The sequence below is a fragment of the Calypte anna genome, chromosome 10, assembly GCF_003957555.1.
Source record: "Calypte anna isolate BGI_N300 chromosome 10, bCalAnn1_v1.p, whole genome shotgun sequence".
Classification (NCBI taxonomy): domain Eukaryota; kingdom Metazoa; phylum Chordata; class Aves; order Apodiformes; family Trochilidae; genus Calypte; species Calypte anna.
In genome coordinates, this window is record NC_044256.1 from 16,061,966 (window position 1) to 16,206,144 (window position 144,179).

The 144,179-nt window shown below is 40.0% G+C and overlaps 1 protein-coding gene across 2 annotated transcripts; it reads left to right on the forward strand.

The window, feature by feature from the left end:
• The first annotated feature begins 16,405 nt into the window (after positions 1–16,405).
• MCTP2 (multiple C2 and transmembrane domain containing 2) lies at positions 16,406–111,028 on the forward strand. 2 transcript variants are annotated; one of them, XM_008495771.2, is made up of 22 exons: positions 16,406–16,897; positions 20,432–20,494; positions 21,623–21,731; positions 31,766–31,908; positions 32,706–32,782; positions 33,852–33,963; positions 35,832–35,867; positions 44,171–44,335; positions 46,056–46,186; positions 52,751–52,937; positions 53,802–53,895; positions 57,497–57,599; positions 58,739–58,841; positions 67,985–68,086; positions 68,814–68,888; positions 69,677–69,796; positions 90,818–90,940; positions 93,802–93,843; positions 103,824–103,933; positions 106,254–106,363; positions 108,584–108,681; positions 110,960–111,028. In XM_008495771.2, the coding sequence occupies exons 1-22, from the start codon at positions 16,421–16,423 to the stop codon at positions 111,026–111,028; spliced, it is 2,649 nt and encodes an 882-aa protein (XP_008493993.1). In that variant the 5' UTR covers positions 16,406–16,420. The 2 variants fall into 2 exon arrangements, with proteins under 2 accessions (XP_008493993.1, XP_030312911.1); XM_030457051.1 differs by lacking the exons at positions 90,818–90,940; positions 93,802–93,843 and having other exon boundaries at positions 16,421–16,897.
• Positions 111,029–144,179: the final 33,151 nt, after the last annotated feature.

A 144,179-nucleotide genomic window follows, 5' to 3' on the forward strand; every position in this document is an offset into this window, starting at 1 on the left:
TGTTGTGGTTGAGGCTGTGCTGGAAAATTAAGATCTGGCTATTCAAACATGACCAGTAAGGAGGCAAAATAAAGCTTTGCCAATTTTTTTTTTCTATTTTTTTTTCAACTGATACTGCATAATTGCTCATGTGTCCATGCAATGCAATAATCTTGCTGACGTGTAGGTCCTTGCTCCTCATCTTGTAGATCTAAGCATGACTGTGCATATCTGTGGATTTATCTTCTCTGGAGCTGGTTGAAAGAAATGGAGAAGTGGCTTTTACAATGCTTTCCTCACGTTTCTGTCCAGTGGTTTGTGGAATGAGTCTTTATGCTGCTCAAAACCCTTACCACATACACAGGACAATTTCTGGTTTGTAATGACACAACAGGATTGCATCACCAAGTTTCAGTGGATGATGGGAGGTGAGTGTCTACGTCAGCTGTGTGTGCTCTTAGGTAACGTGCAATTTCTGTTGATCAGAATGATAGTCACGGAATGCAAATAAATTCTGTTGTTACATTGAGGTTTTTTTGTATTCATTGCTCTGCATCTCATGTAGTGATATTGTACTCAACAGTGGTTAAATGTGACAGGCAGGAGTGGTGACATCCATGAAATCTCTGGGAAGGTGTGTGGTAGAGTGTGAGACCCAGAATACTCCACAAACAAGCTGGAGTATCTGCCTTGCCATGTTGTGGCAGAGTTCTGAAGAAACGTGTGAGACCTTGTTTCAGCTGCAGACATGGCAGGTAAGCAAGTCCTCTTACCCAATCCTGCCTCAGTTTCCTTGCCTGAAACATTCAGCTGGGACACTTGGCTCCCTCCCTAGGCACCAAGAGGTGCAGCCAAGAAGTGTTGGGAGATGCAGCCAAGAAAAAGTGTTACGTGGCACTGCTGCTGCTGTTGATTTTATTTCCCTTTGCCTCTAGTCATTCACGTAGTTTCCTTTCTAGCTCCACCCTCACCCAGGGCTCTCCAGGATGGTGCTGCCAACCCCCCCTGCTCTCTGCCAACACTTTTCCCCTCTGCCCCTTGGCCTCTGGGACAACCCCCTCGGGGTTTCGGATTTGATCGGGGGATGCTTTGGGCGAAATAGGGAGGGAGGAAGGCGGGCAGGGCATGGTAAAGGTTTGGGAGAGGTTTGGGAGTTTGGGGATGCTCCGAGGGAAAAGGTGGGCGGGGGTGGTGGTGGTGGTGAGTGGGATGCTGCAAGGTGGGATGGCCCAGGGCAAGGTCTGGAATTCGGCGAGGGATGCTTGGAAGCCGATCTGGTGGGTGGATTGCGGTGAGCCCGGGATGGGAGCGCGCAGGGAGGCGCCGGCGGCGGCACCGCCCCGGGAGGAGAGGCGGGGGGAGCGGCGGTGACAGCGACGGCGACACATGCCCGCCCCGGGACCGCCGCCTGTGCCCAGAGAGTCCGGCGGGCAGCAAGAAGGAGATGGGCGGCTCTGCCCAGCGGACAGGTAACCCCGAGGTGCTCGGGTCCCCATTCCCCTCCGGGGCTGAAGCTCCGCTCGCTTCTTCCTCTTCCCCATCGCTGTGGGACTTCGCGCAGCTCGTCCTGTGGCTTTAAATACAGGGATTTAAAAAAAAACAAAACATCGCAGCTCGTTGTAAAAGGAGAGGAATAGGGGGGAGGAATGATGTGGCGTGAGTTGGTCTTGTTTTTCTGGAGATTTGGTGGATTTTGACTGTTTTTGGTGCCAGCCGGATTGCTATTGTTTCCCATACTTTTCCCAGGTATCCCAGAGAAGTAACTTTGTAGTGGGAGGCTTGAGTTTATGTGGCGCTTTGCTGGGTGTTGCTTCAGTGATGCTGCGAGAGGTACTTGGACCTCGTGTGAATGTGTTTCGGGTTTTTTGTTTTTTTTTTTTCTTTTATCTGTACGATGAAAATTATGCTGGAGAAACCCTCCTCTTTTACTGAACTCTGTGTGTGCTTTCTTACCGGAACTGAGTTGCTTGGTTATTGACTTCAGTTAAAGAAACTAGGTATTTAATAATAAAACAATCCCTAGAATAAAAGCAAACAAACAAACATCCGAACAATCAAAAAAGAAAAGTGTTCCTGTAAGTATATCAGTATAGCAAAGTTCTTTTAAGGGTTCCTTAGAGGGAATTATAAGTAAGGTGTAGTTCTACAGAAGCACAAAACCATATCTTTTTAATGGTAAGTAGTCTAATATTTTCAGTGATGTTAGCACAACTATGGCAATTGGCAATAAACCAGTTGGTGCCCTCAGTTTTATGGCAGTCAGTTGCTCCAAGCACATTGGAAGCTGAATTACTACTGTATTCCTTTAAGAAAATAGAAACTCTGGATATTTTTCTATTAATTTAAAGTTCTTAAGCTGTATCATTTGTCATGTATTTTGCTGTATTTTTGAGTTATTCCCAGATGATGAAACTATTGACTGGATACATTGAGCTGTCAGGATGTATTTGAGTGTATTTCAGCAATAATCTTATTTGTTTGAGTTCTTGCTGCTGTTCAGTACCATCATGAAATAGCTTATCACAAAGCAAATAGACTTTCCTACAATGTAATCTGAAGATGGATTCAGTATTTGTAGTTTTGCTTTGCAGTACATGTGGGAACAGTAATCTGAAGGGAATGGTGCAATGAGGAAGTTTAATTTTATTTCTTAAATTTTTTCAGTGCTTTTCATGTTTTCGTAGGGATGGTAAGTTTTGTGCTGCTGTAAATGTTTTAACTTTTAACAAGAAAGATGTGTCTATTTAAAGTGTTGATTAAGAAACAACAGTGAGACAAGGGCATTGCTCTTGACAGCCAGTGGAAGGTGAGTGTCCAAACACCATGTGGGTTCCTGGATTCATCCCTTCTTTGGTTAGTACATAAGACCAGAACCGAGGGCTAGAAGCATTGCTTGCCATGTCATTCAAGGCAATTACTACCACAACTGTCTCAACTTCACTGCAGTTTTTTTTCCCTGTGGCTTTTGCATTGAGTAGTACAAGCAGCTTGTTTCCAACTAACCACACTGGTGAAATTGCTCTTACTTGAACATGTAATTATTCAAAATTTACCTGCTCAGGCAAGGAATGCTTCTGAGGAGAACAGTGGTTGTGCTTTGAATATTGCAGTACTCTGGGGCTGCATGTGGTGAAGCTGGAGTCCCCCTGTGTGTGTGTGGCTGGGGTGGGCTTGGGACAGGGGATGAAATTCACTCCAGAAGCCTCTCAGTTCCTGACACTGAGATTTCCAGGAGTATTGAGTGTCTGCTGCTGGTGGTGTAGCCTATGTTGTGCTGATTTCTCCTTCTTATCTGTAATTTCTAACTGATAGCAGAAGGTTGCCATGAGGCTTCCACCAGCAGCTGTGAAATTCACACAAGATACGTGTAGCAGCTTGTGCTGTCATTCTGTAACTAGAATTTCAGCTTTTATCACTGAATTTTGGGTCACTTATTCCTATACCATGAACTAATTTTAGTATGGAGCTTTGAATTTCAGTCTCCCAAGGTACAGAGAGATGGGGTCTCTGTCTCTGCTGGTCAGGTCCCTCTGCTCAGGCAGCAGCCTGCAGGTGTGGGAAGCTTTACCTTAGCAAAAGAGAGCAAAATGTGCTAAATATGTTCTGTGTTTCCTCCACGCTGTTCCATACTTGAGTGGAAAGTTGCTCCTGATTTCCTCAGTTTTAGAAGATTTACACTGGCAGCCTTCCCACATTCCCATTTTATTTTCAGTTGTATTTATTAGATAATACACTTGCATAGAAACTTTGGAAGTCCCTCTATCTACTTGTGTCAAAAGTACAACATTAGATGTTCTCCAGGTCCTGGGGGGATGTTTTTCAAAACAAAACTGATTTTTGCAGGATCATGAGGCTGTTAGAAGTTATAAGCAGCTCAGACTCTCATTTCAAATACAGTATCAGTTGTATCCAAGTGCACCTCTGCTTTCTAGCAGTGCAATAACATTAAAATATATAGAAGAACAGGGGATATTCATACTTAGGAATGTGTGTGTTGCAATAGCAAGGCTTTTTTGTTTTGTTTTGTTTTTTTTCTGTATTCCACGTAAGGATTAATTCCCCTTTGCCCTCTGTATGCTGGTCCTAACAACTCAAGAATGATAAGAGAAACTGGGCCAAGTCTCCTGTGTTTGAGCACACGATTGATCACCCTATTATATGCTTGCCAATTTCTCACTTGAACAAATTAATTTGGGTGTAACTACAGGTTCACCAGCATTGCCACGGAGTCGGGTGATCACTGCGTGGGCAGGCAGTTTTGGTCCCAGTTTAGGGATCAGTAATAAGGAAACCTTGTTAATGGAGATTTTATTCCTGTTAAATGTGGTCCATCTTCTCTGGATCTAGGGTATCTTGTGAGTGTTAATGCACTACGAGTGGGCAGTCTGTCTGTCCTGCCCTGAGGATACCCCCTCCTACAGCAAACATTGTAATGTGCTTTGCTGGGGGAAATCACCTGCACCAGTATAATTTTATTGCTACTAGCTCATCATATAGCTGCTCTGCTCTGATATAAAGGAGGCTCTTGCTATAAGTTTTAGAAGTGTTCAGGAGTTAAAAGTTTTCTTTCTTGAAAAATGCAGTCCTTTAAAAAAAAGCTGCAGAGCCAATAGTAGGTGATTTTCAAACTTTTTAACCTGTTCTTTTAACATACAAAAATATTTGGTTAGTTACCCCTAATGATACTGCTGTATACAAACATAATTTATCTATGGAACTCATTCCTGTGATACCTTATTGTTGCTTAAGGTATAAACAAATTTTAAAAGCTGTTAGGCAAATGAATAAAAAGGGTACTAGGACTTTTAATCCCGAAGATGCAGATACAGTTTCTAGGTGAAGCAGCCCCTAAATCACAGATGCCTGGAAATCAGGAGATTATGCTGCAGGCAGAACCTCTATGTAACTTCCTAACCTTAAATTCTTTCCCTGAGCATCTGCTTTTGGTCACTTAGAGGCAGCTTATTGGGCTAAATTGAAATTTGGAGTAAACTTATATACTATATGTGATGAAAATTTGGGTGGATTTTTCTTAAATCACGACTATTTAGTCTGAAACAGTTCCAAGCAGGTGAACCCTAGATTTAACTTCAACTTTCACACCTGGGGAAAAGCCTGCAGTAAATAGTGTGCTCAGTGCTGCGTTTCTGTAAGTTTTGATTAACTGGCTATTTGTAACCCTCTGTTAAGAACACAAGGTTGATCTGACATTTTGCCTGGCTACACTGCTGTTGCAAAGCTTCATTGTTTTATCACACATGAAATAATTGAATAATTGTGTGAAATTCTGAACTATTATGATTTTGGTTTTGATATCTGTTTGTTTTTTTAAGTGTATACTGCTTTTTTTCCCTCAGGATGTTTATATTTTCTGGTATCTTCACAAAAGCAGTGTGACCTTTAGGCATTTTTTTAACCTTTGTGTTTGATTCTCACGCTGCTACCTGTTAAGCCCTGAATCAGGGCTGCTGGTGACAAACTCTGTGCATGTGTCTGTGCTTTCCTGTTGACTTCAGCTGCTAAGGAATACAGGCCCTTGAGCTGGGAGTCTCCATGTCTGCTTGTGGAACTGGAGCTGGAACATTGCCAGTTTGGTGGTGTAGGTGTCAAGCTTCCTCTGCCTCCAGAGAGGACCCTTGTTGGGTAGGTGGGATTTATTATGTGGCCACCTTTGGTCTTACAGGACAGCTTCCTGGTTACACTTTCTGGTGCTCCTTAATTAAAAGGAGGTACCTTGATTGTTTGCTTCTTGGTGAGAGTTGGAGCTAAGTGATTTTTCTGCCTGCTGTGGTGGATGCCTGCTTCGTATGTATTTACACAGATGCTCCTTCACTAGCTTGTTTTCACTTTCCCACAAAAACAACTTGCTAAAATACAAGCAAAATAGTAATGTAGGTTTTGAGATCTTTGTTTTGTGTTCTTGGCCTCTTGGAATGCGTAAAAAAAAAAAAAAAAAGGCATCTCTTATTCATATCCTTCCTTTCTGGGAAGCTGTACCCTTGACAAATCTTCCTGTTGCCCATTCGTAAGAACTACATTTTATAGTCTGCAAAGTAAATTTTGCATTACTGGAAACTTTAAGTTTGGGCAGCCTTCCTTGTTTTTAAAATTCTTAGAATTATATAGATTTGCTGCCTTAAGATCAGAGATAGGATCTAATTGGGAAATAAAAATTTTCCAACTCCATGCAACATTGTAAATTAAGTTGGAGAAGCAGCTCTGTTGTGTTTCTAGATTTATGAGTGTATGCTTTCATTCATCTTTGCTCCTAGATACATAAGAGTTCCTCTAGAATTAAGTTCTGGCCAGGATGGAATGCAGAATTTTTTCTGTTTGATCTTCTCCTGATGGAGATGACTGGAAATGAGATGGCCATACCAATTTATTTGAGTGGGCATTTGCCTCTGTTGTTGTTGATGAGGAGGTGGTGATGATGGACCTGTCAGTGAGGATGTGTCTGACTCTCTTAGCTCATATTATCATGGCTGTGAAGTTCTAAAAGCCTGGCTCATGAGGGCTTAAGTGGGAAGGGATTATGGAGCTCGATTCTTTGCAATTTTATTGGATGCAAGTTCCCCTTAAAGTAAAGTCCCATTGAACCTAATTTTTGACAAGTTCAAATAAAAATACCCAAATGAAGTAACTCAGCTTCTTGTTGCTGCTTCCCTGTTTCAAGTGGAATGTTTTTTCATTCTCTTCCCTCATGGGAAACATCTGCAAAACCAAATGGCAAATCATTAATGCTCATTCAATAGCAGGCTTTGTTCCCAGTTTCTTGTACTTGGAAACAATTAACTGTAGAGTTTTGTTTTGTCTTGTTTTGCTTTTTGAATGCAAACATCTAATTCCAGTTATATATTCTAGTGTATTTTGTAGAAGTCCTGCTGTTTGGGATTACTTGCAGTTATCTTAGAGTTTGCTCTCCCTGGCCACATTGAGATAGTGGTGTGGTTACCTTTGTGATTATGGTTGTGTAAAACTATCATTTAGGACAAAAATCTCCTGTTGCCTTTTGAAATGCAGCCTGTTTCCTCCAGTTCAGGAAGGTTTCTGGTTCCTCATCTCCACCAAGCAACCTTGGATGCCTCGTAGTAACATCAGGAAAAAAAAAAAAAAAAAAATCTGTCTCGTCTTTGATATTAAGCAAATGAAAGCTGAAGAAAATCAAGTGTTCGTCTGCATAGGTGCAAAAGTTGTTTGAATCAGAAAACCCTTGTTGTCTATTTAGGTGGCTGTGAGCATCTTGTGCTTCAGGACACTTGCCAGTTTAGTGGCTCTTGCCTGTATCTGCTGGGCACAGGTAACAGAACTTAACATCTACAATTTATAAACTCTGCATTTTATTTGTTAGTTCTTGACCAAGTGGTCATATTTTTATGTATTTAACAGTTTGAGGATATGTGGATGGGGTGTGATAATGACAACTGTAGTGGTCAGTTCCATCTGTTCTGAACTCTTCTGCCTGGAGCTAGGTAGGCATGAAAGGCAAATTAAAACCACAACCCCCCTGTTGTAGGAAGAGAATACAAAGGAGCAGCCATTTTGTTGGGCAGCAGGAGCTGTAGATATGCCTAAGGGAAGAGAGGTGAAGGTTGGCAAACTTTACCCCACCCTGCCTATGGCAAATTTACACCGGATGGATGAATCAGGGCTCAGGTGTTTTTTAAGGACTGTTTAATGTGTCTGCAGGTTTTGACAGTAAGAGTAGCTTGATGGGACAGATGTTATCTTCCAGTGTCTGTCACCTGGATGTACTACGACACTGCCCGGACTGTTTTTGGACCTACGATTTGTGGTGTTCTGTCTGATGCAACTGAGATAGAATGAAGTCCAGCAAAATGGCTCTAAATGGAGAAGCTCTTGAATTCTGTTTAGAATATTATTATGTTTTGGGGAGCTTTGCTGATTAGCTCACTTCCAGGAATGCACCAGAATTTACAAACCCAGGCTTTCCTAGACAGGCGAGGTTCTTCAAACTTGTGCAGGTAAAATGCTAAACAGGTCATTTAATATTAAACTCCACATAGGATTGCAGCAAATTCTTACAATTTCATTTTTGACCCTTTTATCCAAACTTAAAATAGTTACTGGAATCACAGTTGTACCAGTAACAAGGAGGGTGTTTTTGTTTCTTCCACTTTGTTGGTAAACTCTTGTTTACCAGGTACAGTGTGGAGGTCATTCACAGACTCCTTGAGGGGTTGAAAATGTTCATTCTGAGGCTGACAATCTGATGACTGATTTGAATGCTAAATACTTGGATTATTTGTTCTTTATTCTTCATTTAAACTCCCTTGTGCTTCACTCAGGCTTTCCAGTTGACTTGCTGATGTAGTCTCTGTTGATTGTCAGTCTCTGCTGCTAACTAGGTACAAGTTAGTTGTACTGATGGATCTCTGCAGGAGATGCACTGCAGATGGCACTGGACCACTCAAATATTTGGCTTCACCAAGAAGTCTAAGTGCTTTATTTCTGTGTTGGTGTTCCGTTCTCCCTTTCAGCTTTCTCATGGCAATGCACAGCACCAGGTGCCAAAGTGCAATGTTCTGTCAGGAGAGTGGTGGTTCTTGAATGAGGACTATTATTGGTTCAGTTCCCTCATTTTCCGAGGCACTGTGACACACCAACTAACCTGTATTTTCTTTAAGGGAAGTTGGCTTCAGCCTCCTGCCTTTGTGAATTGAAGAGACTGTAAAAACACTGGTGTGTTTCATCTAAAGGTTTATCCAACCCTTGCGGAGATGTTAAATGTGAAAGAATATTAAATCATATGGGTCATTACAGAGTCAAAGTAGACTCAGCTCTCCTGTGTACCCAACTTTTTACTGTGAGCTGTGGCCCTGGCACGTGCCAGGTTGCTTTTGGGAAGAGGAATGCCCCCTGGTAAGGAATAACTGAGGACAAACTCAACAATAAGCTCAGAACAGGCTGTTGTCTGGTTCAGGTTAACATCAGGCCATTTCTCCACATCCAAGATGTTCTGGTAGGACATTTTGGTAAATTGTTAAATAAAGAATCACACAAAGCTTTTAATAGATCTTTCCTCTCTAGCCACTAAGTTTTGTTAAGTTGTGACAGTAGTAATGGTAGTTATTTGGGGAGCAGTGGTGGCACACACCCAAGTGTGTATTTGCATAAACACACAAACTTCTTCTAAATAGGTGACTTAAGTGCTAGTAAAGGCACTGGCTGATTTGGCCTCCAGTGGAAATGAGTCCCTAATTTCCTTCCTAGGTTTGTTTTCCCTGAGAGTTATGCAAAGGGACGATCTATTTCTGTGCACATCGTGCTACAAAAATATACCTTTGTTATGAGAGATGAGTAGGGGCTTGAAGGAGGAGAGAGTAAGAAGGAAGGAGGCTGCAGAGCTGGATTCCCAGTGGAGCTTCTCCAGATGAGCACCAGCTCCTTCAGCACTTGGGTCTTTGTCTCTTGATTTTGTGTTTCTCCTCACATAAGCCCTGATAAGCTACTTGTTTTTCTATTTATTTTAGAGCTCTCCTTATGTCACACATACTCTGTTTGTACCCACATCTCTTCTTCCTTTTCCTTTTCATGATCTTTCCCTCTTCCTCTTCTCCTGGAGGTGCCCTGCTCGTGGTACCACCTTTCCCAGGGTTCACCCAGTGTCATGAGGAACAAAGAGGCAAATTAAAAACCAGATGTAATTAAAGGTAAAGAAATACCTCTATTGCTGACATGATTTCAGCACATGGCAGGGTGCCTTCCAAGGGCAGGACCTGTCACTCCATGATTTTTCTTGGAGTCTGGTTTGATGTGTATCTCATTCCCTTATGGTACAGGGCTGCAGGAAACAGATCTTCATACACAGGTGTCCTTGGAGATGTCTGATGCTTGGTGGATGTGATTGCACTGTAAATATCATATTTTATTATATCAACTTGGTATCAGTTCCATGAATTAGACTGAAAAGACTGAAAGGGCTTTCTGGCTTGCACAGGATACAGTTCAGAGCCACAACATTTTGAAGGAAGCTGAAGGAGTGGAAGGACGTTGCAAAATATTTTTATAAAAGACACCTAAGCACTTCCTCTTTTTTTTCCTCTATTCATATTTATAGTTTTTCTTCTGTTTTAGAATAGACAGAAACAAACTGAAAGCAATACTTTTTTAAGCTGGAGACAGGTGCATGTGTAATTTTTTTTTCAATAACTTTCACTATCAGATGCTATTTTAAGATGCTCATAGCAGCTGGTTGTTGTTACTTCTCATAGTTACAGTCTGCTCATAAATGTTGAGATAAAAAGCTCTCCAGATTGTTCAAGAGAATTTCTAGGGAGCTAGAGCATCCCTGTTCCTCTTGTGAAAAGTGGAGGAAGACATGTATTTGTTTCATGTGTTTATGGGAGATGGAGTTCATCACATTTGAGCCAATTAAATTAGATCCCATCAAGCTTGGGATCTAAAAACGCAGAGCCTTTAAAACCCAGGGATCTGCAAAAAAACCCCAAATAACCAAACCCTGGGAAAAAAACCAAAAAAACTTACTAAAGATGCTTTTATTATCTGCACATAATAAACATCCTTTTCTTAAGTTTTATATTTACCCATTTATCCTAACTGGTATCTGCAATCTTCTACGACTGTTGTTTCAATTTACATGAAGAAGATAAAGCTGGTTTATTTGGTCCTCTTATTTCCATTCTAGCAGTGTAAAATTGTCTTTTATGGAGCACTTGTATGAATTTGGTTGAAGGCAACATTTCAAGTTTTTATTTTCTTTTATAGGTAAGTTTAACATCCCATTATGCTTTGTGAATGAGTCTGTAACAATAGTACAAGAGAAGGGCAGGATCTGTATCAGCAGACTGGCATCATTAGAAGCCCAACAGGGAAGTTAAAGCTTAAAAGTAATATGGCAAGATCTGGAAGCTGGCCAAAATATGACCCTGCTTTTGCAGCAATTTGCCTATGCAATGGATATGTTAGCTACACTTGAGCAGTGCCCTCCCTTCTGCTTGTTAGTACTAAAAATAATTCTGACATTGATTTCCCCAGGGTAATTAGCGTGTGCAGACTCAGTCTGAGATTAGACTTTTTCTGGTGCCTTATCCAAGTTAAGTTCAGGTATTTACTGCATGCTGTAAAATGCAGCTGCAGGAAGAAAAGGTTGTCTCACTTTTTCAATACTGTGATGTGCCTGTCTAATTCAGTGTCCCTTCTTAGCTGCTGTGATCACACCCAAAGAGGAATGGCTTTAGGCCCAGCTAGACTTGGTTTTGGAGTTATTTTTTCAGCAAGAGAAGTGCAACGTGTGAAGCTGTTAATCCAAGGGACATCCTGCCCCTGGTAAGGTATTCCCTTGTCTTTTAAATGTGTTAAATATCACATATGAGTGTAACTGGTGCTGGGTTTGGAGTGCTGCAGGAGAAAGTGATAAGTGTACAAAGGATTACTTTATTTGCATCATGTTCTTTTATCACAGTTGCTGTTGATGCTTATCATAAAGCCAGTGCATTTCCAGATAAGACACTGAAATAAGATGTTGAAAAAAAAAAAAAAGTGTAGGTTTCTTTTTCTAAAGTAATTCCACCCTTAGTGATGGTTTGTATTTGACTGTGTAAAGCTGGAATACTTAGTATGATCTCCTTGTAGGAGTAAACACCCAGCAGATACAGTGCATAGGCAGCTGAGAGCTATTTTCCTGATTTTTTCCATTTTCTCTCAGGGAGGAATGGTTTAACTTATGGCTGCTAGGGTCAGAGGGTGGGATTTATAGCAAAAAGCTAAAGGAAGGGTGTGAAAAGAGGATCCCAGTCTCTTTCCCACCCCCTTCCTCCCTTAGCTTCTTTTTCTGATGTCAGCCTTGTTTCTCAGTGCCATGAATTTACAACTTAAATCCAAAGGTTTTATTATAACTTTCTGCACTGGAGAAGCATAATTAGCTTTGCTTGTGAATTGTACAATGTCTCCAGTGTTAGATTTTAAGCCTGTGAATCTTTGCTAGAGAGGCAGATAAACAAGTGAATATCCTATACAAGTACAGCCTGAATCAGTAGAGGCTTTACAGTGAGGGAGTTTCATTAGTTCCAGTTTGAACCTACAATAAGATTCTTGCAAGTGAGGTGGATGTTCCAAATAGCTTCTTATTGTCAGCTACAATGGGTTAAAATGTTGGCTAGCATTTGGTTTTAGCTGAAAACATACCCAGTGAATCAGACATCAGAAAGATGGATGGCATGCAAACTGACCCAACATTTTCACCTTAACTGAATAAGCAAATTGAGTACAATGATTCTGAGGTTTATGAAAGCTTTAATTGCAGTGGTGTTGTGCTCAGTTCTGTTTTTATCTTCTTGTTGGCTTTGAGGATGCCTCTTAAAAGTGTTAGCAGTGAGTGTTTGTTTCAAGAGTGCTTCAGTGAGCTTTGTGTATTTCTGGGTGTGCAGGGAATGATTACTCAGTGAAGAAAGGACAATGTATTCCATAATTTCTTTTTTTTTTTTGTTTTTTTTTTTTTTTTTTTCCATTTTAATTATGTTGGGCACTTTTCTAATGTTTTCACAGTGCCTTTCAGTATTTGTCACTTGTGGCTTTCTTGGCTTCCTGACAAGGCACTAAACGAAGTAGAATTACAGAATGTTTTCTCTAGGCTTTCTATGGCATTTGAAATATCTCTTACAGCCACCTGTTAGAACATATAAAAATAATTTAGCTCTAAATATTATAACAATATAAGGGAGTGTGTAGGGAGTGTTAAAGTGAGAGACAGCAAAGCACGTAAAAAATAAAAACAATTCCAGGGACCCTAGTTAGAAGATACTTAGGGGAGGAGAAAGTGCTAGAACTATTTGTTTTATTAGTCAGATGGTGGGCTGTGACCAACTTTTCTGTCACCAATCCTTTCTGTCACCAATTCTTCTTACCCCTGTCCTTCCCAAGAGGAGGACACAGCCAAAGAAAAGGGTGTAATAAAAATGGCAAAGAAAAATAATATCTGAAGGAAGAGGTTTAGCTATGTGGATTCTTCTGAGCATTTGAGATTTAGCAGCATATTAAAGAGAAAGTTAGGCTGAAAAGATTTTTTTTCTTATTATTATGTAAGACCAAGGAAACCAACAAAGTTAAATTGATAACAGGAAATGTTTCTTCTTGGTCATTGTTTTCAGATTATTGCTACAATGGGCTGTTGGTGCAGGGAAAGAATAAAGAGGCTCAGCTTAGACCAAGAATTTGGCAAAGTATACTTTTCCCTATGGTTGCATAGGGAATATTTGGCAATATGGTTGGCACCAAACTTCTGAGACTGTGGAAGGAAGAGGAAAAACTTGTGGCCTGTGGAGGATAAGTTGTATGTGAACAACATGTTTGTAGTGAGAACAAACATGGTCAAATTTCTCTCTCTTTAAAATGACATATTTATGTTGATTCTGCTCAGTATGGAGAAGAACAGCAGAGAAAAATAGGTGTAGGAAGAAAGAACAGTTGTGTATGTGAATACAATGCTGGTGTGGCACTGTGGCACCCTTGGCTCCAGCACCCTGCTGGGGATGGGAGGTGGTGTCCATCCCTGGTCTCATAGTGACCTCTCAGGGACAGAGTTCTGATCATGGTGGTGATGTGTGTTTGTTCTCTGAGAACTGGGGAAGTGGAAAATGTGCCAGCCTGTGGCTAGATAATGTCAGAGTGCATTTGCCCTCTAGACTATATTTACCCTTTTCATAGATGAGAACAGATTGTATGGTTTTTCTTTGTTTATTTTGACCACAATTTGGATGAAATTGTTTATAAATTTATAAAAGGAAAGTAATAGCTTCAGTAAGGCCTTGGATGCATAGGTTCAGGGGTGGAATGTGGCTGAACCCCTTGGCAATCCAGGAATGGGCTTGCTTATTTTGTTGCCTCCATTCAGGCAACCTTGTGCTCCTCATGCAGCAGATATCACTACTATGTTGCCTCAGGTAGCTGAAGCCCTTCCTGCTGTCTTGACAAAAAAAAAAAGAAACTTTTCTCCTATTTTTATTTCTTTCCCTCCTCCACTATGATTCTGCCTGATTTGAGATGGGCTCTGCTCATTCTGGTTTAAATGCAAGTTAGGTTCAGCATAGCCCCTGCACCATCCTTGCAGAATGAGCATTTCTCTTCAGCATCAAGACATAAAGCTGGAAAAAAACCATAAAACTGGGGGAAAGTAACTGGAAAAATCTACAGGAACAAGCTTGCTGCTAGGAAACAAAATCTCAAAGTAAACAAAATAAAAACGACAGCAATGGGTCCTCAAAATTAGAGGGGTGGACAATAGCAGGAAGGGAATAGGAAGCAGTAAGGAAGCCTTGGATGTTGTGAGCTGGGTCCTGCCTTTATTTACAATGTCTTTATTTCAGCAGGTTTCTGTGCATGTAGGCAAGCAAAGCAGAGAGCATTGGCAGTAGATGTGTTGTTTAAATGACTCCATTACAGTCTTTCATAATGTTTTGTGCAAATGTGTTCAGCCTCATAATCTCCATTATTGGCATGTGAGGTTATGCTACCAAGGAGGCCTGTGGCTGCCTTGTCAAGTTTTTATTTAAAAATAAAAAAGTGAAAGCAACAGCTGATTAGAAGAAATTTGGCCACGTCTCTGGTGAGCTTGCTCAGTGCATCAGGTGCTGCTCCAAACCAGGTATTCCTGCCTCTCCAGTCAAATGTGTTAGGGTTGGCATTTGCTTCTTTTCTTTTCCCACTGTAAATCTGATTATCTTGTTCTTCACCATGAGTTCTTTGAGAAAGGAAAGCCCCACCATGCCTTTGTGGGCCTCAAATTTCTCTCTGGGGCTTAAAAAAATTGCTATTGCTTCTCAGAGTTGCCATGAGGGAAAAAATAATTTCAGTTCATCCATGTGCACTTTAATACAGAGCCTGACTTCTGGAGACAGAGGTGAAAATACTGTATTGAGCCGATATATTTATAGTAACACACCTTCCCATTTGAGCAAAATTTGTAGTCTTGAGAATGGATGTGGTGCCAATAGAGCTTGTTACTGTTTGTATGTAATATGGTGCTGGTGTTAGTAGTTTATATACCAGTATAAATGGGAAGAAGCTTGTGCAACTTTACTTATAATACAGTTGAAACATTTTTGTATATGCCTGAACACTCTGAAACTGAGTCACAAAATTATTTAAAAGTTATTAAGTATCTGTCTGTATAACCTCATACATATTAATGTAAGAGATGATTTCTTTGAAAGCAGACAGTGATTTCTCTATCTGGGTTTACCCAACAGTTTCATTTCTGTTACCTCTTTTGGCCTTTTCCCTAGTGATCAGAAAGCCAGGTAAGTCCTTTTCAGTCAACTATGCAAACTTTGGAATGGAAATGTGCTATGAGTTTGGGAAGCAGCAGTTGTGTAATTAATGGTATGCATTTCTAAGGATAAAGGTGTATGCTGTAAGCTCTGTGTGTCTGTCTTTTGGGACTAAAAGGGGTAAATGTGCAGGTTCCATCAACTTTTTCTTAATGAGTTTTGGTGATGGTTTGACTGTTTCTGCTCCACAGAATAAGGATGGTTGCTCAGCTGTTAACCACAAAAGACTCTGTCCATGAGGATATTCCTGTGCACAGAAGAGGTGTCCATTTGACTGCTCCCTTACGATGCAGATACAGTAGGTGGTTCTGTTTTGGTTCTTTTAGTCTTGTCCTTCCCAGCTCAGTATGAATGAACTCAAAGACAAGAGTCCACCATTAGGTTTTCAAAATTTGCAAGTGATCCATCTGCCCTTATTTTCTCTGAATTCCTTCTGTATGAGGAAAACTAGTTCTGCAGTGCCAACTTTCAGTGTCAGTGGCTTAACATAAGGGATTGTCTCAGCTGGGGTTTCTCATATCCTACATGTACTTTTTATCTTCAGACACTCAGTATGTCAAGCTGGTTTTTGTGTTGTGCTGGTCCACTAATATGTTGTGCAAGAATCCATGTAGCCTTGGAAATAGCTAAAAATCCCTTATATAGACTGGAAAAGCATCAGCAGAAATGAAGGTGCCAGCTTTGCCAACGCTTTTTGTGTGCTTGCGCTATCATGATTTAACTCCTATCAGGAAGTTTTGCACAGAAACACTTTCAAATTGGGTAAATCTTGAATTTATCACAAATGGGGACTTGGCAGAAGAAACACAATGTTCCATCCTAGCAATCATAAGGTAATGGGCAGACATTGCATTTTCGTGTAGGATGAAATACTTGTTCTGGCTTCTTGAATCCTAAATAATCAAACCTACCCACCAGATTGTATTTGGAAGCAATTACTAATGTGGCATGCTTTGGTTTAACTGTTTGGAAAAATGAGTGAAAGTTTCAAGATGAGACAACATGAATCATAATCTCCAGCGGCTGTTCACTTGTGTGATTGACTTGTCTCCTTCCTACGTTTCTTTTAGTCACCCTTGGAATCACTGAAGCCATTTTGTGCAGGAGGCATCTCTGAGCTTCCCTTTGCAGCGATGGACTTAGAGAAACCATCTGTCTGGGGATCCCTGAAACAGAAAACCAGACCCTTCTTGCAAAACCTCAGCGTGAAGAAGACCAAGAAGAGGTCCAGCAAAATGGTGGAGAGGAAGGGCCAGTCCTTGGACCGACGGCTCAGCGTGTCTGTCCCTGACATGCTGGAGGTGGAGACTCTTACAGAAGAAGAAACAACGTACTCCAGTACTCAGGTGTTGTCCAACTGCTGCCCCAAGAGCTGCTCCAGGTCCGTGGTGTCCTTGAAGAGCAGAAGTGCTTCAGTGAGACTGGCAGGAGAGGGCTGGCCATGGGCACCACAACAGCAGGGGATGCATGTAGAGGGGACAACCAGCCAGGCAGACACCCAGGTCCTGGGCAGCCCTGCTTCCCAGGAGAAGAGGAAATCCAGGGATGAGCTCTTTGACCTGCTGCAGAGAGCCCGCCTGAGCACTACACTCAGCGACGAGGGGGCAGAGGTGGGTGCTTGGGCATCAGCTGGGCTCAGGGGCTGTCTTGGGCTTGTTGTGCTTCTCCTTCTTTGTCTGGTTTAGAAAGGGATGGAGGGCAGGGGGTTATTGTGTTATTCAGGTAATGAATGGGGGATAAAGTGTAAACCATCCATGACCTGGAGCTGCAAAATAACTCTGCTTCATTTTTTTTTTTATTCTGGCAAGTTTATAATACTTCAGATTTTTTGAATTTGTTGGGATTGCTTGCAATGCAAAATATCAGCCTGGTAGTCACTGACCATCACTACCAGTTTAGTGTTGCTATATTACTAACAGATTGAGTTTACCTTGTTGGAGTGCACCATGGTTCAGGGGGCTATTTAAGAAAAATAGTATGCCATTTTGTTTCTGTGGTTCTTCAGCTTTACTCAAAAATTGTTTCTGTATGGTGATTTAATATCTTCACGTTTCCTTCAGGTGTACTGCCTGAGCATGGTGTACTTTCTGTAGTGTTTAAGTCTTTCCCAAATAGTGTAGTTGTGGATGTGCTTGTGTGTGTAAATAATTTAATATTAACTTTGATATCAAGTCAGCTTAGCTATGTGAATGTCCTAACTTCTTTCCTATAGTTTGCTTCAAATTGCAACTTTTAAATAGATTTTTTTTTCCTAAAGCATATGTAGCAGGCAGTGAAGCAAAGAAACATGGAAATACGTAAAGAGTATTGAATAAATGTAATTATGTTAAGTTTAATTTGGTAAAAACTTCTGACTCAGGGTTTTCATGCACTTTTATTGAACAGCTACAAAATTTGTACTGCGTGCCTTGGTTGGGGACAGTTTGTTGCAGTTTTTTGGTCTCCTAATACTGAGTGGGGTTGTTCTTATGAGGTAGACAATAGCCCACATAATTCTTTTGTGAGCATCACTCACTTAGCAGTGAGATAAATACGAAGAAAGGAACAAAACAAACTAAAAAAAAAAAAAAAAAAAAAAAAGAAAAGAAAAGATATGTAGGTTGAGCTTTTTTCCTCTGAATTGCTTGTCAGATGCTACCTACTCATTTCCTGGTTATCTTTGGTCCCCCAGTATCATGAAATACTTTGAGTCTCATGCATGAGCTCAGTGTGGGCTTGTGGTTTTCACAGTCATCTAAACTCTCCATACAGAGCTGTCATGGTTCAGTAAAGACCTGGCCACAGCTACTGTAGCTCCATTTGCTGAGAGATTTCCTTTTCCTGATTTCCATTTCATCCCAGCTAGGGAAGCATGAAGGGAGAAGAAGCATCTGAAGTTAAATCCCTCCCTGGTGGACTCCAGGGCACCATTAATGCCACTTTTTGCAGTTGGGTTTTGTCCAGGGTCATGGTGTCATTGCTGAAGTGCTCTAATGCCACCTCTTTGTCTTCTTACTGACACCTTGCACTGAGACCTGGCTACTCAAAGCCTCTTCCTGTTGCTGGTCCACTCAGTGCTTTTGTATTTGGAATCTTTGCTCTGCAGAAAACAAGAGTGGGGAGAGGTTATAAATCTTGTCAGGAGAAATATTTGATTTATTTATATAGATATTAATTTAAATTCTCCTATGTGATTTGTTTTTACACAGATACATTTGGGACTGTGACTTGCTTGGTGGATGTGGCCACTTGTTTATAATGGAAAGTTCAGAGCAGTCAGTGTAGTTAGATAAAATCAAGATTTTGGGGACCATGTTTTCACCAAAGCATTTGTCTACTTTCAATGATCTCACTGAAGTAGCTACCTAGAATTATAGCAATTCACATTAAATAGAGATAGAATGAAAAAAATAAGGTTTTTAAATTTATAATCTTTGTTCAGAATCAGTCGATGTAAGAAAAAAGGCAGAATAAATACAAAATAATAACTTTGAGGGCATTTTTTTAACTGTAAATTCTACTGAGCTTGCAGAGAGGGTACTTTTTATTACCATAATTTCAAAAGAGTTCTTTGATTTCGTGTTTATACCATGTAAAACAAGCTGTTAAGAGAAACCATTATCAGTGCCAATGATGGTGCCTGCAGGAGATTCCTGTGGAGCCAGAGAATATGAGGAATCCTGGGTTTAATGCACACTAGTGAGATTTTATGCATACGAGTCAGGAAATTCAAAGTTAGGGTTCCCCTAGCAGCCATAACTCAGCTCTGGTGTGGAAGACAGTTCTTCTGCTGATCTTTATGATGATAATTTTCCTACTTGTAATGTGTTTTTGCAAGGTGGCCAAGTTATGATTACTGTGGGAACTGTAAATGTTAAATTTTGTCTGTCAGGCAAGTGAAAATTTACTTGCAATGCTGGATTTCTGTATGTTTTGAAGTGTACAATGAGGAGAAGAATTAAACAAAAGACTATTTGTATTTATTTCATCTTATCAACATCTCTAAGATCTATGATCTGTGCTGCAGGAGCTGGTTTGGGTTTTTTGTGTGTGTTTCTATAGTTCTCCAGACAATGCTGCTCTCAGCTGAGATATTTGGATGTTACCATAATGCATGTAATAACAGCTTCACATGAGGATCAAATTGCACCTTGTGTGCATTTTGGTAAACTGAGATTATTCTTAGGCTAAATCTTTGTATTTGAATGGGCTGTGATTGCCCAGCAGAGACATTTAAAAAAAGACTGGATGTGGCACTCAGTGCCATGGTCTAGCAACTACTCCGGTGGGTCAAGGGTTGGACTAGATGATCTCTGAGGTCCCTTCCAACCCGGCTAATTCTATGATTCTATGATTCTATAGAAGAGTTGTCTTAGCACATTGGTCCTCTTCAGCTAAAATGATGATCATAGACAGTTCTAAAAAATAGTACCAGGGGTGCTTTGACCAGTGAATCCCTTCTGCTTGTCCAGATTAGATGGCAGACCCCCATAGCCTCAAGTTTCTGGATGAGTTAGTGTTTAGGAAGATATTTTAGATCTTATGCTGGGAAGTATCAAAAATCCTTTTTGTCTTCCATTAATTGCTGAAAGTGTTTCTCTCTCCCTTCCTCTCTTTTTTTTTTTTTTTTTTCTTTCTTTTCCTCCTCCCTCTTTTATGCCAAAAGCCTTTTGGGTGATGATGAAGAAATGATAGTCAAGTAAGACAGTAGCCAGCTCTACCCCAGAGTATTGCTTCTGTTGCCACCACTTCTGGCATTTTTTATTCTGTATTAGTGAGGACACTTGGAGATTGAACAAATAAAATTCTGCTCAGGATTAGGAGTCAGCATTGCAGTGCAGTTGCAATAATTTTCAGGCATCAGGAGAGTTTGTGGTAAGGACCTTCAGCACTGAAAGTACAGGTGTCTACTAGGGAGGAGAAGAACCTATTCCAGTATTTGGAAGCAGGCACTTAATATTTTTAGATTATACTCAAGAGATGCAGTGCAACTATTGTAAAACAGGAAAAAGAAAAGTACATCTAAATTGTGGAGGAGAAGGTTTTTACAAGGAGAAGAACAATAATTTCACTGGTTATGCATATGTATGAGTATTTTATTGACTGCTAGTATTTTCTTGATCCCCCTATTACTGTTGTCTAATTAAATGTATATTTTTTTATAGTACCCATGTGGAGAAATGGATCTAGATTCTTCCTTGTCATCTCAAATTTTTGATGATCAAATGGTATGTTCTTTCATTTTCAAGCATTTTGAAAGTTGATCAGAAGCAGAAGTTATTTTAGGTTCTCTGCTTCTTACAGATTAAAAAACTCAGCAGGTGAAGAAGACTTCTATAGATTTCTCCACTGTGGTGGTTTTTGTTTGTTGATTTTTGTTTGCTTAGTGGGGGTTGGGTTTTTCTTTTCAGTAGTGCAAAGCAGCTGCAAATGTTTTAAATAAACCTAAGTGTTCTGATTTTTTATTTTTTTTTTTTTAGTTTTCTGTAATTTATGTTGCACTGGTAACTGATAAGCACCCACATAAATACCCAAGTAGCAGCCCAGGAACAAACTTGATTAGAATAAAGATAGCAAAACCTTAACACGATTGTAGGGTTTGACAGACAACAAAACCCCAGGTTTAGGGCAATGTGAAAAAGTGGAGTTCTGACACGTGCTCTTCTCATGTAAAGTGTGTTTGCCTATTCCAGATGAAGGTCTCTCTCTTTGCCCTCTGATAACCTCTGAAGTGCTCTCCAGAGGCTGTTTTCACCAAAAGTGATGGCTGCATGCTGTGGAAGTGTATACCGTTGGTAGCACCTCTGAGGAACAAGACTTCTCTTGAGTTTGCTACTGCAAAACTTCACAACTGTCATTTCCTGCCGCTGTGTTTCTCTTTTAGACCTGTATAGAGAAATACTGTCTTCTCAGGAGTTTTATGAAATGTGTACCTTCTCTGTGAGTTCATCCAGATCAGTATGAATGGACTCAGTGGTCCTTATGGGTCCCTTCCAACTTGACATATTCTGTGAATGCACAAGAAACAGCTAGCAAAAAAATAATGCAGTAAGTTGGTAGGACTTGGAGAATTTGAGCATGCATTTGATTGTTAATATTATCACTCATTTTCAGGTGTAGCCTTCCTGGTGTTAGCCCTTCCTTTGCTAAACATACCTGATGATGATCATTAGTTATTTGAATAGTGAAACAAAGCCTGGGAAAGAATTTTTTTTTCTCTTTTTCTTTCTTCCTGTAGATTGCCTTAAGGAAAGACGAGAACTTTGTCTCTGTAAGACTTGCAGAGCACACCTGCTTCATTCATTGTCTGCTTCAGGAGGTGTGCAGTGGTGACTGATTTTTTTTGTTCTTTTTAGGCTCTAGAGGAAGCAAGTGATTGCTTGAGTGACCTGCCCAGCCCCTTTGCCTACCTGCTCACCATCCACCTGAAAGAAGGACGGAACCTGGTTATCAGAGATCGCTGTGGTGAGCCCTACCTTTCAGCTGATTTTAGAATCCACATGCCTCTCTAACTTCAGTTTGGCAGCAACTGGCTTCTTAATCTGAGGGAACAAGTCATTATCTTGTGTCCCTTGCCTGGGTGAAAGCACTCAGTGATTGGATTACTCCACCTCAGATCTGGTCCTTCTGCCTGACTCTGCATCTGCAGCCACCGGCTTGGCTACATTCAGCATCTGTGTCTGTTCAGAACTGTGGAGTCATTAATCATAAGAAATTCTATTTGAGCTTGAAAAAAAAAAGCCAAGGAATATTTTGAAATCTATTAAAAGATAGAGTTGCTCTAGGAGTGCTTTTGGAGTCACTTACAATGATAATAAAAAGAGGAGAGAAAAATTAGCATTTAGGTATCAAACAAATTAATAAAGATTTTGGGCATTCCTAGAAAAACTGTGTTCCTGCTGTTAGCCTGGCTCTTCTTCAAGCTGTTGCAACAAGGAGTGGAAGTGCATATAAGGAGAGAGTCAGTGGTTTCTCTGCTTGATGCAGAGGGGAGAATTGTCCTGCTGGATGCTCAGTGGCTTGTAGGGCTCTGCAGCAACAGCTGCTTCAGGACCTTTGATCTAAACCTGCCGGAGAACTCTTCCATGTATCCAATCTTTCTGCAGTTTAGATTTTTTTTTATTTAAGTTTTTTTTCTGCATGTGGAATCATAATCATTACAAAATGTATAAGCTGTCTCTCTCTTGAGTTGAACTAATAAGTTTTATTCATACAGTTTTGAAGAAAATAAGCTTGCACAGCTTGAAGGCCTGTGCAGGTTTGTGTCCAGAGGGACCTGTATGGATTTAGAAACCTTCTCACATGGGATGCATCTTGTTGGCATTTCCCTTATCTATTTCTTCAGTTAACTTTTTCCACAGTTTTTTTCATGTGTTCACCAAACAGCAGCTTTTGGCCAAGTATATATGCTCATTTTTCTTACCAGCTTTTGGAAGCAGTGAATGAATACTTGCATTAAGATCTTTTCTCCTTAAACAGAAGTCTGTATTTCCTAACAGTTCATAAGATTTGCTAGCAAGCTGCACAAGCCAGGACCCATCCAGCTGCCTGCATGGAAAAGATGCTATAAATGAGCAATTCTAGCAGAGAACCATTTCTGAAAAAGACAAAGTATATTTTGATCTAGGCTGTGTTTTGTTGTGTAAGAAAAATAATGTTCGTTTTAGGGAAGCATTGGACAACACAGTGGAATAGAAGCAAGGGGTAAAAAGGCATTTTGATGGGTCTCTGCTTTGTGATGAACTACCACTCATGTAGTAAACTAAATATCTGAGGAAATATATGAGGTGGTGCATCATCAGTACAATTCCTGGCAGTTGGTTTCTGGGAGCCAGAGAAATAATGACTTTGATTATTCTTCAGTCACTGTTATGTTGTAGAAATGGCTACTTAGGGAAAAAAAAAAAAAAGCACCATGTCCTGATGCACATTTTTATGGGTCTCCTGCCTTTTGTCTAATTGCTCCATGCCCTTGCAAAAAATCCCTTCCCAGCTTTCTTGAAGTCCCTTCAGGTATTGGAAGGCCACTATCAAGTCTCTGTGGAGCTTTCTTTTCTCCAGGCTGAAGAATCCCAACTTTCTTCAGCCTGTCTTCATGGGAGATGTGCTCCAGCACTCTCCTCATCTTCGTGGCTCTCCTTTGGAGTTGCTCCAACAGGTCCATGTCCTCCTTGTGTTGGGTACCCCAGAGCTGAACACATCACTGCAGGTAGGATCTCAGGAGAGCCAAGTAGAAGCAGAGAATCACCTCCCTCCATCTGCTGGTTACAGCAGATACCGAGTGGAGCATGTTGGGCAAAAACTGAGCCAGCATCTGCAACCTAGATCACCTTTTACTAAAGGTCTGTGAATTTCCTACATTTTAGTATCAGAAAAAAAAAAAAAAAAGGCGCCTTAAAGCATTTATCAAACCCGTTACCCTTTAGTTTTAGCTTGTTTGTTTGTTTTGAGGGGGGAAGCTCCTCAAAGCTCACCCCCATGTCCCTGGGTGTGGGTGCTGAGGGTCCCCCCCTTTCCCCACGGCCGGGACGCGATCGCCCTCTGGCGGCCGCTCCCGCACGCAGCAGCGGGGGGAGCCCCGGGACCGCTCCAGAGCTGCCGGGTGGGCTGGGGCCGTCCCACGGACCCCTCCCCAACATCTCCCCCCCATCATCTCCCTCCTCTGTCTGCTGACCTGAGCTGGGCAAGGATGCAGCAGCTTTAGCAGCTTCCAGTGCAAGAAGCGATGTACTTGAAATTCGAGCAAAGGCTCTTGCATTGGGGTTAAGTCTTTGTTTCTGCTGCTATTTTGTCCCAGTGTAGGGAGTCTAGAGCTGTGAATGGATATAAAAATATCTAACGTATGTGACAAAGGAGAGACATTTTCTGCCCTTGGAAATGACTGTTGCAGGAAGCTCCTGGTTCTGCTTAGCAAATGCACAGGACTCTCGCTGAATTTACTCATTTTATGCTTAGTAGTTAAGGAAGAATTAGTTGCACTTGGCTGAGTAAAGGTGAGCAGTAGTCCTGCTGATAACTGCAGGCTTATAAGACCAAATGTGCCTTTTTCCCAGCTACTTTTCCAGACTTTTGGACTTGCTTTGCACTTCTCTTTCCAGCATATGTTCCCTTTGGTGTGATTTAAATTCCTCCTTCACTTTACCAGTTTTATATTACTCTTTCCTCCCTACCCCCCCAATTCATCATAATATCCTTGGTTGCATCTACTGTTTCCTAGTTTTCTCTTCAACTTTTTCCTCTTGCATTGTTTTTGTGTGTGTGTTTGTGTGTTGTCTCTCCAGTCCCTGACTTTCTGTAGCTTTTTTTTTTTTTTTTTTTTTTTTAAATGAGCATTCTCAACCAGCAGTGCCCTGGATGTTGTCTCATAGTTGCACCCTTAGGGGTTTTATGGCCACATGAAGCATCTTTTTGTGAAGCTCACAACTCCCATCTCTCTGTGCTCTTACATGGGAGAAGCTGGAGCCCATTTCTGCTTCTTGGTTCACTTTCACAGGACAAGGTGCTGTCTCGTGTTTGGTTGAGTCACTCTAATCAAATCTGAAATATCCTGGTCCCTTAAGTCTCTGAGATGCTGACTGTGCACGTTGCTGCCTGTACAAGTCACCTTTGCACAGTGGTGATGCTGTGACACTGAGCAGCAGTATGATGCCACAGCTGTAAGGAAGTGACAAACTCAGCTCAGCTCTGCCACAATAAGAAAAAAAAATGAACTAGGTTTTGAGTGCCTGTAAGGGTGAGAAGCCCTTCCTGTTAGCAAATTTTGTACTTTCAGAGTTTATGTTTTTTCATCTGTTAAATGATGTAGTTACAACTATATTTTTCGGATGTGGTATCACCTGATGAGTGGTGGTGGTTACTGTCTTTATTCCCCTATTCCCCTGCCCTGGCAGCTCTGCTGCTTCAGTCTGAATTTTGTGTGTCACTTTTCTACACTGCCTTGTGTTTTCTAGATATTTTACAGGGTCTTTGTGCCCTGTCTGTCTGTCTGTTTCTTCCAGGTTTTCCTTGTTGCTTCCTGTTCCTGGGCTCTGGTTTTGCTTTCATTCCTTTCACGCGATACAGCTGATCATGTAAAAGGAGTAGGGTGAGTTGCAGGAATACAGAAAGTGCTATCACCTTCTTGGCTGCATCCCACCCCCTTTTTGCATCATCATTTCCTTTCACATCTCCCACCACCCACTGCTGAAGGGTCCCAGAGAGCTCCTGGAGGTGGCAGAGAGGCCATGCTGCTCAATGTCAGTGTGAGTTGTGCCAAGACTTGGTCTCCCAAGGGCAAAATAAAATGAAAGATGACAGAATAATGTGTTCTACCACCTCTGAGCAGTAATGAACCTGCAGTAGCCCAGCACTCATAGCTCTGGGCTGCCCACTGCCTGAATCCATGCTGATACCAGGGCACTGGAGGAAGGGATGTGTTTGTGCTGGGCATTTGTCAGCTTAGAGCAAGGCCATTATTTGGAAAGCAAATGCTCAGAGCAATTAGGGTGAATCACTCCCTGCAAACATGCTGATTAATTTAGACTTTTTTTCTGCTCTCAGGGTATCTGCAATTAGATAATTAGCCATTCGGATTTATTAATTATTGAGATGTGTCAGGCAACTTCACACACTTCTTTTTGAAAAGCTTAATAATGGCTAATTTACAACTGTTAAGAATTTGAATGGTGCTGGGTACTTATTTTGATGCTTTCTGGGTCCTGGGTAGCTCTGTGTACAGGGGCTTGACCTGTGAGCTTGTTTGCAAAGTCCTGTTTCTGGAAGCACAGCATATACAGAGCTGAAACTTTGCCCTTGCACACAGTGATCCTAAGGAGCAACCCTTCTGGTCATGGGAAATGAAGGCACCCACACAAGAAACTCAGGAAAACAGATTGAGTTCAGGCAAAATCAATTAATGCATTCTATGCATAACCACCTTTAGTAAATTAATGTAAATGAAGAAATATAGGGATGGCAGCACAAGGGGAGAATATAAAGTGATCAAGGAACACATGCAACTCGTCTCTGGTGGATAACTAATACAGGTAACAGGTTTCCTAAACTGATCAAGCTCTGTCAGTGGTCAGAGGTGGCATTTGGGGGCACTGAGTTAACAGCTCATTCTGGGTCCTCCTGGCTCCCCTATAAGGAGATTTTTCACAGGCCAAAGACAGAGAATACAAAAAGATGAAACTATTTACAACAAAGGTTCTTGTTGATAACATAGAAGTAGCTTCTGCCCTGTTCTGTGCCTTCCTGTGTGTTCATACCTCAGCCTCGGCTGGGAAGACAGCATTCAATTGGACTAAGAAGGTTTTGGTTCTTGTTTTTTTTTCTTGGCTTGTTTATTTTAGTTTCTGGTTTGTTTTTTGTTTTGTTTTGTTTTTTAACCATTATTTCTGAAGTGTCTTGCCTATAACATCCTATATCTGCATCTTTCATTTTGTTAAGGCTTTCCTCCCTTTTTTTTTTTTCTTTCATCTTCTAGTCTTTTTGATTTGTTGTGTTTTTTTGTTGTTGTGGTGGTGGTTTTATGGGGATTTGTGGAGTTTTTTGTTGGTCTTTTTTGCTTCTTTGTTGGTTTATTTTAGCTTGGAACCTTTTGGTGATATTTGTTTCCAAGCAATGTTTTCAATTCCATCTGGCCATGTAAAACTAGCTGGGCACAAAACTTTCCAAAATTACCTAAATTTCCTGCCAGCAGACTACTTTTTTTCCCCAATTTCCCCTTTAAGCCTTGATCTTGGCTATTTCACTACAACAATATAGTGGTTTTCCACTTAAAAAGAAAAGTGTGTGTTCCATTTTAAAATGTCTTTTACTCCTTGTTATAAATATCTCCAGTAATTCTATTTCTAGGAAGATTTTAAGAAATTTATTCTTTACATGCATATAAAATAAACCCTTCATTTCCTCCTTCAGATTAAAACTCATTTTTTTAACCAAAGCTTAAGATGGGCAAGGTTATATTACACTGTACTTCGATTTGTCAGGATTTTAAGGCGACTCAGTGGTAATTTTTTTCTTTATTTATGTAACAAGACTTGTTTCATATGTTACATTTCCAGTAAGTTTATACCTATAAAATACTGTGTGGCTTGAAATTATATCAGGCCTTCTGGTTTTGGTTTTTTTTCTTTTTTTTTTTTGTTGTTTTTTTTCTAATTATGAAGGTGGTGTGTGGCAGTATTAAACACAGCTGATGTGGTCCACCCCTCGGTAGCTGCTAGAGGGCAGCAGTATCCATTTAAAAACCCCATAAACAGTTTCTTGGGTTACTAAAACCTCTTCTGCTCTGTCCCAGCAACTCTTACTCACTGAAGCTTGTGCAGATTTTAGCTCAGGTTTGGTTTGCCTGCACTCGTTGCTTTATAGTGGTAGTGGAAGAAAACAGAAGTTAAATAGATGCTGCAGAAATAAATTCAAGAGCTCATTGCTAATAAAGTGAATGATTTTCCTCTACTGTGAAAAGAGGTCCAGCTGGTGGAATGATTTTTTTTTCAGAGGTCATCCTTTCTTTTTGTTTTTACTGGGTTTCACTGAGGCTGAGAAGCAAATAATCCTGTTTTAATTTTTTTCCCATGTGTTCTACTATATGAGAATCTCTTGCAGAACACTTGAATTAAACTCAAAGCATCTCCCCTTGCCTTTCCCACCAGATAAGCATTTTTCTCAGGTTAAGTTCTCAAATTATTTCAGGAATAATCAATCTCATCACATAGCTGTGTTGACACATGGCTACAGATGATGTGAGTGAGATGAACAGGTTCAGACCTTGCATTGCAGAAGAACCTGGGTGAGTGTACTTAGAAGTTCTTGACTTTGTTACCTTCTCTAGGAAATGGCTGCTGAAAAGGTTTGTTGTTTTTTTTTTTTTAATGATCTGGCTTCTCCAGAAAATTGTCAGGTGCCTGTCATGTTTGATGGAACATTAGAAAAAAATTATGCTTTTTTTAGACTAGATAATCTATATAAATCAGTAAGCACTTTTTAAAAGTTATGCTTTTTTGACTAGATTGTAGGTTGTACCCAATAAATAGCTTTTAATTGGTGCAGACGTCTTTCTGATCTTGAATCCAGAAGCCTTCAAGCCTTGAATTCAATTGCAGTTAATTTGCAGTTGTGTTTGTTCCATCAGGTGGAGCCTGTCCACCTGATTTATTTCTTATCCCTCTCACCTTTTGGACCTATTTTTATCATCTGCATGCAACCTGGGCCATCTTAAAGGCAGAATTGGGCACACTGACCTAGAGAGGCACAAGAACTTCATGGATACAACATTAATGGCTTAGAAGAAGCCTCAAAAGCCCCCAAAAGAGCTGTGCTGCTACACCCACCCCCAAAATTTCTCTCCAGAACATCCAGGTCCAGCCCAGCTACCACTGCCAAGCCCTGGTGCGTGCCAGTTCCCTCTGTGGAGGTGAAGGTCCATCTGTTTGCTGGCACTGAGGTGTCAGCCCATCATTTGTATCATCCAGGAGCCACCGACCCCTGTCCCCCTCCTGCCTAGTTGAGATGTCACCCCCTCTGACAGCCCAGCAGGCGAGCGCCACTGAAACCCATGCCCCTCCCCAATTATATTCCCCTCCCAATTAACGCCCAATTAAAGGTGCTAACTTGACACCTTTTCCTTGTTTGCCTTTTGTAACCCATCATCCCTTTTTTTTTTTTTTTTTTTGCTATTAATTCCCAGCATTAATATTTTCTTTTTGCCCAAGTGCTGCCGTTCACCCGTGAAAGAGTTTGAACATTATGGAGCTGTCAAGATAGCGAGGGATTACCCAGGGTGCCTTGCCAGAGTAAGTGACACCACTGAGGCCCTGGTTTGAGATGTTTATTTTCAGAGTAAGCTGACAAGCATGAAGGCCTGATCCCAGAGTGGCAATCTTATTTAATTAAAGGCCCTCTTTTTATTATAGCTTTCCCCCCACCTCCCTCCGCCCGCCCTGCTCACTGGGTTTTAGATATTGTAGTAGCGACACGTAGTACAAAAATACTGATTTTATATCAAGTTATTATACAAATATTCATTTATAGTAATACAGTATTCCTTTTCTCTATAAAATATGTGTAACTACAAAGGAAGATGTTATTCTCTATGTATGGAAGAATATTTGCTAAAGCCTGGCTCACGTGAGCAGTGCTGGGCAGCCCTTCCCCCTCTTTATTTTTTTTTTTACTGTTTAACAACCTGGAAAGCTTTCAGAGCAGTAATGCAACTGGGATGCTTGCTGGCCTATAGTTCTGTTTTACATCCTCAAAGAAAGGGCTGGGACTTCCATACCTGTAGACATGGAACTTGCTGGCCATTTGCTTTCTCTGTCTCCTCTTCCTCTCTTTGGGTTTTGTTCTCACTTGTGAATTTTCTTTGGCAAAAGCAGATGAGTTATGGCCATAGCCCACCCCACTCCATCATCCACTTCAAGCTTTCCTTTCAATCAGTTTCTTTCCTTGTTTCACCCAATTACAATTTCATGCACAGAGTAGGTTTGGACATTCTTATTGCTATTATTATTTTTAATAATGCATCTTATCCTGTAAAAAACCCTGTCAGTTTAGTTGTTTGGTTTTTTTTTTTTTCCCTTTTTAAAGGGTCTGAAAGAAACAAACACACAAACTGTTGTTTCTCAAATTCTGCAGCATCTGAGGGCTACTGCCCACAATGTGGAGCTATATTTTATATATGTGATCCCACTCATTGATCTCAGCCTGCTCTTATGCTGTATATTTTATATAGGAGTATGATCATAGTATTGAGAAGCAGTCTAGGGAAAGGTCTAGTCCTAACCCCTTGAAAACAATGAGAAGTTGCCCTCTGACTTCCTTGGCTTTGGATCAGGCCCTTACTATTATACTTTCTTAGAGGAAAAGGAAAATAAATCTTTTTAAGTTTGCAGCATTTTTCACAAAAAAAGGAATTGATTTCAGCAGTGATTACTTAGGAAAAGGATCAACTGCAGGTAGCGTTTGAAAACCAACTGACATTTTCCTTCTGTGAATGAAGCACTCCATATGTGCAGAATTGGCCAGGGCTCTTTGACTCTTCCCTTTTGAAATTAAAATAAAATAAAAACTTGGTGTAAATCTTAAAAATAATTCCTTTTGTCCCAGAGAAACCGTTCTTTGCACTTCTGTGTAATTCCAAATGGATGTGAGCACATTCAAGTCTGAAGTGTCTTCACATAACACTGATCAGAGCTTCAGATTTTTAAATATGGATTTTTCATGTTCTCATTGTTTCACCAGACTACTGACAAGACTGAGCATTGGTTTTGCAGTGGGTTATCCTGAACCAGGGGGAGACAGGTTCAGATTATTTTTGAATATGTGAAGTCTTCTGTAGGAGTCAGACTTTCCCTGCTGGCAGCCCACACTGCAGGCAGGGAGCAGCCAGGATGCTCAGTGTAGCTGTTATTCTTCTAATGCAATTAAACTGTTAGGAGGGATGTTTAATACAGACAGTATTGAATATGACAGATAAGTGGCACCTGGGATCAGTTAATTGTGAATGCTGCTACTCCTCAATTTTGTTCTTTCCCTTATTTTTGCAGCTTCTGAGGTTGTGAGTTTTTTGGTTTTGGTTTTTTTGGGGGGGTTTATTTTGGTTTTTTTGCAAAGTTTTCATTATTAAATCAGTCATCTTAGTCAAATCCTTAGTAAAATCCTTTCTATACCTTGTTCCCATTTTTATTTGGTGCCCTGCACTCTGGTTGGTGTTAGTGTAAATGCCATTGGTTTAATAACAATAGTAAAAAGTTGATTCCCTCTTTTCTTTTCCTTTGACAGCTGCAAGTCTTTCTATTGCTGCTGAGTGGCACACGCCTCATGCTCTATGCTCTGTTCCTGGACATCTGCTCCATAAAAATAGAGGACATTATTGCCCTGCAAATTGTGCCACTCGGATTTAAAAATATGTTACCTGAATATTGTTTGTTGTCTTTACAGACTCCATTTGACATATGCTTTTCATCCAGAGCTGTTCAATAATATCAGTATTTTTTCATGGATGCTTCAAATTTAATTTTAAGTAAACTGGCAAGTGACACTAATGATGAAATCCTGATGGGTGTTTTTGCTTTTGTTACTGGTTTCCTTGGAGCTCCTATCTGAGTTACGATGCTTTGGAGTTTTGGTCTTTTTCTATATTCATAGGCACAGGATCACATTTTCTGTCTCTGTATTTTAGTTGCCCTGTAAATAGTCGTTCCCTTCTGCTTGTGTTTCTAAATTTCATAAATGAAAATATTGAGTAAGTGACTGAAGAATAATTAACAGTCTTTAAGAATAATAAGTGGGGATCAAGCAAATTATAAAGATTTTTTGTTGTTTGCTTTCAGATAACTTTTGTTCTGTTGAATAGATTTCCTGTACGAACTACAAATATTTATATAGGTAATTAAAGCTATACCTCTATATATAAAATAAGTGATTACCATTTATTATTGTTATTTATTGTTTTATGAAAATATAATTTAAGAATGCGGAGGCATGGCTAATCTATTTTTTATTAACTATCACAGGTACAAGTGATCCATATGTGAAATTTCAGCTGAATGGGAAAACCCTTTACAAAAGTAAGGTCGTCTACAAGAACCTCAACCCAGTTTGGGATGAGACTGTTGTGCTGCCTGTGCAGACCCTCGATCAAAAACTTTGGATCAAGGTAAGTTTTGGGTTTGGATTTCTGAAAGAATGTATAACTGCTTATTTTTTAAGCAGTTATTTTCTGCTTTTGAAATGGTATTGATTTTTATTCACTGAAGCAGCATAACATGAAGCACAATCAGGTTTAAGAGGCTCAGCAATTTCAAATTAAAATGCACATATGTCTTTCCCAGATTTTACTCAAGTGTTTTCCTTGCTGTCTGCAAAAACCCAAGTTGAAATAAAACTCTTCAACTGGCTATGCTTAAAGCTATGGACCTAAGGTCTGCTTGTTCTTACCGTGCTTGTGCAAACTCAGTGAAACCAATCGTGGTTTCAGAAGCACGTTTTAAGAGTGTAATTTGGCTGAGTTGAACAGAATTATTACCTGAGATGCAGCCCTGACAAGTAGCAAAGCCTTTTCTCATTATAAGTAACATTACAGTTCCCAGAACTGCAAGCTACCAGTTGTGAGCACTAATTGCTGAAACATCTGTAGCCAGAAGTTCCTGATTTCTGTAGAGCATTTCTGTGCTATCACTCAGAGCCTAAAGGAACAGGCACAATCCATAGCAGCACACATGTCTCTGTTTACATAACATTAAGGAGATACTTTCAAAATCCTGTTTAAATATTTAGTTAAAAATACAAATTAAAGCAGGGAGATGGAAAAGTATCCCTGAATTATAGCTAAGCTTTGATCTTTCAAATACAAAATTGAACTGAATGGGCTTAAAATACCTGTTCTTTTATTGGCTGTAATAAAACTAATTTATGATATGGAAATTAGAAATATTTCTTTTATTTTGCTACCAGGTGTACGACCGAGATTTAACCTCTTCAGACTTCATGGGTTCGGCGTTTGTAGTGCTCACTGAACTTGAGCTCAATAGGTAATACATTTATTTAATTAAAGGCTGTTAATGCAGCAGAATTGAGAAACATGGCAAAATAATAAAATGCTTTTACTCTGGCTAGGAATTTGTCTACTCATAAAAACTTAGTTTGAAAGATGAGTGGTATAAGTGTTTTTATATGCTTCATTGTTTCGGGAGAGCTGCACCAGTATAATTCAGGGAGGTAGAAGAAGAAAGCAGGGGGGAAAACTGAGACCCATTTTTAGCTCTTCATACCATGGGCTGCCTTTTTCTGCATGTGACTGGGCTGGGGAGCTGTTTGCCTGGCTGGCTGTGAGCACCCCATTTCCAGTTTCCCCCCCCCCCCCCCCCAATCCATCCATCCCTGTGGCTGCTGCATCTGGCCCTGATTTAGTGCTGAGCCAAGCCCTGTGCCTTTTGTCTGCTGCTGCTGGGTCTCAGTGTGGAGCTGGAAGCCAGGAATTCAAGTTTTAGTTCTCTCTTTTACACTTCCTTGCTGTGAGACTTTTCTGGGGGAGAAAAGAAGTTCTCCCTGTGTGGATGTATTATAGCTCCCATGGCTGTTATATCCAGATTTCTAGAAATATTAATGAATTTACCTGTGACTTAGGGCCAGCAGGTAAATACCAACATTCCTGTTTTCAGAGAGGGAACAGAGTCACAAAAGGAGATGATATGCAGGCAGAGGTAAGGCAGAATATAGGACTCTTGTGCTGAATTCTAGCCATTAATGCTAGAAAATTCACTTGGAATTTCTGTCACTCTCTCTGTCACTCTTCTTCCCTTTAAAAAGCAGGTAGTAGTAACAATTCAGTGTGTATCTGCATAAGAAGAGTTACAGATATTAAGTCATACTATATAAAGAGCATGCTGTGTTATTAAAAGGGTATTGTATTTTGTCAGAACTGAGAAGGAACTCTGCAGATTTCCTGTTTACATTTAAACTCAATATTGGGAATTTCAGACAAGAAACTGAAATTTGCACAGCATAGTCTGACCTTTAGTAATGAACTTGATTTAACTGGTGTCAATAAATGCACATTTCTTTTTTTATTTATTTATTTTTTTAATTTTTTGCTTGTAGAACTACTGAACAGGTTTTAAAACTGGAAGATCCCAACAGTTTAGAAGATGACATGGGAGTGATTTTATTAAACTTGAGTCTAGCAGTCAAACAAGGAGACTTCAAGAGAAATGTAAGTGGCTTAGAAAATCAAATTTATAGCTGGAATGTGTAGGGAGATAAAAATAAACCAAAACTGGCCTAATTAGATTCAGTGGGACATGCTGCCTTTTTTCTTTCTTTCTTTTTTTTTTTTTCCCCACCCTCCAAGACTTGATATTGGGGGGGTTGGACTAGATGATCTTTTGAGGTCCCTTCCAACCCCAAGGATTCTATGATTCTATGATTCTATGATATCAAGATAGATTATAGTGTTAAAAAAGCCCCAGACTATGTGCGTTGCTGAACTGAAGGTAAGAACCATACCTGCTCTGCTATTCCAGGGCATGCTGGGTTTTTTTTTTCCCCATGATAATATAAAAAAGCAAAAAAAAAGCCACGTGAAACCTAAAAGCAGAGATTTGATGTTAAGACTACATTGATCCTGTGGAGGAGCACACTGGCTGAGAGCAATAGATTGCTTGTAAAAACCCTGATATTTGCCACTGACAGTTTCCTGACTGAGCTCAATTCAGCTTGTACCCTAATGCTGAAATATGGTGCATTTAGTGATGCTTGAAACTCAGAAGTGCCTGGGCAGAGGCTGAGAACACTGCAACTGAAGCTGGAAGTGTTTTAATTTCAGGTTCTGCATGTGTTTTTTTCCTTTGGTTTTCAATTTTTAGGATTCCTGCTAGTGTTTTACTAGTGCTGGTCAACTCATCCTGCTCCTGCCCAGCAAGGGTAGGGAAAAAACAAGATCAGGCATTTACTTAGCTCTGATTTTCAAGCTAGTCCAATTTTAAATATGTGTAATAAATATGTAAAGCTAAAATATTACTTTAAGTCTTGTATACTGTCTAATATGAAAGCTGCTGTTTACAGCACATTATTGAATTACAGTATGGAGTTCCAGTCTGGTATTATTTATAGAAACATAACTGTTCCAAGGGGTTGGAAAGCATAATTAGAAAAATCTAATGTGGGATGTCTGTCGTTTTTATTTATTTTTCAAATAGTTGTCTGAGAATTGTAAAATCTCCATATTAATTGTAGAATTATTTGTACCTCAGTATGTGATTATTTAAAAGCTTAATGACAACATTCAAAACACTGTTGTATCATTTACATATCTACACGATGAGATGGCTTTGATCTGCAATGTGAATTCCCTCACTAACTTAAGCAGGAGAGTGTTGCTGGCACACATGTCACTGGGTTGCAGGAAAGGGAGAAAAAAAGGCACAAAGTTACTTCAACAAAAAAGCAGTTTAGTCAAAAGAACCTTAGGAATTCTTGGGTTTTTAGGAAGGTATGGGCTAGAGTGGGCCTAGCCAGTGAGACAGAAAATACATTTAATGTAGCAGCTTTTGGTACTCTTGGGTGCTTAGTTAACATTCAGAGTGCAGATGATAGAAGAGTTGGTGCACACTGTAATTTTTTTTAAAGATGATGTTTTAAGCCCTCATATTTCAAATGCAAATTGCTCAGCCATTTCCCGTGGAATCAGAATAGTGAAATGGCTCTGTCCATATTAGCACTTAACAGCAAGATGATTTTTTTTTTTTCCTCCCTATTAAATTAGCTTACTGTAGAACCAGATGGCACCAAAAGTATAAGTATAAGCCATGCTTCTTACTAATGGCTCTGGTTCTTTCCACTTTTTGTACTTGATTTTTTTTTTTTTAATACAATGCAGGTATTTGGAATTTGTTGATTGTTATGTCCTGTGAAGTAGGTGAACGCAGTTGTAGATCCAGTCTCTTAGGCTTCCTAGTTTTTCTAATATATTTGACAAGCTACTGTTTGAATTACGTTACTGAACAGTTTCTCCATTTTACTTCTCCTCTGTTTCCTCTCTCTGGGTTCTGTTTTGGGTCGATAATGGGAACCCATGAATAGAGATGGTCAAGTCGGAAGAAGCGAACTTCATCCAAGGTAATCCAAATTTTGTTCTCTTAAATAAAGTCTCCTCCTGATAGAAAGGAGTAAGCACAGGAAAACTTTTAGTATAGATGCAACCTGTTACAATGTGGTGGCTGTGATACTCTTTAGATTTTATTTTTTTATGAGAAATCACTGATGTTTTCTTATTGTAGGTGCTCTGTGGTAGTGCCTTGTGGCAAGGGAATAAAGCCCTTAAAAATAAAAGAGAGAAAAACTGTATGAAGGAAATGGGTATAATTTCAACCTAAAAAGGGAGCTGTGGACGATTTGAGTTGTTCAAGAATACCTGAAAAGTGTCCTGTAGTCAGTACTGAGGTTGATCACAGGGCTCCTGGATCCCAGTCTGGGTGACCTCTCACCATGGGAGGAATTTAGTGAGTCAGTATTTCTTCTGGTTGCTCCTGTGGGTTTTGAAATTCCTTTTGTTTTGGGGTGGAAACTGAGCAGGCAGTTTTCATTACCAGCAATATAACTGATTTCCAAGATCTGTGTTCTGCTACATATCTACATAACTTTCTTTCCTCGGTCTTCTGTAGGATGTCTGCAGGCTTCCATTATTTTTATATTCCTGTACTTCCCCATCCTTGTATTTTAACTTGCTCAGGAAACACTGTGGCTTTTTAGTTGTTCTGTAAAGCTTTAATTTGCTGTTGAGTGAATAGCAATAATGTAGAAACTGCAGGCCCCAGAACCCAATCTGAGAACTATACAGTCTAACTTTCTGAGAAGCAGAATTTGACTTTTATGAGAACACATAATATTTTCCTGATGTTTCCTGATATTTTCCCTGTATAAATATTGATTTGCACCTAAATAAGTTTAGTAATTTATGTGTCATTTTATTCATTACAATGGTTTTGTGCAACGTAGAGGAGCCAGCCCTCTCAGATATTATGCCAGCAGGTATATTTTTGTCAGTGGAAGAAGTTCAAAGTACAGCCCTTGGAGCTGGGGGTAAACTCCAGTTCCAGGGCTATTGCAGCCCTTCATTCAGTGCAGAGAAACACCAGGCATCCCTGAATGCCATAGTGATAAGTGATAGAGTAACTCAAGAGCTCAGCACTTATGTTTTTTAACTAAAGCTCTGGAAATTACTGTGCCCTCACTCACTCACTCAGGGTAGCTTGATCCCTCTTTTTCTCATGTATGCAAACACATCTGTCTCCTGACCCTGGTTGGCTTTGGGCTCTAGGGAAGGGAAAACAGTTTTTTAAAGTCTGGTCCTTCTTGTCTGCAGCAGCCAAGCTTCTGTCTTGTGGTATTTTTATTTTGTTGTTGTATGTTCTTATGTCATTGCATTTTTAATAATTTTTTTTACACACATGAAAGTTTTTCTTCTGTAAGCTGCACAGGCAGGTCATCCAGTTCTCAAGAATTTGGCTTGTGCCTTTACATTTATTTAAATAAAATTGAGAGATGCTGAAGCATGGCATTGAGTTAGGAGAAGTGAAAGTATGGTTTAAAAGAAGAGGGGAAAAAAGAGCCACAACCCTGTGCTCTATTCTGTTCCAGTCACTAGAGGGTAGGAGAGCTTCAGTTCTTCCTAAGGAAGACACAGTTCATGCTCCAGTGTGATCTCTGAAGAAGAACTCTGTGGCCATCCAAAAGCAGTAAAATTATTTCCCAGCATGCGCTGGAAAAATCTGACAAAGCAGTATTTCCTAGTTTATTGATTCTGCTACTGCACTAAAACACTAGTACTGTACATCAATAACCATCTTTAGTTAGGAAACTCTGCTCTGTGGAAGCAGTGCTAGCAGTTTGTGGCAGAACATAAAGGCTAGAAAGAAAAATTGTGTGGATGGGGATATAGGTGTCTAGGGAAGGCACAAGAGGTTATGGAAGAATAGCCAGAGAGTATGATGGGGTAGAAAACAATGTTGCTGGACAAGATAAAGATACAGGAATAAGGGGGGCAGGGGAAATAGAGAGCTCTGTAATGGATATACAAACTGTGCTCTTTTTTGGCTACTGAGCTTGCTCTCGCTGGTTGTTGCAGGAGAAAAAGGCCATGTACCTTCCATTTGAGCAGCTGAACTGAGGCAGATCTAAATTGCATCTTTGTAGATTTAGGCAAAGAAAAGTTTTCTGTTTGTAATGATTTTCCTAGTTTTGCTTTTTTGTGGTTTGCTTGACTTTTTTTTTTTTTTCCCCAGCAGATCTGTATTTTAATATTTAGCTTTTCTTCTATGAATACAGGGAAGAATACTTAAGGCTTGATAAAAAGAATGTAACTTTCACAGATTTTATTTTTTTTAATTCATATTGCCTGTGCAACAGAAATTTGGTTATACTTCAAATTGACCCTTTTTATGTTATCTTAGTGTGTATTTGGTACGTCAGGGTCCTAAATGAGTCTCATGACATCAGTCCAGGGAATCATGCTGGCTTCCCAAATTCACCCCAGGTGGTTAGTACCCCTGTAGATGACATCAACACCTGATGCACCCCCACATCAGACTGGAGAAGGGGTTCATGGGGGCAGTCATGGATACTGGGCACTCCCTTGCTTTTTGAAGAAAAATCTGCATTTTAGACAACAAAGAAACCAACAGCAGTTTCTAGTTGCCTCCTGGTCATTTCCACTAAGATGCAGGAAGGATTTCAGTGACTGAATGTAGTCCTTTAAATCATTTTTGGTTCAAGAGCTGTTGAACTGGATGATTTAGCTATCTGTTGATTACACAGTACATATTTTTCAATGCTGCTAGAAGGGAATCATCACACATTTGGACAGAATCCCAAGACATGGGCAGCACATCCAAATCCCTCATTTTTCATGGGAGCTAAGAACAGCATTGTCCTCTGTGGGAGCTGTCTCCAAGAGCCCAGCTTTCTTCTTTTTCTCCTGGAGGTTGTCATTGCAAAGGGAAGAGAATACTACCAGGCAGTATTAATATATGCACTCATATCTCTGTATTGGCAAGCTCTCCCCTCTTGTCTGATGGGTTTTTTTAAAATATTTTTCTGGACTATTTGGTTCACAGAGGGAGTTGGTAACCATCTCTGCTGGAGCCCAACACATTGATGCTCATTAGTCTTATTTGTCCTGGGTGTCTTGAGTCTCACCCTGAATGCCCTGTGCACTGTTTCTAGCATTTGTACAGCTGACTAACCTTTAAGTTTTGAACATCTATGAAGCAAATAAGCAGGTTTGCTTGGGGTGGATTGACCAGCAGCAGCAGCTCTGTCCTGAAACAAAAGTGACGTGCTTGCCACCTTGATAGCCTAAGCTGATTGAATAAATTGGCTGAAAGGCTGACCGGACCCGAGTGCTCCTCAGCATTGCAATGCAAAGGATAATCCTTTACTCTCTTAGTTTTTTTTTTTTTCCCAACGTGGGCTGTTAGGTTTCATTTTTGCCTGCCTCATTGTATTTGGCTTTCTCCCACAACACCCCGTGGGCAGCGGCGCTCGCCGCGCCTTTCGCAGATTCGGTTGCCACAGGGTCACGCGTTGTGGCGGCAATCTCCTGTCGGTTCACTTCCCTTCCTCGCTGCCCTCTCCTCTTTCCCAGGGGGGGACTGCCTCTGCAAAATGGTTTCCCTGCCTAATGAGAAGAGGTCCAAAGTGTCTCCTATTTGCGTGTTGCTGTTTTTTTTCTCCAATGGCAAATTACGTGGCCCAGTTTTGATGTTGACCTCTTCGCCGGCATTCCAGCGGGCTCTCTGTTGTCCTGTCTCATCCTTTTAAAGGAAAGATGGGAGAGATGGGTTCACTTCACACTTGGCCACCTCACCGTGTCATTTAGATGTACAATTTCTCTGCATCTCTTTATTGCTTCAAAAACAAGTTTGAACTTGGGGCACGTTATGTGTGTGTCAGGAAAAGACAGATCTGAAAGCAGCCTTGATGCACCGGAGGGGATTCACTGGGTACCTATAGAGAGAGATTATATACAAATGGTGTTATCAGGGACACTCAGGCTCCTAAAGGATTTTGTGAAGCTGGGTCAATGAGCCAGTTCTTTCCCCTCCAAAGCTCCATCATTCTTTCTCATCTCCTGTATTTGGCTCTGTGAAGACAGAATATGAGCCATTTGCTCATTCTTTTCCAGCTTTCTTCTTTAAACTAGAACTAGAAAGCAATAAAAAATTGAAAGTAGGTGTGGAAACCTTTTATATTCATTTTGAAACCAGGAAACAAATTCTGAAAATGGTATTGTGAGCACTTGTTTTTGTGTTCAGGGATGTGGAATGTTTTCTGGACAAATGTTCCTGTTAAGCTGTAGAGGGAAGAGCCATCTTCTGTTTCTCATGTGGCGTGGTCCTGCTCTATCACCAGTCCATACATTTTCTTCAGAGAAAATGACTCATTATTGACCTCATGTTGCACAGTCCCTAAATCTGAAGTAGACATGGACTCTTAGACTTTAAAAATATCTATCTAGTTTGTTTTTAAGAGTGAAGCTTTCAGGATGTTCATGTGCTTAGTTTTTTTTTTTTAGCCCGCTTGTTTGAGGGATGTGTTTTGTTCAAGTTGTGATCCATTTTACAGCAGTCATCTGCTCATAAAGGTGACCTTTATGGTATGGGTGGTTATTTGCACATAGAGCCCAGCCAGAATTGGAGCTCTGTCTTGGAGACACAACCCCTCAAGGATATCTTGATTTCAGAAGTGATGGGGAGAACTGAGGGTGTGATAAGCAAACTTGTCTAAGGACTTGTGCTTGGGACCTCTGCCAACTTCCATCACAGAACGTATGTTCCCTAGTTTCCAGACCTATAGCCTGATACTTCAGCCAACTTAATCTGTACCTCTGCAATGCACCTTTATTTTGGTCTGGGATGTAGCCAGAGTGTGTGCTGGCTGACTGCAGAGGAAAATGCAGCAGAAGAGATCTGAAGGACCTGGCATCCAGTCTGGGAAGCACAGCTGAAAAGAGCTTGGGTTTCAGCAGCAGGAGGAGCTGAAGCACCCAAATACAGAGGCGTCTATAGCCTGCAAGATAACAGGGAAGAGGAAGAGCTGAATAGATAAAAACACACCAGAGTTGTCACTTTTTAAGCAGTTATGTCCTCCTTTTCTGACCAGTATAGACAGGGGCTTTGACTTTGAGGTCACACTGTGAAGGGTCATCAGTACAGTGATAGCTGGAGGGAGGAAAAGTGGCTGGTTTTTTTTTTTTTTCAGTGCTTGTTTTGCTCTCCAGTAATTTTGGACTAATCGCTGCACTTCTCTGTGCTCTGCTCTGTAACAGTTTTGCCAGCTCAGAGGGAGGCTGTGAAGTTTAATCAATTAACTCTGTGTAAATCAGCTTGAAATGAGTAGGTGCAGAGAGGAGGGTAAGACTTAAAATAAATAGTGCAGTATCATTTTCCTGTCAGTTGGGAGACATTTTCTGTAGTGCAGGCTTCACCAGGCAACACTAAAGTTGGCTCAAGGATGATCTTGGGTCTACCACACATCTGGGTTTCCCCAGATGTGCTTCCTTCCAGAAACTGTGAGTGGAATCTGAGACACTGCCTGTTTGGCTGGGATTTCCATCAGTGTGGTCAGAGGAGCAGCCTGCCAAATACCCAAGGAAGTGGAGAGGTGACCACAGAGCAGCTCTTTAGTGTGCACATAGATGATATTGGGCACAGGAGGCATGCCAGACCTGCTGAGCACATGCTGTGGGAATGACCTGGGCATGTCCAGGAAATCCAAAATATTCCTAATGTGACAGGCTGTCTTGCAGGGGTGCAGGCAGGTGTCCTGGGCTCTGTGCTGCTCTATTTGCAGAGAGGTTTATGGTGATGGCAGAGCAGGGTGTGCGAGGTAGGAAGCACTCTCACCAAGCCTGTGTCAGGGTGCTGCAGATCAGCACTGTGTCCCAAAACCTTTGCAAATATCTTGGCTTCTCTGTCCAGTGTGATGCTCTAAAGTGGTGTTAGATCCTTCCCAGAAAATAGCCAGGCTAGGGCTGGCCCCATTTGCTAGGGGCCACCTGCTTTGAAAGGTCAGAGTTGATGCATTGCAATATGCTCTACTAGTACCGAGCTGCAGGTGCTGATTTATCCTGGGGTTGTGTGGAATCTGGGCTGATTAGGGCACCTCCCAACAGTCCTTTGAACTGTCAAGTTAGTGGCTAAAAAGCTGGGGATTTTGTATGCCACATAATTTGAGTAGGAAGACCCCCAGTGCTGAGCGACACCCTAAAATACTGATCTGGTTAAAAAGTGAAAGAATCCACATTTTGTTGGAAAACAGTGGCAACAACTCTCTTCTGTGTTCAGCCTGAAAGCTTTGAAGAGAACTGGATGCTTTGTTTGTAAAGGACATTGTAACGTGAATAACAAACTTGGGGTTATTTTTTTGTGTGTGAGTGTGAACTAACATCAAATGCCTCTTCTTCTGAGGAAGGAGCGGGGAGGGGAGGAAAAATCCTTGGTCCTAAAGCAGCAAGTACATCCCATCAAACATGGCTATGTTAAATACTAAAATGTTCAAAGTACAACTGAGATAGATAAAGGCTTTGATGGGAAGTGGATATTTCCCAGGGACATTACAAGCAATAATCCAGATGTTATGGTGTAATGCAACGAGTGTCCATGGATAGATGGGGAGCTCAAGCCAAGCAGCGCCTGCTGTAGGCTTTAGCCCTCCACTCCCATGCTGTTACGCCATATGGAAGCAATCTCCAGGCCCCTTTAATAGCCAGCTTTGGATTCCATTTTCACAGGGCTCATAGAGCTAAGTGGAGCTGTTTTATGGACAAGTTAGATAGAAGCCTTTCCAAGATAAACATCCAATTCGAAATTAGGACATACCAAGCTGCAAAATTATTTTAGGGCATATTTCATGGAAGCACTGCCATTTTTCTAAGGCGATTGCCAGACTGTAGAATGCCCTTTGATCCCTTGTGGACATTACTCCCTTTTTTATAAAAAGGATTTTGAAATAGTTGCAGTGTTTAGGGAGGAATATATCTGCCGGGACTTTGAAGTATGTCCATGGGAACAGTCATGTTTTAGCTTTTTGGCCTAAAAGACGAACTTTAAAAAAAAAAGAAAAAAAGAAAAAAAAAAAAAAAAAGAAATTACATTGCAGCTGGATTTATGAATCAAAATCTCGTTTTCTTTTTAAAGGTAGGAATTTTCACCGGTGTGCCAGGCAAGCCAAATGGGGTGTTTAAATAGAAGTATATTAATACGCTTGTGGGATTCAAAGAGTTGGGTTCTTTTAACCAGTAAAAAGCAAGTAAAAAATTTGTGAGTTCACCACCCATGATTTAAGAATTTTGTTGCTGGGTAATTGATCCATAAAAAGTAATCTTCAGACATCAGGTGCTTTTGCAATCGTTTTATTTAGCAACAACATTTCTTGCTTTTAAAGCTAACACGTCCTGTTTTAAAGTGACTTGTGAAATCTTCTCCTCCGTCTTGCTCCCACCTGTATATGACATGATTGAAGCTCCAAAGTGTGGCGAGTTAAAAGTTGCTCCACAAGAATAAAATATGGGAGATTTTTTACTGCAAGAAGAAAGGTATAGCCTTGAGTTTTAATGTTTCCAGCTCACTCCCCCCAAATAAAGGCCTATTTAATCATCCTCTGTCCAATAAAATATTGCCAGTTAGCAAACTGTTAGTGCAGCCGTGTTATGTAGGATGGGGCTGCAAAAGTAAAAAATGTGGCTACTAGGAAGCTATAACTCCAGATGAAGAGCCTGGTGGTGTCAGTGTTTTTTCAGCAGGCATCAGAATTTTTGATTCGTGAGCTTGGTTTCTGGAAGCAGGAGCTCCAAAGGCATCAGGCAAAGAGCTAATGTGGATGATGGGTGGTTGAGTGATTGAGGAGATGGAAGATGTTTGTTCAGCCTTTTGCCTGGCCATTGACATTATGATTGTGGACTGTCTCCCCAGAAGGGACAGACCTGCATTTTATGGAGGTAGCTGGAAGCATTTAAGAGTTTGCTTTCTCCCCTCTTCCACCTTTCCTCCCCAGCACTCCCCTGTGCCATTCTCTGAGCCAAGGTGACAGATTGCTGTCACTGCTTGAGGTCTGCTCCTACCAGAGCTCAGCCAGGTTAGCTGAAGTCGATTTCTGTGGTGGTTTAAGCTAACCCTGTTGGTTTTGTTCTGATACTGATTGAACACCATCCCTTCACTGGACCAGGCAGAGAACACACAAGCAGAAAATCCGTAACGTCTTACTGTCCTCCTAGGGCATCTCAGTGCCTCTGGGATCTCTGCTTACTCCCAGGGGATCATGGTACTTTTCTCACTTTAGGTGCTTTTGTATCATGGTTGTTTTGAGCATAAAAATGTTGTTTTGGGTGTATAAATTTTTTCTGTTGCTGACTTGCTTTTCAGTCGAGTTTCATGCGGAGCACGCGACTCTCCGACTCTTTGCGCAAGAACCAGTTGTGGAACGGGCTGGTCACCATTACACTCTTGGAGGGGAAGAACATGCCTGGAGGGGGCTTGGCAGATATTTTTATTCTCTTCAAACTGGGAGATCAAAGATACAAGAGTAAGGTAAGTATTAAGGATTTCCTTAAGTTTGCTGAAGCCAATGAAGTACTTGTTGTTTCTTCATTGCTACCTCAGATGGAACTATTCTTCAATCTCGTTTATATAAGTGTGATCAAAATCCGAAGACCAGATCAGGGATATTAACATTTTATTAGTATGTTTTACATGCCAATGTAAATGGGGAAGCCAGGAATTTTGTATGTATCTGTTTTGTGCATAGTTATCATAGGGATGGATGTTTGACATTACTATGAAATGAAATGAAGCTATATGCATCACATCTGTTTTGTTATCTGCCAGTACAGAAGTTGGGTTTGCAATATTAGGTATGCTGGAAAAGCAGACCAGAAATGGTTCCCAATGAAGGGAATTTTTAATTTTAATTTTTTAAAGCACCTTTCTTGAAAAATGTTAAATATAGCAGAACTCACCCCTTGCTCCCTGTGTGCCACCCCCAACTCACAGAATGTTTCATGGTTTTGATTTGATCTTTTTATTCTTTCATGATGTGTTTATTTGTATGCAGTATTGTTTCATGGAAATCTAAGAAATAAAAGGGGTTCCCAAAGATACAGATTTAGTCTCCAAAGTCTAATAAGGAGAGAGACTGTAATTAAAATAATATCCTGTTGAGAAAGCAAGAGCTCTGTATGTCATGAACTGGAAGTGCAGAGGGAGGAGGAAAGAACCCCTCCTGTACAAAATGTACAGAGCAAGTTCACAGAACATAACATTCAGATGTGGGTGCATCTGAAACCTGTGCTCTGTTCCCTACGTGGGACCTAAAACCAAGGTCATGGTACAATGTTTTCATTTAGTAAAGCAGCTTTGCGAAATAACACGCGGGTTACTTATTTTAGAATAAATATACAATATTTCAGTGAAGATCCCTTTTTATGTTTCACTTTAATGGTTCTTAGCCTGTGTCATGAATCTGCAAGATTGCAGTGCTTGCAGACATAGAAAATTAAAAAGTTTAAAATGAGGAGTCAAGTACAATGTTGCCTGCAGTGATTTAATTGCTTAGTGTTTTTGTCTGGGGCCCAATAAAAGTTGGGGCCCTCTGTTTTTACACCCTAGAAAGATTTCAAATTATCATGTTCTTTCCTGGAGCTTACTCACTTTATGAAGTACAATATCTTATGGTACAGAAAACCAGACAAGGTGGGAGAAATCTCAGTCATGGTCCAGCTAATCCTGTCTCCCATTCTCACAGTGGCTATGCTGATACTGATGGTGGGTAGGACAGTGTGATAGGGATCTCTCCCAATTCAAAGGGCCAGTTTACAGATATCAAATTAAGTGGATGTTAATAATTTCAAGACTGCAGCTTCTTCACCTGTATCTTCACATGGAATAGTGAAAAATACTGATTTAGTTCCTGAATTCATTCAAGCCATAAAAAATTTAGTCTTGATTTCTTTCATTGTGCTGGATTGAATGAAGACTGTAATCCGTTGAAAGTGGAGCTGGTGGATCCACCTTGTATTTCAGATTTTCTCCAGCCACTTATTTGTGTTACACTTGTATATTTATTATTATTGGAAGAGAGGAAACAGAGCTTTTAAGGAAGAGTGTGCTGTGTGTCATGGGCTGGGGAGTTTTGATCAGAATGACCTTACTATCTGATGCTCTAACATCCACTGTTGTTCTTGATATGTACTCTACTGTGGAAATAAGTACCATTTAAGATAAGTAAATGCTATAACTGCATGTTTTCTAGACACTGTGTAAGAGTGCAAATCCTCAGTGGAGGGAACAGTTTGATTTTCACTACTTCTCTGACAGGAAGGATATGTTGGACATTGAGGTCTGGAGAAATGATAGCAAAAAGCATGAGGAGCTTTTGGGAACGTAAGTGGGTTTTATTTGTTGGGGTTTTTTTGTGGGTGGTTTTATTTGTTTTGCCTTTTGGGTTTTGTCATTTTTGGGGTGTGAGGGTTGTTAAGAATAAAGGATAATGTTATTTTATTTTTTTTTTTAAGTGATCAATATATTTTCATGACCAGCATCGTACTGTATGTTTCTCTCCTTGTTCTAGGGATGTCCAGATGCTTTTGTAAGTGTACTGTTATTGCAGCCTATCATAGGGTAATTGATTAACCACGACTTGATTGCAGAGACACCCAGGCTGAGTCTGCATATGCTAACTGTGAAATTCCAAGTCCTAGGGGGAGCTCTGTGGCAGCGTTGCTGGGCCAGGTGGTGGCAATGGGGAGGAAGGACTTGTTTGCATTTTCATGGTGATGTTGCTCCAGACCCCTTCTGCTCTGCAGGGCTGATTTGTGGCTTCAGTCTGGGGACTTTGTTCTTCTTTGGAGTGGCACTGGTGTCCCTTTTCTCTGCATCGCAGGGGCTTGTCCTTGTAGCTTTGTTTACACGTGGTTCCTGTTACTTGGGTTTGCTCCAGTTGGGTAAGCTCTTCCCCATGGCCACAAAAGACTGATCTCAGTGGCTTTGGTGCTTGTTGCTATTGCACAAGATCATGTTGCTTAAAGCATCATTTTCAGGGGCAGCCTCAAAGGTGATTTATTTATCTCCAGGGATTTTGTCTCACTGCATTTTGCCATTATAGCTTCTACTTCTCAAATAACTATCTTATACCACGTTAGCGATTTTGTGGGTTAGCAGTTGAAACTTCTATTTTAATTTCTTAATAGGAATAGAATATGGTTTCTGTTCTTATGCTCTTCTCTTTCCCCTTCCCTCTAACTCTTTACTTTGTATGGTACTGGTATACTCTTCATGTTCTAGTAGTAACCATACATTTTCTCCTGTTGCCTCCTAACTTCTTTTCACTTACAGTGTTGTCCCCTAGGTCCATTTCCCCAAAGTGCATCTACACAGCTGGCTACGTGCAGCAGCTCCAAGAACCCTTTCATTTACTAGGAGACCCCTCTTTGGTCTGTCTGTGCTTATCTACTTGCAGCATCAGTGCCACAAGCTCTAAATTCTTCTTAGGGGCAGGGATCCCTTCTGTAGTTGTTTGCTGTTCTCACCTCGTGAAGGTTTCACAACTTGCTAACTAAATAAGAGTAACTCCTAAGACCATTCTCTTACTTGAAGCATTCAGCATAGTTTGAAACTGTTCACTGGGAAGAACAATGCCCTTTTTGGCTCTACAAATGTTTGTGGTTTTGCAGAGCAGGAAATGCTTTCTGGCTGAATGCTAAGGCTCATCACATGGAGAAGTGGCTGAAGATGAATCTGTTCCTTCCATTCTCACAGTTACTTTTATTACTTCTGATATTCTGTTTAGAGTTAACAAATGGAAAAGTGTTTGCAGCTTGTTCAGTCTCCCTGATACTGGAGAAATTCTTCCTTAATTTTTTGCCCTTCTTTTGGCTTCTGGCAGCTGGTGTGCAGTATGGCAAAAATCTATGAGCAAAATGTTATATAAAAAAAATATTTGTGTTATAAAAGAATTCAGCACTGGGAAAGCCTGCATGTTTTAGATTTACCTTCAAGTTATTTTTCCTATCTACATGGTGAGAAAATATTACTGTTGTTGCCTTAAGCACAGCAAAATGCTGTAGCATCAAAACAGAAAAAAAATTATACTAGATTTTAAAGAGGTATTGCAAAAATAGGTAAACACCAAATGTGTAAGAACAAGCATTGTTTGTACAGTGTAGAAACTTTTGACACCCAATAAATCATATTTTTTGAAAGGTCCAAGTGCAGTCTAATCTGGAAAAGGATTCTCTAGACAAAACAGCATTATGAGGTGTTGTGTTTATTGTCTCCATTATTTCCAAGTGGAGCTTTGAGATTTCTGGATTTTACAACATCATTGTAAGAAAGATTCTTTAGTAAAACCTTTGTGGGTTATATTTGGTCATTGCATACAGCAGTAGAACCCAACTGCCCTCAAGTAATTTGCATGGATTTAAGGAAAAGGCAAAATTTGCTGGCTCTTAATTAATAATTCTGTGGTCAATTTGAGGATTGAGTTAGAATTCATTATCCTCCCTCAGGGCCATGCAGGCTGAACTGTTTTGGTTAGACATACACACACACAATATTTAAATGAAGCTGAGAAAGATGCACAAGGTGGAATCAGGTCTGATAATCCAGACTGCTGAACTTGTGTGGAATAAAGACTTCTTTTAATTCCTTTAGACCCAGGATTTTATGTAGGATGGATTCCTTTCGCTCCTGGAACATGGCTCTTCTCCTAGGCATAATTCAGTTTCAAAGTGAAATACTGTTCTTGAAATAGGACCTGAAATGTCTGTGGAGAGCATGGGAAGTATAAAATAAAAAAATGTGTTGGACCCCCAGCAATAAACACTAACACCTGGGACCTTTGTCTGCCTCTGAATTAGTGAAGAAACATTTGGTGAGATTTCATGTCACCTCTCTCCTATCACAAAGTAAACCCTCACTGTTAATACATATGACATTGAGTTGACCTGTGTTCTCCTTAGATTTTTCAACTGGATCCAGTTTCTCTCCCTCACTTACAATACTTTGGCATTGAGTGGTTCTGCTGCCAACATCCATCCCTGAAAGGTGTCTGGATGGGAGCTGGATGAAATAATCCCTCTATTTAGTCTGCACTGAAGTGTTAGTAACATTTACTGAGTGCTTTTTGTGTTTTCAGGATAAAGAGGCATGCCATAAGCAGGAGATGATGTTAATTTATATTAATAAACAAAGGTGTTAACTGGGCAGAATTTGTCCAGGCAGAGTTAAGTGGCTTATGCCAAGTTGTTAGAGAGTGTTTCTGTATTCAGGGATATATTTTGAAAAAGAGATGCTGCAAAATGTTGGAGATATTTTTCTTCACATATTTACCTCAAGAAGGAGGTTTTAGCAAAACTGCCAGACTTAGGACCATGAGCTATGAGGTTGGAGTGCATCCAATATCTGTGTGATGGATGTCTCCAGGAAACAGTATCTCTGCAACAGGGAAAAATCCCTATTTTAAAGGCCACGCTGTTGGAATGGAGTAGCAAATCTAAACTGGCTACATCCAAACCTTTGATTTAAATTTCACCAAGCTATAGCAAGAATCAGAAGACCAAAACTTATCTATAGTGTAAGTGAGAATAAAAAGACTACATGACACCTGTGGCATTTAAAATTCCTTTCCAAATGTTAATCATAGGTGCATCTTACTGTGATAATGAATCTGACCTCGTTTGTGAAGCGCTCTCAAGAATTCTGCAGGGGGAAATATGGCAATGTTTTGTGCAGTTGTTCTCATAGTATTTATATATATTTAGGAATATTACTTTTAATTTGATAAACTATGGATTTAGTTGTTTAACCCCCAAAATACTGTGTAGTCTTTTCGAGTAATATTTCTCTGAAAAAATAATCTAAAAAGGCAAAAAAATAGTGGAGGGTTGTACATGAGCAGAAGGTGTGGTGTAATCTGCTACGGGACTAGAGGTCAATATAGAGGTGTAGACCTAAATATTGATCAGGATGAGGAAGGGAAGTATTTTAATTTTTTGTGGTTAAAAAAGTGTGATGCATTTGTGTGTGTAATGCACTCTTACAGAACTGTATCTCCTACTAATCATGGATATAGCTGTGTGCGTGTGAAGGATTCCACCCAAATTTAATATGTAATGTAGCAAAAGATGACACCAAGCAGAGCTATCCAATTCTGAGATAGGATTAGTGTGTTAAGAACTTAACTCAGGAGATCATTTGCATCACCTAAAATACAAATACTCTGAGAATTTTGCCCTTTGCATTCAGATCAGAAAACTTGCATTCAAAAAGTGGATTGCCTCCATTAGTTCTATGCTGTGCCCATTTCCATAGTCTTTTACCACTTTCCTGTGAAATAATTGCCTGTAGTAAGGTCTTGCAGGTAAAAAGCTGACAAAGAAAGAAAGTATTTCTATTTCAGAAGGATGTGGAAAGTAGTTCAGAAATCATTAGACTTGTTTTAATAGTGTGGAAGTGTTTGAGTGGGAACTCCTAAATTTATTTAGTAAATTGAATGTCTAATTGTTTTACGAAGTGAAATGGTCTGATCTGATCCAGTCCAATCTGAAACCGATTGTCCTTTTCATTTTTTAATATTTTTTTTCCCCTTAAAACCTTTGCTGTTTGCAAGTGCAAATGTGGATTTTCTTTGCATTTCCTCAAAAGAAAATACAGAGGCATGCCATCACCTTGAGTAAACACAGATGTTTTAAGGAAGTTAGTTTTTAAGGAAATCAGACATGATTTGAGGAAGAAATGCTTGTACTCCACCTCCTGCTGTTTTCCCCTCCACATGTGCATCCCTTCTACCCCCACGCCCTTTATATTAAATCTTTTCTTTGACCTCTGGCTAGTCAAATATTTTTAATAAGAGAAACATTCCTAATTGCCTAAACAAGCTAGAGTTATATTCAACTTTGCGTTTGAGATACAAGAGATTTCTGGGGTTATCTACTGGTGGGAGATGTACCATTTTCTGAATGAGTTATCTTTTCTGTTTTACTCCATGGAAAGTTGTTAACATGAAAAAGCAAATGCAGCTTTTCCCAGTTGTGGACTCTGTTGAGTGGGTGGTTTATGAAATGCTGATGTGGGAGACATGGCCTGGATTGCCAGCTGAATCACACACCAGCTGGGTGACCCTGAGTTTTCCCCTCTCACTTTAGTTTTCTCAACTGTAAAAAAAAAAAAAAGCAACCAACCAAACCTAACTAAAAACCCAAGATAAGGATACATTCTGCCTTTGGCACTGATTCCTAAAGTATCAGTAAAAATGCTGCAGTCTGAGAAGCAACTTTGTTAATGCAGCCAAGGTGATGTTGACCTCCAGTGTGGAAGTGATGTCTTTTTCTCAAATATTTGCTTTTTTTGTTGTTGTTTTCTTTCCCTTTCTGCTTTATCTTCTCTTGTCATATCTTTCTGAAGAGTCTAGGTGTAGCAATGAGCTTCAACTGCAACCTCTCACGCTTCGAAATTGTGTTGAGAGGCAGCCTATGTGCCAAAACAGTGCTGGTACTCCTCCTGGTTTATTTTCTTTCTCTTACAAAGCACTTGAAAGCAGTTAATCAGAGTAAACTTGCAACCTGTTGTACGTTTAGTGCGGTGAATAACAAAGAGCACGCTTAAGGTAAAGTCATCCCCATTGATTCTGGTGGCAAGCAGCTTACACAAAGAGCTGTGTTTTAATACATGGAGCTAGTGGTTGACTTACAAACTCATCAGAGCAATGACTTTTATTTGATCACATAGTTTATTGGCTTTTCAGGATGAAATGTTTGGGGATTTTACTTCCCCCCCCCCCTTAGCATTCACAGAAAATAGGCTGTTAAGAAGCAGAAAGCATGCAATTTATAGCAGATGGGTATAAACCACTCCAGCTCTACTACTGGAATGGGATCAATCAGGAACACTACATGCACCATTTACCCAGAAGAAACCCACCTGGGGGGGGGAACCCTGTGGAATTTTAGCCTATTAAGACAACACCTTAACAAGTTTAGTTTAAATAAAAACTTGTCGGCAGTCATTAAGCAGAGTGAAAGCTCTAGCACTCCATCATCCCTTTGAGATCCGTGACTCCCCTTGCACTGGGCTAACAAAGCTTCTCCTTCCTTAATTTTTTTTCTTTCCCTTTTCATCTGTAACTTTTGTTCAGCCTGTTCTTAAAATCCAAGCAGTTCAGAAAAGTTCCACTCCATTTACTGGACTTCTAAATAGAAGGCATTTGCGGAGCCAAGTGACGAGGCTTTTTGTTGCATGTAGCTGCTCCCTTCACGTATAACTGGCTGTCCAGTGATCGCTCCCTGCTTTAGCCCATACTCATCTTTTATTATTGTCTATCTATGAGTGTTTCTCTTATTTTTCCTCCTGATTTTTATTTTTCTGGGGAAGTATCAGGTTAATGATACATACTGCGTGCTGGGGTTAGAAGCGACTTTTAAGACAATCCTTCCCTTTGGGAAATAGAACAGTAGACTGCAAATGGAGCTCTGGTAAGGCTTGTAAAGGAGATTGGGGCATACAGTATAATGTAGCATAAAATGGAGTATGTGACTTTAAAGAAACGAATCTATTTTAGGCTAATGTTTTAAAATTTGCTTTTGCCCCTTTTCTTCTCCCGCAGGTGAAGTAAAATTGTGTTTCAAATCCATCAGAAAGCACGAGGGGATTTTAGAGGGGAAGTGAGGCAAGCTAGAGTTAAGTTTTCCTACTGTACTGGCATCCCAGACAATTTACTTCTGCTTACCAGTGGGTGAACTAGAAAGCAAAACTGACAGTGAATGCAACAGAACCTGGCTAATTGCTTTCCCATGTTTAATTCTGAGGTGCTTTTTTTTTAAATTTTTTTTTTTTCCATCCTAAACAAGCAATAAGTTTTGATGCCTGTGTACTACTGCAATCAATGTAAATGCTGCTTCATTTTTTTCCCCAGCTCATTTTTCCTATTAACCCCAGGCAATGTCATTCTAGGTGCCAAGTTGATGTTACTGCTCTGCCAACGAAGCAGACCAATCGCTTGAAGCTGCCCCTGGAAAAACATCCAGGGTCCTTGTTGATGTTGATTGCTGTTGCCCCATGTACAGGAGTGTCCATATCTGATCTCTGTGTCTGCCCTTTGGGAGACCCCAGTGAAAGGCAACAGATTTCACAGCGCTATGTGAGTTTGCAATTTTTAATTCTTCTTTTCTTTTTTTTTTTTTTTTTCTTCTGTTTTTAAAGCAATCAAAATTGCAGAATAAAAGGATTTATCCACTCATAACACCATGTCTCCTACCAGAGAAAACTATTGCATAGGCCAGTTTTTATGTTTCAAATGACAAGGAGATTGGCAGGGCAGATAGACCGAAGCAGTTTATCTGCTTTTATCTGTTGGTTTTTAAACTAATGCTTTTCTTTGCACACTGGGATTATATTAAGAGATTATTTTGGGGAATGAGAGACACTGAATATCATGGAGAGATGGTAATTTACTAAACTTTCTTTCCTCCTTTGGGGAGAATATATTCTGGATGTTCAACTCTGACAAAGCTATGTGATAGCTTCCACGCCTCAGTTTTCAAAAGTTGGGCAGGAAGGAAGAATTTCCCTAAAATGAAGTGCAAGATGGAGGCATGAAGAATTTGAACAACAAAAGTCAAAGTTATTTTTGAGGAAAGATTCCTCACTACTGATTGAGTGTGGTAGCTTCCTGAGCCATGCTGCTTCTCCAGCTCTCCCTATGTTTTTTATTTTAATTGACAGATAGTTGCATAAGTGTACAGGGGTCCTTCCAATCTTGTTCATAACATTAGCAGGTAATTTATAGAAATGAAGAACTTTGTTAGGAGCAGGTAGTGTGTGATGATGCAAACCTCAGGGTCCTGATGCATTGAGACTGGGGTAGTGAACATCTATTAATGGATACATCAGCTGCTGAATGGAAATAGGTATTGGTTTAAAAATGTAGTCTTTTAGTTGCTCCATAATTTCTGTTTCTTACTGTAATATAAACAAAATGTATCTTTATGCTTTCTTCCTTCAGTGTATAAAGAATTCCTTTCGGGACATGAAAGACATTGGCTTCTTACAAGTCAAGGTTCTAAAGGCAGTGGATCTATTGGCAGCAGATTTTTCAGGTATTTTACTTCTATTTTCCAGCCTGTGATGCTATAATTTGTATTGTGAATGCTACTTCAACTCCATGCAGTACTGTCAGCTGAACAAGAAAAACTAAATCTTCCCATCATTTCTCCAGTGATGAAACCTGCCTGAGGGAACTGAGATACCAAATAGTTCTGAGTCCCAAAAGTACTTGAGAAGGCTCAGTGGATGGAGATATGGTTTATCCTTGGAGTCTGAGTAGTGTGACTGGTAACTTCTCCCTAAGAATGGTGTGCTGTTGAATATTCCAGCAGCAGAATGTAAAAGAAGGGTGAATATAAAGTGTTGGTGCCTTCACAGCAGCCTCTCCATCTTCACGGGTGCCTTGTGAATGAGGCTGAAAGATTTTGGGGCATCTGACATGGTGCTGAGTGTGTGGGTTTGGGTGGTGCTGCAGGCTGTCACCCGAAAAAGAAAGCTTGCCAGCAATGGGGATGCAATATAATGTTTTTTCTTAAAGCTTGTTTGAGGCTTTGCTTTGGGATGATCTTTTTGGTGCTCTTACCCAAAGAAAAGGATGGCTTTTCCTCTGAGTCGTGCCTCAGTTTGTGCTTGGTTCTGACAGCAATAGGAAACTAATTCCTGTTTCTCCAGGGAAGGTCTGGGGAATTGATACTTCTGTAGTGAGTGGATATTATTATTTTTATTATCATCTTCTCAAGGAATCTGGAGAGCTTTTACTTCCCCTCTGGATCTTGAAGTAGTTCAAAACCGAGTCACAGCATTCTGTGTTATGGATTGGATGTTGCAGTCATTTTTACAATAATTTGTTGATAAAGGCAGGAAAGCTGATACAGAGAAAACATTCTTGCCCCGTTCTCTAGTATTCATGAAGACAAAGTAACTTAAGAGAACATGGCTCCTAAAATAAGAACCTAAGGAGAAAGCCCAAGGTTAATCATGATGCTGTCTCAGTTTCAATTCCCGCCTTTAACCCTGCAGTGGAAAAAATAATGTCAGTTCAGGCAGCAATACCTTAAAGAACTGAAGTAGTTCATCTGAAAACAAACAAAAAAACCTGCCCATAATGAAAGGTAGCTAGTACAGAAATGCATTTTTAAATTGACATCATTTATACATCTATATAACTGCACCTTACTCAAAATTTTGATAAAAACTGGGCTACAGTAAAGCAGAACCTTTGGCAAGTGCCAAGTCTAGGGCTATCTAGAAATATAGGAGGTTTTAATATAGACAGTGTCTAGGGAAAGATCTGAGCCCAAGAGGTTATCAGCCCTTTGAAAAACTTGACTGCTGCTAATGCAGTTGCATCAGTGATGGATTTGGGCCCCTTTTCCCTCAGTATTTAAACAAGAGCATGTGGGGGGATAATGAACATTGGAAGAGGGATGCAGGTTCTTGATTCTGCAATTCAAAGACTTCTCATAGCGTATGTGACACACATTCCTTGCACATAGCACAGAATGAAATTCTGCTTAAGTAAAAGGTTACTCAGTCTGTCATTATATTCAAAATAGCCCAGGCTTTGAGCCTGATTCATGAAGCAAATGACAAATTGTTTTTCAATGGCAGTGCTGAAAATATCCTAGTATTATGCTGTAATAGACCTACCAAATTGCAAAAGGATGCAGCCATTTTAAGTAAAAATAGCATAATTTCTGATCATGAAATGAGAGACATAAAGATTAATTATCTGTTCTGAGCCATTCATAAATGATTAGTGCAGCAATTATGGGCTTCCATAATAGAGCCCTCCTAGAGCAGTGCCATATTTCCTGTATTACCAGGGAGACTGTTCAGATTTATTGGTATTGATAAAAGTAAATTCTAAGTCCAGCTAAAAATCTGATAAAGGAAAAATTGCAGACACAGTGAGAGGTACAAAGATTTCCAAAGGTTAATACAGGAACATTGTAAGCAGGTAGTGTTCTGTCCCTGTCCTGTCCCACAGAGCCTCAAGTGAACTTCTGGAGACCAAACATCTCCTGGCAAAGGTTGTGCCACTTTATACCTTATTACTTACTCCCATAACAAAAATTGATTTTGGTACAATTGGGATTTCTGTTGTCAGTTGATATTTTGTTGGCATTATTGACTTTAATTGAAGTTTTTAGTCTACTATAGCAATAGCTATCAGAAAACAACATAAGATCTGCTTTAGTTTTGAGCAGTGTTTTGAAAATCTATATTTTGCCATTTGATGTAAATTTCAGGCAAGATATATCAAATATGTGGAAGCTCTTCAGCCACTGCTAGCCCAGTTTGAGCCTTTCATATTTTCCTAGATAATAGTTTTGTTGATGTGAAAATAACTTTTTCTGCTTTGTTGGATGTTTTCTGTGTACGCATGAGAGTTCTTCTCAAACACTGCATTTGCTCACTGACCAAAAAATAGCATTCAGAATACCAAATTATACACTGGGATTGTTTTTGGCATATACCAGTTTGCATTTCAAGCAGTTTCTCTGAAAGGCTACATGCATTTTCCACACATATAAGGGAACAAACATGTAAGCTGAAAAGGAGAAGACAAACAGATTCCAGTCACACACATGGTCTTTAAACTTTACCAATATTGACTAGTTAATACCCCCTGTTTACATTCTGAAAAGTTTCCTGTTTAGTTTATAAACCTCTCTGCATTAGTAATACCAAAAAATAAGGATTGAGAAACAAAACAGCTTTTGCTTAAATATCTTGTCTGATCCTTGCATTCCTGACATATTTAGTTGCCTACATAGAAGTTGGATAGTGTACCTGTGGCTGACTTAGACATGGACACTGAAGAAGAGATGAAATCAGATACTAAGCCAGACTTGCTGATAAAGGGTATTGTGTTTGTGATGGAAACTGCTGAGCTGCAATAACTTGTGAAAGCCACAAATTCATATAGTGGGAGTGAGCAAAAAATATATCAACAAACATCATCACCATAACAGGCTCCACTTTGAAATCCTTCTTTTGAGAAGAGGTTGGGGAGTTATTTTGGGTGTGGGGGTCTGTTTGCTTTCGGTACGTGCTGCTCCATGCATGGATTCTCCAGGTGATGTTGGGTTTTGCTTAAACTGCTGCAGTATATAGGGTCTTCATAGCTTCAAGGACTCACATGGACTGAAGAAATGCTGCTGATACAGACCCAGTTCAGTGTCTTTCTTCTCATGGTGTGGCTATTAGAGTCAAGGGAAGAATACCACAGACTCTAAGCAGAGGATAAAACAGAGAGCTGTAACTGCAGCGCTGACACCGTTACATCAGAATGATGGTATTGCCTTTGTAATGTCATCTGAATAACTGTCAGTGTGAGCAGGTTTTTCTTGCTGTAAAGACTCTCAGGTATAATTCTCTGTAAGTTTCACATTTCAGGTATTAGAGTGAAGCTGCCTGAATGAAGGTAAGGTAAGTGCCAGTTTCCAGCACTGAGGATGCATTGGAGATAGTGTTTATTTAACAAGTTATTCCAACAGAAGGAGGCAATTCACAGTTCTCTTAATGGATCTTATTTTTATATGACCAGTTGCTTCCTCAACCATGCTGCAAAGAGAGTGTGCATGCTAGATATACAATACCTGCCCCACTTAATTCCTTTTTTTTTTTTTTTATCTGATCTTTCTCTAGGTAAAAGTGATCCTTTCTGTGTATTAGAGCTGGGAAATGACAGTCTTCAAACACACACTGTTTACAAGAACCTCAATCCAGAGTGGAACAAAGTTTTCACATTGTAAGTGGATTGCTTTTGAAAATGTGCTGCAACACCAAATAGTTATCAGCTTAACAGTAAAAGCTATTGACTTTGGGAAAATCCAAAGGTCAAGTTTAAGATATGTCATTTTTTCACAGCCAGAGAGGATGTTGGAGAAGTATCAAATATAACTCAATTAAAGCCTTTTGCCTTTTACTAGTTCTTGCATGGAGTTTATTAATAGAAGTCATTAAAAGAAAAATTACTGTGATATTTATAGGAAGAATCATGACTAGACATAATGGAGTCATAGCTGGATCCAGGAGATAATATAACAGAAAGTAGAGACAAGATACTCATGCCTACATTTTCCATACTTTAAAAAAAATATATTTCACTGAACCATGGTAGAATTACTGTTTAACTTGTAAGTGAGCAGAAAAATAGAGCCCATGTTGTTCCTAGTTGAGCTTCTGATTTTAAACCAGACAAACATAGCTCTCCCCAAATTAGAAGTTCAAATGTTTATAAAAATCAAGGTATTCTTTTTTTTTTTTTTTTTTTGTGACTTAAGGTATCACTTCTGTTATTATTAAGGGTATCACTTATAGGCAACACGATGTTTTAACCTTGCTTTATGCTGACAAAGCTTTTTGCAAATAACTTAGTGAGATAAATGTCTCCAAGACTGTGGTAGTCTGTGATGAGGAAGACAACCACAGGAAAAACACTTGGAGAATGATGAGTTTAAAAGGGAGGTAATTGTTAATAAGTGTTCCAGTCAAATACAGTTAGATAAATTCTGTTTCCTGGATTATTTCTTTCATGTCCTGAAGTCTGTTTTTGACTTCATCCCCTGACCTCTCCCACTCACAAGCTTTCTCTGTGGGAGAGTTGAGTTTTACACTGCATCAATATCAATGCACGAAAAATACCACTGCTGGCTGAAGGGAATGGAAAGTTATTTTCTTCACCTAGTTATGGGACTGAAACATGAGGGGGAAGCTTGGGGAATACCCATAATTTGATTCATTTTGGGGGGAATTTAATTAAATGCTAGTTTCATACTCTAAGGTATAAAAACTTAATTAGTAAAACAGTATTCTCAGATCTTTGTGGAGGAGACTGTGTACATGTGTATTGAATATTATTTTTATGTCTGCACTTTTTTTTTCCAGCCCTATTAAGGATATTCATGATGTTCTGGAAGTGACAGTGTTTGATGAAGATGGAGACAAACCCCCTGATTTCCTTGGAAAAGTTGCCATCCCTTTGTTGTCTGTAAGTGACCTTTTCTGCATATATCATTCATTGATGGTTTTGCTGGGGACAAGTTTGATTTCTTTTCCTTGCAGCACCAAGCAGCAACACAGATTGAGAGATAAACAAGTTTAGTGATCTATATATGCCTTAGTTGGCTGTGTTTAGAGTCCTCCTTAGTGTAAAGAGCGTTGCCAACCCATTTTAGTAAAAATTTGGTTGATTGGAAAGAAAATTACAGAAGTGTCTGCACTTCCTCAGTACTTTATGCCATGTATGTCTGAAAACATAATTGAGTTGTTCTGTATATTTCCACATCATCCTCTGAAGGTTGAAAATGAAGACATTTTAAACATGTCTTTTGTTCTATCTTCCTTCTTTTTCCTCCAAGAAAGTAATTGCACATCACAGTAGGATTGACTAGAGATAGCTGTTGTTATTGGCACAGCTGAATAAAATTACCTAAAAGGGGTGTTTTCTACTCTGTAGTGCTTTTAAAGATGGGTGGCTTTTGTTCTGTAAACAAATATGTGAAGAGTGAATGCTACCATGGGAGTATAAAATCAAAACTGGAAACAAAGCAAGCTCAGGGTAAAGTGGTTCCTCTGGAGATTAAGGAGAGTTGAAGCTTTTTCAGAAGTGGCCAAAAAAAGGCCAAGCTAAAGAGAGGGGAACATAAAAGGGTCATTAAAATATATTAATAGAGAAATGGAGGAAGAGCAGCTTTGTTTTTGGTAAGGCTGTTTTTATTTTGGAACAAGGCTGGTGGTAAGAGTGAGTAAGCCTGATCAAGGGGTTGTAAACAGTTCCACGTGTACATGCAGCATCACAGAAGATTCTGGTAACTTTTGCAGTAAAATTTGAGAACTTTCCAGGCTGTGCCTTGTATTAAATCAATTGGTAGATAAAGCTTTAAACAGGACTCTTGTGGTGGTATCAGTCAAGTTGTGTAAATGCATTTAGCTGTGAACATGGGAGTTTCCTTGAGATTTGAGGCACTGCTGTTTTGCAGGAGGTTGCCTATGCAGAGGAGAGGGTGTGACAGGTATTTATGCAGTGAGGACTGTGTTAAGCCTTGTACAAACATTGATGCTGGCAATATATAGCACTGCTCAAGCAATACATGCAGGAGCTGCTTTTGTTCATGCACTGTGCGATGCTGTGGGTAACAGCACACTCAAATAGGCAGATGGTGAATCCTGCTTGAAATAACAAGAGTACAAAATTGCATATTATTTTGAAACCTTGAGAAAATGTATTCACCTCTGTAGAAAGGCTGGAACCCGTCTCTTGTGGCTAAAGCAAGAATTGGTCTTAGAGTTGTAGAGGTGCTGGGGGAAAGTCAGGTCTGCAATAAGGGGTTAGTGAGGCTCTGTCCCAGCAAAGACTGGAGAAACTGGAGTTTTCTAGAAAGAAAGCAAAAGTCCCATCTGATTGAAGTGGGCCATATAAGCTCCAAAGAATCAACATAGTTTAGGTATGGGAGCCATCAAGATCAGAGAGGGGAACTGCAAATAGTTGATGTTTCCAAATAAATAATGAACTAGACAAAATACTCTTGAACTGACATAGGGGCATATGGTCCCAAGCTAAGGAATGCTTTATAGTGGTAAAGAAATAGGCCACTGTGCTCCAGTTTTGTTATTCTTTTGTCTAAATAAGTGTATTTCTTATGTATGGGAATTAAAAGCAATGTGGCTTCTGAAATGTTTATTTTCATCCACCCTATGGTCTTTCCAAGTTATACCTGAGTCCAGAACAGAAGAGCCCCTGCAATCTGGGAATATAAAGAGCCTGTGGAAGCTGAGGGGTAAATACTGAGCTCTTGGTGCCTCAGACACTGCTGGGTGTTTTGTAGTCCTCTTCCCTCAGTATCTCGGGTTGGAAGTTGTTTTTGAGGCTGGGGATATTATAGCTTGTTTGTCTATTTTAGTGGCTTGCATTGCCAGTATCTTCAGTTCTAGAAGAATATTAGAGTCAGTTGGGCAGGGAAGATGATTTTATGTTTACAGGGAGGAAAAAACCTCTTAACATCTTTTATTCCATTTTTGATCACTTTGTTAATTTTTCCCCAAGTCCTCATATCTCTGATGTTACTGGAAGAGAGTGGCTGGAGCAGCTGCTCTCCTGCAGATCTGGTGCTTGCCAAATGGGCTGCATGATCGGCAGCAGGCTGTGTGGGCTCACAGTGAGAAGATGTTAGATTTGGATTTTCTGTTGATTTTATAGGCATTTGTCAAGTATCCCTTAGGAAGCATGTAACAAGGCAGAGGAGGGGAGTGTGTGTGTGTGTGTGTGTGGTAATGTCCAAACTATTCAGCTTAGGGTTTTTTGTCCAAGGTTTGAGACAAAAAAAAAAAAAAAAAATTGTTTATGCTTTCCCTTGCCAACTTATTTTCTTCCTTCCCGTCCAAACTTCTCTGCCTCCTATTTCAATCAAATCTAGTGTAAATATATTCATCTCTGCTTCTGATTAAAAAACATTTTGCACCTATTAGCTTAGTCTACACAGGGAACTGCAATTTTCTAAGCTCTTTTTTTCTTGAGATGAGAATTTCAGTGCATGTTGTCATTTTGACTGTACGTTTGAATGTATCCTTTGAGCTGTGTAGATAAATATGCTGAAAGAGAACAATAGTTAAAGACTAAAGGAAGTTTTGCAAATCATACAGGTTTAATTTTTCTAGGTAATCAGGCCAAATGTCTGCCTCGCATTAAATTATATTTTGAAAATGGAAGTGCATTTGCCTTTTATTTTTTCCTGTTCAAAATGCACAAGTTTGAGTTGTGAGCTGTCTGCACATGAAATAAGTTTACTTCAGGAATTGGTCAGGGTGACTAGATTCCTCTCTTAATGAAAAATTGCCTTGAATAAAGTATATGATAGAGTGGCATGAAATGTTTAATGAATTTGACAAAAAAATTGTTTTAAATATGTCCAGGAGTCTTACATTGGCATTTTACAGACACGCGTGAACCTTCATCATCTCATTAACATGAACACATGAATAACTTTACTGCACAAAAAAAATTCAGAGGTGGTGAAATTACTCATACATTATGTTGATCCTTGGGAGTGCTTTAGACTTCTTCCAGACACCAGAAAAGAAACAAAAAATTGGGTAGCATGAGATTTAAAGTTTCAGATGATAAATAAAGCTGAAAAGTTCATGTCCTTTTGATAGTCATGATAAAACATTATTAGATGAATACATAATTTGCTTTATTTCTCATACAACTTGATTAATAATGCACTGTATTGACATAGATTTGGATATCGTTACAGTGAATTGCAATTTTGTCTGTTTGTGGGTAGCTGGAGGACATAGGGAGAGTAGTGATTATTTGTATGTATTTTATCTTTAGCTTTTCCATGTTAATCAACCTATTGTATTCTTTTTTCTCCTGCCCTTCTTTACATCAGACTCTAGAGCATGAATGAAAAAAGTCATCTGAAATACAGCTCTGGTCAGCAACACCTGAAAAAAAAAAAAAACCAAAAGCATTTAAACTGGAAAATACACAGCATAGTGCTTACCAGCACAGGAAAACAGATCCCACTCTTGCCATGAGCTGATCTAGAGTCTGGCTTTCCCAAACTTTGGGCTCAGAGCTTTCTCAGAGCCTGGAGAATTGAAGGCAAGTCCACTTACACCACTGAACAGAGCATGTTTTTGTGCTAGAAACTGAAGACGATCCTGGGGAATGGAGAATTAGGGCAAAAACTTCATTGCTTCAAGGAGTTTGATAGGTTTAGAAGTTTTGTAGGTTTTGTGGGACTTGAACTAATTATCAAAGAAGTCTTTTCAACCTCTGTGTTCCTTTATGCCCTAGATCTTAGTAAAAGCAACCATGTTTCTCTTTGTGAGGGCCTGTCTTTTTTGTTTTGCTTCAAGAGATTCCTATCTCCTAGAAGGCTGCAAGTTATTAGAGACAGGGGAGCATATAGTGTGCTTCAATGAATTTGAAAGCAGAGTATATCAAATATCCTCGTGGAGAAAAAGACCTTTGAGTGAAGTTGTATTGCTGAATGGAATGGTTTTTATCTGCTGTATTATCAGTTCAGAGTAGACTTCAGCTGCACCCTTTTTTTCAGCAAACAGGAAGAGGTCTAAGAAATATTTTCAAGTGCCAAGCAAGGTCGGTAGCCAGCAATACACTGAAAACGCTTCTGAGTATGCCTCTCACAAGCTTAATTATCTAAAACATGGCCTGGATTCAGAGAACAAACACCTGACAATTGTGATTACTTAGCACTTGACCATAAGTGTGGAGTTTTTTTTCCAGAAGAAAGCTTCAGAGTTTAGAGGAAAGTGAAAAATGTGGCGTTTATGCACTGAAGGCAGCTGTGAAGTGAATAATCTGTTCTGAATTGCATCCCTGTCCTAAACCAGAAATTTTGGAATGGGGAAAAAAGCCCACATCTCTTGCAGAAAAATACCAACTTATTTCTGAATTAAATTCTCCCACAACCATGCACTACTCACCAAAATGGTATCAACAGGCATGTTGTTTTTAAGCAATACCTAGGATCTTTGTGCTTACAGAGTTTTCAGCTTCTCAGACTTCTGGAAGCCCTCATGTGGCTGCTTGCATTCTTTTAGACCATCAGTTCCATATCTCTTCGGTCTTTGGTATCAATGCTCTTCCAGAACCCCAAATTTGTTTCTACTTTTGCTCCCACAGAAGTTTTTTTAAAGCGAAACATTTGGGGCAAAGAGTTTTGGGATGAATGGCCATTTCACACAAAATTGCAAGGTATATTGCAAGGCTGGGGAGAACAAAAAACCTCCTCTTTATTCACAACCAGGTGGATCAAATGTGTCTGGCTTTCATCTTTTCCTGGGGAAATGTCCTTTGATAAGGGTAGGTGTGTGGCTGCTACAAGACAGCTTTATGTGACTCGGGGCAAATGGTATGACATGATGCATCAGCAATGAGCTCAAGCAATGCTATCAGAGGTCCCAAATGCTTTAGATGAATTACCCTTGGAGAGCCGCCATTACCCTTTCCACACGTCACAGGTGTTGATGTACAGAGGTTTAACCCAGCATTCTTCTGTCAGGTCATCAATATATGACACTGAATCTGCATCAAAGCTGGATACAGAGTGAAGTTTTCTTAAAATCAATGTAAAAAAAAAAAGCCACTAAACCATATTTCTTTGAGACAAGAGCAATGAAAAAACACCCTTTGCTGTGTAAGGGTCCTGTCTTCTTCGTGGTTTGTGTCATATCAATCTCAGCTCTTGCTATTTCATTAAAATTCCCAAGCGGTCAGAAGGTTGTTGCTTAATAGATTTAGCATTGGCTGGCTACATCAATACTGTGTTTAGTCACATTTGTTTTACTGGGGACATCTGTGGGAAGAGTTGAGCAAATATATTCATTCATTTGAAAGGAACCTGGTGCACTTTGGGCCTTGACTGTGCAGTGCTCTTGTGCACCTGAGTGCTTCTTCCTTGGGATAAAGCTCTGCCAGAAGTTGCCTCTGTCTGAAGTGCCTCTGTAGGTCCAAATACTTAAGAAACAAAGAATTGCAGCTGTTTCTTCCAACTGATAATTTCCTTTACATGGTCCTGTGTGGAGAAGGGACTCTGTTGTAGAATAGATGAATTATGCTGTCAAAATACTGATATTTTTCTGAGTTGATTCAGAACAGGGAAATGCCCCAAATACCAGCAATTTCTGTGGGATGAAAATCCTGACTTCTTTTTCAGAAGTTTTCTGATGGTGACCTTACAAAGCAGAGCCTGTTGGTGGGGTAGGAACAACTGTCCTTGTGTAAATCACAGGGTTGTGGACGCACTTAATTGGTGGTTGAGCCCCAGTACGTTGTGTGCTATAAAGAACCTTGTATAGAATGCAGGTATTAGTATTTGATAAAGGAATAGTACTGATTTCATCTCTCTAAGGATGATCTCACTTGCAGGTATTTTCACTTTTAATTTGAAAATTCCTTTCCTTCCCTTTTCCCATAAGTAGATGCAAACAATAATGGGAAAGATAACCTATTTTAGATACAGCTATCAGGGAAATTAATTGAGTGAAATCTGTGTGTGATCAGATATGTGGCAAAAACTGTTTGGGTGACAGAAGAAATCTGATCTTTCTGACATTTAGTTTCATACTATGGCCCTGGCCCTGGCTGCAACATTTGCTCACCTTTTCCGCAGCTGGAGAGAGCATTTAAGCAGTGTTTGTGAACAGCAGATACTGGAGAAAAGAACCCAGAGAGGAGAATGAAATAGATACAAAATGAAATTAATATGACTGGCTGTCTCTCGAAATTGAGGGAGACGTTGAACACAATCTGAACTCTGGCCCAAGAACAGCATGCAATGAAAATGTAGAGTATTAAAAGCTATTTTGGATGTTTTCTTCTGGGCACCGTTGAGACATGCCACCGATCTAATCTCTGTGCAGTCACGGGTGTTAGAATTACCCTACACCTTTTGCTGAACCACACTGGCTTAGCACGTTGCCAAAACTGTAAGAGATATTTTTCTTTGACTTTTCTGAAGGTTTTTTTTTTCTTTTTATCCAAATGAAAATGCAATGGAGAAATGCTATTTTGTAGCTAGTTGTTTTTCTCTCATATGCTTGCTTCCTCTGCAGAAGGTGGAAAGCTAGTAGGACTGTTTACTCTTAGTTTGAGTTATAATTGCACATCTTTTACCAGACAAGTCAAACACTTAGAATTATAGATGACGAACTAATCTGACTGTGAAATTGTATTTGCACTGCCTTACCTTCTGCCCTGTTCAGTTTAAAACAGCAGTAGCAATAAGTGACACCATTAAAAAAAGTTTCTGTAGCAACAAACACCCTTCATTTCCAATGACAGAGATGGAAGTTATGTGCTGCTGACATGAAAGTGACTTTGTGTACACACCTGCAACCCCACCCAAAATGTTTGATTCAGCTCTAGCTCTTAAAAAGTCTTTTTCTCAAAGTCAGAAGCATTTTTTGAGTGCAGAACACCATATCAGACTTGTACATTTTCAGTGGCAACAGCATTTATTTCCCTTTTTCTATAGTTTTAGCAGCAGGTGACATTTTTTTCCTTGTTTGTTAGACTCTTGAAAGATGCAAGCAAACTATACATCCCAAGGAATAAGAGAACTTCCCGTAGTTGTTACATCTAAGGTAATAGGGTGAAATGTTGTTAGATATATGTGTAAAAGAAAAACATTGAAATTCAGCCTCCAAATTAGTAATTACAAAAAATCCAGAATTATGATATTGATATGAATCAATCCCCTGCTTCTCTGCAGACACTATGGGAACGACATGACTTCTGTTACAGGAGAATCCATAAATCAAAGCTCAGTCTAAACCTGCTGCTGTGGCATCCCATTGCCCCAGAGGGATAGAAACCTCAAACCAAGTCTTCTGTCAGCATTAGTAAATTATTTACTTTGGGAAAGTGAACAAAGTCTTTAATTTACAAACAAACTTTGTTTCATTTTCATGCAGTAGCTTTTAAATTTTTTTTTTCCTTGCTTGAGGAGAGGGAGAAGTGTTGAGACAGCAGAATCTTGTATGATGGGCTGAAAATCCTGTATGTGGCAGTTGGCCTGAGGACCTTGTGATGCCAATCTATTTGGCCCAAAGAAGAGCTTAGCCACTTGAATAGCTCTTCTGCTTTGGGGCTGCAGGTTATCTGAGACCACTGCACTGCAAAATAGTTTTTTTTCCTGGTCCAGTCTTGGGAGCTGCAGTATTCTTTGCTGTCAACTCCAACCCTACATGTGAAAGCAGAGGTGCCTTGTGATCTGTTTAGTGCAGTGCCCCTTGTTGTTATTATTTGTTGCTTAAAATGAATTCTGCAGATCTCTGCAGAACTCCCAGCATCTTCTTAAGCAAAGCTTTGTATGAGGCTGTAGGAAAAGCTTGAGTTCTGTTTGGACACTACAGTGAGGATGGAAGCTTGGTATTTTGAGAGCTCTCTTCCCTTTCAGCTGTTAGGCAGAAATCCCATCTACATTTTTGTCAAGTTATTGGTACAGAAAGGGTTGAGCAAAATTGGGAAGGAAAGTGACTTTTACCTTGTCTCCTAAAACCACTTGGTTCCCATTATGCCTTTTGTTTTTTTTTTCCCCTTGCTCATTTCTGCCATGGTTTATATGAGTGCCTCTTCTCAGTGCCAGAGCAGCAATAGCCGTTTTAAATATGGTTGCAATTTCATGCCCCCAAATTTCCTCCCTTATCTTTAATCTTTGATCATTACAGTCCCTGAATGTAGCTTTTCTGTAAGCTGCAGTTTTTTATGTTACTGCTGTTTAGAATTAACTGGTCTGCTTCCTAAAAAGCCAAATGTTTAATCAATACATATCCTACTGTGTATAATAAATACATCTCTGCCATCACTTTTTGAGGAGAGAATGCTTTTCATTTGAGCCAAATAGTTTACAAAATGGTGAGGGAGGTTTTTTTGGTTGGATGTTTTTTTATTTTATTTTTTATTTTGTAATAGATAGAGACAGCCAGTGGATTAAAGCATAAAAATGGTATTGAAACTCAGGGGTGGGAGGGAAAGTATTTTGCACAAATTAGTTAATTTTGAACATTTGTTACATTAGTATTCTCTCCACTTAAGCTGATTAATTTCTTTGGATTGCATTTGTTTCCTGAGTAGTCATTTGACAACCTTGCAATAAACTGAGCATTAAGAAGTGGTTTCGTGTACTGGAGTATACAATAGGTAGGCAAGTTGTTGTTTGGGGCTCTTTTCTCGAACTTTGGAAGAAAAATCCCATTTTAAACCCGTAATAACAGAGGCTGATTACTTCCCATCAACTCACTGGCTTCCAGGGCAGAATGTTCAGGCTGGTTATTGCGTGCGCTGCTCTACTATAAAGTACAAGGTCTGTAAATTAAACTTGGACCATAAGAGATTTAATCTGCAATTTTATAGGTCTCTAATCCAACGATCATTTTGTATTTCAGGCTCCAAGTATATTATCAAGGTTTGATCAGGGTTTGGGGAAGGCTGGTTTGTTGTTTGGTGGTGGTTTGCGTGGTTTTTTTTTTGTTTGTTTGTTTTTAGGTTTTTTTTGTGCTTGTAATTTATATATTTATTTGGTTGTAGTGTCTTTAAATTATATTGTGAATTACAGCTGGGAAAATATTGATGCTTTTTCTCCCCCCTCCAAACTATAGATTAGAAATGGTAAACAAAGTTGTTACACACTGAAGAATAAAGACTTGGAACGTGCTTCAAAAGGAGTAATTTACTTGGAGCTGGATGTCCTGTTTAATCCTGTAAGTTGAAAGATTTTTCTCTTTGCTTATCACTGGTGTAAGAATTGTTGTGAATCTACAAGGACAGGGATGTAAAACCTGTAAAAACCAAGAGCCATGCAGGAAACATCCTGACCCAGTTGCATTTGGTGATGAAGGGATGTTTCATACCATAGCTGAAGAAGTACTGGGCTCTCACAGCTCTCTGGTAGCTGATCCAGGTGGATAGGACAGTGCTGGGGTGTTTCTGGACTGACTGAGTGACCACAGATGCCTGAGGAAGGAGGTGTCGATTACTGTATGCCACGGCTTCCTTTGCAACAGCCAAAAGAGGGCTTAATGTTTAGATTATTATACATTACTTTTAACACATACTTTCTCCCCAAAAAGCTGACCCATGATGTTCTCTTCCCAGGGTGTTGACAGGAAAATTAATGAGGCATGTACACGGTGCACTTAGTTTTTAAGTGGCTAAGTCAGTCTCAATTGTTTATGCCCTACAGCCTTTTACCAAGTTAAATCCTATTTATTAAGGCCATCGTGGGGCTGCACTGTAGTTCTGCTGCTGCTGAAGTGAGTCCAGCCTTGCCCAATTTTAACTCATCCACGTTTTTCCTCGACACTCCTCCTAAGTCACATAGAGGCTGAAAAGGCTGAAAATTCCTAATCAACATTGGTAATACAAAACTGAAATAATGAACTTGAAACTCTGAATCTTAATATTTTGTTTTATTTTATTTTATTTTAGGTAAAAGCAACTATGAGAACATTCAAGCCCCGAGAAAAGCGTTTTACTGAGGAGAACCGCAAATTTTCTAAAAAGGTGAAAATTTGGGTCTGGGCTAAGCTCTTGCATCCGTTTGGGAAAGGTTTGAATATGCTGTAGCATAAGAGTAAAACCTATTTATGCATAAAATGCTGAACACGTGTAAATTCTGTGTATTTCGTACACATCAAAAGGTTTATTTGTGTTAACATGAAATTGCTTTCTGATCTAGTCTGCGTCAGCAGCTCTGCTTTGTGCTTCAGAGTGGAGATGTCGCACAGTTTGCAGCACTAGAGCCCAATGAAAGCCTTATTCCCTTCTTTGGAAGGAAAAAAAACAGGTCTAAAGTAGTTACTTAAAAAGTCTGTAGAATTTTAGAGCGATGTTCATTATAATTTTCTATAATAAAGGACCTCTATAATAAGGCTAAAATTCCCTATTTATTTCTGTGGACTAATCCAAAGCATGTAAAGAAGAGGTGCAGTGTTTTGATTACATTCACTCTGGCCCTTTTCCTGAGAAATTGCTATATTCAAGAATTGAAGGGAAATGAAGGTAGATTTATGTTACTGTTTTATTTAGTTTTGGCATCAACATGTGGGGTGAGTTTTTTGGTTTTTGTTTTTTTCTTCCCTAAGGGACGAGGAAAACCTGGAAGGTTTGAGTGTAATCAGAAAGCAGACAGGAGCTGGAGTGTGCCTCTGAAACAGAGGCTTTATTTGTAATCTGTGCCCTGGCATGCATTTGTAGCTTAAATTATGCCTGTTTCTGAAGCAATAGTAGGATATTAAAATGTTTGATTAAACTCCTCTTCTCCTCCCCTCCTCCCACTCAATATTTATCAGATCTTATCAAGAAATGTTGATCGCGTGAAAAAAATCACCATGGCAATATGGAATACAATACAATTCCTTCGGAGCTGCTTTCTCTGGGAGTCCACTGTAAAGAGCATGATAGCATTTGTGGTAAGTGGATTTCTTCCTTTATTGCATGAGGCTAAGTGACGGAAAATCTGGAGTGTTACCATGCCTTCCTTTCCACCAGAGTAAAGCCCTTTATCATTTGCTGTCACTGGTATTTGGTAGCTACATGGCTGCAGGGCTGAAGGTTTCAAAGCATCTTGGGCCATCTTGGGCCAGATGGGCATGGAAATTGGACCTTTAGGAACAGCCTCTCTTTGCAGAGGTGTTCACCAGGCTGCCCCTGTCTGTGTAAAGGCTGTGACCATGTGGTAACTCTGGATATTTTTTTATTTTTTTTTTTTCATTGTTAAAATATGGGTGGTAGGATAGGAGACAGGTGGTGGCAACAGGAGGTGATGGGTCTTGTCCCTTCCATCTTGCATGGCAATAGGGCAGCACAAACTGCAGGTTATCAGTGCCTGCCATGGCCCATAAGCAGTTCTGCTGACATTGCCTGTTGCAAATCTATTCTACTGCTGGTAATAATACATTGCTTTTAAAAAAAAGAGAAAAGGGAAAGATCAGTCAGTGAGTTCTGCTGTGCTATGCAAACAAAAAAGCCAGGTTCTCCACCTGCCTGTCCCACTTTTCATCTCTCTCTTTTTTCTTCTTGGAAGTAAACACCCCATTTGCAGTTTTCTCATAATCCACTCAAGCACAAAAAGGTTTTTGCCTGCTTTTTATTCTGCAGTGTGACATTTTCTTCATGCTTGAAATGTTTGGCATGCCATTAAAGGTTGCAAAATGGCTTTGTGGTGGTCCAGCATGCAGAAATAAAGTTTTTGAGTTGTTTATTAAGCAATATAATAGCCACATCTCCAAGATGTTTCTCCCCCTTTTACTGTCTGTGAATTATAAGTCACTTAAAGGTTCTTTTGAGGGAAACTCTTCAGTGTATTTGCTACAGATGAGTAAAGTGGACCATCCCTGATGGAAAGAAGCTCCAGAGCAAAGACTAAGGAGCTGTCTTTCACCCTAGAGGTCAGAGGGATGACTGGTATGTAAGAGTAGTTAGGATGTGAGCGTCCTTCCTCTGTTGCTTGAAGATAATTTAGGTCATGTCAAAAGTTGATGGTTCAAGAGCTGATGGAGATGAGAGCAGCTGGTATCTTGCTGATGCAGGCACAGTTGTGCACCAGGGAATTGGATGCTCATGCACACTGGGGCTAGAAGGGAAGGGCCATAGAGTGATGATATCCTGCCTGCACCATACAGCAAGAATCTAAGCATGTAGTTAAGACATTTGCTCTTAAGAGATTTTTGACCAAAATGTTTGTTTGTTTCATAGTTACAGCTGTGAAGTTCAGTTTTCTGGACAGAAATGATTTGTAAGTGCGGTGGAGAGAAGGAGAAGGTTGAAAAGTGGGTTTATAGGAAAACAATTGGTTTATAGTGAAAAAAAGGATGGGCAGGTTGCAAGTTATGGGTTATAAACATCTTTACTGGAAACCATATTGGTTTTTTAATCTGGTCCTCATCACTGCTTGTGTCACACCTTTCTCCATTGAGACATCACTTCCACACTGCATCACTGGTATCCAAAAAGCTGGAGCTGCCTAAGGGAATGTCTGCTCAGGAGTCATCCCTGTAGTTCTTAGCTGTTTGCTTTTCCCACTCATGCACATGGAAACTTGTGTTCTTAACCTTCTGATGCACTTGTAAACTGAATTCCTGGTCCACCCTTCCTTCCACTTACAAATACTCCCTGCCTATTCTGCTCCCATTTCTTCCCTGGTTGTGGAAGTTAAGTCTGTAATAACTGAATCATTCTTCCTGAACAATATGTATTTAAAAATATTTTAAAAGTTAATTTTCATCACAGAATGATTTTCATGAGGAATTATGCATCATTGCACATTGTGCTTGTGATTTTATACAACATAATTACACCTTCTATTGACAGTTTTCTCTGCATTAATGGTAATTATGTCGTTTAATGAAATTACAGTAATTGCATTAAAAAACCCCTATAATCTGGTGCAAATTGAAAGGATATACTGCCTGGAATTTTTACTATCATATATATTTTTTTTAAGTTGGCATGATAGTTGCAAGAGACATTGACAGGTTCAGGCAAACGATGGGAAAGCAGCCACCATCTCACCTCTGGTCTGACTGGCAGCACTCGCACTGATTTGCTTCAGGGTCTCTGCACACTCACCCATGCCAGCATAATTCATTTTTACTGGCAGCATGTCCCACTATATCAGGTTGAGGCTTCTTGCTAATCAAGGCTGCTGCCAGCCTGGGTACAGGTGGGAGCTATTTTTCAGGCTCAGCCTTAGCTGGCAGCCTGAGCCAGCCAGCCAAGGAATGCAGCATGCAGAGGCATTTATTTTGCAGTGACATTGCAGTAGATCTGATAATTATTTTACGAGGGGTTAGTAATGGGAGGAAAGGAAGGAATGTGTGGTGATGCAATGTAATGCGGAGTTTCTGGTCAAACTGACTGCTGTTATTTAATGATGGGCAGCTGGGGAAATGACATGCGTGGGATCAGTTTGGAGTGGTTTGGGCTTCCCAAAAAGCCAGCAGATTCATAAGTAGAGAAGCCCTTGAGCTTGTGGATGCCCAGCAGAGCTTCTGGACATTGAACTTTTGATCTCCTTGCTGCAGGTTTTGGCACCTTTCTCCATTAAGGTCTCCTAAGCTTTTTAAATTAAGAGGGGGGGGATGCCCTCTTTTTGCTGTTGGTCTCTTGGTCTGTGGGAACTGGAATCCAGAGGAGTCACAGGGTGGCAAACTGGATGAGGCTGCATGTATGTGGATTAATGTGCCAATTTGCTTCAGTCTAATCTGGGAGAGCAGCAGAGGGGGATAGTTGGGACTCTGTAGGCCATGAACTTCTGGGCATCTCTGTTGAATGTGCTTTTTAACATGTTGCCACTTCAGCTTGTAATACAAGAGGTGGATCTGAGCCCAGTTAAACTCATCTCACAGAGGAGACACCAACCATCTCATTAGGCATGAGCAATTTTTGTTCCCTGTTGAGCTGGGCTATGTTTATAGTGATGACCTACAGGCAAAAGGCCATTAGCTTGCTGACAGAATCTTCTAAAATTGCTTATTTTCTATTGATAAGGATGAAATGTTCTTTTTTTACTTATTCTTTTATTTACTTATATACTTATTCTCCCATTCTGCATGGGGATGAGTGCCTGCTGCATGTTATAGTTAGACTTTAGCAAGCAAAACACAAAGTGTTCCAGGCATGTTTGTACTAAGCATATTTCAACCCTGGATATGACAGTGAATTGGTAAAACATCTACTTTAACTCCTGCATGGTCTTGCACCACAAAATGAGTGTTTGTTGGTTTGGTTTTTTTCTTGGTGGGAGGGGAGTTATGGAAGAACATGGAAGAATGGGGAACATGAGGCATCTGTGGAGAAGGGAGACTGATAAAAGCAATGAAATCCACACAACTTGGGACAGAGACCCTGTCACCAAGCATCTCTTGGACCTCTGACCAATCAAGCAGAGGATAGAGGAAAATTTTCAGTGAGATTTTGCTTGTGATTTATCATTAGATGATAATAATTTGCTTTCCTATAATGTGGGGAAGAAAGATGTGGTCTCACAAGAACTTCCCTAAAATCTTTCTTAGTTCACCCATGAATTGTCCACTAATTTTGAACCAGCAGTTCCCTGATACAAAGCACAAACCACCCCACCATGGCTACATGTGTGACTGATGAGAAGGGGATAGTATTTTTTTTTTCTCCTTTATTTTTTTTTCCATCCTCTTAGCTGAATATGAAATATAAATCATTGTTCCCAAACTATTTGGGAACAGCATTAAAGTAATGGTAGATTAAAATGTCTCCACATGAAAAAGCTAAATAAAATGAATAGATGTAATCCTAAAGAAAGAAGAATGAGTATTCTTCAAATACTGAATAGGGAATTTGAAAAGAATAAAAAATTAAAAAAAAAAAAAAAAAAAAAGATGAAAAAATGTATTAATGCAAAAGAGATGGGCTTTACTTCCGCTTTACTGTAGAGCTTTTGCTAAGGGCTTTTCTCAGCCCATTTGAAGCTTGTGTTTTGTTACAGTTTTAAAGAAGCAGTCAGTAGAGGGACAAATGCAATTCCTGTTTAAACAGAGGAGCTATAAAATAAAATTTTGGCACAAAAATTTATTCATATTTAAGGTCAGAGCTGGTGCTGCAGGAGGAGCGACAGGCAGGGTTTCAAGAATTTGACCTAGTAAGTAATTCTTCGGAGCCCTAACATTTCCTTCCCTCTTTCCCTCTAAATCCCTGGCAAAGGCACATCTTGAAAATTATTTTCTCCAGCTCCAGAGAGGAGGCTAGATCAGAGTTATGTTTTTATTTCAAGCTAATATATCCCAGTAAAACCACCTTCCTAATGATGGAGGAAACGTTTCCATCCTGCTTCTTCCACGCTGCTCGTGACAGTGCCTGTGAAAATTCCCCGTGTGTGGATGGGAAGCTGTTACCTGAAACATGCAAGTAACTGTTCAGATGAGAAGCAGACTTCTCTCTAGATAATTAAAGGAGATGGTTTTACCCTTTTCCCAGCAGTTTTGACATTACCATCTTATTCTTCTGTGGCTGAGGGGAGTTACAATTTAAGCTTGAGATCCCAGGCTCAGTTTTGCTGCAGCAGTTAAAATTCCTGGAATAGCAACAGGGATATTGATGATGCTGAGAGACACACAGCAAAGTAAACACATGTTATTTCCAGCTCTTTCAAAAATGCAAGAACAAACAAGGACAAGGTTAATAGGGAAATAACCACTTAGAAGCCTGACAACACGATAAACAAAATTTAAAAAGCAATGTTTGAAGCTTTGGAGTCAGGGTGAACAGGAACTGAGCAGAGACCAGTACAAATACCCTTTTTTAACTTTAAAAAGGATAGATGGTCTGATCTTTCCAGCTCAGGGGTTTCAGGAATTTGCCTTTTACCAGTGAATTTTTTCCAAAATAAAAATAAAACCATATTTTGCATCTGAGCAGTATATACTCATTTCCTACGGGCCTCCTTAACAAGTCACATACCTTCTATAGAAGAATCTCTTGCTTTTGGGTTTGATGAGCTTCCTCTTAAATATAGTCTATGCTGTGCTTGTATTTTTGAGTGCTTTCTGTGCCTGCTCTAAGCTTCCATAGTAGCAGTGATCCCCCTGGTAATGAGAGACACCCAAATCCCTGCTCTCTAATTGCATGGCATTGTTTTTAGTTGATGATAAAGCCTTGTAATATTTTAGTTGTATGTTAAACTTTATAGTCAAACCATTCAGGTTAAATCTCTGTGCTGCCAGAGGATAAGGCTGTGTGCAGCTGGTCAGCAGGAATGTGTATGCATGCATCCAGAAGAGAATTAAGGCAATGAGAAAGAAATTCAGTTGTGTTACAGTATATCGGTGTAGCCATAGAAGGTGCTTGCTCTAAGGTATCTATCTGGCTATCACTCTCCAGAAGGGGATTAGAAATTTAGAGTTTTCAGCTGCTTAGCAATCTAATAACAGCCCCCAAGCCCAAACAATCCAACATTTTATTAAAAAAAAAAAAAGAAAAAAAAAATCCAAATCAAAAAGCACCAAACTAGAACAAAAAAACCACCAGACCCACTCAAAACAAAACAACAAACCCAGTGAAAAATGGCTCTTTACAGCTACAACCTGAACTAAATGCCTCTGCAAACATTTCTGCCTGCTCAAGTTGTGACCTGTTGGAGAACTCTGCTCGGTACTTGCGTTTTCAGCTAATTTGATATCACCTTTTTGTGTGTGTGGTTTGAAGCTTTGTCGTTTGTTTCGAAGCTGTCATTTTTTTATTGGTCTCCCTGGCTGATCTTTTTTGGGCTCTCGTCAGGTGGTGTCTGTTCTCCATTGTCTGCCTGGGCTTGGCAAGCTGTAGGTCCTTTTATTGCCATATGACGTGGGCGTGCTTGCAGCAGTAGCCTGTAATTACACCCCACCACAGGTGACAGTTACAAGAGAGCTTTGGTAATAATTTTAGCTGCCTGATCTGATGTTTATGAAGAGCAAACCCTCTTTGGGGTCTGGCTGGGGTTTGCTTATATTGTTTCGTACTTCAGCTGTTTGATTTATGAAGCCCTCCCCTCTTTTTTTGTTGGTTTTTTTTTTTTTTGTCCCCCAATATATAACGTTGTGTCTTTTGAAGTTCTAGGGTTTTGTAATAGAGATTTTTGTTGATCTGATGCTGTTTTGTGCTTTTTCTTTCTTCTTCATTATCTTGTATTTATTTTGCTTTGTTTGGCAGGGTAAAATATTTCTCCTGTTGCTGATTTTATTTGTATACTTAACATTGCTCAACTTTTGTTTCTAACCACCTTAGAAGATATGCTCTGTTCTCCTAGCTGGGAGACTAATCACATTTTAGCAATTAATTGTGGGGGTTTTTTTTGGTCTTTGATTATTATTTAGCTGTGTTATAAAGGATCAAATTCACTATCCATGAAGGCAGCACTGATTCCTTTACTTGAGATGCAACTGCAAAGCTTTCATATGCCAAAGATGAATGTAGCTCATGATTCTTACTATTACTTTACATATCCTCATCCTAATATTTGAAATTTGCTACCAAAAAAAAAAAAAAAAAAAAAAAAGAAAGAAAAAAAAAAAAGAAAGCCTGAAATGCACACTGCCTGAAACCTGACTTTTTTTGCTTTTGGTGGCTTTCTTTTTGCAGTTTTAGATTCTTTAGACAAATGTCAGATTAAGTATCTTTACCATCTTCAGAATTTGTGAGAAAGCTGCAATTTCTAATTTTTACCAATTTGCTGGTTGGTTGGTAAACAAGAGGAATTTCTTTGGAACCATTTCCTAGTTTGCCTGGTCCTAAAGAGATCCAGTGACTTTTCCCAATTTTCCTGGTGCCTTTCCTGAAAGTTCACTGTGTTGTAGATAAGAAGTTGCATAAACAGAGATGAAATGAGTTTTCTAAGTTTAATGAATGCTTCATCTGTGTGAGACCCGTTAAATGGGACCATGAGAGAGCAGCTACTTACCCACCACTCTGAGAAATATCAGACTTTGAGAAGCTTGCATGTAAAATTCTCAGAGTTTCCCATGGATTTGCACTATGAAAACCATTTGGAAAAAGTTACGCAGCTTGGCCCCAAGCAAAAATAAAATGTATGAAACCCGTGGCATCTATTACAAAAATGGTATGTAATAGGAAAGGGAATTGTCATTAAAAGTCAAAATTCTTTTACTTAGTGTGTGTATTTTTCCCCAGAACTCCAGGTGTATTGATTTTCTTTCAGTCAAGATCTGCTTGATTTTGTCTCATTATTCACATTACTTTGACCTGGCACCTCTTAGAAAGTACTTTAAAGCACTTAGTTTTACAGGAAGATTGTAGATGTTGACAATTATCTCCCTTGCCGTTGGTGGAGCAGCCCTATCAGTATTTTGTGGGGCTTTTCATTATTCTTTTTAATTAAAAAAAAAAAATCCTTTACTTTTAACACAGATCTAAGCTTAACATAGAGCATTCTCTTGAAAGAGCAAGGCAGTTTTTACACTTAGAAAATGAGGAATGAGTGGAGATGTGTCTGTAGGTGGTTTAAATCACTGTAACTCCATTAACTTGAGCAAGTCTGGGTTGTTTATCATCAGTTAACAATCTCCATCATTTGGGGGCCCGTTCTGTGTGATCAGGAGTAGCAGGATTTTGGAGGAAGAGGAAAGTCCTGTAGATGGCGATGGACCCTCAGGAATGAGCCAGCTCCACACTCGAGCTTCTGTCAGATTTTTCTGGCAGGTTTTCTTTCTCTTGCTTGAACTATCTTATTTTTAATTTAATTCACCCGTTCTCTCAGCTCTAATCTAACACTAGTTGCAGAAATCTTGACAACTGGAAGAAATTTCCTATTTAAAGGTAATGCACCATTTTGCTTTTATGATGAAGGTAGATGCACCTTGAGGTGTTTTTCTTAAGGAATTTACTTTTTTTAATAAGAAAGAGTTGGATCTTTTACAATACCTGGAAAAAAGAGGTTTAGTATAGAAGCTACAGAGCAAATAGATACTTTTAAAAGCCTGTTCTCTTTTAGTTGTTTGTTTGGTTTTTTTCACTAGCAACTAAGATGTACTTTGACTTAGAGGTTAATCTTCATCAGTCAGGAAGTTTTTGGGTTATTTAAGGAGAGCAATAAAAAGACCTTAAATCATAATATATCCCCTTTGGGTTTTTTCAGCATTCCTTGGCAAATAAAGTTGAAGTAATGAGGTAACTACAAAATCCCAGAAATAGGATTTTTAAAAAATCTGTGCTATCAATTAGTAATAAATTTGGCTACTGCCACAGTAAAGGATTGCACTGGTACCATTAGCAACAATAGAGCTTTGATCACTTCCCCTGCCTCTTCATGAAAACTAAATCTATGCATTTTAATTGAGACATGTCAGAAAAGCTTAGCTTGGTTTCAGGTGTTTTGTTTTTTTTTTTATTTTCAGGCCAGTGCTGTGGGTTTGAGAAGTGTCAATAAATATGTAAAACATGTAGTATTTTCCCCTAGTCTCATGTTCTGATTTATTTTAGTCTTAACATTACCTATGTAAAGTCAGCATGTTTACTGAAAGATGAGTGTCCTGTGAGGAAAAGTCTGCACTAGAACAGCCTTTATTTACTTGATGAACTCAGGTTCAGAACTTTCTACTTTCTTTTTGGAAGAAGTTGCTGTCTTCTGTACTTTCCTTCAACTTTCATCTTTTAATGGAACAGAGGAGCTGCACAGCTCTGTATCAAAGCCAATTGTCAACTTGCATTAGATGTAGTCTATTATTTGTTCAGATTAGAAATAACTGCATTACACTTTGACTTTGAAGGCTTGTTTGTTTTTAAATATACTAGGTACATGTGACCTTTTTGTCATTTGTGATGCACTTGGCTTGGCAAATTTGAGATACCCATTTAAACAGCAGCAAAAACTATTTGTACTGCAGGTACTTCAGAAGAGGCACTTTTTGTAGGTCTAGAAAAGTAAAACAAAATCCTGCAGCTAATAAACAGCATGAATAGATTCATATAAAGTATTGTTAGCTGGCACTGGACCTCAAATACATTGCATGGGGGAAAAGCCCAGTGAAGTGCTCAGTGAGACTGCAGCACTTGTTCTTTAGCAGTGGGTGGGAATCCAGTTATCTGGATTATTGGGAGCCCCAGTATGCATTGTCCATACAAGATTGGTTCAGAGGTGGCCTGTCAGAACATGATAGCAAGGAAGTCTAATTCCATTAAAAAAAAATGCACTTAGGCAATTAAAAAAAAAAAAAAATTTAGAATATTAAATGGAAAATGCATAATTGATAAGTGATATTGGGGTTTTTTTCTCTGCACCAAATATGCCCATCAGGAATTAGATGATGACTTGTTCTAGCAGTTAAGAAAACTTCCCTTGATACTTCCATGTGCACATTTGGGAAAATTATGTGCAATGATATATTTCAATTTCCTTAATAAACTAGACCTGTTTTCCTAATTCCCTTTCCCTCAAGTCCCTCCACAGGGGTTAAGAAATGAATTATTTTAAAATTATAATCAGATAAATGTTTCCATGAATAAAAACACTAATCTATGTTTTTTTAAAAAATAGATTCATATTCTAAAGCTGGGTAATAAACAGTAGCGGTGGAGAGGAAATATGATGTTAATAAAAATGCAGACATTTTGCAGAGCTCCTTTGAATGGTTTTAATTTATTTTTTTTTCCTGGGAATTAGTACTTCTGTAACAGTGTGTGTGTCACAATGACTTTTCTGCTTTCTGTTTTAAAAGTTGTATGAATGCTAGCAGAGATAGTGGTCCTTTAATGCCCCATGAATACTGCCTTACACACTGATACCTATAGTAACACACACAGAGTGACTATGAGATCAAATGCTCTGGTTAAAAAGCCTTAGGGAAGCATTATGTGTCTGAGGTCTGATCTATTGTCTGGGAGGTCGGAGAGTGTTAATGCACTCTGCAAAGATTAGACTCCCTCTCTAATTGCTCCAACACTTCCTTAAAGGATTTAAACAGTCAGGAAAGGTGATGCTCCGTGTCAATTTTTGTCTTCTGACAGCCATTGAAGTTTATCTGTCTTTCCATGGAGACCACTAGATCACGTAAACCAGGCAATGTCAGAAGCATGAAGCCTGAATTAGGACTGAGAGCCACGAATACCATTATTTACAACTTAATTATTTCAGCTTTTAAATACTTTAAGGGTTGGGGACGGCTTTTACCCACCGTGACATTTACGTTTGGTGATGGGAACTCCCAAAGCCTCATGGAAAGTTGAACTCACCGAGTGTGATGAAAAGTCACCCTTTCACTTCTGAAGGATCCCATTGTTGTCTGCAGCCCTTGGAGCAGGGCTGGTGCTTCCCCACCACATCTCTGTGGTGCTGTCTCAGTGGGTGTGACAGCCACTGCTGTTGTCCTTAGTCCTGCTTATTTATATAAGTGCAGTGCTAAGTCACAGCTACTGTGAGGCACTTCTTGCTATTTACCCCAAAAAGTTTCTTCCCCTCACTAAGTCTGATATCTTATTCCTTTTGGTTCACTGAGCCTAAATCATGTATAAAAAAAATACCAACTCAGAACTCTGGTAAAGCTCAGGCAGGTAAGTTTTCCTGCTGCTTAACCAGAAAGCCCAGAATATTACCTCATTTAACAAAGCAAAATAGAGATTTGTCCAATGAACCACATAATAGAACCAGATTTTTCTTCTGCAGTCTAGATATTTGAAACTAAGTTTGAGCAATAGTTCTGTTGCTGCTTTAAAAGACTTAGTGTGTTGCCTTATGCTTGTAAAGGGTGCTTCTTTTGCACTTTAAGAACAAGGGATGAAAAAATGTGAATGTTACTGAGAAAGGAGAAGCACAGCTCAACCCCAAGAGTATTTGGAAGATTTAATTTTTCTGCAACAAGGCCATAGTATCCTCATGTTGACAGTGGGATGACATTACTGTAATGAGAGTGGAATTTGACCCATCTTTTAAAAAATGTCCGTTCCTGTTTCACAGACAGATGTGAGTATGTCCTATTTCCCTGCAACACTCCAAATCCTGCTGAACAGAGAGACATCCTGTAGTTATTTTTTTTTTCTGGTGGATCAGAAGCTTTTTAATTTGAGATACTGTTTGTGTTTTTGCTAGTCTTGCAGCATCTAAATGTCTTAGTGTATATAATGTATTGCACACATAGGAATGTATATATGTGATGTATATAAATATATTTAATGCCTCTCTTTTAGACTCTGAGCAGATGACTAATACAGCTGTTTCAAAGGAGAAAAGGATTTTTTCTTTTTAAATTAAAACAACAACAACAAAAAACACTTGGTTCTGAATCAGAAATTGAGGAGCAGAATTTATCAAGTTTATTCTGATCATTCTCACATGGGTAGTTCCTCCTTCCCTTCCTGAATAGCATGTTCCTTTGCACTGTTGGTATATTACATGAAATGTTTCATCTGTATATAAAAATTAAAAATTCAAACAAAAATCTGGCCCACATGAAGAACAGGCCCTCTGGGCATATGGTTCATTATGCATATTCGTTTAATTACTAAAACACTTGGGATGTCTCTACTGCCCTTGCTTTCAACTTGTAAAGTTGGATCTGTTCTGCAGCACAGAATATGTTGAACAGGCATGTGTCATAAAGGAGTTCAGTTTTCTCCTACTTCAAACTCTATATAATGTTCTTGGCTGGATTGTTAGAATTTACTGAATATATTCAATCCACTGCATCAGAACAGCAGTTCAGGCTCTCTTTTCCCTTAACACCTTCTCTACCCCAAAGGGGCAAATGCTGCAGTGGTTGGTTCAGTGTTGTGTTTAGTATCAAAGTAAGGTGAGACTAAGGATTTAGATGTCAGGCACATTCCCACAAAGCACCTCAAGTCTCACATTGAAGCTGCATAACTTTTATTAGCTAAGAAGGGATTGCTGTGATAGTGTGACTTTAATTGATTTTCAGGGCAAACAGGTGGTGATGGTTTAGGCATCCCCTAGTCTCCTGCCAGTCCTAATTTGGAGCTGCACATATAATGGCTTTATTAAAATAAACAATCTTCTGGCTTTAGTTTTACCTGAACAGCTGCCTGAAATTACAAGACTTTTGCAAGTTTGGGGATTTTTTTTTTTTTACATTGTTCTGTATTGTGGAAAGCAAGATGCTGTAGGTCTGCTCATGGAAAATCTCTGCTACATTCATGCTGTCAATACTTAAAATTGTTTAGTGTCACTGCTGTTGTTGCTAGCTTATAGTAGTAATGTATTTAGGGTATAATTAGAGTGAATCTTCCAGTTATCTTCATGCATTTCTTCTGTAATGCAGCAAGTTTGTCACACAGCAGATTAGGAACCTGCTGAAATTGTTGAAGTTTGTTGTTGTCTCTCTTGCTGTTCTCGATGTCCAATGTGTGAGTGTCACTTTTTGGGGAGGGCTGCAGTTCAATTATGATTTTTTTTTTCTCTTTTTCTTTTCTTTCAGATTACTGGTTTTGTGATCTGGGTTTACTGGGATTTTTTAAAATTTGATATATTTTTTTTTTTAAATGAAATTTCTTTTTCTGGTCTGTTTCAGTCTGGAAAAATTTCTTTTGAACTGGAGATATTGGAAAAGGGGGTACCAAGCAGTGTTGCAGCATTAGTTTGTACACACATCTGTTTCTCATGTACATGAATTTACTGCAACTAGATTTTTTTTTTTATATTTCATGCCATTCCGAGAGTCTGCCAAGAAAGTAACCTTATGTGTGATTCTCCAGCCACTGCTCACTGAATTAAATCTAATTAAACATACTTGTTTTATTAGCACTTTTTACTTTTCCCATTCAGCTCTCTGACTCACTATGAAAATGTAGGAGGAAATCTTCACTGTAGTTTAAACATATCATTTATGCTTCCCATTTGCTACCAGTCGTAACCCAATGCTGAGAGCCCAAAGGTAAAGAAAACTTTCACCAAAAATGCTCTTTCCACTCATTGGGCAATTACATCACCACCTGACCCTTGCTGCTAATATTTCTCATGATGTTAACAAATATATCTACAAAGTAAGTGAACATTTTTCAGCTCAGATAATGACAATTTTTTTCATACCCTTAAGGTGTTCACCTTATCCAGAATAAATAAAATTAACCTACATTTTTGCCTTATTTTAAACAGCACGGATATTTTTTTCCTAATACTTTTTGGAATAATTATTTAGTATAAAATCAGACTTTTAACTTGTCTAATGCTTGTTTTCCTTGTAAATAGATTTCTGTATGAATGTCCAAAATTATGACCCTGCTGATAAACAAACCAAAACATCAGAGATAAAAATGGCTTTTTAATTTAGCTACGTTATAAACCAACATTTTATTTTATTTTATTTTGGCATTCTACTCCCCTTTGTTTTAGGATCTTCCCTCTCTGCCTTTGTGATGGTTAACCCCTTAGAAATAGCATTCAGATTTATTCCCTTGACCCACTCCTAGCAGATTACCCCAAAAGATAGAAAACTCTTGTAATATTATTTCTCCTTGTTTTTTCAATTTTAAGTTTTATTGCTTGAGAGTCTTCACTCTATTTTATTTGGCACAGGAAATGTAAAATATGTTAGATAAAAACAGGAGGGGAAAATTAGACCAGTCAGCATGCTGGCAAACAGCTATTTCTTCAGTGTCAGCAGCCTAAAAGGATTTGAAGTCTTTTACTTGAAAACTTTTGTACGTACATAAATAGAGAACCCAAAACTTGTGTTGCTCTGGTTGGTTTTGTTTCAATTAAACTCATTCAGGGTTAGGGATAGAGAAAAAGTAGCAGCTTCAAGAGAACTAAATGGGGCACCCTGCTAGACTTGTGATGTGGTGCTAGATTTTGGGGACTAAATGTGTGTACCTCAAAGGGCAGAAAACCCCACGTGCAGACACACACCCTTTGTGTTAGAAATTGTCACCTCCCCAGACCAATTTGACAGGTAATGTTCAAATAGCTGGAATGCAATATATAAATCTTAGCTTACCTGTAAACTTAAGGGGTGATAAGATCAGTGAAATAAACTTGTACTGAGCAGCCTTCCCTGACCCCTCATTAAAGAAAGATCTCTAAGGATCTTGGGTTTAATTTCCTAGGCTGGAGAACCTCATTAATATAAACAAAATTATCAGAGCAAGGGAAAACCTTATTTTATGCTCTTGTTGTTTATCTCCTTCTGACTCCAGGCATTGTTCTGAGGAAATAATAAATTAATTGCAAGTGTTAATGGCACAAAGGTAATTCAGGATCAGAATGGGACATTTTGTAAGTTTGAAGTTGTAAGCATAGCATCTCAGCCTTCACTGGTGAAGTTACCAACAGCAGTGTCTCAAGAGGAGGGTGGGATTTTAATATTGTCAGCTCTTCTGATTTCACTATGACTTTTGCAGATAACATGCTTTTTCTTAAAGCACCGTTTCCTAGAGTCCTGTGATTGCACACGAATCACAGCTTTAATTTAAAACACAAATGATGAGTTTCTACTTCCTAGCAGCAGCAGCAAAGAAAATGACATCTTCTTGAAAAGCCTAAACCAGACAGTGATAAAAATGGCCCTAACACAAACTGACTTAAGGAGTAGTATATTTTTTTTTGATGCTCTTCAAGTTTGGTGGGTTTTTTTGTTGTTTATTGCTTGTTTTGTGTCTTTTGTTAGGAGTGGGGGACCTAGTGGTTTTTTTATTCTTTTTGAATGTCTGACTGGTGTGAAAATAGTAACTAATGAATATAATTCCTATCCTTCTATCTCCTTCCTTTGAGGGCTTTATTCTATCCTGTTTCTTGTGGCATCCTCACACTACAAGTTGTCCATCACAAGTTGGATATCTCAGGTTTTTTACCCCCTTAGCCTCAGCCTGAGCCAGTTTCTCAGCAAGCTATAGCTGGGACAAGCAAAGTTGGGACACATGGCTGTGGCAGCAGGACAGGGCTTTGCAGCTGTCACACAGCCTCTGCAGACAACTGAGCTGGGCAAACATGGCCATGCTTTTTGTCACCCAAAGCATCTTCTCTAAAAAAATTAGATAGATCTACATAATAGCAAACATATCCTTTATTCCTACTTCTCAGTTCTGTACAGTCATGCATGTAATATAGACAGAGCTATTTCAGGGCACAGTTTGATCCTTTGGCTTGGCTTCGGGGTGTCTAGGTGGGATTTTCGTGTGTGTCTCTCTTGTTTTAGATTCTAATTGTATCTGCTCGAGACAAAGCTTGTGTAGAAGAACTAAGTTTTTTCCTGTGATGCACCCTTAAAAATTAGAAAATTGTATGCTGAGGTGTGGAGCAATGCAGAGATCATTTGTAATGTGGCATAAATATTTAAAGGCCTCTATTCCTTCAGGTAATTTTTGATTTTGGTCATTGCTGTTCAATGCAGTGCATGTTTCTGTTGAGATGCTCTGTGATCTTTTGCTTGGGACACGAAGAGGAAATTAAATCTAAAGTAAATAAGTATCTTCTGACAGTGCCAGTTTATTTAAGTATCATTTCTCTTCCTGCCCTGTTATTTGTTATTGCATTGCAATGAGGGAGTCACTCTGCTCATAACCAACTCCTCCTTGAGCTCCAGGTTGCTTGCTATGAAGTGATGATGGGATCTTTCTCACCTGGCCATAGCGTGGTGAGAGAACACCAGACTGATGTGGGAAGGAGAGTGTTAGTAAGAGTGATTTTAGAATGCAGTTTTGGAAGAGGAGTTCTTAAAAATAATATCTTTGGGAGCAGGACTTTAATGGACAATAATACTATGTGACTCCCTTATTTGCCATGCCCTGAGGAGGGGCTGAGCTAAACTAACTTCCATAATTATTTTAGGCTTTTCCTTTTATTTTTTTTAATATTCTCACTAGTCCAATGCACAAACCAAGTTACTGCTCTCACATCAGGCTGAACCCACAACCTGTACCCCCATTTCTGTTAGCATAGCACCGCTGTGTTGGTGCATCCATACTGCACATACTGGGAAGAGATACCTCCATATATGCAGAGAAATAGATATGTACACGTACACACAAATGTCCCCCTCTATGTGAGTGTGTTCATTCCCTCCCCTACTCTTTTACTTTCTCTTTCTAAGGGCAGGAATAAGTATCTGTCAGAAATAATTTGTTGTCGACAGGCTTATTGCCTCCAAGGGATTTGAATGCCCTTTTGGGGAGCCAGTATCCTACATTACTGGCTAATATCCTGTATTTTGTTTGGGGCAGAGGGACTGAAAGCTTTAAAAAAAAAAAAAAAAAAAGAAAAAAGTTTTCTACGGAGTTTGTCTCTGAATATTGAGCTGTAGAAATTTCTTCTCTTCTGTAGAACTTGTTTCTGTGTACATGGCAACTTGAGACAACATAACCCAGAGATAAGTTAAAAGTATGAAATTCCTCTTCCCTCTGAATAAAAGCGAGCACAGCTTTGTGTCTCAAATTGAAATCAGTGCTTTGGTTTCGTTCAAAACATGACTTGGACAGTCACAGCAGTATCAGCTCTGGTTTTTCTCCTGACTTCATGAATTTCATAGAGCATGTTTATAAATTGCAAGGAAGCTTTTGACAAAGGTGTTAGTAGTTCAGTTAAATTGTGTGTGGTTTCAAATCTTGAAGTTTCAAATAATATTTTTCACAGCTTCAGTGATGAGGCATTTCATTAGCATTGGAGCCTACACTGGCTGAGAAAATAACCTTTTACCACAGGTTCCCTCCATGCACTTAATCTCCATTCACTTTTATTTTTTCCATCTGATGGAATGTATCTCTCCTCCCAACACTTTTTTTTACAAGAGCTATTCTGGCCCACAACGCAGCATCTCCTTCTTCACTAAGATTTACCAGGATAAAAAGAGACTTTTTTTTAGGGTTAAAAAGTAACAATTAATGTGCAGGAAAATTACCTAGAAAATCCTAACTAATGCAAGGTTTCTAAACCTCTTAAAACTGTTCTATCCCATGACTGTGGCTTTGCTGGTGACAAATGTTTTATGGGCATACTGTAGTAGACACCCGTCTAAAATCTGTTCTTAATAGTCAGATCCTAAATTGGAACCAGAGGGGCAGAAAAATCAGATTTGAAACGTGTTTCTAAGGGTTTGTTTTTGCTTTCAGTTGAGATTGCCTTCTCTCATCTTTTGTACTGCTGTCAAAAGGGCCACTCTCATGGTTGTTCAAACTCCATGCTTCTTGACAGGAACAGTTGGACCCCTCTTCAATGATTTTCAGATGAAACAGCTTCCAAACCTCCAGAGCTTTAACTTGTAGTTATTAGGCCCTTTGAAACAGCAACACATTAATCAGCTGAAATCAAGTGGTCATTTCTCCAAGGCTGTGATATTACTGTTCTCTTCTATATAGAACTCTAGTCTAAATAAGAGTTTCAGGAGCTCTTGTTTTTTGTTTCCTCTGCAGAAATGTCTGTCCCATTTCTTTTTCTGTTTTGATCATTGTTTTATAATGCTGTGAATTAAATGGCTCAGTTTTATAATAGGCTTTTATACTCTTGAATTGCCTTAGAAGAAGTAAGGCAGAAACAAGCTGGTTTCCACTTACTTGACTTTTATTTTAGAAATTGGCAACTATCCTCCTAACTTCTCTCATGAACACTCTGAAGCCCAGAAGAAAAAGTGTCAATGATGTAATGGATTTTTTTTGACAGAACTTGGTCTAATGATGATGTGAAACATTGGGAAAACCTACATTTGGTTAAAAGCACTGAATCATCTGGAGCAGAGGCTTGGTTTCTGTCCCTGACTTCTGTGATACTGAGCAAGTGATCTAAACATGCTCTTGACTTTGCTTACCAGTCCATGTATGAGGCTAAAGGCAGACTAAAGAGTACTAAGAATATAGATGTTGTTCCTAGCAATAGCCATTACATATCTCAGCAGCTAAACCTTTCATGAATTTGGGCAAAAAGTACTGCTAGGAAAATAATTCTGGGAAGGTAAGGCCAGAACTTCTCCCAGGCATGAGGAGAAAATTAGAACAAGCATGGCTGTGAGGACTTTGTGTCCGTATCACAGGGCTGCTGATGCTGTGCTCAGTGTCAGGTGGCTTCATGAGAACTGATAAAGCAGGACATTGGCCTGTTTGAGAACTGCTTTGAAAGCTGATGCTGCAGAACTACTTAAAAGGCTGTTAGAATGCAGAAATATTTCTAGTCAAATGCAGAAATATTTCGATTTGCTTTATAAACACCTTCTGAACTTTTATTATGCGCTGAAGGTCCACAGCAATCATTTCCCATACCTCCGAGGCTAAATAATTTCTGAACAGCTGAATCAATTTGTCTTGTGTCTGTGCTGTGTCACAGTAATGCAAGTTCCCTCTACTGTGGCAGTAGCAGCAAAGCAGCCCTTCTGAAGGAGATGTGGGAGCTCTATTAAAGCATCTCTATCTGAGTTATAACCCAGCAACTAATTAGCCAGTCAGCATTAGGAAGCGACAGTGTTCCTCAGCTAGCAATTGAGACTGGAGTGAGATTTTGTAATTAAGTTTTAAGATTTATTTAAGGTCTGAAACTTAATAATACAAAAAAATGTACTGTTGGATCTAAAATCACCAAGGTCTTGATTTTGTATCTTGCCTAAATGACCTGTGATTGCAAGGTCGTATTATGCTTGCAACTGAGCAGAGTGATGTTCATATAGGAGGGTGGCAGATGCACTAAAATTGGTTCAAGTCCTGCAACTGAATGAATGAAGAGAGGTTCTTCAAGAGCTTCATTGACTCCTGTGGGGCTTTGCCTTGCTGACTGCCAGTGGGATCTTTTTGCTGCACTGAGAAGATTGACTTTGCTGATACCCCAGGGAGATGATGGAAATGCAACCTCTTCCAACAGGCTGGAGCAAACATTTTGAGTTAATACCTGGTGATACGAATTTCCATGAAGGACTTTACACAAGGATCATATGTATATTTATATGTGTGTGGCTATTTTTATCTGTCCATTTATACCTGAGAGAGATATCTGTATTGATATCTAAAATAACAGGGCCTTGTTCTTTAGAGTGATGTTTGAGGTAGGGCAGGAGCTGGTATGATCTTCACTTTGTCCTAAAAAGCAAGTAGAGATTCATCCAGGGGAGCTGGGATAACTTCAGAAGAACTTGTTCAGGTTAGAACTGTTCATTTGTGGAAGACTTTTTAGCATGAGATATCACAATTTTTGAAGTCTTTATTAACTAAAGCTGTGAAAGACTCTTGTAAGGCAGGTCAAGTACCATGCCTTCTTGGTCAGGATTTTTGTGTTTCTGTTTCCTTGCCTACATATGAAATGTGGCTGCTGGAATTATTATCAATTCTTAATTTTCAGCATGCTGAAAAACAGGATCAAAAAGGAAAAAAGTCAAAACCAAATCCTCTTCTGCATTCCTATGCTGCTAGTCCATAGTATGGGGATATATTGTCTGGATGTCAGCCCATTTTATAAATTAACATATTTCAAAGTTTGTTTAACTGGCCTAAAAATGCCAAAACCAGGATGACAGTCTAATTCCTTGCATAGCAATAGCTAACAAAATCAGGTTCACTTTAGAAAATGCAACTGCTGTTTGGAAAGGATCATGGATACAGTCATTGCTTTTTGGGGTTTTTTTGGCCCCTGGTAGATATTAACTGGCCATTTGTCTGATGTCAGACAAGTCTTTTTGTTTAAAAGTTACAGCAGGTGCTGTGTGGCTGGGGTATAAATTCTTGCCCTGCTCAGTGCAGTGGGAAGTGCTTTGGTACAGTGCAGTTGGACTTTCAGGTTCATAATACAAAATAAATATTCTGCAAGTGTCAGCCTTATTCTGTCTGACCAAGGATTAAGGGAGGTAGAGATTTAGCTTTCTGATCACCCAAAGAATTTTCCCTTCATTGCAGTTTGTGATACATTAACTGGATCTGACTCATTTTCACCTACCTGCATTATTCTAAAAATGTGATTTTTGTTTCTGATCATTCCAGGTTCCTTTTGGGGAAGAAAAATCATATAAAAGTGATTGTGCCTTGTCTTTAAAGTAGAATGTTTAAATTAGCTTCAAGTTACGACCAGCATTAGGCAGTTCTTCTGGAAACACTATGTATGAGTAGAAAAGGAAATGGGATCACAACATGCAATTTTATGGCAGTTCTGGATTTAGTTTAACTTTGTATTGCCAGCCAGTATAAGCTTGAAATCTCTTTGGGTGTTGCTGATACTTGTAAAATAGGATTGTAGTTTGGCTTGGTGTAATTATTTTTGTAAAAAATCCTAAGTGGTTTTTAAATCTCTGTTAAGTTAGTTACATATTTTGCTTCCAAATTTGACTTTTGGTTTTCCTGTAAGTGGATTTTGTCAGGTATCACTCCAAACACACAAATTTCTATGTTTCTGGGCAGAGCCTCTAAGCAGCCAGTGAAATCAGAATATTCTGTGCTGAAAAATGGCAAGGGCAGAGGAATAGAAACTGGGCATACTGGATCCCTTTCCAAAATAATGCATCACATGCAGCCTAGAGCCTTGCCTCATGGAAGCTGATGGTCCTTCCTCTGTGTCAAGAACATGGGTGGATTAATGGTGAAGATTCATTTACTGATCATTCCCTGTGGAGTGATGAGGGAGCTGGATGGCTCCATTTGCACAGGAGGAAGAAACTTTCCTCTAGCCTGAGAACAGCCCCCTGGCAATTAAGCTTTGGTGAAATGGGAAAGGAACTCTGTAAGTGGGTCTGTTATACACTAGTGCTAAGGACAAAAGGCTTTCAGGTTTGAGAGGCTCCCAGGAAGGAGTGAATAAAGCCTCTGACTAACCTTATGTTTGTGGCCTTGTACTTCACCAGGTACAGGGGAAGAGAAGCTCACAAATGGCAGCCTAATGGATTTAGACAGAATAGAAAGAGAGCCTGCTTTGCGAGCAGATTTTCTTTGCCAAAATAATAATATGAGTGAGGTTAAGAAGAGATTCAAGGATGAACACGCACAGGGATAATGACTGAAAGGCTTTCTTATGCATCTTTCTCTTTAAACACTTGTGTTCCTTTCTGCTGCTTTATTTCTCCCAGGTATTTTTGGTCACTGTCTGGAGCGTGGAACTGTACATGGTGCCCCTGGCTCTGCTGGCGCTCTTTGCATACAACTTCTCCCTCGTCACAACAGGGAAGGTCAACAACACCCAAGATACCCAGGCAAGTAAGGTGGCAGTAATGTTTCTGGCAGCCCCAGCTTGAATTTGGCCTTGAGCAAAATGTCATGCATCTTAATGGCATTAAGCTAGTTGTGTAGCTAAGCAGCATTTTTATTTTTAAGTTATTGAAAAGAAACTCTCTACTTTATGATTCAATTCAAATAATAAACCATTCAGAGGAGTGGGAGAAGTCGATGAGAGTTTGTAGGAGGGGCATTTCACTTACTAAATAATTGCAAATGTTTTTAATGGAGTTGAATTAATGAAGACTTAAAAAGCAACAAGTCCCTAAAACTCATACCCCTACTGCTCTTACACTTGCATCACACTGATGATTCATGGTTCAGAGAAAGGGAAAGTCAACAGAAGCCAGAGGAGAATTTAGTTGTTTTCCAACCTTGTCCTGTCATCTGAGACTTGAAGGAAGCCATTATTCCTCCTCCCCACACCCCACTTCTAAATGACAGATATTTTTTCCTAGAAATTTAGCCTCCAATATTTTAATTTGGCCTGGGAAATGAAAAAGATATAAATACAAAACTAATTACAACATCTTTGGCAAAGGGCTACTGTTATGATATGAAATTCTGTTCGATGTTGGCCATAATCTTAACTTATATAACAATGATAATTACAGCTAGAAATGAGGATAAATTCCTTGATGTTCATCAATCATACTCTGTTTTTAAATTTGTGATAAGGACAGAAGTGAAATACAGGCCAAATTGCAGCTTCCTTCTAACTTTTTATCAAGAGATGATTGACATTTGTACCCATGAAGAATACCTTTGCCCAAATAAATAAAATAGATTTTATATAAGGACATAATACCATAGAATTAAAAGATCAATAGCTGGTTTATTAGTTTTATGGAGAAAAGTTGCTCCTAATTCAGTTTTCATCCATTCCCAGTGGAAAGATTGTTAGAAAATAAGGAAAGTTGCATTGTCCAGGCCAGGACGTAGAATTTGTTTGAAAACACATGGTAAGATAAATGCTTTCCTCCAATTTCAGCCAAGTCAAGAATAACATAGAAATTTCTTCAGTGTCTAAATTATTTCATCAAGCAAATGAGGACCTCCTGTGTGGGAGAATCTCAGGCAAGCAGGTGTTTTTATTTTTAATATGAAAGACAATATTAAATAGTAATAACTTACTTGGGAAAAAATGCACAGAGAATACCTTCCAGCACCCATCATTCATCCTGTGGTAAGTTTGTTGCATGTTCTAGTGAGAAGAGTCTCACATACGTCAACAAAATTGAGCAATACATCACTGAGGTGGATGCTACAGAAAGGCTTTATCTGAAAATACAGGTACAGGTTAAATGTAGGAATCCTGAGGAAAGGTCCATCAGAAAGTTGGCCCTTTTTCAGTCAACATCATATGGGCAAGGTGATGCCTTGAAATTGAGGGGTGCATTTTGCATAAGGTAGGTCACACATCTGCCTAAGTGCGTTGCAGGATTGGGATCATATGGAACAAGTAGTCAAAATGCCTTTAATATTACTTGATTTCTTTTTTATGCATGTCTATGATTCTAACCATCTGTAGGTCAAAAATAGACAATCAGGTGCTAGCCCTAGTCACATCTGCCCTGCAGATGAGAAAAGGTTTTCTTCAAAATACCAATGCTTTTTACACAGTCATTTAGTTCTTTTTTGCTTCTTCAGACCTTGGCTGCATGTGATCTCCCTTTGGTTTTTATGTGCCAGCATGCACATTTCATGTATTATAGAGGAATGTGAGCAACAGTCTTTGCAAAAGTGGACCTCAAATTCTCTCTGATTTCTGTGCTATAAAATAGGAATAACTATTAACCTACACGTGATTCAGTTGCCAGGAGGCTGGATTTGTGAATATTGATGCAGTGGTTTATGATTTACAGATGGGAAGCTTCTACAGAAATGTAAACCATGATCAACATTAATTCAGCTGCTCAGAGTATTCCAGAGAGCCAAAGAGTAAATCTGGGTATTTGAGCTCTCAGTACTTTCTGTATACCAGATGCAACTGCTTTTCTGGGGAAAGAGACAAGAAAGAAAAAGCAAAACAAAGCAAAAACATCCAACCTCCCACCAAAAGCCAAATTCAAAACATCTTTTTATTGTGATTCTTCACATTCTTTGTGCCTTTTCTGTATACAAACTTGTAGTACACTGATTCAAATGTACCTATGAAATAACTAAGACTTGAAGTTGTTAAAGGCTCATCTTATAAAATACCTGGATTAAAAGCCAAGCGTTCCTAATTTCAAGCTTTAGCCAAGCCTTTTGTTCTCTGCCCTACCTGTCAGCATTAGAAGGTAAAGGGAGGATATAATACTGCATAGAAATCTCTGACTGGTTTTCATGAGATGGATTATACTCATACTGATGTGTTTTGTAAAGTCTAATATTTCAGTAATGTCCCTAAAGGGAGGGAGGGAGCAGTCATTGTAGCAGTGAGGATGGAACAAGTTAACTATAGAGTCCTCAGCCTTGACATGCTGGCTGGTTCATTTGTCAGACTAAGAACAAAGCTGTTTACAGACATTAAAAGTTGGCAATGAGTTTGAAAGCCTGTTGCCTTCAAACTGCTGGACACAGCCACTAAGGGTTTATTTAGACTTAAAGTTTGCATTGGTTATCATGTGCTGTTTTCAGGATATCACAAAAGAAAAAAAGAAAAAGGAAGTCCTTGAATACAAAATGTTATTTCTGAAAGGTGAAAGTAGGTTGGTTTTTGTTGGGTTTTTTTTATGGCTTGCAATAGAAGTGGGAGAAAACTAATGCAATGTTGTGGGACTATCAAACTTTATAGCATTGCATGTCACTGCAAAATAAGTGTAGTGTTTTGTAATATGGACATCTACTTTTGCAGGAGCTGATGGGCTTGGATGAAGATGAGGATGAAGATGATAAGGTAAGCATATCTCAATATTGGCTTAGCTGGAATCAAAAGGAATGTGAGAGAGCACGAACCCATCCTGTCTCCATGAGGTCTTCATTTATTATCTGTATTGACTGGGAAAACAATTTTTACCAGTTTGCTAGTTAGGAAACTTGAAAGTATGAGAAGATCCTATAGTGGCATTACCTATGCGAGAACTCTGAACATCAATTGAATCTGAGCAGTCCCCAGTTTGATTTTGAAATCACAGCAGGCAGGCACAGTTTCTTGTATGTGCACTTAAAGGTGTGTGTATGGGTGGATGAGGTGCAAAGACATGCATGAGTATGTAATATCCCTCTTCACATCATTTCGAGTGTTGGACGGACATTCTGTACTAATGGCTTTCCCCGTATGATTTGACATTTCCATTTCTATGGGCCAGAAGTGCTGTGATTTGTGGGGAACTGGTTAGAATTTTCTCAACATTTCTGTCAGAGCCTGGGAAAAAGATTGTTTTAGTTCATCGACTGAAATGTAGAAACAATTGGAACTGGCAAAGCCTGTTTCTTATTTTATTGGAGCATACTTACTCATTCTTCTCACTATGAAAAATTCATTGGATTTTTTTTTCAAGTTTATCAAGCCACAGTGACAAATGATAAAAGGATTAGAGGGCATGACATCTGAAGAAAGATTAAGAGAACTTAATGTATACAGCTTGAAAAAAAACATAAGTAAGTGAAGGAGGATCTGATAATCTATAAATACTTGAAAGCTAAAAGGTGAGGAATTATTTAACGAGCAACAGCATGCAAAGGCACATTAGCTGTTAGGAAGAAAATGTTCACAAGGCAATGTGAAATTTTCAAATTGCATACTAAGTTAATAAGCCTCTTCTTGAATATTCTTTGATTTAAGACATACAGTGAAATTGTTGATCGTGGAGAAGTAAATCAATACCACAGTTAGCAAGTGAACCTTAACTCTTCTCAGTCACAGACACTAGAATTGAAGCTCAGCAGTCTTAATTGATGGGAATAATTATTTAAATTTACCCTGCTCTTCTGTGGTGGTTATATTTTAATGAGCCACCAGAAATCCATCGAAGTTATAGAGTAAACTTTAGTCAATCTAGTTGAGTTGTATGTTTCTTGCAATACACAATTATTTTTTAAATGTTCCCAATTCTAATTCACTCTTTGCATCATAGCATTGTTCAATTAAACGGACCAATATCTGCAACTCATCAGAAGTCATTAAATGGAAGTTGCATCCTTTTTGAAGGAATATTGTGTAACTCTGAAAGTCAGTAATTTCTGTTTGGTGGGCACCCAAAGCTAAGCACTTTAAATGTTGATCCTGCATCTTATTTGTGTGATGCCTATATATGTAACTTATTTGCTGGAACCAATTCCAAAAAAGTTTAAATGTAATAAACGGTCATCTAATCCTCTGCCTGTTCTATGGAACAGATTAATTGCTGAAAAAACAAAATTATTCTAGGTCAGGTTTACCCTAAATAAAACTCAAACTACTTTGGTTATCTCTGAAAATACATCTGGGTCACTTAAATATGGATCTATTCACTTACATTTTTGCCTTCCCTCTGCTTCCCTGCTAAACAACTTCTCTGTCATTTTCTTTCTTGGTAGGAAGGCTGAAGGGTCAGTGTTGATGATGATTTGGCCCTACCATTTTGTAATCAACATTACCTCTGTCTCCATTTCATGTGGAGTGGCTCTGAAATGGAGAGCTTGTCAACAGGCTCAAGCTGCTCACTTCCAGCAGGCTTTCTCATCAAGATAACAATTTATATCCTGACTTTACATCAATAATAAGTCATAACTTGTATGAATTGGTGTACTAGTGTTATGGATCTATGGAATTCTGAGACCATTACCAGGAGAGAGAATGAGCAACCACTACATGTGTCTCACATCTTTATCCTGTCCTGGGTTTATCCCCTTTGCACCAGCACTGGACCACATTTGCACGCTGATGACTTGCATCTTTAAGTACATTAGGTTATTATAAGAGAGTTTTCCAAGTCTGAGGGTGGCCAGTGCTCTCTGGGGAATGTAAAAAAAAAAAAAAAAAAAAAAAAAATTTTATGACATTATCTCATTGCAATGTCAACATTTAAACAGACAACTGTACTTTAAAAAGAAGTCTGTATATTTTTTTTCCCTCCCTCATACAAGAGCTTCTAAAGTTGAGATCTGCTAGTTGGGTTGTGGCATCGAAGGTCACTGTTTCTGTTTCCTATCATCGTGCTGTTCAAAATACTCACACACATTGCCTTTCTGGGTTCTGCTGCATGTTAGACATAACAGACCAGGCTTCTGGGAATTGTAACACACCCTCTAAGAGATGAACTGTTTACAAATTACAAATACACAGACGCTCAGTTCAAAAACCCAAGAGCAGATTAACTCCCTCCACCTAAACTATCTGTCTTAAATGACAGGGCTTAATTGCCAACTCCCCCTTTCTTTTCCCCTCTCCCCTCCCCAAATACCAGCATGGAGAACCATAAAAGATAAGAGAGCTCTGTCCCTTTGGCACGAGCCATTTGGCTGATGAATGCCTTCTCGGATTTGTGCCATCTTGGACATCGAGTTCAGGCTCTGTTGTGTCAGCTCTGGGGTCTGTCAGGCTGTCTGAATAAGGGTTGTTCTAAAATCACTCCCTGTCAGTAGAAAGGTACAGACAACTTACATGCAGCTCCATTTAAGTTGTCTGATTTTTGACTGTTTCTATTTCTTTTACTATGTTTTTTTTTCTCTTTTTTGACGATGACTGTAGAGCTTTTAGAACAGAGTTACCCTGGTATTGAGTGCATTGTAGCACCAGACTGGAAAGAGTCATTAAGTCTTCTTATGAATTTTAATTGTCTGGCTAAAATTTGCAGCTCCAAAGCATAGGAAACTTAAATTACTAGTATTTCCAGGCCTGCTAAATGATTTAAAAAGAATATCAGACAAAACTAAATAAACAGTTCCCGGTTTTGTTTGTTTTCTTGGGTTTTTTTTATGCCATGGTGAGCCAGTGTAGCCCTGTAGCCATTGTAGTGGGATGTAATCAGGAAAGATCAGATGACACCATGGCTTAAAGCCAAGTTATTTGGCAACTTCCAAGCACTGTTTAGAACCTCATGTATTAGAAAAAAGAGAAGTGGGGAAAAAATCCCCAAACAAGAAAAATTCCATGTTTCTAATGTAGGAAATACTGTCAAAAATAAGTACCAAAATATACAAAGTTTTATGAATACAATTCAAAGAGACTCCAACCAAACAAATTAAAGTCAAATTCATCCAGTAGCAAACAGCTGACATTTTCCATTTGAGTTAGATTCAGCATGTGGAAACCTTCCGTATGGATCTTATTTGTACGGGTGGATTACGATGAAAATTGCATTAATTTTCTCCACAGTAAAGGTCAGTAATTGAAACATGAACCAAGAGTCTATTGTGTAAGATGCTATATCCCCATACTTAGGAAAGGTCATTCAGGACAATATCATCTCATTGTTTTCTTCCCTGGAAGTATAAATAATTTCATTAGTTTTTCTTTTTTTTTTATTTCAATACAACAATGTCAATATAACATTTCAACATCTCCCATTAAATTTGCTGAAGTGAAATGATGGTCAAGACTTGAAAACACCCCATCACACCCAGGGGTGTTCTGACTAACAAGGAGCATTCACCTCCCCAAAACTAGATTGTGTCCCAAAGAACCCCACAAGGCTTATGTTTGTGTAGGTGTGGACTCCCTTAAATTGCTGCTCTTTCTTCAGCTGGCTCCTTGTGGCTTCTTTCTCACTGCTTCATAATAAGTGTGTGCAGAGACTGTGAGTCTGTTAGCCATGGAGAAGCCTAAGGGACATATTCTGCTACTTGCCTAAGCTGTGCTTGGTGCAGAGCTGGCTGATGGGACACTTCAGACCTCATGTGATCATCTGGTCTTGCAAACTTCTTAACTATAGTGCAATACAAGTTTCCAGTTGTCACTTAAGATTCAGTGATAGCTTCTGTAAGTTTTCTCCAAGCATCTCATTAACCTAATCCATTTCTGATTAAGACAAAGTGCAGGGGTTGCTCTGGTTGTGCTTTGCTTTTTTTCTTGAGAGCATCCTGTGTACAAGAAATGAGAAGACAAATGGTTTGCTGGTATTTCTTATGCATTCTTCGGGACTGCTGGCACAATCCTTGTCCCAGCATCACAACCCAGCCATCCAAGGGTTTAGGAGTGACTGGAGAGAGGACTTGAAATGAGGGACTTGCAGAAGACTTTTAGATATCCTGGAGGCTGTGGCATGGCTCTCTTCACATAGAAACCTTCTGTCTGTTGTCCTGGAAGCAGGTGAGAGAACACTTGAACCTCTCTAAATCTCTGGAAAAATATTAAGTAGCACTAGGTAGGTCACCGGACCAAGAGTTCTTGTCCTTTAAAAATTCCAACTATTTAAAAATGTTGGTAAAATTTACTTAGAGTAAGACAAATGTATGAATAGTTCTGTTTTTCTTCTGTTGGTTAGATTGCTAGAAATTGTTACTTAGATTATAGATTATGATCATCCAGTAGTTTAAGACTACTCACCATCTGATTGTTCTTAGGCCTCATGTTACTTCCAGGAGAAAGCAATTATTTTGACCAGTATTTTTCTTCTCCCTTTCCTTTTTTAAATCAAAGTTGACTAATGGCTTTTTACGTCCAGTCAGGCTTCTTTCTTTTTGGTTCCTCACCTGAATGGTGTTTTCTTCTGTTGTGACTACCATTACTGCTTTGAAACTTGTAGCAATACCACCAGGCTTTGTCGTACTTTGCATGCCTATGAAAACATGAGCAAATGCCTCTTAAACCCCCTGCATTTCATTCTTGTGCAGGGAGAATTCAAGTTATAACCTAAACGTTTGCACATGGGGTTTTTTTTCTTGAGCTGGGCTTAGGAGGCTTTTGCTGGTTGTGTAAGCATAGATGAAATTCATCTGATGTAAGCAAAGAAAGTGTAAGCATTGTTCAACAAGGTGTGAAGTGCTCATCTTCTGCCTTTTCAGTCAGTATTCCGCCCTCCTTTGCTGTAAGGTGATGTCCCACTTCTCTAGAAACATGTCCTTTTAAGACCCACAGTGCTCTCCTTCATATCAGTCTGAAGTGATTCTATTGGTTCTGGTGGAATTATTCCAGATTTCACACCTTTTTAACTGAGAGCATAAATTGACCTGTATGTGTTGCATTTCCTCTGTTTGGTAATTATTTCAAGTACACTCAGTTTCGTTAAATTTCCCCAGCCAGGCAGGCACATTTACAGCGTGGTGTTAATAAACAAAAAGATCCTGTGATGCACAGTTTCAGTACTGCATGAAGCAATTGCTCAGAGTTTGGCAGCCATCCTCCCTGGGTATCCATCCCTCCTGGAAGTGCCGAGAAGCCCTTCTGGAGACACAGCAGACATTGCAGACCAGGGCAAGACAGTGACTCAGCAAGGCAGATTGCTGGGTTCCTTTCAGACACCTTTGACTCCCACCAAAAGCAGGATCCAGTTCAAGGTTGCTGTGGTGACTATTTTCAAAGCTCTGCCTGGAATTAATTTCAGCTACCAAGGGACTGTCTGTCACTCCATGGCTACCACCTCCCACAAGAGCTTCATTCTGCTGCTAGACTGAAACTCTTAGTGAAATGTTCCCTGCAGACAATAGAGGCCAGTGGTCTACTGTTTATACCCATTAAAATCTTTTTTGCTTTCAGAAGTTCTTCATCTACAAGTATTTTGGCCTTAAGATGCTGTTTGGCACAGGCTTTGTTGGATGTGGTAAGGTCAGGGTTTTGTAGTCTAGCACAGAGCAAGTTGAAAGTTAAATCCAACTGTGGATAAGTCTGTTTTTCTCTGAATAACTACAGCATGTTTGGGGGTTTTCTGGTTGTTTTTTTTTTAATTTTATTTTGTTTTCTCCACTGGAATAATAGAGGAGGAAAAAGGCATGCATGCCCAAGCTTTTCCTTTCTTTCCTCTTTCCATGAAACTTGTTGGTTGCTAATTCACTGGGGAACCCGTAACTGCTATGTGGGATAAATCCTGGTAAAACATTGCCCTAATGTGCTTGTAGCAGCAGTGGCATAATGAGATAGCTACTGTAAAAAATATAATCCTGAAAGTTAGGCCAGCCCAGGGCAAGGCAGACTAACATTTCAAATTCTTGAAGCTTTTCACAATTTTCATTCCTGACTTAGTTGTCTGTATCCTGTTTTCTTCCTCTTTCTAAATTAATCCCTATTTATTTTTTCTCACCCCTTTTCCTCATTTTTGCTCCCAAGGGTTCCTCAGCATTATATATTGAGTTTCCCTTGGCATGCCAAAAATCTGCTGATGAATACCACTTGTTTGAAAGTTGCATGCAGGTTTTCTTTTTGTGAAAATGTTTTACATCAAATCCAAGTGAGCAAGTATTTAGAACTTGCTTGTGGCTTCAAGCCTATATTTTTAGTTGTGTGCATATGGTATTTGCAGTATACATCAGAAATACACTTAGAGAATGATATTAAAAATTGTTTGGAATGTTGCTTACTGGTTTGGATATATCCAGAGGAAAAATACCCGAAGGATAGTTTTAAAAATTAGGTTACAGCTTTTGGTAAAGATGAACGCTGTTAACCATTGAAACAAATGATCACAAGACATGAGAAGATCTCCACCATCCAAGTTTTCAATTCAGTAATAGATTCTTTGCTAGAGCAGAAGCAATAATGAGCATTACTGGGTCTTTGTTGCAGAGCAGATGATGTATAATTTTTGCCTTCAGTCTCTTCCTCTGTTAGGTTTTATGATTTGCCCATGCAAACCCAGCACTGACCATTGAGCTTGCCCATTGTGAGCAGCAGAATATTCTAGGGAAAAGAAGGAAGATTACAGAACTGCATTAACCCTTTTTTACTTGCCCTTTTTACTTGTCCTTTTTAATGTTAAGGATTTCAGAAGCAGAAAAATCTAGAACCACCTGTTTTTCAGTATGCCAGAGATTTTCTGTCTTCATTTACAAGTGTAAGTTGATGTACATTAGCTGGACACAAAAGACTTGATTTCTGAATTTGCTGGGTGTTGTTTTGTTGGGTTTTTTTGCTTCCCCTGACATGCTTAATCTTTTGTAAGAACCCTTTTGTGGTTTTGTTCAGGCAATTAATGTAGAAATGAAGGTTCCTTAAATCAAGATATGCAAGGAAGATTTGAAGTAACACACTGATTATGTAATTAATTCTCAGTTGTAAATTCATTTTGATGGAGTTAATTCTTTCCCAGAGGCTGAGCACTAGTTTTGGTCCACTCACAGTTCTGTAATCAGCTAAAAAATAAAAAAAGGAAAAGCCTTGAAGGAATGAAAGTTTCATGACCAATTTTCAGAAAAAAAATATTCTAGGATCAGGCAGGATATTTATAATTCAGGTGAAAGCTGCTGAGCTGTGATTTTGAACCATGGGTGTACAAATTCTGTTTTCAAGCAGCATAATATATTGAGTCCAAAAGAAATCAGAAAGGACTAATACCTGAGGAGGACAGAGAATTATCTGGACAGTGGGACCTTGCATTAATGGCAAAGTATGCTTAGTGGAAGATGAATTTAGGATCGTTTTTAAATCTGTCACAAATAGAGTAATGTCCCAGTATAGCTTTCTGTATGACAGTTGCCAATTACTAACAAATATGGACCAGTGACTGCTGGCTTGATGGACTGTGGAGTTTCTTACTGCTTCCAACAGTGTTTTGTGATGTGCTGACTTCAGAAAATTTAAACAGCACTCCGGAACCCAAGTCATTTGGAAAATCCTGTTTGTGGTACTTCATTTGTCTGCATCTCTCTTGCTTAACCAGTGACCTAATCATCCTGTAGATGTGTTTAGACTGCAGGTTTCTAGAACAAAACAATAACAGCAATAAAAAGATGTTGACAAATTTCCAGGATTTTCAAATGATTCTGCACACATATTGCTGTACGTGCTCCAAGGAACTCGTAGTTTCTGCTTTCTTAGTCTGCTTGGTGGCTGCAGCAGAAGTTATGTGTTTTGGTTAAACTGCATTTCTCATCACTTTTCTAAGCTCCATCGAAGACGTGTAAATGAAGTCAGCATGATGCAGATAGAGCTGACAGATGATCTTCCTTCCAGCTCTGGGCAGCAAGAGTAGGCTTGCCCTGGAATATCACTTTATCTGAAGTGGTTTCTTTACCCATCTGAATTTGGACAAAATGAAATTCCCACAGGCTCTAGTTGTCCATGAGCTGCTTCCCAACTCCTTGTTCCAAGTTGGGTGCAAAAAAAATCCAACTATGGTGAAGAGACCATTGTACCATTCCTAGTGAGTGAATAGTTAAATATAATCTTAATATGTCATTTACATTTGATCCTAACGAGGTTATAACTGGAGTTGTGTGAAAATGACTTTTTGGTGCTATTTTCACATAAACTGACTATTTATTTATTTCATTCTGGGGTTATTTCACACCCCAAGGGTTTCATTTTTGTTGGTTGTTTTATTAATGTAAAAATACTCATTTTCACACCCAAATGTGTGATTATTTAAAATGCTGCTTCTATTCATTGTGCACTCACTCGCAACCTCAAGGCAAATATTCAAATCTGTGTAGCTTGATAACTCTGTGGTGGTTTTGACCAGCTTTTTAAACTCAAAAATTACTGTGAAGAGAAATGGGCAGTAAGTAATTCAAAGAATTACAAGGACTGTACTCTCATGTCTGCCCCTCAGCATCCCAGGATGGTTTATGTTACTTCAGGACACAGGGATGGATCAGTGCAATACCCTCTCTAATGCACACAAACTTGCAGCACAGGAGTGCCAAAGGGCTGTACCCATGAGCCTTCCCCTCTCTGGCCCCATGCAGCTTTAAGGAGCCTCTGTCCCTCTCTCCTGCATGGAGAAACACTGTGGGTTTGCAACACAGAGGCAGAACTGCACCAGAATTGATCCAACTTTCTCTGGTCCTTATTTACTCCCACACATCCTTTCCCCCACCCCGCCTGGTGAGGACTACAGGGAACATGGATTCAACTTGAGTTTTGCTAGCATCTCCCCTCTCTGGGCACTGACTAGTTAAAAACAACTTAAAATGTCTTTTTTCTAAATTGGGTTGATTTTAGAGAGTCTAAATGTGATGTAAAATCACTGTCCAGTGCTCTGCATTTTGTAATAAGTGAATGTTTTGCTGATTTCTTGCTAGAATATCTGCAACCACACCAATTTGCATGCCTGTATGTGTGTTAGATTGCTGGCAAAGAAATGCTGAATGCTGATAATTGTATACTGATTTCCAAGGCTGATTTAAGTAATTTTGATTTTTAATTCATTCTGTGCTTCCTTTTTATTTCTGCACATGTGTAGTAATGTCCTGTAATGTTGTTTCCTAAAATAAGCAGTAAGAAATGAAGTTTTGAGATGGCTGCTGTAAAAGGAAAAGTAATTTTCCTTCTATTCTTTTTTTTTTCCCCACCCAGTAAAAGGTCTCTGTATACAGAACGATCAAAATAATGTTGCATTTGCTATCTTGCTGCATATTTATGTACAAAAGACAACATGGCTGTTGGGACAGTACAAAGCTCAGAAAAGTGATATTCCAAAGTTCTGCACAAGAATAATCTTGTTCTTGAGAAGCACTGAGCAGCCAGTCCCCCCAACAGGTCAACTGGATTCAGGGGTGCTCAGCATCTGCTCTCGTTTGGCTTGCAGCTGGGTTCTTCAGTGGCATCCTGGTTTGAGATCTGCAGTTTATTTGTGTTAGAAGATGTAGAAACCTCTGCCCATGTGCTGAGGGAAAAAAGACAGGAAACTGTATGTCCTCATCTTACTTGTATGTGATAAACCTATGGTGTCTCTTCTTCCTTCAGTGCTCTACTTGAGTTCATGGATGCATCAGCAATATTGGGAATCTTACTTTCTTCATCTGAACAATTTAACAAATACTAAATGAATAAAATTTTTTTCCTCTTATTATTTTTATTAGGAATCTGAGAAAAAGGGGTTAATTGACAGAATCCACATGGTCCAAGAAATCATCTTAACTGTTCAGAGCATCCTAGAAGAAACAGCATCATTTGGAGAGAGGATAAAAAAGTAAGTGATAAATTTTTCTTTCTTATTGATGATTTGCAATGAAGCAGAGTGGATTGGAGTGAATGTCTTGCTTCAAAAGTGACTTGAAAGTGTAGACAAAGAACCTGGTCAGTCCCACCTCTCTTTCTTTCCTTTGAGGTTTTTCTCTCCAAAAACCTTTCCAGAGGATAGAGAAGATCTGTACTCCAGTGATGCAGCTCTCACATTTGCCCAGATTTCTGCTCTTGTCTGTTGGTGATGGGGACTCATCATGGTGCACAAGGGAAAACATTGCCTGAAGCATCAGGCATTTTTTTTTCATTTCCTCTGTGGAAAGTAGGTAGGAATTGATGGTTGATGTATTTCCCATGCCCTCACTGCCCTGGCCTAGCTACAGGGGTTACCAGTCACTTATTTTCCTGTCCAATGCATTGATGTTCTTCTCTCTTGACCATTTTGAGCTGTCTGCTTCCTGCTGGTGCCATGAGGAAGCACAAGGGTGGTTTTCTGGGTCTCATCACAAGGGGAGGCACATAAGGAGGGTATTCCTGACCTTGCAAAAGAGGGAGGTGAAAAGCCTAAAAGGAAAATCCCACACATGAACTTGTATAGCCCAATCTTTATGGGAGCTAAATTGACCTGCATTGTTTTCTGTTTTGAACACAGTGATGGATTGTGATGGAGCCACGCTTTAATGAGAAGCTGGGTTCAAGCTAAAAATACAGCAAACACATGTGCTGTGGTTCTGTGCTGAACACCCCAGCTGGGGTGGAAGTGGCCCAAAGACGTATTCCAGTCTATGAACAGGGCACTGTTCAGCCCAGCTGTGTAGCAGGAAGACTCAAAGTGCCTAAGCACTGTTAATTCTTGTATTCATTTTGGTAACAATGACCTTAAAGAACACATTGGGTCTTAATGTGGATGCCCAATGTAATTTCAGAAGAATTTCATTGTAACTAAACAGTAATGTGCCATTAAAAAGTTACCACCAAAGCTTTTCTGTAAGTGACAGACTTGATTACTCTCCAGTTTCCTTCTGTCCTCCTTAGACAATCATGGGGAGTTTTAATAGTTTGACTGAACTGAGCTGTTTTGCTTTTTCTTTTTCTTTAACTTAAGCTACTTTGATTGATAATGATGGGTCCTCTCCCACCTATCCTTACTTAATATTTACTACATCTATTGAAGCTTAAAAGTAATTCTTTTAGGATACTAATAATTTTATCTGTCAAGGGAAGTTTGTCTTATTTTATAGCCTGCTAAGTGGTCCATGTTAATTCTCTGTTCTTCCTATTCCCTTGCATCATGATGTGGTGAAGTTAGCAGGCAGGTATTCCCAGATCTGTAAATCCACCTATGGAGTAATTGGCATTCATGTAGTCCAGGTGTCTCAACATTTGGAGCATGCTGTAGGATGTATCTTACAAGGGCACAGGGGGGAAAAAAGTAACTTCAAAGATGTATTGCCAACAGCTGCTCACCTTGAGTCCATTGTGGGCTTACAGATGAGTGGTCTGAGTGAAAAGAATTTCTGTTTTGTGCTACAATGCTGTGACAGTCTGCATGACTGTAGTAACTGAGCCTTTTGAGAGTGCTTCCCTTGGGAAATTTCCAAGGCAGGTTGGCGGTGTGCAGAAGCATGGACTGTATGAAGCATATGCTGTAGCTTACCCATGACAGCCTCCTAGATACAGTGTAGTAAGGAAGTGTTGAAAACTTAAGGAAATAGAAGCAAATATGTAAATGTTGAGAGATCTATATAGAGTATTATTCCCTAATAGCTTGTGGATAAATTACTTGAACTGCTCTTTTGAGGTTTAGCATCAGTCCATTATTAATGAATCCATAATAACCCCAAGTTATTTTGGGGCTTGAGTCTGGCTACCTGCCACATTTGAGTCACTGACTGACACATCCCATGTCATCTCCACTGTGGCCACTGAGCCAGCTCAGATGTCTCGCACCTGCGGCATGGCCACATCTCCAGATCAGATAATCTGCACATGAATAATGGAGAGCTGACCAGTGAGCAGAGATGTGGAACAACTGTGACATGTATAAGAAGACATAAAAACAACTCACTACATGCCTAACAACTTCACTGAGCTCCCCAGAGACTATCTTCTTATCATGATACCTCCCTCTCAGGTATCCACTTTAATCCATTATAGCATCCAGATGCTGGAATCTGCGTATCCACCTTCAAGAGGGCCTGCAGTTTACAAGTGCATTTGACAGCACCCAGCATTTCAGAGAGATCATTAAATTATTATTGGGTAGCAGAATACAAGCAGTGTCCAAGAGAAGAAATGTTAAGAAGTGTTACTGTTTTTCTTTACAGCACATTCAACTGGACAGTGCCTTTCCTCTCTGTCCTGGCCTGCTTGGTCCTGGCAGTAGCAACAGTTGTTTTGTATTTTATACCACTGAGGTACATTGTTTTAATCTGGGGTAAGTACTCCATCGTGTCTCATTTCCATGTGATAAATATAATAGATATAGAATAATATAAATAAATATATAAATATAAATAGAATAATATCAAATGCTGTTACACAGACAATCAAGTTAAGTTGCTTCAAGATGAAGAAATATGCTTAAAATTGCCACTTCCCCCCCACCCCTGGGTGATCCAATGATCTGCTTTTCTTAAGGTTCTTTATAAGATTCCAACAGCACCAATGAAGAGCATTGTCTAGATAAGCTACTTTCAATATTATTATTTTTCTGCAGGAAATTAATTAGGTTCCTGGTTCTGGAGACTCCCAGTTGGGAAATGCTAGGGAGTGATAAGATGTGTTTGAAGAGGCCTGGGGCCCAGGATCCTTTGGGTCTTAACTGCCCTCTTATTAGGGGGACCCACCAGGGTCCAGTGGGAAGTAATGAACATCTCTGTGTCATGAGTAAGAAAATATTTGTATGAAGGTGAATCATGAAGTAAAACAGGACTGAAAACTTTCCTGCTGGTTTTATGAAGAAGACTAAGATGGTCTTTCACGAAAGGAGGTGGCATTTCAGCAAAAGGAGGTGGCATTTCAGCTGCTGAAGACTCTCTTCATCTCTTAGGGTGATAGCTTTTATCTCAGCCTTGAGGTGCAGTGGCTGAGAGCATGGTGCAGGAAGTCCTCACTGACCCACAGAACCACAGAAGCTCAGCCCCAGTGTGGCTCTGGGCTGTAGGGATCCCCCTGAACCTTTCCAAGGCTGAGCTGTGTCTTGGCTCTCCTGGATGCAGGAAAGGGAAAGAATGAGAAGGTGGAAGTACCAAAAAACCACTCTTGGGCAAAAAAAATAAATGAAATAAAGGTTTAAATCAAACAAAAGAAAGTGCAGAAGGGAAGGAGAGAAATTGCTGGGACTAAAAACTTAAGTAACAAAATATTGTTCTTGTATGGAAGACATGGTGAGTACATGAAAGCTATACATCCATTCTACATCATCTAGACTGACAGGGCCTTCAAATATGATACATGTTAAACAACTACCCTGTGGCAAGGCCTCAAAAGACCTTATGGTATTTTCTGTTTTTTGAAAATCAGGAACACAGAAAATTGTGTTGGCATTTTGCTGCAAGTATACGGGTTAAAAACTGTATCTTGGCTATGAAGCAGGTACATTTCAGAGACAGGAGAAAGCTGGATCAACCATCACATTTGAAATCACTTTCAGGGAAACTATGATGAGATTTTGGACAGGGGTATGATGGAATTGAACGCTGTTTTATGATCTGCAGAGGCAACCAACATTTCAAATTTTTTTTTTGCTGTTCTTTGAAATGGGTTAGCTGATTTTCTTTGCTCTTATACCACACCTTTAGGTAGCCACACTACTGGTTGCTATTTGTCAGTGGGGAAGTGGTGACAGTGGGGTGTTAAATGGATGCACTGGCACAAGGGTAGAGCTGGGAAAGGTGCTCAAATCTCTCATCTCGCTCCATGCTATAGGGAAGGCTCTGGCTTAGGGCTGATCATCACTCCCTTTCCTCCAAGAGAGAAGAGGCAAAAAACATAATGAAATCCTCAACAATAATGAACATTACACTGGCATGGGTCTTCTGACCAGACTAGGGACAACCTCTGACAGCTACAGCATAACTAAATAAAAGTCAACCTTGTGATAAGTCAACAGAGTTTCTCACATCATAATATGGCCAGCTTCTCAAATCTGGCTTTGCAAAGAAAGAATAAGCTATGAGACATGACAGTGAAGGGAATCTTTCATTTTCAGAAAAAATGAAAAATGCCTTTATCATACCCAATTATTTTCAGAGCCCTGAAGTTCCCTGGGCATGGGAAAAGGGAATGTCTTTGGTCACCTAGGATAACAAATTTAACAGCTATCTCAGCTGCAAATTTGTGTATTCTCCCCACAATATCCCCCTGAATGAGTACATGCTGCAATCTTTTTTTTACCACATTGGTGACAAAAGATGATCCCCAAAGTAGAGAAATACCTTTGTAAATTATGCCTTCTCCTTTCATCAGGAGGCCCTTGTGAATGATTCCTCATGACAGGCAACGTGTGTGTGGCTTTAAGTCCGAGGCACTGTTTTCACACTAATTTTTACTTGTGAATTCCTCTTCCCTCTTTCACCTTGCCTGAACAATTTAGGAGGGAGGAAGTAAAAAGGCTTTGTATTATTTTGTTTGCTTTCTTTTGTTTGTTTCCTAGGCATAAATAAATTTACTAAGAGGCTTAGAAATCCCTACGCCATCGACAATAATGAACTCCTAGATTTCCTCTCCAGGGTACCATCTGATGTTCAAAAGGTAAGTAATGAGTGGCCACCTCCAACAGAGGCACTGAGAGCTGTTGGGTGCTCTGCTTGGAGAACATGGTGCCACTGCACTTTTGAATAATAGAGATAAGGAATTGGGAAAATCCACAAAGGGAGGAGGAGGTTGGGGGGGAGGGTGTTAGAAGAGAGGGGAGCCAAAATCCTTTGTCCGAAAGATAAAATGATTGCAGAAAAATTATCCTGAAAAGACCTACTTAAAAGTGATCTGGAAAATCACCCAGCATGGTTACTGAGTTATGGTTTCTGTCACCTTTCTGCTCCGGTATTTGTACTGAGGGAAGAGTAAAATAGTCTTTTTGATAGAGATAACCATCCAAAAGGATTTGCTGAATTCTCCCTTTTCTCAGGACGAAGAGAGGGCATTATTTCTGTTACTTTGTGCTCACTATGGGTTTTTTTTCTCACATCAGCTGTCCCTCAAAATTTTTCCTCCCCGCCCACTTTGAGCTCCCGGCCTTCCTTGGACAATTCTCTGCTCATCTTTTTCTTTGAAGAAAGCCTGGAGATGTGTATAAAATACTCTGTGGTTGATCAGATCAATCTTCTACCATTATGGAATTATAACTTTTAACCTAACCAGAATCTATCCTCCCTCAATTTCAGTCCAGTCTTGTCTCTTCTTATATTTCTTTTAAATGACACCACTGTCTTCAGTAATCTCACCTGTCTGCCTGGAAATTATTTGAACATTAAGTCCTTTAGCATGTCAAGATCCGTTTATTTCTTTTTGAAGGAAAGAAAATAGTCTTTCTGGGTAACAAAGTCACACAGTATAAAGGATTCCTTCTTTTGTTTTAAGCAACTGGAATCTGGGTCCTCAGGCTCTGATCCTGATGCCCTGGATCCCACTGGCATTGCACCTTCCTCTGTGAATGGTGATACATCCAAAGTGAGGTCCTGCTCACTGTGGATGAGGGGATCCCAGTCTCACCTACAGTGATTTTACTTTGTTGGAGACAGAAAAATAATTGCATATATGCAATGTTGAGGCATCTGCTAGGAACAAGGTTGGAAAAGGTTTCTGGTGACATTTATCTCAGGAGGTCACCAGATTGTTTGGTGGCAGCACTAATAACTTGAGAGAAATCTTGTTATAGACTGGTGGGAGGGAAAAAGCTACACAGAAAAGATCATAGAGACATTAAGATTCAGTGTGCTGTTATTTTTTTATCGTTGCTCTTACAGAGCATGCTGGCTTTGCAGTGATGGTTTGCATATGCCCTTTTAGTGTTTATCTTTAAAGATAAGCTGCTTTTCTATTTATGCTTTATTTAACATTTACGTTTGTAACATTTTCTTGAGTGGTTTCTCTCATTTTGGGATCCTTTGAGCTCTCCAAGGAAAATTATAACCATTTTCTATGGGAGAAATGATAAAACATCTTAGGACAGGGCAAACCTTCTCCAAGTTTTCCACGAGTTCTAAAAACAGTGAGCATCCATGACAGCCACACACTCTAGTAAAATTCATCCGTGGCAGCTCCAAAGCCCCATTGCCTGATTCATTTTCTGTGCTGTCCATGCATCATTAATTTGCTGTGGTACAGCAGTGAGGTAGAAATTACCTCTGGCTGTATTTTAGCCATTTACAGCCCACACGTGTTGGACGAAAGAGGACGAGTGAAGAAGATGGCATGTCCAGCAAAAGTTTCCTGTGATGTCAATGGGAATGTTTCTCTGAAGCACAGCAGACAATTTGAAGATTGCACCCATCTGTTTATAACATGATTTATCAATTGTACTGTTTACAAAATTACTTGAAAGGTGGAGGCAGCTTTGTCCAGCTTCTGTATGGGAAAATGTTTTCCTTTTTTGAAATGATTAAATATCAGCATCCCAAGGTCTGTGTGCGGTTTTGACAACTGCCATCTTACTGGGTTTTGGGATCCACTGGAATTGAAACTCCTGAGAGAAGCTTATTAAACCTATAGGTTAATGCCAGAAAGATAAGAAAAACAACTCCCAAACCAAAACAAACCCAAAAGATCTATCCTACACTGCTGAAATCAGGTAAAACCCCATGTATCTCATTAGAAAAATCTGCTTTTAATATTTTCGTTTCAAGAAATGATGCATGACTTCTCAAATCCTTCCTGCAATTAATCCCCCATGTTCCTGTGTTTAGAAAATGATTCATTACTTTTGAACCTTCCTTGGTTTCCCTTGGCTTGTCCTCGGGGAGCCATTAACACACACTGTAGTGAGCTAGAGTTACCTAACTGCAAACGTCACGTCTGTTTGTTTTTACAGGTGCAGCGTGCTGAATTGAAACCATACAGCAGCTCCAGTCCCATCAGGAGGAAGCGGAGTATGCTGTAGGATGCAGCATCTCCCTCTCTACCCCCCACGTGTGCACACGAGTTTCCCCCATCCCCTTCCTCTTGCTTCAGAACAACACTAGAAGCACCATCACAGACTTTTTTTTGTTTGTTTTGTGAAGATGCATTTTTTTTGAGGAACACCCTTCTAGGTTTGTCTTTTGTTGGGTTGTCTTTTCTGCGTGGAGCTGCAACCCCCCAAGAATGACATGTTCTACCTTGCTCTGCATTTGTGGGGTGGGGAGGAGAATGGGAGAGAACATTGCAACAGCACATTGTGGGGTTGGTTTATTTTCACCCCCTTCGACTGCAAAGTCAAGGTTGGATGTGGCAGCACTCCCTGGTTTCTGCAGGCAGAGAGAATTCCGCTTAGTGCAGCAGAACAGCTGAGCTGCTGTGAGGAGATGCTCTGAACCAGTTTTTAACATACCCAACAGATTTACATTAAGATATGAAAGCTATTCTTTTCTGAGTTAAATCACTACGTTTAGAATGGTTCAAGCTCTGAATTAATGAGTCTTTGATACCCATCTTCTATTCAAGCAGTGTACATTTTAGAAAGTTTTTAATCATAATTAGCAGAAAGAGCTAGGAGCTCCAAAAGTATCTCAATATTTCATCCAGCACTTGTGGTGTTTTGGTTTGGGTACTTTTTTTTTTGTGTTTTGTGGTTTTTTGTTTTGTTTTTTTTTAAAGCCCACCCTGTGGTTAACTCTTTGGATACTGGAGTCATTGGAGATCCATTGCTGGCAATGGATGCATGAGAACCTTCTGCTGTGAAAGGATTAAGAGACTGTAGAAAAGCCTAACTCACTGACCTGAAAGGACTCTGTTGACTTGCCTTTTATAATTCCATCTCATCAGATATTTTCAGCATAGCTGTTGTTTTTCTGTCTAAATCCATAGAGGCCAACACTACAGATCCAGGAGAAAAAACACTTTATAGCCTTAAAGAAATAAATGCTTGTGCAGAAAGAGAGCACAGTGCTCAGACATGAGGTTGTGCAATAGTGTGCAGGATGTGATCCACCACTGATATCTCATAGGAGTCTTCCTTGTGGTTCACAAGGGGAGGGTCAGAAAGTGAAGTCTTTGGAAACTGAGCAATGAAGAGACAGAAGGAAAAACCTCATTTTCTCTCCTGAGGAGACCGTGTTTTCCTGCTTGCTTGCCAATCTTTTCGTTATTGTGCTTTTGCTTTATATAATTCAGATGACCAGCATTATCTGTGTTGCTTGACTGAGGAAACTGAAATACAGAATCATACATAAACCTGCCAAATTTTGGCAAGGTTTTAGCCCCCTGACCTTTAGGTGCTGTAGGACCTGGTGGGAGCAACTTGCTACCATGCTCAGTAGCACGAGAGCTGGAGTTGCTCTTTGTGATTCCCAGGCAGGGGTCACCAGCCTGGGGAAGTTGACAGTCCAAAGAAATAGATAATCCTGAGAGACAAGGTTTCTTTTAATAAAAGAAGACCTGGAAGTATCTAATGGAAGAGAAAACAGGGAATACCTTGCTTATGGATCGGAGATCCAAATAGAGTCACTCTGTGCGATTCAGTAGTGAGATCTTGTGTGCCTGTTGCATGAATGAGAAGAAGGAAATCTTAAACCAGAGTATCTTCCTCTGGATTGTTAGAGAGCTTCTGTGATTTTTCTAAAAGTTTATTTTTTCCCCACATTTACACAGTGCCATGTTTTCTTTGACATGGTTGGATAAAGAACGTATTTTGCTCATGCAATGCTGGGCGTAACTGAAAGTGGAAAAGTAGAAAAAAAAGGTTATTTAGGTTTAAAAAGTCACAAAAATGCCTCTTCATGTACACATGTGCTTATGTACCCAGCCATGTACAGAGTTGTGTATAAGTAAGACTATATATATAATGTATTTATAGGTGAGTGTGTGGGAATATGGATGGATATACAGATTTTTAAAACTTTGAAAATGTTCATGAAAAATGCCAAAGATTCTAAAGCTTATCATCTTGTGTCTGTTCTTCTTCATTTTGTATCTTTCCTGCCATGTGTCCCTGGCTGAGCCAGATCTCTGCATGATTTGATTTACTTTAAGTTAATGAAGCTGGTTGGAAAGAGCCTTGTAGAAATTATAAAATCTCCAGTAAATCTCCTTCTTGTGCATACAATAGATGTCCATGGACCCCTTTTGTAAACCAGTTTCTCAATCTTCTGTGTAAACAATGCCTCATTGTCTTGCTTTAAACTATCATCTGGCTTATCATACTGAAGTCTTGTCATTTTATAAGGACCAAAGTCAGACATATTTAACCTGGCATGTGAGATCTTATTGTTGATTTGAGTGAAAACATTCAGTTGCACAACAAAATTGTTTATTTATTCAGAAATTGGAACTGACATTTTCATAATTTTTTTTTCCTATGGAACTGATTTTTGGTTCTGGATACAGGGTGATACCTTTTTTCCTTTTTTTTTTTTTTTTTTTTTTTAAATGTAGATACATTCTGTTTCAGAATAATTTTTATTAGATTGTTGTGCTGTTTAAATACCAAATGAAGGGGTTTGGATGGTCCAATATCTATGTATGTTGTAATGGGCTCTTTGTTTTGATAAATGCTATTTGAAATGAAATAAACATTTGAGGTTAGGCTGGTGCTTTTATCTGGATATGGAGATATGTTTCCCATTGTTTGAAAAATGCTTAATGTGCTGTAATTTTTAGTTTCTCACTAGATAAGCAACTATATCACTTGGCAGTGTAGTGAAACAACACCAGAGGTTACCTGTAATGGAGACTGTGCTGCTGCAGGAGAAGACGTAAAGCCTTGGTCCATGTGTATGCAACCCTTCAGCAGGATTTCCTAGCCCTTCCTCAAGGAAAGGAGGATTATGTGCATTTACTGCACTGTCGAGTAATCAAACTCTTTATTGAGACTTTTAATTTGATTCTTAAAGCAAGAATAATAGTTGATACATTTCTCCAGGTGTCCACTTACTTGTGTGAAATCTCAGTTTTTCCACTGTTAATCTATTCATTGTACAGCGTGGAAGTTATAAGCTTATATTTTAATTTAAAGTAGTCATTTCAGTGATACAGTGTATAATATATGTACATCTCAAAGCCTCTAATATTAGAAGGCATTCAGAAATTCAAATCTAAGTATTTTGGGTGACTGTGAATTGCAAAATCACAGAGATACCAGAGTATGACTGAACATATCCACTACGTGTACCATGTGTAGATGACTGGATTTGACATATGTGTGCAAATGCAATATGTACTCATGTTTGCCCAAACATAACCTGCTGCTAAAGGTTGATTTCTTTAATAATCATAAATAGGATGGAGAACTCTGCTCCCCTATAGATCACTGTAAGTAAACTCAGTCACCGAAATGTACCTTGGGGAAAGCAAGCAAACAACTGAAAAAAAAAAGTCAGTGGAAATGTCACCCACCTTTTCTTTTTCCCTGCTTGCAAAGCTCTGATTTTAACCTTCAGCTGTAGCCATTCCTCCCTCTGCTTCTTTCCAATCCTTTCCAGAGCCACACAGAAAGCAGCAGAGAGCCCAAGCTGTTCCCTGTGGACCTGAGGCTCCACCAGAGAACCCAGCCCTGCAGCCCAACCAGCCTGTGTCTGGCTGCCTGGCAAAGGAAGGGGCTTATCCCCTAAAATCAAACTGGTTACTACTCATTCCCTGCCTGGGGTAAGAACACTAACAATGCCCTGAGTTGGGCTGTCCCACAAGAAAACAGAGACCTGACATTTAATTTCCTGTGCTCTATATGGGGCTATATTTTATTTTATTTTTGTTTAATTTGGAGGGCCTAATCCTGCAGGCACCACAACAAGTGGAATTGGAGTTATTTTCCCATCAGACCAGTAGATTCACACCAGGAAGGAGTTTGGCTGTTCTGATGTGTTAAGAAAAAAAAAATCAACAAAATATATTCTAATCAAACCATAACCTTTAGATTCTCCATTCTTTTAAACTAAGACTATTTGGGAAACATTGGCTTTGACTCTAGGAGACTATAGAATGTGTTAGAAGTAAATCCTGTTCTGACTTGAATACTTCCTTTGTATTCTATCTGTTACGCTACATGTGTTGGGCCCTTGTGCATCTGCCCCTTCACATCACATGGGGATGTGATAAGAACAACTTTTTAGCATCCTTAAAGTTAGCATCTCAGAAGGAGGCTGAGGTAATACAAATGATTGTTAATTTGCTGTATTGCAGATGGAGTGTTTTAATCATTCTCAAATTGGTGTAAGTTTGCATCATTTTGAGACAAAGTATCCACCTGACTGCTTATAAGTGAGCAAAGACTCTTAGCAACAACGGTAATAATATAGTTCAAGGAGCATGTGAGCATAATCATATGTTTATGATTAATTTAAATATTCATAAGCATTTAGAAATAACAGAGTGGGGGGAAAAAAGCCTCCTGACACTAGACCATTTTTAATCTGCTTTTTTTTCTGTGATGTTTTGACTTAAAACAGTGCAGCTTTTCAGGTGACTTTAGAAGGTCATTTTGTTTTGAATAAGAGACTGTCTCTGACATGAATCATGAAACTGAGCATGGGGGAGCAGGAGGTCTTGGTGTTTGCAGCAGCAGCACCTGGGCAGGAATGAGTTCAAGTTCTCAGTGTGGCTTTCACCTGAGGGCTGGTGATTCTTGTTAAATTTTACGTGAAGGAACACTGCCAATTGGTTCCTGCCTGTTGTACTGAACACCTGCAATTTCCCTCTTGGCTGAACCTGATAGTATCACTCGTAAAGGGAAGAAAGGAAGAGCTGGAAGGAATGCTGGTCTAAACTTGATTTTCACTGATGTTCTACTGTAACCAGCCTTCTAACCACTCGAGGATTTCCTTGAAGAAGAAAGGTAGGACGGGTTCATAGATGGGGTACGTGCATCTGGTTCTGGGTCTTCAAGGGTCAATCATGCTCAGATTTAGATGGTCTGTGCCTCAGACAAGGGACTGTTGGCTGCTAGAATGGCTCCACGATGCCACGTGCTTGCCTAGCACATTTCAAGAGTGGCCTTCAATCCATGAAGGTAGGAGAAGGCACTGGGCTTCAGCAATTTGAGGGGTAGGTGGATGGATATGAGTAGGGAACCTGTGCTATAGATGGGGGCCTTACACTTTCAAATGCATGGTCAGCCTGGATTCTCCCTCAGTCCCAATGGGGCATGGGGTTAAAATGGTGCTGGACCCAAACTCCTTCAGGAAAGTGTGAAATCTGCTCACCATCATTGTTGCAATGACTTCAAAATACTGGCAAATTGTTCAGTTGCAGCCTCAACAGAGGTAAGTGAATATAAAAGGGAGTTTGTCTTAATGGCAGGAGCTTTTATTCATGCTGTGGTTATATTTTTAAGGAGATAACCTGAAAAAAGCAAAGAAAGCTTTTTTTTTTTTTTTTTCCTGAGCAAACACTTGCTGCCACTTCTAACTCCTGTGTTTGAAAGATGGGATTTGCCTGATCTTTGATCTCTCACTCTTGTGTAGGGCAGCTGCTTCTAAAGGCTTGAGCCCGTGCATAGCAAAACCACGTGCTATTCACTTGCTCAGTACTGTCACCTCCCAAAGTAAATATCTTGTCTTCATTTTCAAATAGAGATGCACAGAGGAAAGAGCATATGTTCCTACAGACAAAAAAAAAAAAAAAAAGAAATAGTTTTATTGACTTGTGTGCTAAATTTTGCTTTGATTGTGGCAGTCTGGTTTCTCCCTCCACCTTCTGTCTGCCTGTGGTCAGCTCACTCCACAGAGTAAGTGTCTGGGGCTGCACAGTAACTGCAACCTCAGAAGAAGGGGCAGAGAGAGGAGGGGGAAGTCTCCCTCCATCTCTGGCAATAGATGACTTTACTGAAAGTCAATGCCATTCCCTTGCATTTATCACTGCCACTCTTGCTCTGCATATTTTTGGTATTCGCCATGCATTGTTAGCAGTGATTGTCATGTAATTAAATCACTGCTCATCACAAGAGCCTATTTTTATGCTGAGATAAGCATCAGAAGTCTGCTGCAGCGTCCCCCAGATCAATAAAGATGTTCCCTGTAGGATTACAAATAGTCTGGGGTTGTACAGGGCACCAGAATTAATTAGGAATGATTTCTCTTTTTCTTTCTTCTTTCGATACATTTTTAATTGTTTATCCATTTTCGATGGGCTTGTTTTTAACTCTACTGTGATGTCCCAGATGCTGTTGTTCAGACCTTTTGAGTATGATACAATATGAAATTGGGCAATACTAACTCTCTGTAAGCAGTCACTATTCATTCCATAGTCATGTGGAAGTATTGCTTCTAAATATGCTTTTGAATGAGATATTTGCATCTTAGACTTTGCACTTGAGATTACATTTGAATGGGTTTATTAAGTGGTTGAGCTTGGAGATACAAATCCAATGCATAACCTTGAGGTGCTATCCTGAAGATTTTGGCATTTGATTGCAAGATCAGAGGGCAAGTGGAGAAACCTGAGCCATTTTCTGAGGACGTATTTTGTCCAAGGTCATAGAGCAAGCCTGTGGCAGGAAAAGGACTAGCCCCATGGATTATTTTGGTTTCTACTTTTCTATTCACAGCCATCCCCTTCTCTTTGCCTTGTCTTTAAATTTTCTCCATGCCAAACTGGTTTTATCACCCTCCATGGGATTTTGACCCAGCATCAGGATCCGCTCCTCTGTGCCTGAAGATCTGTCCTGTCCACAGGGAAGCCCAAGCTAAGTACAACTTTGTGCCTTGAATCTAGCTGAGACAAGACTGTGCTGACCCAGGAAAAAAGGGCTCAGCAAATCACTGTGTTGCCCCAGGTAGCCTGCAGGAAGCTCTGCACAGGGCATGCATGCCACCATGCCCACAAATTTGGAGGAAGGAGCCTTCAGGTCCTGCCAGAAGCTGTCTGTGCTCAGAGAGTGATCTGATGCAGGCTCCTCTCGGCTAGGCAAACCCCAGAATGGCATCTGGCAGCACAGGAGAGGAGCTGCAGCATCTCTGGGTTGAAAGCTTGCTGTGAGCCCTCTGAATTAGCCTCTTGGTCAGCTCAGAGTGGGCTGCTCATGGCTCACATCCCACCAAAGCAGAATATTTCTCCTCCACTGCAGCGTTTTGCACAGTCAATAGAAAGTACTGCACCTTTCTTGCTTGTGCCAGCAGAGCCCTGGTGACTCCAGCAGTCCATCCTGGCCTGTCTCTGCATGACAGAAAATTCAGACTTGCTGCTTTTCCAGTTGCCACCTCCATCCTTCCTGGGAAGGGGCTCCAAGGGCTTTTGCTTGTCCCCTGTAGCTCTGCAGAGCTGCTGTGCCCAGGAGTGCAGCCTATGGACACGTAGAGAAAGTGAGGAATCTTGGAGGGGTGTGTGGGTTCTAGTGCACATGCATAGAGTTAGGCTTTTTTTACAGGGGATTTCTTTCCAAATAGTTATTTTCCATTTTCTTTTTTCCATTCATCACTGTGTGACTTTGATTGAGGTAATTCAGAACAGGAGGCTTCTGAAAAATACGTGTTTAGATATGATATTTTTGACAGAAATAATTTTGACAGAAATAATTGTTGCCGTTGTCAGCTTTTAAGGTCAGTTTGCTTGCCATCAGCCTTCCATTACTATTATTATTATTGTTATTGTTATTGTTGTTATTATCATGTTGGTTTAGAGACCTCCAGCCAGCCCAGAATTTGCCAGGGAAGGCATCAGAACCATTTCTGTAAAAATAACCCCTCCACATTCCCCAAAATTTATATAGTTTATGCTTGGATGTTACAAAACCCTCGTACAGGACGTGGGTGGACATTGTCTGTCCTGTGTTCCAGGGTGGGTTTATTTTGGGGTAGTCAGAGAGGAAATCCCAGTGTGGAGATGGGTGGGACATTTTTGTTGAACTGATGTGAAAAAGAAAAATACCTGGCCATTCGGAAGGGTTTGAACTCTTAGCAGAAGGATCTGGGAGATGGATGAATGTTCGGAGGAGAGGTGACGGGGGAGTCAAAGGTCCCGTGGCATAACTCATCGCAGTGAGAAGTCCCTATCTCACAGTGCAAGTCTTAAGACCTGGCTGGCAGCAGTATGACCCATAGCAGTCAATTCATCAGAAGGATTTCCCGTCTAAATATGCAGATGTGTGCACAATTATTTTACCTGGCTTTGCAAATGCAGCCCATGTCCCCGTGCACTGAAATAAATCTTGGCGCTGTCCCTTTCTGAAGGCATTTCAGGTTCAGCCTGGCTGCCTGCATCCTGCGTGGTTTTGTTCAGCAGAGTCCTTGCAAACACCCTGTCTCCTCTTCCCTTTCCGCTTCCCCTTCCTCCTCCTCCCATCCCACCCCAATCACTGCTGCCCAGACCCATCCTTCACTCGCACAAAACTGATTTCTGTTTATGGAGCAGCTGGCAGCAGCGATGCTCAAGTGCTGAGCGATGACTAAGAAACAAGCCCACTTTTCCCTTAGCTGTCAGGAGCTTTTAGAAATAACACCCTCCTCTGAGGAAGTCAGAATAGCAACAGGAAAATAAGTAAAACCTATTATAAAACAGTTGTCCAAGAACTTAGGCACGGCGCGGGGTAGAGATCAATATGCTGTGAAGGTTAAATCTATTTTCACACTGTGTTCTATTTCACAGTTTAATGGTGTTTTAATGTGTCTGTCACTGAGCCCCCTTCATGTTATGCAGGTGGAGCCTTTACAAAGGAGAAATAACGTTGGCTTTACAAGCTTCACAGTAACATCTTATTTACCAGCTGAGATCTGACGCTTTCCTCTCTGGAGATATGCCAGGGTTTGACTATTTTATTTTATTTATTTTATTTTTTAGAAGGCGTAACGTGGTGTTGCATTTACAATAATTTTTAGATGGCTTTTGGGGAATGCCTGCAGGGATGGGAGCAGCAGGAATGTGTGTGTGCTGGTGTAGAAGGGACAGAAATATCTATTGCTGTTTGCACAAGCTGAATGCAAGGACATGCAAAATTCCCAAGCTTGAGTTTGCATCCAATCCAAAATGATGTATTTGAATGCTTTTACTGTGGACTCATCTGACATGGGAGTGTTGGATTGGTCCTAGGGAAAGAGCATGGAGGAGAAAGGAGAGGTCACAGCCCCAGAAAAAGATGCTGAGAGAGGTTGGGGCAGAAGGAAAGTTGATTTCAGATCACACCAGTGGAAGGGATGAAAGGGGAAGGAAGGAGAGGGAGCAGAAATAAAGAAAGAGGTGTGGTATAAAACTCAGGGTATGTGCAGTGCTAGAGCACAGACCCAGGCCTGTCCTCAGTGTTTGGGATGAAGCATTTCTTATCTCCACAGCTCAGCTCACAGTCTTTGCCTAGAAGTTGAAAAAGGAAAAAAAACATGTTCTGCTTTAATTATATCTGTTGAGTTTCATCTAGGGAAGGGAGAAGCTTGGACATCCTACTGAAGGGGTGCTGCTTGCTCAGGGCTTCAGGATGTGAAAATGCTGTGTGTTGGTGTCCTGGGGAGGGTGCTTTGACTAACTTTTTGCTGCCTGGAGATGGTCCCTGGCTGCTGACATCTCCCTGTGCTGAGATGGGGTAGCACAGCTGCATTTTCTCATGCTGACTGGGCTGAGTAAACCACTATTCAGTAGCTCTTCTGGTTTTGCCATGAGTGAATCTGGGTGGGTGTGTTCTTCAGAGAGACTTTCTCCAGACATCCTCACACTGTGCAGTGTCAGTGGAGTCAGAAGAGGACAATCTGCTTATGCTGGTGGCTTCTCTTCTGTGATCTCTGTCCCTCAGGTCTTTGCCCTCAGCATGTCCCTCACGTAGCCAGGAGAGCACTCTCCTCCACAGCTGTTTTGCCTTCCCACCTCCCCCATCCTTTGCTGCCTCAGTTGCTCCTCACCCTTCTCTTCCCTTTTCTCACAGCCAAATGACTTTGTGCAGCCTCCTGGGAGGGCAAAGCTGTAGGGAGGGCAATGCATCAGAGGAGGAGATATAATATGAAGTCATCTTAGGAACAACTTGTTAAAAACCTCAAGCTTCCCCTCTACTGCTTGTTTTGCTGGAGTAGTCTGCTCTCTCAGGGTCTGCTAGAGGGATGGTGCTTGCTGGACTGTGTGTTTTTAGACTTGCAGAACACTGACTTTGCTTAACCTCTGTGTCCCACTGTAGCAGAAATGCCTGCAATGTGTGTTTTGGCCTTGGTGTGCTGCCTGCTCTGAGTTCAGCTCTTCCCCCCTTCCGTTTTCCATTGTTGGAACAACAATCTTCTGCTGGATGCAGAGTGCAACCAGCTCTGTATTGTGAGGCCAAAACAAACTCTCTGCTGTGCTTGGTTTCCATCCTCCACAAGGTAAAAAACCAGTGCTGAGAGGAGCTGAACCCTGGTGGGAGTCTATTGTCTGGAAATCCAATGACTGACTTCATGGGGCAAAACTCTGTCTCAAGCAGTACTGCTGAGAAATGAATTTGCATCCTTTGGAGCTGGAGGATCAAAGTGTTTGGAGATGTGAGAAAAGGGATGACTACCTTCTGAGGGCTCTGGCAGTTCCTTCAACAACCACCACTGCTAACAAAATGCAGCCTGCTGCATTCACCTCCCCTCCAACATCCTGAGCTGCAAGCCTGAGCTTCTCAGCACTTGCTCTGTCTTTTCCAAATGGATGGAAAACTCTGAGATGGTCAGAGTTGGAGACAGAAAACACTGGGGAGCCAGAGTCCCAAGGACCTGCTGAAATATATTCAGTCAATTTTTCTGCCCCAATTTGGCAAATCCAAGGTAGTCAAGACAGGTTGTCACCCAACATCCCTTGTGCAAAATCTGCAACATGTTCACATCTGACCTTATGTGAAATAGTAAGAGAAGTATTTTCTGCTCCTTAACAGAACCTGGAAATTGAATCCTGTGTCTTTGGGGTTTTTTTGTTTGTTTGTGGTTTAGTCAGTTTCTTTTTTAGCTTGTTTTGTGCTTTTTGTTTTTCTTTGTTTTGTTTGTTGTTGTTGTTGTTATGGGTTATTTCTCCTACTTCAGCTCCTAAAGCAAGCCCATGGATATTTGAAGTACAAGATCAGATGTACACACTGAAGAACTCTTGCCCAACCGAGGCCACTTTCTGATGGCTGAACTGGATACTTCTTATGACCCTAACACTTAGGCACCAAATTTATGTAAATTTGCCTCCTTAAACATAGTGTCATAGATTAAGATGAACATTTGAGAAAGCTGCCTAAACAAACCTCTTTGGAGTTTAATGCCAGCTTTTAGAAGTGAAATTTGAATCCTTTTGGTAATCCATGGCCATGTGCCTTAACTTGTGTGCACTGAAGTTTTGGAAAAGTGACACCACTAGAAATAGAAAAGTTTCATTATTAGAAACCCACTTTCTTGCTTTACAGAGGAGACCTTGGGAAAGATGTCTGCTAGGGTTTTTTTTTCTCTTGCTAAAAAACCCCAAAAAACTGACAAATACTGAGGATAGTAATAAAGTAATATAGGTTGTTTAAAATCTCATATTGTTGGGTTATTAGATCTTTGAAATCACAGAGTAGAGAAAAATTAAAGTTTAGAAACAGGAAGATGTACAAAATAATGTGACTTTTAAAGACATCATTAATATACAGGGTTTAAATTGCTTGATGCTGGCTAATTCTTATTTGGAGAACTTAATGGATGATTTTCTACAGCAAGATGATTAATTTTTCTGGTAGCTGAGACATGGAGGACTTTTGCATCTCTTGCTGAGAGAAATCCAGCAGTCCTTTGGGGTATTGGAGAGTTTCTCCACAAGTAGGAGTCACCTTCCTTCCTTAGGTGTTGACAGTTAAATACTTGCTTGTCTACAAGATCACATTGGGAGCAGAGGATGGTGGTAGATGCAAACTTAAGAGGTTTGAACAGCTCCTTGAAAACAAATTGGACTGGAGGTTTACACATGGAAGAAAAAGAGAATTACAGAGCATCAGGCAGGGCAGAGGTTGTGTTACTGTATTCAGAGAGAAGTTTTGCTGCCATGTTCCATAGAAATGAATAATTCTTAGAATATAATATAGATTTCTTTTCTACAATTTCTGTTCATAAAGCTTGGAAAATATTGTTCATAAGTTTTTCAAGTTCAGATTCAAAAAATTTGAAAATCTGAATGATGCCATAGGAAGACCTCATCTTGCTGGATTGTCTCTGGCAGCCCTAGAGGAGGTCACACCTGGTTTTGGACTCTGAGGTCATGAAGTTCTTCAGAGGAATATAGCCAGCTCCACTTCCATTTCACATCATTTACAGAGGACTCTTCCATAGAGAGATTTTTGGCTTCTTGACTGGGTAAGTGTCTTTTTGGAGTCTTGTTTCTGATACCGATGTTCAGTTATGGTTGTTCATATTTTCCAAGTATCTTAAATTTCCTTATGTCACACAGAATTATTTCTCTGTAATTTTAACCCTAAAAAACTGTCCTAAATGTGCAGATGTCCAGTCAGTTATATGTCAGGATCAAATTAATTCATAACCCAATAGTAATTAGTATGATACTAATGCAAATTACTTTGAAATTCCAAGACCTTTTTGCTATTTCCACACTGTAAAGTGGGAAACTCTCAGTTAAAAATTCTAATCACGTTTCTTATGTTTTATTTAAATCTCCAGCTATGTTCCAGTACAAGATATGGAAAATGTTTTGTAACAGTGCAGCAGTTCTCATAATAAGTCAACCTAAGATAATACTCTAGAAAAAAAAATAAAATAATTCAACAATTATCCTTCCCTCCCACCCAAACCTTTTCTTAGAAGCAGTGTTAGAACTTTTTAATGACATTGTACTCCCGCCGTTGCCAAAGAGACTTATATCAAGGATTCAAAAGAAAGTAATATTTAACCCATTGATTTTTGCATTGGCAGGTACTATTTTGGTAATTTGTGGATGTTGGACTGCAATGTAGTTGTTATAAATAAGCCTGGTTCCCCTCAACCTAAATTAAGGAGCTCCCAGTTCACCTCAGTTGAAGTTCTCATCCTTTGCTTGCAGTGCCCCTAAAAAATCTCTGCTCAGGTGCCATCATGATGACAAAAATAAGAACATAAAGAATGTCTATGATTATAAAGAAATTGTAACACTCATTTGCGGGCAATGCAGAAGTTGAAACCTGATAGTGTGGCCCTGCCCCAATGCTGATGGGAAGCAAGGAGCTGTCAGCAAGGTTAGAATTTCAATAATGTGTCTGTGCATTTCCAGCATTCACTGCATCCCTTTGGAGAGGGTGCATCCTCTCAACAGACCCTCTTGAACAAAATATGTAATAAGTCAATAAGTGTGGAAGGTTTTCAAGTTAGAAATCTCCTTTAAACACCATAGAAGGAGATAGATTTTGGAGGATGAATATAACTCTGGCCCACTGAGGTCTCTTGAGCAGCTTTCCTTTCTGCCCTGGAAAGTTTCTACTTTTAATTTTCTAAAATGATTTTCTCATGCCCTTCTTGTCCTCTGTGTACCTGCCAGTTCTGCTCACAGATGTTGCTTAAAATAAAGTGTTTACAAGGTGTGACTGACCAGGTTTTGGTCCAAAATTTAGTTCACTGCATTTAAAAAATTTAAGAGTTGTCTGTGATTAGTGCCTGCAAATTGCATCAACTCAAGTACAAATTAGATGAACTCAGGACATCGGTTCTCAGCTGAATTGGAACCCGATCCAAAAGCATCAAATCATTATCTACACTTCTGGTGGAGGAGCTCAGTGGAGGCTGCAGTATCCATCTGAGGAGCTGGAGGTGTAGCAGGGTTAACTCCTTCTGAACCATATCTGATGGAGTTGGCTGTGGTCCTGCATTAGGGCTGTGTGGTGGCTGGAGATCGGTTGTTGTCTCCTGGTAGTCAGTGCAGTGCTGTAACCATGATACCATCCTCTTGAGCAGATTGATGACCCTTTTTCCTCTTAGGGAACCCATAAAACATTATTAGTGGAGAGGAGGATATAAATATGAACCTGTGAGGATGGGCTTGATCTCCAAAACCACCTTTGCAGACATTTTGGAGGTGTGTACACAGCTCCCTTCAGCTTGAGATGTTCAACATCTCACTTGAAACCATTTGCATACTATTTATCTTTCTCCTTAAGCCATCCATGCTGAGCAACTTTTTCTTTGTCTACAGCCATTTTGTTAAGGCTTTCTTCTCCAGAATTCCTCCAGGTTGTGGTTCCACCTTGCAGCTCTGCCAAATGATGCATGTGACTGCAACCATGAACAGGTTCTGTTTAGAAGTATGTGGACCTTGCTGGGGCCAGAGCAATTTTTATTCTTCAGGTACGTGCCCTGTGTAATGTGTGATTGGGAGGGAAAGCCATCTTAATTTCAGCCTTTGTTTTTGTCCTTTTTTGCTTGCTTCAGAACCTGATTGTTATTTTAAAGCAGCAGCTAGGTGAACAGGCACATCTCTGGAGTAATATGGGGAGGATTTTAGGGATTGGTAAGATCAGACAAGACAATGAGCCAGTCTGAAAGAACTTATCTGCAAAACTTCCAGTGGTCAGTAGGAATTAAAAAGGAATTAAAAGGGCCATTTCTTCTCACAGCTTGCTTGCATATATAATCGTGCTCACTGAGCCCAACGATCATCATGCTCAGAGGGAAAAACCCCACTCACAGGAAAATGTTTTTAAACTAACTAAGCCAAGGGTTTTGGAGAAAGCTAGTATTTTTTTATTTGACAAACTCATCAAAGTTTTGGGCAGGGAGACAACTTTCAGTTATTCAAGCTGGTTGTCATGTCTGAGACAGCACACTGGTTTTCTGGTTGCAGCCTTCCAGTTCATCATTGATCATGTCAGACCTTACCTAGGGGATAAAACCACTACCAGAAGCTGCACATGTCTTTTAATGGGCCTTTCTACTTTAAATACAGTTCTTTTCTTCCATTGAGAAGGAGGAATTATTCACAGCTGCTGGATTTATGAACTGGGCACAGCAACTGCAAACACTAAAAATGCCTAAAAATGAAGCTAACTTTGACTTTCAGATTGTTTCATAGCAAACTGGCCATTTGTATTCCCAGCAGGACTGCTAGGGAGAAACACTGTCCAGTGTATTCTGGCCCAGTGGAATCTGCATTTCTAATTCAGGCTATTCCCAAGTCCACTTATCTGACACGTGCAAAGAGCAATGAGAAAATAGCCCTCTGCAATGAAACCTTTGTTTTAATATTCCTTCTTTTATCTCTGCCTCATAGAAACCCAGTGGAAATAGCACAAAGGGTGCCTTGACAATGGTACTCACTGCTACAGAGGTTGTGGCACTTTTTGGTTATTCTGATCTGCATTTCTGTCTCCAGACTCCATCTCTAGGGAGTTACCCCCTGACACTGAGCATTGGATCAGAAATGGCTCTGAGCCCTTCAAGATCCTGGGGATTTAGGTGGAGTTTGAGGGGCCTGAAACTTCATTTTGACATTCATTCAGCGTAATGATCCTTTCCTCTTGGAAGCCTCCATGGTTGGTCTGGGCTGAGCTGAAGTACAATCATCTTCAAAACCAGAGCTTCCTAAATTGCTCACTAGTGAGGTTTTGAGTCATTGGTGTCTCTTAACTCTTTTGGAATATTTGGATTTTGAAACTTTCAGAACAATTTATACTTTCAGCCTTTCCTCTGAATAGTTGAGAGATTTTTTGCCAATATTCTCTGCTTTCTCCCAGCTTTCAACCTCTCTTCTTTCCCCCACCTTGCCACTCTCCTTGCTTGGTACATCATCAGTTGACTTTGGCTGTGGTGCTTGCTGACCATGGAGCCCGAAGAAGGGTGAGATTGTCATCCAGCCTGCCCCACTGATTAGGTTGGTTACCTTTGATTTGGGAACTACTCAGAAGAAGGGCTACTCCAGAGTAGAAACTGAATCCCCAAAATCATGAACTATCAAGGAAAACTTGAAAGAAAAGAGTCCCTGGGATGTGGGTTGCTGATAAATCCTCTTGGGGTTTATCAGAAGAAACTCCTCATGGCCAAAATTTGATTTATTGGAAAAGAGTCTCTAATGGCATTTTTTTTTCTCTTTCTATTTTCCATAAATATGTGTGTATATATATACATATATATATATATCCATACAGAAAGATGCTTTAATGGGCTTAAGCACCACATTTCATCAGTTTGCCTAAGGAAACTGAGGCTGACTTTTGGGGTTTTTTTCTATATAAATGTAAATCTGGAGATAAATGTTATTGGGTTTTGTTCAGATTTATATTTCCAGGGCTGAGAGAATACAAGCCTTGAAGGTGCATTGGCAGAGGGCTGTTCTAGATTCCGCAACCTCCCTGTTCATGCATCTGTTGGATTCAGAGGAAAGTTCATTTTTGGGGTTGGTTTAACTCTTGAGACTTCACTGTTACTGTCAGTAAAGGCATAACCTGCAATATTAGATCACAATTTCACTCCACAGAGCTTTTCTCCTATGACAAATTTTTCTGAACCCCCACTATTCAGTCCTTCTCGAGTACCCAATCTAACATGGCGTATCCCCAGTGTTCACAAGTCGCAATAGGCTTGTCTAAATTGTGGATTTCTTCAAGAAAGCAAAAGAATTTAAAGCTCTGTGGGGCCTTTTTTAGGCTCCCTTTCACTGCTGAACCTGCAGCAGTGTCATCTTTCTATTTTTCACAATGTCTCCACTCTTCTCATATGAAGATGTTATACTGTGTCTTGCTTTTAGAAGCCAGTGCTAAAAAAAAAATAGAAAAATTACAGGACTTGTGTTATGGAACAACAAGAGTTGGCAATACTTCACTTTCCTTCAAATTTGGCATCTTCTTTTCATATATATGTTTTCTCAGGCTTCTTTTCGTTGAGGAAGAAGCCTGGAGCTTTGATTTTCCTGGGCATAAAATAGAGAAAAAGAAGAGAGGAACAGAGAGCTACTGCTGTGTCTGGGAAACCTAATTTTTATCTCAGTCCATCAGTGAGTCAGTGGTAGCTGGATGGAGGAAGTTGTGCTTGTGACCAGATGGAGAAAAGCTGGACCTGGGAAGTGCAATCTGAGAACTCCTTCCCATAGAGGGACAGGAAACATAACTGGAGGGAAGCATTGAGAAGAGAGGTAAATAGTATGTGAAGTGGCTGATCTTTGTTCTGTTTGGGCTGTTTTGTCTACTTGTCATTGTATTGCTCTGCCCATCCTTTTTTTGTTGGAACCAAGGTGTACCATGAACATTACTGTTTATACCTTTCTCAGTCTCTGCTGTCTTTGGCCTTTGCCACTGTAATTTCCAGAACCACATGGTGACTGCTATGAGATCCATTTTGGTTATTTCTTACATTCCACCTCTTTCTGAGGGTTAAAATTCAGCAGGACCTCATGCCTGGTATAATTCATAGCCTGGAAGACCTGGGGGATGCAGAATGCCACAGGTGTGGCAGGGGAAGGAGATACTTTCTGTTGCTGTTGTCACCAAGAATAGATGTGTATAGAAATAGATGATAGAAACCCGCAAGATTAAATACAAATAAGAAATAAGAGAGTTGAATCTTATTTTTTGCTAGTGGCAGAGGAATAAATGTTAGAGACATTCACGTCCTTCACAGATAATCCTAGCCTGTAATATGCAGCTTTTATTTTTCAATATATTCTTAAAATAGCAACAAGTAAAATGAGAATTTCCTGTTTCTTGTCCTTGCAGAAGCCCAAGCCAAGGCATCCCACCTGTAACCCTGGGGCTAGAAAGATCAGACCAGAGCAAGTCTCACCTACTGTGTGAGAATAGTGACAAGCCACCTCCTCACCCATCGCAGCCTGCAAAGGTGAATACAAGGGGTAGAGTGCTTTGAGATCCCCAGACTGAGAAAGGTCAGGAGAGCATCACCGTCTCTTTCAGAAGCTCCACCACCAAGGGGAAAAATAAATCACACAAAGCTTAAATAGGAAACCGCAGCTGCTGTCAGATTAAATCTGTTACAAGTGCATTCCACTGCCTTGCTGAACAGTGTTTTATTTCACACCTCCAAATGTGAGGCCCTGTGCCATGGACTTGCTCCTTTTCCCCTATTCCCCCTAGATGACTTAACAAGCTGAAAGTGCAGCTGGAAATTAATGCTTCCTGTCTTTTTAAATAATGTGACATTGAAATCCCAGTATTTAATGCATTGGCATTTAGCATGCCACAATATTTCAGTTACTTTGCAGTGGCCGGGTGCAGAAGTGTTATTACAGCTGTTCTGAAATTCTGACAAAGAGGTGCATTTCTCTGTTTTTTTTTTTTCCCCCTCCACTCTGTCCTACCATAATTGCTTTTTGCTGCATCTCTGAACCGTAACCATGGCGATCCGCCACATTCATCAGAGGACCCTCTTGTTGTTGTTTTGCTTGTGTGAATATAAGAAGAGGGAAAAATAAAATTTAAAAAAAAAAAAAAAGGAAATACGAAAGAGGAGGCATGAAATATTTGCAGGACTTTCAAAAAAAGCTGTTTTTTTAAAATCTTTTTTTTTTCTAAATATTTTTTTTCTTTTTCTAATAACAGAAGCTGTGTTGGAGAAGTGACATGGCCAAAGCACCAAGGACTTGTTCATAGCCTAAAAAAGGAAGAGAGGAGTCTGGTTTTGGAGGTGTCACTCTGTGGAAAACAGATGTAGCTAACTGGAGCTTACAAGCCGTTCACCCTTGAAAGGAGGAATTGTTATGTGCAGAAGGAGGAGGAAAGGTTGACCCTTTTCCATTTTTGTCTGATGACAAACTGGTCCTTGTTTGGAGAACAAGTTAATTCAGAGCATCATTACCATATTAAACTCATGCCATTTCTGACTGAGGAAGAAGAAATTGTGTAGCTTTGGAGAAAGATTTGCAGCTACTCCTTCCTGGGTTTCCTGGGTCTGTTGTCTGCTCCTTACTCCATGGGTGGTGAGGAAGAAAAGGGAGAGCTTGAAGCCACTGACTCTGGTGAGGCAAGCAAGAGATGAAGGGGAAAGGAAATGTTCTTGCTCTGAGATGTGTTCATTGCTGCCACCTCACTATACTTCTTTTTCATTACTTCAAAAAGCTTCAGAAATTTGCCTGGAGACTTCAATATTGAACTTGGGCAGTTCACCTTTGTTCACTCATGTTCTGGAGCTGCCTAGAAGAGGTGGAAAATTTGCCCGATGTTCAAAGTATCCTTTGATCAGCTTTACTCACCTAAGTATCCATTTCCAATGTATCAGACATTTTTTGTGCATTTTCCAGGGCAGAAAGAAGAACCAGAAGTGGTTCTTGGAGGCTCTGTCTGGGATCCCATGCTGCCACGCATTGACATGGTATGATTTCCACTGCCCAGTCTGTCAGGTGAGGTGACTGGGGACAAGGGTACCCTCTGAAACCTGACTGCTCTTTCCTGGGGAGCTCTAAAAGTCACTCTATGTGTATTCTTCATGCAGCAAAATTTAGCTGTAGAAAAGCTTTTTTCTGTAGAGGTAATACAGCTTATTTCCATGGAGTATGGTCAACTCTGTGATATATTTTGCTACCCTTCGATATGACAGCCAGGAGAGGAGTGATGAAGCAGCTGTGCTCTGGACTCTGTGGCAGCACTCATCAGATGATCTTGAGAGATTCCCCAAATGTCCTTGCTGTGGCAATCACCTGTGGCAGTACCTGATTGCCTTCTAAAGAGAAAGCTCTTGACATAAAGCCTCATCTGAATGAATAATTATATGCCCCAAGGCTATAAGTTATTATAGTCAGGAACTAGGCTTTATTTGGGCTTCACAGCATTTGGTTTGGGGGCTCTGGTCTCTGGGACTTCAGTGCAGCAATTGATGCAATTCAGCCCGAAGTCCAGTTTGAAACTCCCTCAGTTCTCTTGTGTACCTGCTCTGCACTGGCTCATAGCACTCTCATGAGACCCCACCTGGAATACCAAGTCCAGGAGCCCCCAGCACAAGGAGGACATGGAGCTGTTGGACTGAGTCCATAGGAGTGCCCTAGGGATGATCAGAGGGCTGGAGCAGCTCTGCTATGGAGACAGGCTGAGAAAGTTGGTTTTTTTTAGCTTACTAGGAAGATCTTATGGCAGCCTTCCAGTACTTGAAGAAAGGGGCTACAGGAAAGCTGGGGAGAGATCTTTTACAAGGGCATGGAGTGACAGGACAAGAGGCAATGGCTTTAAACTGGCAGAGTGTAGTTTTAGGTTAGACATTAGGAGGAAATTCTTCACTATGTGGCTGGTGAGACACTGGAACAGGTAGCTCGAGAAGTTGTGGATGCCCCATCCCTGGAAGTGTTAAAGGCCAGGTTGGATGGTGCTTGGAGCAACCTTGTCTAGTGGGAAGTGTCCCTGCCCATGCAGGGTGTTTAGAACAAGATGATTTTTAAGGAGCCTCCCAAACCATTCTGTGGCTCATCAGCAGTACAATTAGAGAAGCTTCTGCTCTTCCTCATATTTTCCTCAACAGCTGTATCTCTGTTCTCTCTGCTTTCCTCACTAGCAGTGCCTGAAGCCTCTGGGCATTCCACCAATGCTCCAGTTCACAGACTGGGATCTCAGCACACACCCAGCCTGTGCCAGTGGTCTCAGCCAGCTCGCTGGACCATGCATGGTGCTGGCTGAGGCAGGGGCACACATCTCCTCCTGCTATCAGTACAGAAACCCTAGAGGAGGAAGGTTCCTCAGGCAAAGCTACTTATTGATGTGCCTCAGCATGGGCATTTGCTGGTGAGGCAGAGCCACCAGAGCATTGCTCAGTGACCTGAGAGGTATTTGGTTGGAAAATGTCTGCTCCTGTTCTCGTCTGGGAGCCATTTGATCCGTCCCCTAAGATGCAGCATAACAAAGGCCCTGGGGCTCTCCCATGGGTGACAATGGACACGTTGGGGTTTGCAGAGCAAACTGGGTTGTCTACAAGTCAAAAAGTCTTAGAGACCCATTTTGAGGTGGGATTGTCAATATAGAATAACAAAGCAAAAGCTCTCCAGGCTAAATGTTCTCAGTGATTATTTTTAACTTTGTTTTTACTGTTTCTGATGTGTTCTTCAGTCTGTCTTGTTGATGTTTATTTTTCCATTTGTGATAAGGGTCATATGTCATGCCTCCCTTACATCAGGTGCTATTCAACCATGTGCTGTCCTTCCCCCAAACAGTTTACAGAGACTTTCTCTGTGGGTGAGTTCTCACTGGTACTGCAGTCACTGAGTGTCCTTTAACTGAAGTTTTTTTAGAGGGTGCAGAATTTATTGCTCTTCCCCAAAGCAATGAAGTTGTGTGAACCTCCTCACTGGAAATAAGACAGGATATAAAAAGCCCAATAAAGTTTCAAAATATTTTCCATAATCTAAATTCTCATCTATGCATAACTTGCAACACCTGATTTTTGAATGACTGAGATATTTAGAAATGTGTTTGTCCTTGAGTTCTTTTCTTGATTTCTGCTCAGTTTTCCCACAAAATGAAAATTAACTTCTTCCACACTCCCTAAAAACCTGGAACCTAAGTGGTAATCTCAAAATATCTTTCAGGTATTTATCAGCCACAATGTACATCTTCCAAAGTACTCAAAATCCTCAGCTAAATCCAAAAGAAGTTTCTGTCTGTGGAAGTCAGCTCCATATGCTTTTTGCAGTGTGAAATCAGAGGACAAAGGTAGAACCATTTTTGTATATAGTACCTGCATTTAAGTCTCTTCCAGCCATTTTTGAATAGGGATTAATTCAGTAGATATCTGCACACGTAGTAATCTGTGATTTTTTTTTCCCTGCAAAGAGGAATAACTGCACACTGAATAACCTGCAATATGGTAAATTAAATGGTGATAAATAAAATGGGAATCAGCAGCTTTTTACTGAAGAACCATCTTATAATTTTTCGCAAGAAAAATAGCATCCTGAAGCAACTATATAGGGTCCCATTGGACTATGTGAGTCCAGCCTGTGAGGCAGCAGGAGCTCTGGGAATGCAATGTATCTGCAAGCAAAAGGGCCACAGTGTCAGCTGGGCTGTTGAGCTTGTTGTCAAAGGGTACATGCTACAACCCTGAGATGCCAATTGAAACTTACTTGTTTTGTTTTTTTTTTTCCCCTAGATTTGAGCTATGTCCAGCGATTTTTGTCTCCTGTAGACAAAAAGCAATAAACAAGTTCTTCAGGGATGCATCTTGTTTGGGCTAGAAAAGTGCACTTTCCATATTGTTAATCTCTGAGTGAATTGCTCTGGCATAAGGTAGTTTCTGAGCCACAAGTGATTCTTTTATTTTATTTTTTTTTCTTCTTCTTCAGCTTTCTATTTTGGTTGTTATGGCTGAACACAAAACAGGACTCAGCGGGGTCATTTGGTGCAGCTTCCATAGGTAGAGGAAGCTTCCTGAGGTTTCCTTGGAGCAGCATTAGTGTGGGCTGTGTGATGAGCACCAGCAACTGTAATGCCAGGTAGAGCAAATGAAACTCAGAGATGAAAATTAAATATTTTTAATTAAAATCCACATCTGCAAGCTGCTCACTGGAAGCCAGAGTCTGGCTTCTAAATTATGCTGACACTCTGGGATCACGGGTGTCAGAGCTGGTAATCCTAGGGAGGCAGCCAGCAGATCTTGCTGGTTAATATTTAAAAAGCTGCTGGCACCTGATGGAAACTGTTTTGTGAAATACTCTATTGAGGCTGATTGTTTCTGCTTGTGAGTAGTGCACAGGTAGCTTAGCTGTCACTTCTGACTACAGGGCAAGCCTGGCCTTTAAGCTGTTTTGAGGTGATGGCCACTGAATTTGGTGTTACTCCCACAGTGTTCCATGAGCTCAAATTAGTTCAGCCCCACAGTTCTAAATTGCTCTGACTGCTCTTTCAGTGGCCATGGATAACATCTTTGGACCACTCTGTCTTCTGTCTCAAATATTTTTAGCAGGAGGAGGGTGAGGAGAGATGGCTAATTCCCTGCTGGGATTATTAAGCCAGGGATTTGTCCCACCTGCCCTGTTCACCTGCTCCACTGCTGACTTCTACCCCTCCACTTCCCCAGCTGCTCCCTTGGCCACCTTGCAGCCCAGGAGCACAGCATCTCCCCAAGCAGGATTTTTATCTCTGTGTGGCCTGAAGAGACATTCTGGGATTGGAAACACGTGCCAGGAGAGATGTCAGTTCATCTTTTTATGCTGTTAATGGGATAACTCTGAATGGGTCTCATGCAACCCCTCCTGATGCTGCAGGGAAGAGCCGAGGTGGAGTTAATTGCGTTCTTCTGCACCTCTCTGCAGACATTATAGGCCATGAGAGAAAGGGTTTGATGCTTCTTAGTGATGATTTCAAAGCCAGAGAGTAGAGCAGCATATTTATATCTGGTTATTATGCCTCAGCCCCTACCCTGTTGTCACTGCTGCATTGGTTTTCTACAGATCTAATAGTATGTTTTTCATTAAAAGCAAACAACAACAAAACTGGTTTCTTAGCATCTTGTAGCAGGAAGGGAATAATGTCAAGTGGCAGATTAAAAAAGGAGAGCCAGAAATGTTCTAGAAAGGCTTTGGGGGATGAGAAAAGTTAGAGATTTCTGTTCAACTCCTAAATTTCAGATTTAAGTTTTTGTCCACCTAGGAGGAGAAACAGGGGTGGGAAGAGAGAATTTAGAGAATTCAGACGTGAAGATCTTTGCAAGACAAAAGCTTGTCACCCTCATATATCTTTCCAATCAGTTGGGAAACAAGACTTAATCAGTTGAGGTGGTCTGAGCAAACAGGGTTATCTTTCAGCTTTCTCTAGAAGTGGCCAGATTAATTCTTAATTCTGTCGGATGAGAAGTGAAATGGGGAGAAGCCAGCTTGCCTCAGAGAAAGGCTGCTGTCAGTGCCGTGGAAGAGGTGATGAAACACGAATGGTCAGGTTCACTTTTGTTTAAAATCAATTTCTTTTGCCCTAACACAACCTGGTTATGTTTGTTTTTTTCAGCAATCACTGTGAATAATTAATTCTCCTTCATTTAACAGATCCCTCGCTCTTGCATCACTCGAAAGAAACCTCCAAATTATGTTAAAAAATTACTTTGACAACAAATTAATTCAAAATTTTAAACCAGTTGTCAGTATCCCTTCAGCTCAAATCCTCTTTCCAGTTATAGCACAGACACATGAAAGAGGAGGCTGCTGTTCCTGAGTGAGTGTGGAGGAAGATTGAGTTGTGTGTGGGAGGACAGAAGAGGAGAACACTCCAGTTACTTGAGCCACTCCTCCAGCAAAATTACTGAGTATTGTTAGAAAGTACTTTGCACTAAGCATAGTCAAATTATGGGGCTGAGCTGGTGATAATAATTAAGTTTAAAACAAACAGATAAAAATTACGGAAAAAAGTTGGCTGATTTTTTCCACCATTCAGCCCTATTCTGAGGAAACAAGAGAGAGCTGCTTTTTTGTCACTCTTTCCAGAATGGATAAATCACCTAATCTACAAGCCATAACAAATCCCTCTTCTGTTCAGCTCTTTCTGAAGCTGTTTTTCCTCTAGAGAGAGAGAATTGCAGCCCCAAACTTGATTCAGAAGGGTCCAGGATATTCAAACCTTCAAAGGTCATTCAGACACAAACTAAGACAGACCATCAAGCAAGCATGTGGGGATTGAGTTCAAAATCAAATCTAGCTAGTACAAATACCCAGAAGAATTTTCTTTCCATTTTCTATTTTGCCCCATCACTCATATATTGTAGTATTGAGTTATCTAAAGAAATAAAGCATGTTTATGTTATCTAGGTATACTCAGCAAACTTTATTCCACTCCCAAGAGTTTATCCATCGGTTCCAGCCTCCATCTAAGCTGGGGATGTGTGGAGCTGTAAGTACATCACTTCATCTTTCTACATCCTGTTCCTCATGATGGCTGATACTTCAAAGAAAGGCCAACACTGGACCCAGAAAAACCCCATAAGCCAGTTCAGAAGACAAAAAGGGTTACTTCTTGGTCTCCAGAAGTAACCACAGAACCTGATATGTAAGATAAATAGAATGTAACTAAAGAGCAATGCAATCTCCATTTAACCCTCTGGGGCTATATTGGCAGGTAGGATTAATGTCTCCCTGGGTATACAAACCTTTCAAAGAATGATCAAGTTCCAGTCCAGATTCCTTACTGTAACTCTTCAATTTAGAAAACCATAACAGAGTTTCAATGCTCAAATGATCAATACTCATACTTTAATTTTCATGGTAAAGTTATTCATGGCCAATCTATAGCTAACTGATCTAGTTCTGATAGTGTCTTTCAACTTAAATAACACCTTTCTTTACTGTTCCCCTGTTTTCACCATTCTGAACTACCAATACATTTAAAAGGCATCATCAAATCCTCTTTTAATCTTCAGCTGTTTAAATAAGACAAAGCACCTTAACCTCTTAATAAGGGAGCCACTGCATTCCTGTCACATATTTATACCCTTCTCTGTACTTGTCCCAGTAAGGTGATTGCTCTTAAATACAAGGAATCAGAACATTTCCACAGGCTTTTATCAGTGCTTTCAACATTCATGCAGTTATTTTTATTTTTACCAAAACCACCTCTCTTAATGCACTCTCACCACTCCTTGGCTGACCAATAAACCAGATTCTTTCTTTCCTCTGTGGTGCTTAATGGATTTTTTTTTTTTTTTTAAAACTTTGATGTTCCTTTTTCCAGGACTTGGTGGATCTTTCTTTGGAAGAGTACAGCTGCAGCAATTCCAGTTTGATGAAGCCAGAGAACCACTGACCTTTGCTGGTTGACAAAATCTTATCAGTCCATTTCTTCCCGGCATCACTCCAACCATTTTCAGCATGACTTGTGCTTGAAGAGGAGCAGGGATTATTTCTGTGCCTGGGTGGTACTGGTAAGATGAAAAGTCATAATTCTACATAAATGATAATAATAATTGCATGATGATAGTCTGTATGGTCCTCTCTTAGTCTGTGCTCCTGATGTGGTTCCAGTTAGTTAATGAAAGGGGATTTTCACACACTTGAAGAATGTTGGTTCTACTTTAAGCATCTTTTGCTACTGAGTTTTGCAAAATTACACCTGTCTGTCAGGATTTCATGAGCCACAAAACCAGTTAAAGCAAATTGGAGGGATTGTGTGGATCCCTCCTTCATGGTGGTTTCCTGTCTGTCACCAGTTTAGACCAGTAGGGACTGTCTCAAGTTATTAATTTTTGGATCAAAGATCATATTTAATATGAAGAATGCAATTATAAATAGTTTATAAAGTATTAGTAAATTATTAATGGAGAAGAATACTCAAGTCATGAATAACAGGTTATAGATTATTTAAAGCACATCAGTTCTTGTAGAGCAGATGAATATAAACCTGACTAATAAGCAGAACATTGAACAGTCCATAGCAATTGATGCACTCATTGCTGATATATCTGTTACTACCTGTTGTTCAGTATTTATGCAATTACTCTGACTGTAAATGAATCTAAACTGATTTTTTTCCAAAACAATCATTTGGAAAAGCCATTCTGTTAAATTCTGAATTTTTAATTTAGTGAAGGAAACACATAAGCATTTTTTTAATTCCTGTAGAAAATGAAACAATGTGATTAACAACTTGTTGTGCCTTCCCAAAAGGCTGTATTCCTTCTGCCACTGCTATCAAAACTCTTCCATAAGCTAATAAAATTAATGTGCAGGCAAGGGAATAAATGAAAGTAATTCTAGGGCTTTGAAAGGAAAAATGTTCACAACTTGAGAATGGTGAAAGTGTGGTCCATGTGCAAGTGCATTGATGAGGTGGGTGGGATGGGCAGCTCTGATTGCACGTGGCATTATCTGAACATGGCTCCTGGGATGACCCTGAGGAAGGAGGAGGTAGGGTGTGAGTATCAGGAAGCATTTCCTGGCAACCAGGTCTGTAGGGCAATGGAATGATCTCCTCAGAGAAATGGAGGAAGTCCTGTTGCAAGAGTCAATTAAAGAGTGGTCTAGACAAAACCTCCATTAGGATATTCTCCTAAGGATCAGCCTTACAGATGGGGAGGGAAATGACATGAGGGATGGGAAAATAACCTCATCCATCTCTGTCACCTTTAAAATGCAGTGACTATGTTGGTGTTGCCTGCCCCTCCACGGAGGATGCCAGTAAAGATGTGAATTGTAGGGATGGTTTTGTGATAGGAAGAAGTCAGTAAATCTCAGTGACTCATAAGAACTGGCAAAAAGTCTTTATGACATGTCTTCTGGTAACTGTTTTTTGGTGAAGTCTATAATAATTAGCAGGGCACCTGGGAGCAACAATTTGATCCATTAATAGTGCTTGATCGGTTAGTGTTTGGATTGTTAGTGCTTGGCTTTCATCATCTTAAGCAAAAGATAACAAAAGAAAAAAGATTAAATTGCAATACACCTAAAGATATTGGAGGCTCCAATGCTGGAGACAGTCATCTTGGCTCCATCCATGGCCTCATTACTCTAGAATTAATGCTGTAGTGTAATCAATAAAAGGAGCTCCACTATTCCAGGATAATTGCACCTGGCTTTGTTTTCTCCCATGACAGACCTTGGCCCTGTGCTCTGTAGCAGCTTTATGGCCCTTGTGGGTGCAAAGCAGCCATCCCAGGGGGAGAGTTGGGGCACCCACTGGCAGAGTGGCTGCCAGGGAAGGAAAGCTGTGGCCACATCTCTGCCCTCTCTGTCCTTGCATCTGGCAGATGGGACATAATCAAGGACCCCGTCTGCCTGCCTGGCTGTGAAGAATTGGAGCAGCTCCCTGTTGGTTTTACAAGGGACATAAATACAGTCAGATCTGGGGCTGCTCCAATTTATCCTGCATCGGCACCTTCAAGACAGCTGGAAACCAAAAAGGGCTTTAAAACATCTCAGGGATGCACCAAGTAAGTGCTTAGCTCAAAAACTGGCCCTACACCTCATGCAGATTGGCGAGGGTCTGTCAGGCTCTACTTGTGCAGAGGAACAGGGAGGAGATAACGTGGAGTTTTACCTTTCTAGGGCAGGAATTGTTTTCATTCTATAGTGTATATCCAGAGCACAACTGTCCAGTTCCTCTCATTGTCAGAATCTTATCCTGAAAATTACAGTTTAGTTAACAAAGCATACAGCAATCCCATCCTTACCCAACAGATAGAAGTCTTGAAAAAGCAGGTAGGGATGGCTTAAAAGTATTTTTCTTTCTCTCACACAACGTAAATTGCTTTTGACTGTTTGCTTTTGTTGGCTTTTGTTTGTTTGTTTGTTTGTTTGTTGTTTGTTTTTTAAGTGAGTTTCCAAGGTCATTAAAAATGAATGTGGGCCTTTAAATTTCTAAATACCAGCAGAGCTCCCATTAGCTCTCAATCTCCTGTCAGTGTCTTTTCTGGAATATTGAAGCCACAGATGCGGAGGAAATGTGCCCAGTCGGTAGATAACGCCTGACTGCCCTCTGACCCTGGGGTTAAACTGCTGTCTGGGCTGTGTGGACCAGTAACCCCCTTCCTGGGGATGGAAAGCTGCCAGCCAGCTGTCAGCATGCCAGGGCATGACATCCAGAGCAGGGACACGATACGGTATCTTTTTAATGTCCTTTCCTTTCGTGTCCCCACCCCTGAGCCTCCCATCAGTTGTGTTTTCAGAGCTGCCAACTAAATCTGATTAGCTGGTCTGTATTCCCAGGAAAGCAAATCTGCTGTTTATCTCTGGGTCCATCAAATCCTGGGTATTTCAGCTGATGCTTGTTAAGGCACGTTATTATTTATTTTCCTTATTGTGCAATAGCCACAAGGATTTTTTTTTTCCAGTCTGTTGAATTATAGGTGAATGGGTGGTTTATCAAGCTAATCCAATGAGACTGGTAAGACAGAGCCAGCCTCTCTGAGCCTCTGGTGCAATAAGGGAAGGGACAGAAAGGCAGAGATTCATGTAGCTTTGATTTGGTCCTGATGGCACTAAGGAGGGAAGAGTTATTGTTGCTATAGCTGGGCAGGCCACCAAAGAGCTTTGCTTGTGGATGGAGCCTCACACAGAGATGGATCCCCTCTGACTGCCCTGCTTACCAAAGTCCCCCCTGCACCCACAGCAGAGCCCTGCCTGCCTCATGCCTTTTTCAAAGCCTGGAGATGCTGTAGCTTCATTAGCATGATCTTCAACTGATTTTGCCTGGGTATCAGGGAACAGAGTGCTCTCTGCTCCCACTCCATCATAAATCGTGGTGCTGGCTGCTGCTCTGGTGACTTGGTCCCTGCCCTGGCAGTATTTGCACTTGCATTTACACCATGAGTTTGCAGATGGCAAATTGAGTTGAAGTCAATTGCCTCAAGACATACAAAAATTCTGTGCAGAGTGAGGTGCTGAACAGGGTAAAGTCAGGTCCAGCACAGCATATAAGAGCAGACACAGCACCTAACAGCTTCCAAACAGGATCTTTCTACCTAAAATACATCCAGCAGTTTAGCTGCAGAAAAGACTCTTCACTTCCCTCTATATTATGCTTAGCTGCTGCCTACCCCAGATGTGCCTGTATCTTTGTGGTGGGTGAAATGCCTCCTGGGAGGACACAATCTGGGCAGCTTTTATTAGAGCCATTTTTCCTGCACTTGAAGCTTCCCAGGTTTTGACTCAGCATTAACTCTCAGTGGGACACAATGTGGTCTTCAAGAAATACACATAAACATTCAAACTCCAGGTGCTCATCACTTGTGTGGAATATAGAAGTTTCTAGACTTTTTTTAAACCTTTTATAAAGTGAAAATTATTATGTATTTAGAAAGTGGATTTCAAAATGTACATTTATTTTGCCATGGTTACCATGAATGAATTCTTAGGGAAAAAAAACAGAAAAAAACCCAAAATCAACACAGACAAAAGTGATTTTCAGTCTGGAAGTAAAGCAGTGAGTATAAGGAGAAAAGGTCTTTTTCTCAGATGGGAAAGGTGTGTATCAGTCTCACCCTGAGTCTTGCCTTATTATGTCTATGCAGAAACTGGAAAATCAGACTCAAAATGCTGCAAGTGCACAAGGTTTGAGCACAGTCTCTAATAAAAAAGGTAGAGGACAGCATGGGTATAAATTGCTCTGCTTTGGATGTAAACCATTGCGTGTGGCTTAAACTCAGCATCACTTAAGTATCCTCCCTATGTCCCTTCTACACCACAACCCCTCACGCACGGAAGTATTCAGGTCTATGCTTAAAACACAGCTAGACTTGGGAGAGCACATCTGCCAGCAGCAACAGCAGCTGTACAAAAGCATCCTCTGCTTGCTTTCATCTCCTTCCTAATGGAAGGGAAAATGGAGCATAAAGATATTCTGCAGAAGGTTAAGTGCTCCCATCTAAATGCGGTGGGTTTGGAGGAGTCAATGAAGCAAAACCACGGGGGGAGCTACGTGTAGGGGGGGTGGGAAATGGGCAAGGGGGGGCCTGGACGGGATGCTCAGGTTTCTGTTGTTTGGCTGCAGATGTGTTATTCCAATTAACTTGAAAGCAGGAATGCAAGGGGTGAGCAGGGAGGGATGGTGAGGAAGCATTTTTATGGCAGGAGGTGAAGTCTACCCTGTAGACAGTGATAGAGATGTCCCCCCTGGTCTCTCTAAGGTCATCTGGTTTTATGTCAGGCAAGAGGTGTAAAACCAGTACATGAAACCCAAACAGGAAAGGCCTGAATGGCACATGTGGAAGAGTTTAACAGGCACATGCTTGACCCAGGGCTTGGGCTGCTGCTCATCACTGGCTGACCCCCACAATTGCAGGCTTTGGTGCACATGTCACTATAGTACGGTACAGGATAACCCACTGCCTTAGTTTGATGATAAACCCTACTTTCTGCTTGTGTGTGGATATCAAAGTTTGTGGAAAAACTTTGTTGGGTGGGTGGCTGGCATTAGGATGTAGATGGAAGAAGGGATCTTTAAAACATCCCTACTGGACTGCAATGCTGAAGGTACCTATAATTGCACTGTGGTGAGAGCCTGGTGTGTTAAACTGTTTTTCAGGATAGAAAAGAGGAGGAAAGAAAGTGTGTAGGGGCAGGAGATGATAATACCGAGAATAAAAGTTAATTAAAAAATAAAATCAAGAGAAATGTCTCTCTAAGGCCACTTCTTTCGCTGAGACCACCTGTCAAACACTTCCCTGTCTATAAACCCACGACTGGCTTCCAATCTACTCTGCAGTTCTTTAATTTTTAATGCCTCTCCCCTGGTCTCACAGGTGGCTATTACAGAAATAAGCTGTCGCCTGGATAGATACAGATGTGTGTGATGCACACGCTGAACACGAGTGCTTGGGATTCATTCAGGAACCAACACCAGCCAGGAGCAGGAGCTGCCAGTGGAGGTTGTTAAACTGCAGAGAGCAAGGTGTGTTGGCATCGTTAGGAATTACCACGTCTCTTTTCTTCCTTCTCCTTCTTTTTATTTTTCTTGACTCTCCAAAGTGTCATCTTGGTGCGTTTGAACTGACAGCAGCACTAGATGGTGAACTGGAAGCAAGACAATTCAAAGTGGTTTGTGAATGGGATTTTTAGGCAAGAAACACTGGTTTTAAGCCAATCTTTCTCTGTAACAATGCTTAGCTTCCCCATTCCAGGTAGAAAATAGGGGAGTCATAATTCTTTCTGTACCTGACTCACAGGGGTGTTGTGAGGCTCAGTTAGTTAATTATAGTAAAGCTTCTGAATAATAATCATAATAACACTTAGCAAATGAAAAGCGGGTATTATTATCGTTAAAGTAATGACAAGGCACCCTGCTGAAAGAAGCAAATATAATGCTGATTATTAAAATCATTTGTATTTAGTGGCAAATGTTGCTGCTGCTTTATAAACTTAGAGATGTAATCTTGTCCCCGAGCCATAACAATAAGTAATTCTAAGTGCTTTGTTGTTAGGTTTCTCAGGATATAGGAACAAACAGGTACCTTCAGTCAGAAGGGCCTTTATTCGTAAAAATTAAGAGAACAATGGAAGAAAAGAGGAGAAAAGCAACATCTTGCTGAGATGGGGCCAAAGGTGTGTGTCTTATCTCAGCATGAACGGCTGCTCTGCCTTCTCCCTCTGGTGCCAGCATGGCCCCAGGAGCAAGGAGTGAATTTGGCAATGGTTGCAAAGGGAGGGAAGGAAGGGAGGGAGGGGAAGTTTGAGTTTGGGGGATATCTGAAGGTAAGATTTTGGAACAACTGGCCCACTTTTATTAATTATTTCCATCAAACCCAGCAGTGAGCTCTCAGACTTTCTACTGTCTGTATAGCTCATACATCTTAGGTTTTATGCTTCTCTTTTTTCTGATATACATGGTTGCAGTTTTTTCCCCACAAAACTTTCCTACTTTGCCTAGGGCATAGCAGAAATATGCCCCAAATCTGCCAGGGTCTAAATGCAGCATTTCTGTGAGTCTATACTGCCAGAGACAGCAATTGGGATGAGGAAAAAGAGGAAGAGTTTGGGTACAAGCCTAGTAAAAGGAGAAAAACAATTTGTGAGTTTGAAAGAAACATCCATCTTTTGAGTAACACTACATTTTTTTTTCTTCTTCCTTTTTTTGCCCTTTACTACTGTCTAAGATTTGAGCAACTGGAAAAGGCCAGTCAGCAAGTCATTGCTGTCAAATGCTTAGTGGAAAAAAAAGGCTGCTCCCGTCAGAAATATCCCCACCACAGCTGGTCATAGCTAGCTGATGCTGCAGATGATATCTCAGAAAAGGGTAAAAATATTGAACAGGTCCCTGGAGAATCTTGTCACTCTCCAGAGATGCTCTCTTCAAGTCTTGTGTTAAAACAAATGGTAGAGAGGGGAAAAAAAATCTGCAGAGTCACTGTTTGAGTTGTATAGTTTGTGTTGATTAATGGGTTCAGTTCTGAGGGCTATTAATCCATCATTTTTAGGAGCATGGATTTAATTTTTAATGGGAATAAGCTGCATAAATAAAATAAGTATAATTGGATATTGCTCTGGTTCCACTGATTCTTGGGCTGTAAATTGCACTTGATGGTAGCAATGTCAGGTTCATTCTGGTCCTTAAGGCTGACTTCTGCTGTGAGGGGTGAGTTTTTGCTTCAACAAATTTGAGGACCTTAAGGGGATCCCAAAATTGCTATAAACCAAAAAGAACTCACTTTTTAATACAACTTCTTAGCTTTTAGTCTGCAATATTTCACCTTCAGGTTGGCTTTTGATCCCAGGAATGGTTATTATTCATATAAATCTAAGGCGTGTGAATGTGGCATAAATATTTAGGTTGACATTCTGGTATTTGTATTTTACTCTTGGCTGTATTGTGGTTGAGGTTGTATTACATTCTTGGTCCTGTGACTGCACATCTTTTGGAGGGT

Bases quoted from the DNA above. Each gene is read 5' to 3' on its own strand.
- MCTP2 (XM_008495771.2), top strand. From the start codon at position 16,421: ATGGACTTAGAGAAACCATCTGTCTGGGGATCCCTGAAACAGAAAACC. The intron at 32,783-33,851 runs GTAATACATTTA...TTTTGCTTGTAG, and splicing joins ACTGAACTTGAGCTCAATAG to AACTACTGAACAGGTTTTAA. The intron at 57,600-58,738 runs GTAAGTGGATTG...TTTTTTTTCCAG, and splicing joins TGGAACAAAGTTTTCACATT to CCCTATTAAGGATATTCATG.